This window comes from Piliocolobus tephrosceles, chromosome 2 (genome assembly GCF_002776525.5).
Source record: "Piliocolobus tephrosceles isolate RC106 chromosome 2, ASM277652v3, whole genome shotgun sequence".
Taxonomy (NCBI): domain Eukaryota; kingdom Metazoa; phylum Chordata; class Mammalia; order Primates; family Cercopithecidae; genus Piliocolobus; species Piliocolobus tephrosceles.
Window position 1 is genome coordinate 91,499,309 of NC_045435.1, and position 143,654 is coordinate 91,642,962.

Genomic DNA, 143,654 nt, shown 5'->3' on the forward strand with positions numbered 1-143,654 from the left:
GTTAGAAGCTCTCCTCAGATATCCTGAAATCCTGATTGCTCATGTTTAAAAGTGAGATATTGGCCAGGCGCAGTGGCTCACGCCTGTAATCCCAGCACTATGGGAGGCTGAGATGGGTGGATCACATGAGGTCAGGAGTTCAAGAACAGCCTGGCCAATATGGTGAAACCCCATCTCTACTAAAAATACAAAACTTAGCCAGGTGTGGTGGTGTGTTCCTGTAGTCCCAGCTACTTGGGAAGCTGAGGCAGGAGAATCACTTGAACCCAGGAGGTGGAGTCTGCAGTGAGCCAAGATTGTGCCATTGCACTCCAGTCTGGGCAACAGAGCGAGACTCCATCTCAAAAAAATAAATAAGTGGAAATTAAAATTAAAATGAGATATTAAGAAGCGAAGTTGGTGGGGCTTAATCAATTGAAAGCTTCATGGTAGGAAGCTGGTTGGCCTGTTTATGAGGGTCAAATGTCCATATGTTTGGGTCTTTCCTCCTGTGCTGGTCAGACTCCCCAGAAGAAGACTTTTTCCACCCCCAATATGGATAACAAAGCCCTTTTGTCTCATCCTCAGAGGCAGGTGGGGCCAGACAGCTGGGGATCTCAGCATTCAGAATGTATATCTTCCCTTTATTTACCTACTTTTACAATGTTTCCTATACCTTCAGCTATGCCTGGCATCCCTCAGCCCACATCCTTAGGTTTTAATCTCTCCAGAAAACAACACTAAAGTTGTTAAACTTACCAACTCTCTAACTTGTCAAGATCTAAAGAGGGATAATATAGGCAGACTCATATCAAGGCACATTATGGTGAAACTTCAGCAACCAATGACCAAAAAGAAGATTCTACAGCTTTAGAGGCAAGAAAAGGGTCTCACAGAAAATAACAAAAATGGGAATGGTTTTGGATTTCTCGGGAACAACACTGGAAGCTGGATGGATGAGGAACTGTTGCCCAGACAGGGGTAATGGTGGATGGGTTCTGAGATCTAACTACAGTGATCTCAAACAGCTTTCTCCCAGCCTTTCTTGTTTTAACTCCTCTTTCACCCTCCAGTTCCAGAATATCTTGTGCTGCCATTTCCTGAGGATCTTTTTTGAGGATTTCTGTGTTAATCGTGTTATTTCTCAGTTTCCCCATTACTGGTTTAGGGTTCTGCCATCTCCAGGCTTCTAATGCAGCTACCACTAGTCCAACTGCTGTCTAGCTTCCAGGGTGATTTTGCTGTTGTCTTCTCTCTGTTCTTCTCACCTTTGTGGGCTTATGTAATTTTTTTTTAATCCCTGTTTTATAGCCTTTGCAGGGTTTCAGAAGAGGTCAAAATTAGATGGAACAGTCTGTTTTAAGACTCACCTTCTTTTTTTTTTTTTTTTTTTTTGAGAGAGAGTCTTACTCTATCGCCCAGGCTGGAGTGGAATAGTGCAGTCTCAGCCCTCTGCAACCTCCGCCTCCCAGATTCAAGCAATTCTCCTGTCTCAGTCTCCTGAGTAGCTGGGACTACAGGAGCCGGCCACCACACCTGGCTAATTTTTGTATTTTTAGTAGAGATGCAGTTTCACCATGTTGGCCAGGCTGGTCTCCAACTCCTGACCTCAAGTTATCCACCCACCTTGGCCTCTCAAAGTGCTGGGATTACAGGCATAAACTACTGGACCCAGCTGAAGATTTACCTTTCAATCTGGCATTTTTCTCTAGCACTAGATTATAGTTACCTACACTGCTTTCCAGTTCAGAAATAACCTTTTAAAATTTACTCCTTCCATTCAGCCATGTTTGTAAAGACAAAACATGTCCATCCTTGGCAATGCTTTGTTCACACACCACTTGGAGGACCAGGACAGTATGTCAGGACATCTTTACTTCAATTATATAGTTGGGTTGTCATGCAAAGGATGCTGAAGTGCCTCCGTGTTTTTCTTCTTTCTTGTTGCTGCTACTTTCTGGAACCATCGCTAATACTTCATATTTGGGAATTAGTGACCCTCATTCCATTTTTACAAAGCTGGTGTCAACTATCCCAAGAAAGACAGCTAAGCAAACTTTGGAGAGATGAAATAGTAATGAAATAACTTGCTCCTTAGGCTTAACTTGTCAAGCAATATTTCTGATATTTTGCATTCAATACACTGCCATTCTAGTAGTGTTGTGGGTGTTACTCTATGTGGGAAACAATGGTGTTATGGATGCTAGGAAAAGATGCTGGGATATATATACCTGCCTAGAATTAGGAGAAAAGACAAATCTGCTTTACCCTCCTGGTCAGCATAAATATTTTTAAAGAGTGTTTAGATTTTTGTCAAGATTTCTTTCTCTTGATGAATTTGTCCTCGATTCAGTGGGGGAGAACCGAGAGCCTCCCTTCGTTTCTCATCCTCTCCCTTCCCTCTAGTTCTCAGTTTTCCCATCTGTCTGCACAAGGACAGAAGTGGACTAGAAGATTAAATCTCAGGTCCCCTTTAGCTCATACTACAGGCCCTCCCAGAGGTGGGGGTGTGAGCAGGGTCATGTTCCAAGTTCTGCTTCCGTTGATGGACTGTGGGCTCCCAGAGGGCAGAGCTACCTCTATTCTCATGATTAAGGACATGGAGAAGGAAGGTGTGATGCTCCTAGGAGATGATTTCCCACCCCTATCCACAAGAAGGATTGGGGCAGCCTGGACAGGCTCAGCCTCCCCAAGAATTAAGCAGAAATTGGGACAGGACTGTAAACTGATGCTGTCACACATGCTTTGGTTCCTGTCCCAAGCCTCCCAGGTTGCTCTGGGTGACACTGGCGCAGCTTCTGGCTATCCATGAACACTAATAGTCCCAGGGAGTCATTTTGGCAGAACTCATGTCTGCCTAGCTAAGAACTCCTGAGCCATCGGCAATCTCTCCCTGTGGCCTGGACTTGGTGTATGGCCTGCAGGGTGGAAGGAGAACCCACAGGGCCTCTGAAGACAGGCAGGTGGCACACCTGCGGCTGGGAGGATTTGGAAAAGGAGTCCAGCGCCATTCATTTTTCATTCATTTTCCAGCCCAACGTTTGACCTGAATGCTTCACGCCCACACTGCACACACTACTCCATTTATAATACACCTCGAGAAGGGCATATACTATTCCATCCACAGCTCAGGGAAAGCATACATACGACTCTACTCACAATTCAACAAAGGGGTGCATCTGCCTCCAATTTACTAGCTACCCTGCGGACCTTGGGCACGTTGTGTGTCTGGAAATACTGCAGGTGATGTGTGCGGAGTAGGCTACCGGCTCATCGTCCTGCAAAGACTAGCTGTACCCCCACCGGCTTTAAAGTCCAGTAGATCTCTGGCCCAAGTCAGGTAGCAGAGGATCCAGGGCTTGGGTAGCCCACAAATAGGATTCTCCTCCAAAACGATGCGCATAATGACCTTTGTCTCCTGGACAGAAAAGGGAAGGTAGACTGGCTTCCTCTATGGGCGACCTTCGCGACTCTGGACAAAAAGACCTGATCGTTCTCAGACTTGGGAAGGAGGACTAAGCCCCGAAAGGTGGGGACAAGTCTGCCCCAACGCCGCAATGGTGAGTAGTAGGGACCCAGGAACCCGGTGCCGGGAGCCCTGCACCCTGGGCGGGAGAGGCGGTCGCTGACGCAGGAAGAGGAGGAGGTGAGAGAGGAGGGACGCACCGGGTCAGCTCGCTCTCCTGCTGCGCAGGGCGGGGCTCGGGCCGGTCCGCCCGCGCGCAGGTGAGCGAGCCAGGGCGGAGCGCAGCTGCGCCGGGCTTGGGCGCCTGCGGCCGCCGCTCCCCACCGTCGCTTTCCCCGCCGAGGCCGAGACGTCCCGAAGTCATGGCCGGTCTGAAGTGCGGGGTCACTATCGCACTGCTAGGGGTTCTGCTGCTGGGTGCTGCGCGCCCGCCGCGCGGGGCAGGTGAGTGACGGGCTTTGGAGGCGGGTGGCGCGGGGTGGTGAGCTAGCCAGCCAGCCTACGCCGGGCGAAGATGCGGCCCAGGGACGTAGGGTGCGTAGGCTGCGGAGGGAGGGCGGGGGTGGCATAATCAAAATGCGCCTGTGGCTCTGGGTCCCCTGACTGTCCGGTTCCTGCGCGCGCCGCGTCGGGTGCGTGGGCCTTGCCCTCCTGGAGTCAACCTTGCCCTCGGCACGTGAGAGTAGCCCCAATCCGGGAGCCTCCCGGTCCGGGGAGATGAGCCCGGTGCTGGCCTAGAAGGCGGGAAAAGGAGCGCCCCGTAGCCGATCCCAGGCGACATGTCCAGGGTGGCGCGCCGTGGGTCCCAGGGTCTTTGCCGGGATTCTTGAAGACATCCAGGCAGGGTGTGGGAAGAGATCTTTCCTCTCCAGGCTCGCCCTCTAACTCCTCGCCTAGTCCAAAGAGAAGGTGCAAGAAAAGTGATTTCATGTCGGCATTTCCCACCAGATCCCCCTTTTCCGTCCGCACGCTGCATCCCCCCTCTCCTAAAGTTGAAGAGCAAAAATGAAATTAGTGCAAAAATGAAAGCGCCCGGATTTCTTTTCGGGGTCCCAGAGAAAGCCGCCAGGCATCTGCGCCGCCGCAGAGACTGGACATTCCCGCGCCCCTCGCACTAATTGGCAGTGGACTTTGACGGCAGGAGGCTGTTGTTCCGGGAATGTGTGTGAATTTCGAGTTGTTTCGGTTGGGAGAAGGGACCTCCACGTCCCAGCGACCTGTGCCAGCCAGGAAATGCCCTGTGGGCCCTAGATGTATTAGAACATAGTAAATAACTTGGTTTCTTCATGTAAGAACTTGATGTGAGGCTAGTACAGGTTTCGCGAGATTAGTACAGGTTTTGTGTTTTTTAAATAGAGCTCTCCAGGAAGTCGTGTGGATTTGATTCCCCTTGCTGCATCTAAGGTGGGTTTGTGTTTGGCAGGTGTAAATTAGATTAAGGAATAAAAGGACGCAAGTGAAGTTGAATTTGGGCGTCCCGGTGACTACCATCATTACAAATACAAGACAGGAGCTTATATATATATATATATATATATAAATTATATATATTAAAGTAGAGACAGGATTTCACTATTTTGCCCAGGCTGGTCTCGAACTCCTGAGCTCAAGTGACCCTCACACCTGGGTCTCCCAAAGTGCTGGGATTACAGATGTGAGCCACTGTGCCCGGCTGATGAATATTTACTATAATTTCTTAGGACTGAATTTTCAAGATTCCCTTTGAAGAAAAAGAATTAGTTTAAGAATAAAAAGGAAGTGAAAATATGTGTAAATGTGTGCTGAGAAAAATGTATGCCTACCAATCTTGGAACTGTATTGAAACTCTGAGAATTGTTTGAGATGTTTTTGGCTTTCTGTGATAACAGTGGGGGAACTCCTCCAGTAAGAATAGGGTGTAAATCAACGTATTGCTAATAATGAGAGCCTCTGTTTCTGGTCTCATTTCTTCCTGTGATCTGGGGTGGCTGCCATTTTGGTCGAGTAGCTCCAATGGAGTCCCTTCCAGGAAGTCCTTGACTGGCTGAGCCCTGTCTCATGGTTCAATGTATAAACAGGTAGAAGCCTAGGAACTTTCCCTTTCGCTTTCTTAAGTTCCTCCCTCTGGTCTCAGGAACTGGCCCTTTGAGGCTACATCAGGCTAAACTGAGAGCTTTTGTGGTTGGAGCAGTTGCCTATATAGTCTTGAGGATCTAACTGGCAAAGGCCTTTGAGAATTCCTGGAGACTGTCCTGAAAGGATGCAGAAAGCCAGAGCCCCAGCACAGTGGATTTGTTTTATAAATCTGTGAAGTCTCTTAACAAAGAAAGATTCAGCAGAGTAAAAATGAACTTGGTGTCACTACAGAGATGAAGAGTAAAGGAAAGTTTGTGTCTTGGTGTCGTGTGTTTGTGTGACTTTGGTATCCCCACCAACTCCCCCATTTCCAAGAGTGAAACACTGGTTACATTGGGATCGTAGCCTTTTGAAAACCTCAATTTGGTTGCTTTCTAAGAACCACTCAGATACCAGAGTCTGGGTCAGTGACCCCAATCTTGCCACCATTGTTTCTTGCCAAAAATGTGAGCAGACAGATCAAATGATGTGTACACACTCCCTGGGCGAGTGTGGGTGTTCATTCTGTTTCCGATTCAAATGAGGAGCTACTGGCTGTTGTCTGGAATGTGTAACTGGCAGGGCTGATGAGTCTCCCCCAGCTCCTCCCCCACATCCCCACAGATTTGCATGACTTGGAGTCAGACCTGCTAGCCCAAGGGCTCACCTCAGATGCTGCCATTTCATCTGTGATGGTTGCACGCCTTGCATGTGCAGACACACACTCTTCTGGGCGTTCTCCCTGACTATCAATGTGGGGGAAGGAAATTAAGATGTTTTAAGTTGCATATAGTTATTGTAGAAAAAGTGGCAATAAATATAACCAAAATGAAAAAAATTATCTATAAGCAAGCTGCCTTATTCACTTTGATGCAGTCTTCTTCCCGTGTATGCGTGCACACTCATGTGCGCAAACCAAACATGGGATCATCCCATTGTATGGCTTTAACCAGTCCCCAGTTGTTGGACATTTAGGTTGCTTCCAGTTTTTCTTATTAAAAATAGAACATGTCCAACAATAGTCAGCTGCTTGTATCAATTTTAATAGGTCTATTCAGGGAAAAGGCACTTGAAATTACATAGCGCAGACTAGAAAATGACATGAAAGGATGAACCATTATCCTCATGTTGCTGAGGTTATAAAACAGTATGAACTGGATTATTCCATTTTTATGTATCTGAGAATGTGTTCTTTGGCTGTGTTGTTCTGCACACTCTTTTTTTAAATTTTTGAGACAGAGTTTCACTCTTGTTGCCCAAGCTGGAGTGCAATGGAGCGATTTCGGCTCACTGCAACCTCCATCTCCCAGGTTCAAGCGATTCTCCTGCCTCAGCCTCCCAGGTAGCTGGGATTACAGGCGCACACCACCACGCCTGGCTAGTTTTTTGTATTTTTGGTCGAAACGGGGTTTCACCATGTTAGTCAGGCTAGTCTTGAACTCCTGACCTCGGGTAATCTGCCCACCTCGGCCTCCCAAAGTGCTGGGATTACAGGCGTGAGCCATCGCACCCATGTTCTGTACCTTCTTAGCTATTTTGTCCAGCTACAGTTCTGGAAGTAGAGTTGCTGGTATGAAGAGTAGAGGCTTTTAGGGCTTTGGACGTGTATTTCCGTATTCTGGAAGCAGAGTTGCTGGGATGAAGAGTAGAGAGGTTCTTAGGGCTTTGGAAGTGTATTTCCGTATTCTGGAAGCAGAGTTGCTGGGATGAAGAGAGGCTCTTAGGGCTTTAGATGCGTATTTCCTTGTTCTGAAAGCAGAGTTGCTAGGATGAAGAGTAGAGCGGCTCTTAGGGCTTTGGATGCGTATTTCAGTGTCGCCTGTGGAGAGCCTGTCCTGGTGTACTTTCCAGCTGTCAGTTTGTTAGTGCCTGTTTCTCACGTTCTCCCAGGCTCACTGTTGTTTCACCAGCATCTACGGAAGAAGTATTTTCCTCCCTCCAATTTGGCAAATAGGATCTGGACAGTGTTGGTAGAGACTCAAGAGTCTTAGAAGCACCACCCTAGCTGGATGGTACTAATGGCTCACCAGTGCTTTTTTGCCAAAAGAAAACGGAACTGGGTCCCTTGGCTTATAGCACAAGCCTCACCTGCATTTTTGCCTAGCAGTGCTGACCTGGGTTTGGATGGGATGGGATGAGGTGGGAAGTGGGTAGGGAGAGAAGTTTGCTGGTCAGAAAGACCCCTGATTGAGGTCAGGGTGGGTAAGACAGTGGGAGATAATGAGACCACTGATGTGGGGGACCGGTTGTTAGGGTTCTCTGCCTTGGTGGTTAAGAAAAGTTTATACCCGGCCGGGTGCAGTGGCTCACGCCTGTAATCCCAACACTTTGGGATGCTGAGGGGGGAAGATCACCTGAGGTTAGGAGTTCAAGACGAGCCCGGCCAACATGGCAAAACACCGTCTGTACTAAAAAATACAAAAATTAGCCAGACATGGTGGTACACAGCTGTAATCTCAGCTACACAGGATGCTGAGGCTTGAGAATCACTTGAACCCAGGGGGCAGAGGTTGCAGTAAGCCTAGATCATGCCACTGCACTCCAGCCTGAACGACAGAACAAGACTTTGTCTCAAAAAAAAAAAAAAAGAAAGAAAGAAAGAAAAGAAAAGTTTATACCCCTTAACTATCATTCTAAATTATGAAAAGTATACCACAATCAAATTATTTAAAACCATTTCACACAACCTTGTAATTTGCCCATCATCTCCCAGGCAGCTGGCAGCATTCTAGACAACCAGGTAAGGAGAGCCAAGTTCCTTCCCTCACCTCTTTGTAGCCTTGGGTTTGTATCTGGTCCATCAGTTCTTAAAAGTATTAACTACTACTGCTGCTTGTAATAGCCAACACATTGAGCATTTACTGTGCCAGCCACTCCTCTGAGAATTTTACACATAAGCATCTTCTGATTAACATCAGTAATCCATTCCTGAAAACCAGACATTCTGCATGAAAATACTAAGCAACACTATACATCTCATTATTTTGTGTGGGAAAAATTATAACAATCCACTGCACAGCAATGCAAAACCTCTAACAGTTTCTGAAGGCGTGATGAAACACAGAAAGATACCTGTATATAATTAACCAATCCTCTTAAGCATAAAGTGCATAAGACATCACTTGAGGACTACCAAACCATTTACATGGTTGTTTGCAAACAGTTGCTTTGTGTGCAGTAACGTAGGGCACCTCCCTTTGTTGACATTTTTGACACTTGGGGTGTCCTCACTTGATCCTGACATTCTTTTTTTTTTTCTTTCTCACTCTGTCGCCCAGGCTGGAGTGCAGTGGCATGATCTTGGCTCACTGCAACCCCTACCTCCTGGGTTCAAGTGATTCGCATGCCTCAGCCTCCCGAGTAGCTGGGATTACAGACGTGCACCACCACGCACAGCTAATTTTTGTATTTTTAGTAGTGGTGGGGGTTCACCATGTTGGCCAGGCTGGCCTCAAACTCCTAGCCTCAAGCAGTCCACCCACCTCGCTCTGCCAGTGCTGGGATTATAGGCGTGAACCACCACACCCAGCCAGATCTTGACGTTCTTGATCCTAGTGTATTTGGAATGTAAGTCAAGATTTTCTGCACATAATTTTGTTTAAAATGTGTTGAGGTTAGAGATGTAAATATACACATTTCTGAAATAGACTTTGGCCAAAAATAACTTTGATAGATGAAACATAAGTTCTACAGTGTTCAATGATAAAAATGAAGCTATTTTCTCCTGAGAGAATGTAAATGGGGGAGGTGGTCTTGAGTAGGTCTGCATGTCATTTAATTCTCCATCCTCAAACAAGTACTCTTACTAACTTCCTGTTAGTAGGCACAGAGAGGTGACGTGACTTGCCGGGCTCCCTGGCTGGTGTGTAATGATGCTGAACTGGCAGCCCCAGGAGTATGACTCCAGAACCCAGCTCAGTAATAGGACTGCAAGGCCAGTAAATGCCTCCCCTCAGGGTGTGAATATTCTTAAATCATAAATTTGAGCATGTCTTGGAAAAGGAAATTAAAACTGTTCCCTGAGCACAGATGGCATAGCTTTCTTTAAGTTTTAAATGAAGTCAAATGATCCTACCCTCAATGACAGAAGATCAAAGGGTTCCATGTGAAATGTGCCAAATGCAAAAATGCACAAGGTGACAATCTGCTGCCTTTGCCTGGGTAAATACAGTCTCCAGAAATGAGTTTTATCAACTCCCTGAGTCCAAAGATTATATAGAGTTGAAGTCGGGCTGTTGTCTTTATTTTGGGTCTGCCTAATTCCTTGGCATCTGCCATGTCACAAAACACTTGGAGCCATGAGAGGGCTTCTTTAATTCTTGACAATGTGTGGTCCAGCTGGGAGCTGAGCTAGAACGGTGTACATCCAGGCACATGGCATGTGCACCCAAAGAGATGCCTTATCTTCTGTTACTGATCTGAAGGCAGGAACATCTGGCCATCTCAAACAAGGACATTTGGCTAAAGCAATGTTTAACCCCGAGAGCAGCTCAGAGCAGGCAAGCAGTTTCTGGGACATCACAGAGAATGCAGAGGTGGTAAGATGAAGCCCCTGAGTTTGAAGGACTCACGGCATCTCTTGGACACAGGTAGACACTCAACTCCTACACAGAGTGACCACCAGCCACAGTAGAGAGGTACACACCAAAAACCAAACAACGTAGTGGGACGAGTTATTACACACTGCTGCTCATACTGGAAGTCTGTGCTCTGCTGGAGTCTGCCCAAGGACACTGTGTCAGGAGGGTTCAGCCTGTGTTGTATGGGCTATTTTCACATCAACTGCCCTGCTGACAAGTCTCGCTGGAGTTGCATCCTGGGCCACCTTCAAGGATACAAACACCAGGCTCTCTTTTGCCTCTGAGTTCTTGCTCACTGCTACATTTCCCATGTCCTCAGACTATACATCCCAAAGGGCTCAGCTTCCCAGTTGGAAATTGGTGGAGGGAGGAGGGCAGAGAAATGGAAGGACTGGAGCCAAAAACCTCACTGGACTCAGAGTTGCCTTTCCAGCTTTTTGGAGATAGCATCACTCAAACAAGTTTTGGAGTTGGTCAAAGCTTGGTTCAAATCCTCACTCCACCGCTTATTAACCAGGTGCGCTGGGCAAGTTGCGTAACCTGTAGGAACAGCAGCACCCTGAGGCTGGCTGGAGGTCTGAATGAAATGATGTGTGCACTAGTCTGGCCTAGAACAAATTCCCCGGTTAGTGAGAATTGTCATGACTGTGCTATAGTTTGGATGATTGTTTCTTCCAAATCTCATGTTGAAATTTGATCCCCAGTGCTGGAGGTAGGGCAAAATGGGAAGTGTTGGGTCATGGGGGTGGATCCCTCAGAAGTGAGTGCGTTATTAACTCTGTTAGTTCCCTAGAGAGCTGGTTGTTAAAAAGAGCCCAGCACGAACCCCCTGCCCTCCCTGCTTCTCTCGCTATGTGATCTCTACACGCCAGCTCCGCTTTGCCTTCTGCCATGAGTGGAAGCAGCCTGAGGCCCTCACCAGATGCTCAATCTTGAACCTTTTAGCCAGCAGAACCATGAGCTAAATAAACCTCTTTTCTTTTCTTTTCTTTCTTTCTTTTTTTTTTTTTTTTTGAGATCGAGTTTTTACTCTGTTGCCCAGGCTAGAGTACAATGCCACGATCTCAGCTCACTGCAACCTCCGCCTCCTAGGAAGCGATTCTCTTGCCTCAACCTCCCGAGTAGCTGGGATTACAGGCACCTGCCACCACCCCCAGCTAAGTTTTGTATTTTCAGTAGAGATGAGGTTTTACCACGTTGGCCAGGCTGGTCTTGAACTCTTGACCTCAGGTGATCCACCTGCCTTGGCCTCAGCCTCCCAAAGTGCCAGGATTACAGGCATGAGCCACTGCACCCAGTCAAACCTCTTTTCTTTATCAATTACCCAGCTTTAAGTATTCCTTTATAGCAACACAAAACAAACTAAGACACTTTTATTATTTGAGTCAGGTCCAGGAAGAACATTTAGATATTCAACAGGCAGACAACCTGGGCCAAAATTACAGGCTATCATAGTGTGTATAACCAGGTCTCCAGTGGGAGACATTAAGATGGTTTTCAGACTTTTGCTACCTACACATTGTACTTTGGTTACTATCCCAGTGCAGTCGACTTTGGGGATGTGTAAGGATATCTGTGGAAGAAATTCCTAGAAGTGAAGCTGCTCGTTGAAAAGCTGTATGAAGTTATTCTAAAACACACTAGAACAAGTTTTAAAAAATATTTTGCAAGCCAGTGCCTGCACACACATGAATTGCCTGTTAGCCAAGGAACTGACTGGACCAGTTTTCTAACAACTTAAGTATCATGCTTAATTACACTTGAGGTGGGAATGAGAACACCCAAGTGGTCTCCTGGAGATTGCAGCTATCTTCATGACCAGGTGTTATTAGCCAAGACTGGGCTGGAGTTTGCCAGTCTGTGAAACCAGAGCTAGATCTCCATGGAGGGAAACCTGGCAGGGCTCTGGCCTTTAATCTCTGCTGAGAGATGGAGGATTATTCTGGAACTGGCTCGGAAGTTTCCGACAGTCTTATCAGGCACTTCAGCCTTGGGCTACATCTATCAGGGCCACGTTCTTATCTTCGTAGAACATAGACGACTTTTTTTTTTTTTTTTTTTTTTTTTTTGAAGCACTCTCGCTCTGTCGCACAGACTGGAGTGCAGTGGCACGATCTTGACTCACTGCAGCCTCTGCCTCCCAGGTTCCGGCAATTCTCCTACCTCAGCCTCCCGGGTAACTGGGATTACAGGCACGTGCCACCATGCCCAGCTGATTTTTTTTTTTTTTTTTGTATTTTTAGTAGAGATGGGGTTTCACCATGTTGGCCAGGCTGGTCTCGAACTCCTGACCTCAGGTGATCTCACCTCAGCCTCCCAAAGTGCTAGGATTATAGGAGTGAGCCACCATGCCCAGCCTAAAAGACATTTTTCAAGTTGTAAACAATGCTTAGATCATCTTGCAGAAGCTCACCATAATGTGAATGGTGCCAAACCCTCAATATAACTTCTTCTAGCCTCACTGGCCTCTGCCTCTATGGGGAATACAACTCAAGTTCCAGGCAGGAACCTGGAATGCTGGTGGGAAGGTATGTCCCACTGGCATCTTCCCCTCCTTGCCCTAGTCGCTAGAGACTGGAAACAACCCAAATACTCATCATTAGAAGCAGGTTAGGTAAATTATGCTACATCCAAACAATGAGATGTTAGGCAACTATTTAAAAGAATGACGTAGCTCTCTGTAAACTAATGTGGAGTAACCTCCAAGATACATTATGGAGAGAAAAACACAAGAATCAGAACAGTATGTATGACATGCAACCTTTTGGCAAAATAAAATGAAATAGGGATGGTATATAAATACACACTTACATATTAATAGATTACTTCTGGAAGAGTGCACAAAATCTGGTAATAGTGGTTGCCTATAGGAACAGAACTAGATTCAAGGGTGAGAGAATGACTTTTTACATTTTGTTTTATTTTATTTTGTGCTTCATGTATAATTTATCTAAATGTAAAAGTATTTTTCAGCTCTGCTGAGATATAATATACATACCATCAAATTTACCAGTATCAATTGTATAATTCAATGGGTCTTATCAAGTGCATGGTATAACATTTCTATCACCCTGCAAAGTTCCTCCAGATTCCTTTGCAATAAACCCATACCCCTTAGCCCCTGGCAACCACTGATTTGCCTTCTACCACGGTAGTTTTGCCTTTAAAATATTTTTAAAATAAAAACAATTTAAAGCCAGGTATGAATATAGTACTCACTGTTTTTGTTGCATTAAAACAAATTTCTCAAGTATAGACCCCATCTTCAAAAAAGCCTGAAGTTACTTCCTGCAGGAATTTGGTTGTGTAGAAGGGATGGAGTAGAAGTGTTAAGTTGCTAGGAATCGAGGAGCTGATGACCAAAAAACTGCCTTCTCGACTTGCAGCAGTTTTTCATGAAGAGCAACTTGCTGTGATTTGTTTTGTTTTGTTTTTTCCCTATCTACTTTTAGGGCCTAGCACTGAGCAGGCCTAGAAAATTTGATTTATTATTTGATTGATAACTGGAGATCATCTGTAAGAGCAAAGCAGAATATAGTGGAATGAGAATTAATGCTTCATTGCCCCAAATTTTCTAGCTGAGTTTTGTTCCCATCCTCCTCTTTCTTCCTTAGCAATACTCTTAGCAGTAGGGCTAACTTCTACTGTAAGGAAGGAATATGGGTCATGAAAAGGAAAGTACTTTGACCCACAGTCTTTCTCCCTTTCAGGAAGAACCATCTGCTTTTTTTCTTCCACCCACCTACACAATGTGCTTTGGAGCCAGGCTTCTTAAAACTCCCAATTCAGCATTTTTGGTTCCTCAACTTAGTTTTTCACATCCCTGAATTCTTAGAAGGTCTTGAAAAGATCTAGCCCAGTCCAAGGTCATTTTGGTAAGAAATTCTGTTCTTTCTGGAGATATTGGAGGCCCCTTGTGCATCTAGCTCTGTGCACCCTTATCCCTTGCTCTCCAAGGACTCACCATCTGGAAGGGATTCTAACATGTAAACCAGGGGCTACAAATTGATGGCCTGGGGGGCTTGGCCTAGTTCTGTTTTGTATGTTTTGAAAAAACCTAAATTACAAAGTATTTGGTAGAGCTGGCACCCTCTGATTCAACAAAGACCCTCTTCCCTATGTTGCCTTTCATATTTGGGTTTGCAACACTTTCCAGTGTAATAAGTACAGCAAAAGATGCAGGTATTAGAATTGCAATATAAGCTTCTATAGGCAAGACAAGAGAAAGAGGAGGACAAGATATTCTCCTGGTGCCTGAGGTCTGTGGGACATCCTTAACAAAACCCTGAGTTTGGCCCTGGAGCAGAAGTATAGCTCTGTTATTAATTACCAATAACCTCACAATTTTTTTTTTTTAATATTTAAAATCGCATCTCCCACCATCTCTGAAATGACAACTTGCTAAGTGATCCACTATCTGGAAAGAAGCAATTCAGAGTTAATTCTTCAATATCTGATTTATAACTGGAGATCACCTACAAAAGCAAGCAGAATATAGTCTAATGAGGATTAAATTCTTGATTACTCCAAATTTTCTAGCTTGGGTTTTGTTCCAAGCCTCCTTTTTCTCCCTTGGCAATAGCTGTTAGCAGTAGGGCCAACTTCTACTGTAAGGAAGGAATGTAGAAAGTGCTCTGCCCCACAATCTCTCTCCCTTTCAGGAAGAACCATCTGTTTTTTTTCTTCCATCCACCCACACAATGTGCTTTGGAGCCAAGCTTCTCAAACCCATCTCAGCATTCTTGGTGCCTCAACTTAGTTTTTCATATCCCTGAATTTTTGGCATGTTCATCTTAAGATCACTGGCTGGTCCCAGCATTGACACTGTCTTGTTGCCAATAATGACCATCCTAGTTGATGTAACACCTTCCATAATGACTATCCTTGTTCCTGTAACTTCATTATGATGCCCAAACACCTTTTATAATGGCTGTCCTCATTGACTTAACACCTTCCACATCAGTACCTTTTACTGCAGTCACCCTTGTGGATGTATCTTCCACCATGACTATGCTTGTTGATACAGTATCTTCCGTAATAGCCTTCCTCATTGACATAACACCTTCCAAAGGTGTTTCTGATATAGGTTATTTTGGAGAATGGTCTGTAATGGCCATCCTCATTGACATAACACCCCCTGGAGGCTGCCCTGGGCCCTCTAGGTGAGGAAGGCACGTGTCTGACTGGCCCCGAAGATCTCCTGGAGTGTGCCGCATTGTGTTGCTGATCTGTTTATCCTGGGCTGCCTGGTTTGCTGTGTAATCACGTTATTGACCTGGCTTGTGGTCGCTTACAAGGGCTTCATTCAGAAAGCTGTTTGCCATCTCAGGCTGTGTGGTTTGCTCTCCCATTCCCCAGTTTAAGATTGCTGGACATGACAACAGCAACAACAGAAATGGTGTTAATCCCTAGTCCCTAAAACAGAAGGTTTAAACTGAGGGATGTATTCCTGGTTGGCTGCCCTGGCCCCTGGGGTGGCAATACACCCACACTCCCCAGTCAAGTCCGCTGGAATGATCAAGAGATTGGGGCTTTGCAGTTAAAAAAGAAGTAGATCTAGGCTGGGCATGGTGGCTCACGCCTGTAATCCTAGCACTTTGGGAGGCCGAGGCGGGCGGATCACGAGTTCAGGAGATGGAGACCATCCTGGCTAACACAGTGAAACCCTGTCTCTACTGAAAATACAAAAAATTAGCCAGGTGTGGTGGTGGGCACCTGTAGTCCCAGCTACTCGGGAGGCTGAGGCAGGAGAATGATGTGAACCCAGGAGGCAGAGCTTGCAGTGAGCCGAGATCGCACCACTGCACTCCAGCCTGGGCGACCGAGCGAGACTCTGTCCCCCCAAAAAAGAATAAGTAGCTCTAAGGCCTCAAAAACATGGGTTTCTCCCCTTGCTCAGCGGGTACTTGGTGGAAGCTGACATCCCAAATGGTCACTTCCTCTCACATCCTGGCTGCAGTGGGTGGGTGCTGCAATCTGTCTTTCCAGGGCAGCAAGAAAGGAGCAGGGAGTGAGTCAGCTAGTGGTCATCTTTCAGACCACAGTGAAGCAGAGGATGGATTGCTGCCAAAGTATCGGAAGTACAGTCAGTGACGGAGGTGGTGAGGACAACAGAGATGGAGGAGGAGCAGATGCTGTTCCTGATTGATTGTCCAGGCCTTGTGATAATGAGGAAGAGTTCGGGGGACTCAGAGGCAAGATTATAGGCCAAGGGAAGGGCCCACACTAGGGAGAGACTCTCATCTTGGAGGGCTGCTAGCCTCTTTCCTACCTACAGAACATTTTCTGGAGCCACTGCAGCCCCCTCACTAGTGTAAAGGGAAAGGCGGACAGTCAGAGTGGCGTTTAGGACAGAAAACTCCAGCACTCCTCTGCTGCTGGTGTTGAGTGGTACAAGCTGAAATGCGTCTCTAACCACTGCTCTTCTCTAGCTGGGGTTCAGAGCAAACACTTAGTCCCAGGCTGCCCAGCTTGTGACCTTAAAGGAACAGAAGGTGCATGGGCTTTGGAATCAGGCAGGCCTGGGTTTGAAGCTCAGCTGTGTGTCTTCCCAGTGTGAATTTAAGCAGTTTACCTAAAGAAAATGTATAGAAAGTGCCCGGCACATGGCAGAGGCTGAACAAATGGCAGCTGCTAAATTATTGCCATCATTCCTAGTCGCCCTCTCCCACCTGCCTTCAGCCTTGGCCAGTGCCTACACAGCCTACTTCTTCTGGACTCTGGATTTTAAAGCCAGGCTCCCCACCGGATTGCCCTTTGATCTCTGGTTTTTGTCTGGGGCTCTTGCTCAGCCCACAGGTCTAGGTGAGATGACCAGCCATACACTCTCTTGGCCATATTGTCACCTTCTCTCTGACCCACTCATTTGCCTCCCTCCTGTCACCTTCCAGTATCTGGATGTTAAAGTTTTACAGTAAACCCAATGTTTTAGACATCCTTGTTGATATAATATTTTCATAAAGGCTGGCTTATCTATATAACACCTTCCATCTGGTAATTCAGCTCAGAAGGGGAGGCTCAGCATCCCAAACAATACCTTGTATTTGTCCAAACTTCTTTCCTTGAGCAGCTCGGCAGGTCCACAAAAACAACCCCATCTTTCCCTGCCTGGTACCCCATCTAATTAAGAGTTCTGTATTGGTTTTCTTCTTTAAAAAAGTATATATATTTTTTTCTTTTTTTTTTTTTTAGACGGAGTTTCACTCTTGTTGCCCAGGCTGGAGTGCAATGATGCGATCGCAGCTCACTGCAACCTCCTCCTCCTGGGTTCAAGCAATTCTCCTGCCTCAGCCTCCCATGTAGGTGGGATTACAGGCATGCGCCACCACGCCCAGCTAATTTTGTATTTTTAGTAGAGATGGGGTTTCTCCATGTTGGTCAGCTGGTCTCAAACTCCTGACCTCAGGTGATCCACCACCTCAGCCTCCCAAAGTGCTGGGGTTACAGGCGTGAGCCACCGTGCCTGGCCAAGAGTTCTGTATTGGTTTTCTATTGCTGCATAACAAATTGCCAGAAACTTGGTGTCATAAAAACAACACCTGTTAGCTCACAGTTCTGTAGGTCAGAAGTCCAGAAATGTACAGCATGGGTGGGTTCTCTGCACAAGGTCTCAAAAGGCTAAGATCAAGATGTTGGCCAGGCTACATTCTCAACAGGAGCTTGTGGTTCTTTTCTAAGCATGTTGGTTGTAGCAGAATTCAGTTCCTGTGGCTGCAGGTCTGATGTCCCCCTTTCCTTGCTGGTTTTCAACCAACACTGCTCTCAGCTTTCAGAGACCACCTGCATTCCTTGTCATGCGGACCCATCTCCAACACTAGCTACAGAGACTATCCCTGATGTTGAATTCCTTTCACACGTCGACTCCTTTTCTCCAGGAAAAGCCCAACCTCTTTTAAGAGTTCAGCTGATTAGGCCAGACCCACCCAGGGTAGTCTCCCTTTCCTAAAGTTAACAGTACCATTCAACGTAGCCTAATCAGGCGAGTGATATCCCATCCCTCCCACACTCAAGTGGAAGAGATTCTACAAGGATATGGGTCACTGGAGGGCATCTTAGAATTCTGCCCGCCCCTGGGTGCTGTGGCACAGAGGCTCTGCCCCCTCTCAGAATGGTAATGATCATGGCCATCACTCTTTGAGGGCCGGCCACGTGCCTGGCTTTGCACATGTGGTCTCATTCCAATGCTTGTGAAAGCCCTGCACAGTTGATGTTTTTAGCCAAATGCTGCAGATGAGAAACTTGTGGTTCAGAGAGGTCAGGTGGCTTCTAGTGGCCCAGCCAAGTGACTGAAGTGATGAGGCACACAAGACAGGGAGTATTACACATGTGAGGTCAGGTGATGGGGGCCGCAGAACAGGTCTCTGTCTTAATAGAACCTCTTCTCCTGCTGCCTTTTGCTCCTCCCCAGTGAGTGGATTTTCAAAACTACAGGCTGAACTAACCTAGAGCTGAACATTTTGGTGTGAAGTGTTTCCCTGCTACCACGTCTCTAGTGTTATCCTTTGAGGGATGATGAATGGTAAGGTAGAAATAGCCAGATATAACCTTCTGGAAAAGCTCATTTTAAACTGAACTTTATTTTTAGTTTAAGCAGCTCGTGGCTTATGTTCAGACAAGTAAGAACGTTTTCTTTTATATGGCTTTTTTTTTTTTTTTTTTTTTTTTTTTGGAGACGGAGTCTCGCTGTGTCGCCAGGCTGTAGTGCAGTGGTATGATGTCGGCTCGCTGCAACCTCTGCCTCCCAGACTCAAGTGATTCTCCTGCCTCAGCCTCCTGAGTAGCTGGGATTACAGGCATGTGCCACCACACCTGGCTAATTTTTGTGTGTGTGTGTGTTTTTTTTTAAGTAGAGACAGAGTTTTACTGTGTTGGCCAGGCTGGTCTCGAACTCCTGACCTCAGATGATCCACCTGCCCTAGCCTCCCAAAGTGCTGGGATTACAGGCGTGAGCCACCACACCCAGCCTTACATGGCTTTTAATCACCAAAAAAGGGCAGTCCTATAAGAACATTTTTCACAGGCCTGCCCCCAGCAGTGTCCCTTATTCAGTGCGTGGCCTACAGAGACCAAAGTAAGGTCTCTGAATGCAGTGGTCAACGGGCTGCATGATGTGCTAACCAGTTTTTCACTTATCAGGGAAATCCTTCTTATTTTTCATGACCTTTTGCCATCTTTTGAGTTTTCTAGTTATGACATCATTTTTGTTTAAACAAGTTTCTCTCCCTCCCTTCCACAGTAATCCAGGGGATTACTGTGAATATATATGAATTTCAGGCTATGCAGTTTCAGTCAACTTTTCATTGGCATGCAAATTAGTAATTAGCAGTTAATTCTCACCTACATTATGCTAAATGAAATAAGCCAGATACAAAAGGACGAGGACTGTCTGATTGCACTTAGATTAGCAGTCAGATTCATAGAGACGAAGCAGGATGCTGGTTACCAGGGCTCCGGGGAGAGATGGGAGTTATTATTTGGTGGACACAGGGTTTCTGTTTAGGATAATGAAAACATTCCAGAGGCGGATGCTGGTAACTGTTGCACAACAATGTGAATGTGCTTAATGCTTCTGAACTACACACTTAAAAATGGTTACAATGATAAAGTGTGTGTATGTATATTTTACTATAATAAAGAAGCAAAAAGAAATATTTGCAGGGTTTATTTATAGGTGTTTTCTCCCTTTTCTATTTTATCGAGTTGGGTTTTTTTTTACCACAATAAAAAAAAAATGTTTTTTTTTTAAAGAAGTAAAGCATAGGCCAGGCATAATGGCATGCACCTGTCATCCCAGCATTTGGGGAGGCTAAAGCTTGAGCCTAGGAGTTCAAGATCAACCTAGGCAACATAGGAAGACCCCCGTCTCTACAAAAATAAAAACAAAAAAATTAGCTAGGCATAGTGGCATGCGCTGGTGGTCCCAGCTACTCAGGAGGCTGAGGTGGGAAGATTGCTTGAGCCCGGGAGGTCAAGGCTGCAGTGAGCTGTGATTGTGCCATTGCACTCCAGCCTGAGCAACAAAGCAAGGCCATGTCACGGAAAGAAAAAAAAAAAGGAAGCATACGTTCCAATTCTGTGGTTAGCTTTGTAAATGTACTATTGGTTTCTAATGCTAGACTCTGTCTCTGCTAGAAAGGAAGGCTTGACACACTTAGGAGGCTTCTCCCCTTACAAGGCCCAGGGACAACACTTGTAAGCAACTGCCCCAAGCATAACTCACTGCACTTAGGGTTCAGATCATGAGGAAGGACCAACAGGTTTGTCTCCTCAATTTTCAGAGTTGTGCAAACAACAATTTGTTGTAACAAGAACCGTGAAGCCCTGTAAGAACCTAGTTAGTACCTTGAGGGCAGAGACTTTGAATCATCTGTGGATGAGACCTTATGCCCAGGACCTTACAGGCACAAAGAGCGACTCAGAAGGGGTTTGGTGTATGTCCAGAAGGATGGCGGGAGAGGAGCTTCTCAGCATACAAGAAAGTTTCACATAGCTAGCAATGGTTTTTCTGAGTTTTAAGAATTGTTTTATTGTGGCTGGACACAGCCTCAAGTCTGTAATCCCAGCACTTTGGGAGGCCAAGGCAGGAGGATTACTTGAGCCCAGGAGTTCAAGACCTAAGGTGATATCCTGTCTCTACAAAAATTAAAAAATTAGTCAGGCATGGTGGCCTGCGCTGGTGGTCTCAGCTACCCAGGAGACTAAGGTGGGAGGATTGCTTGAGCTGGGAGGCCGAAGCTGCAGTGAGCCAAGATCACACCACTGCTCTACAGCCTGGGTGACAGAATGAGACTATGTCTCAAAAAAAAAAAATTGTTTTATTGAGACTTAAGTAATCAAATCTTAAGTGTATAGCTGGATAATTTTTAGGTGTGTGTGTGTCATGCATGTGTGTGTGTGTGCGTGTCTTGTAACCAAGATTTGGAACATTCTAGTACTGCAGAATTTTCTCTCTTGCCCCTTTCTAATCACCTGCCCACCTTCCCCACCCCAGGTTCACTATTCTGACTTATACAAGCACAGATTGGTTTTGTCTTTTTGAACTTGATATAAATAGGATTTATATCAAGTCTTTTGTGTGTAGATTCTTGTTTAACCGCCCCCCTGCTGACTTTTTGTCAGAAGAACTTGAACAACTATTTAATCTCTGATGGCAAGGTTGGACCATTGGAATGAGGTACTCTGGGGGGAATACTGAAGACACTGGAAATGCAGTAACTTCTAAACATTTAGCAGGTGAGGGAGGGGGCTATGGGCCTTTGCATGTGTGTCCCTGAGTGTACACACAGATGGGTTTTTAAATCTACTCCTTTGATTCTTCTCCAGCCATCCTTGTGATCCTCAGTGACTTTCATGGTCCTCATGACTCACACTTCAAGGTCTAAGAAAATAAATCTTGTTAACATTTCATAAAATGTTAATGTGATTTAAAGTAGCCTTGTGGCATTTTAGCATCTTGCATGAATTATTTACAGTGGTCATAAGCTGAGTTATATTTGTTATTTAATTCTGCAATTCCCATGTTCAAAGTCTGTTATTATGCAGCTTTCTTACCTCTGTGGTCCTCTTGGAAATCATTCGTCCACTGATACGGTGTGATTCAATCTGGAATTAAATGTTAACCTCCGTGTTTTGGATTGACAAGGAGCCTTAAGATGGCCTCAGTCTCAGAGGGGTTTATATGCAGATGTGTCTGTTTGCTACAGACTGTGACCCAGACAGGGCCACCTCTTTCCTATGGCATGTGTCTTTGATCATAAAAGGGAAAAACGCAACAGAAGAGTTTGGATGGTTCTATGCAAACCTGTCACCACTTTAGAAAAATGATTCAAAGCATAAGCTCTGGAGACAGTGAACTGCTAGCATTGCTTTTGGGAAATGGTTCAATTACTTTAGAAAATGAATAACTTGGCTGCGTGCGGTGGCTCACGCCTGTAATCCCAGCACTTTGGGAGGCCGAGGCAGGCGGATCACCTGAGGTCAGGAGTTCCAGACCAGTCTGGCCAATATGGTGAAACGTCGTTCTACTAAAAATACAAAAATTAGCTGGGCGTGGTGGTAGGCATCTGTAATCCCAGCTACTCGGGAGGCTGAGACAGGAGAATCACTTGAACCTGGAAGGCAGAGCCAAGACAGTACCACTGCACTCTAGCCTGGGCAAAAGAGTGAAACTCCGTCTCAAAAAAGTAAAAGAAATGAAAGAAATAACTTGCATCATTGCATGTAATTTTCTTCCTTGAGGACTTTGGGAATTAAGAGTCAGGAATGAATGAATGTACACAGCAGTCCCCTGTGTTGATAAACTGTTCCAACGAGTTGGATTGACTAAGCTGCACATGGTTCTTTTTAACATTGCTATTGGAACTTAATTTTACTCTTTTCCGTAATTAATCTAAGAGCTGTGGAAATAGTAAACTATTTTAATGGGAACTATGTGTGTCTCTCACTGAGAGGGTGGGACCCTGATGTCTCTTGAGACCTGAGGTCCCTGGATGTAAGTCTGAAAGTCGGAGCCCAGCCTTGTTCATCTTTGTATGCCAGCACCTGGCCTGGAGGGTAACTCATGGCAAAATGATCTTGAGAGATGTGGCCAGAGTCGGCCTTCATCAACATTTTGCAGCATGTTGTCTCTGCACTCCCCACCTGCACTGTGCATGCCCTTGTCCGATTCCCTCGGGCCTTCGTCCCTGCCCTGACCTCCCAGCGCAGTCCTGTGTCCCAGTCCCACTGTGGGTGGGAGGTTGTGCTTGATCACTCCCCAGGTCCTTTACTGATAACTAGGGTCTGTGTCCAGTCCTTCCTGGGTGTTGACTGATCACTGCAGTGTTTAATGTGGTCCTTTCCTTTGGAGAGCCTATAATGGTAGAATGGCAGGCAAGTTCTTGTAGCCACCTGTGGCACAGTATCTTTAGTTGGGAGGTGCACCTGCCATTGGGGTTGGGGAATGGGATGGTCACCTGCCCTGCCACCCATCCCTTTCTCCAGACCTGCAACAGTAGCCTGAAGGCATTTCCTCAGCTTGGCCTGACTGCTGTACCTTGCCCCAGCTTCTTTCTAGGGACGTCTGGTAAGCAGCCATCATTTCACATCTCTTTACTTCTCAGAAGGTGAATGAGAGATTTGCCCTGCTGTCTTGACAGACTCTTTCCTGAAACCAGCCATGGGAATAGGTGGAAGGAGTGGGGTGGGGAAAGGGAATTGGCAGGTCTTGGCAGGTGCTACTTGACTTCCAAACCAGTGGATGAAAGGCTTTATAGCTCAGATACCTAGAAGGACAGGTCGGGGTCTCTTTTAGGAAGAAGCATTTCCTGCCAAGCCAAGCAGAAGCCTGCTTGAAATTGACTGAAACTTGCGTCGGATTTTCCCATGAGTCTCACTGACAGCTGTCTAGAGAAGTGAGTCCTGCAGGCCAGGGCTTCTATAGCATGCTTTTCTGCTAAAACTTGGCACTGGCCTTTCATTCTCAGTACTTTGTTCTAGAATCATGGCTGCTTTTCTTTTGCCACCAACTCGGCCACATTAACCTCCCATGCCCACACCCCCTGGGCAGACCTGAGGAAGCTGTGGAGCCATCAGCAGCAGAACCATGCCAGTTCCCTTTCTTAGAACCTTACACCTGGCACTGCCAAAAAAGAACAATACAAAAGAACAACCATGCCCCAAACATTTCAAATTCTGTGGAATTTAAATATTAAGCTTAAATTCCAACTATACTTTCAAATTACTTTGACATGAAGGAGGATTTGCAGTAATGCAATATGCTTGTTGGACCATTTAAAACAAATATATTTTCCTTTTGATATCCTGGAGAGCCAGCAGCTTGGAAATACTTTATTCTACCTTGATTGACTTTGTTGGCAAGAACAACCCACCATCATCAGAAAGTTCCTGGTTGTGTATGAAATTCTTCGGGTGGGGCTAGCTCTGCTGAATAGTCATTTATCATACCCCGGGCACCGGCGTCAGAGCTGAGCTGGGGCACAAAACTTGTCCCTACCTCTTATTAATCATATATGCCTGGGCACGTTACTTAAACTGCCCAAGCCTCAGTTTCTTCATCTGTATAATGGGGATTAATATTAGAACCTACTTTATGGAGTGGTCGTGGGGATTTATAAATACTTATAAACATGTGCAGGGAGGCTGCCTCGTATTAAGGAATCGTTAAATGTTTGTTGTTGTTGCCATTTAGACAGGCCTGGTGTCTAGATTCCAAAGGTTTTTCTCCCATCCAAGAGAGAATGATTGCCCTTGAAATGGCAATTCATGTTCTAGTTCTTTCCTATGTGAAGGTGGAAATGAACTATTTCCAGGTAGGCAGATCAGTGGTCTTCCTGTTGTTGGCAAGACTTACACCTCAATTTACCAGTCTGTAAATGGACCAGGCCAAGTCAATGACACATGGATTTTGAGTGTCTAAACCTGTTGTCTCTCTATTCCTTTAGGCCTCACTGCTTCAGGTCCACTGGACTAGGAAGACTCCAAGTTAGGCGATGTGACAGTCTGGCACCCCCAGCCCTCACACAGCAGGCACTGTTAGAATGAATTCTGTTGGAGGTGACCCCCTACTTCTTGGAATCAGCCAACAACTGCATTCACTTAATAAGAATGGCAGTTTCTGTCACCTCCAGGGTAGACAAAAAAAAGAAAGAGAGACAGACAGACAGAGACAGGAAGGAAGGAAGGAAGGAAGGAAGGAAGGAAGGAAGGAAGGAAGGGAGGGAGGGAGGGAGGGAGGGAGGGAGGGAGGGAGGGGGGAGGGAGGAAGGAAATAAAGAATGGCAGCAGTTCCTCCTCTTCTGCTGGGTGACTTGACCAGCCTTGGCAGCTTCTATGAGGGCAGCTCAGTGTGGTACCCTGGGTGGGTGGAGACTGCAGAGGTTCCAGGGTTGAACCAGAATGTCCCAGTTGCCTCCTGAGCTCAGCAAACTTGGAGAAGTGAGGTCACTTCTCTGAGTCTCAGTGAAGGTGCTGGAGTCACATGAGTCAACAAGTAGAAGGGCCTATTAATAGCCAATGATCAGGGCCAGGGCCATGGCTGGGTGAGGCAGATAAGGTGTGCAGAATTTAAGGAGACACTCACACTTGCCTCCTTAAGTGGCACCACCCTGACAGTGAGTGCCTCCTTAAGGTTTGCCTCTTCGGTGCCTTGCCAGCCTTACCTAGTCCCCACCCAGCCAGCCAGGACTGTAGGCTTTAGACTCAGAGCCAAAACTGCTAGTAGTAGTTGTAATATGCTATCATTGATAATATCAACAATACTAACAGCCAGTATCGATTGACCACCTGGCACCATTCTAAGCACTTTGTAGGTATTAACTCATTTAGGCCTTACAAGGAATCTCATTATTATCCTGTTTGTAGATGAGGAAAGTGAGGCACCGAGAAGCTAAGGAATTTGCCCAAGGGGTCACATCTGGGTGAGTGGTAGAGCCAGTAATTGACCCTAGACAGTCTGATTCTAGAATGTGTACTCTTCACCACCACACCAAGCTGCTAAGGTATGCTGGTCCCAGTGGGTGAAGCCCAAACTCCATGGCCAACAACCAAGCCCTTTCCCACTTCTCCAGCCTCCTCAACCCACCCAAACAAAACTCTGGCCAAATCAAACTCTCCAGAGTGGCTCCAAGGAAGCCACGATTTTCATATTTTGGCATCTTTGCACCTGCTATTCCTTCCATCTATCCTTCCTGACACTCATCTCACTGTTCCTGGTTGGCACACTCATATCCATTCTGTAAGACCCATCTTAAGTCATGCCCCTTCTGTGAAGTCTTCCTTGACCACCACCCCCAGATGGTTGATAGCAGACCCTCAATGTCTTCAGAGTACCTTGAACTTCCCTGATGTCCTAAAATTACGATCTGGGTCTAATGAACGGGTAGACAGGCAAACGTACATTCAATGTATGTGAATTCAACACTTGCTCCCCGCAGGGAATAAAGGTTGGGAGAAATCATTTCAATGGTGTGTGTGTCCCCTCGGGGTGGATATGAGGTAAGGTATAAATTTGCCAGTCTGCTGGACATCCTGAGGCTCTCATGGTGTGCACATCCACAATTTAATGAAATATATTTTGCAAACCTGGCCCCTAAAAGCAAATTACGACTTATCTGATGCTCAGTCTGAAAAGCAGGGATCTGCTGCATGGATGGAGGAAACACCAGTTGCTGGACTTGTTGAGAGTGGAATGCTGGTCTGCAATGTGACCTCTTCCTAAGAGAGGACAGGGCTATTTTGGCCAAAAGTGGAACCTGACTCGCATGCAAGCCGTGACGGATCAACCACAAACTTCTTGGTTTGAGTCTGCCTCCCTTGGCATCCTGGGCACTCCTCCAGGGCATCATGCATCTTAATATGTATCTCCTAGTGCCCAGGCTGACCCCAGCCCTGGCTGGGAGCTGCTCAGTCCATCTTCCTTGGATGGAGAAAGTGAATGAGAGCCAAGTCCCACAGGCAACCACACCCAGAATTGAGGCAACTTGTTCCAATTCATCTACAAATTTTCGATGGGTTGCTAGTACTTTGCCAGTCTTTTAAACTGTATTTGACAGATCTGGGAGAAAAACAACTTCCTGGTGTTTATCACATGGAATTCCCTCCCCTACATTAGTTTCCCTTACTAGAATCAAGAATTGCAAAGAAATAGAATGGCAGGGAGAACAAATAACAGGGATGTGTGATATGGTGATTAGTGAATGGTGAATCATGAATGATGATTAAAACAAATGGAAATTCTTCCCCCAACCCTGCCTGCCCAGGAAGGAGCTGGTGAGGCAGATACTCACAAACGTGTCCTAATAAGGAGAGGTCAGGAGGCAGGAGAGCTGAAGAAAAGAGCTATGTGTGACTCAGGAGCCCAAGCCTGTGCCTTGTAAGCTTTTCCAAATGCCCCAAGCCCAGGAGCCCACACACTGCTATAGTGAAAGCTTGGATGTCTTTCAGCCCATAAGGCCTCAAAGTCACACCAGAATCTGGAGCATTTCTGAGTTTCTCTGAACCTGGGTAATGATTTTCTGAAATATTAGACCAATGAAATACCAAATTCCTGGGGAGGCAAAAGAAAGTGGTGTGATCCAAGCATTTGTGATCAAATGAGCTGACAAGTTACTCTACTTAAGCAGTGGGGATTTTACCACTGTTTTTATTGCAGTGAAATAAGTACCTCTAGAGTGGTAGACTTGGTGGGGGTCAGGAGAGTCCATATTTCAAGTGTGTACAAGGTTGAATCATTATCTTCTTACTCCTGTTCACCCCTTCTGGCTAACTTATTTATCATTTAGGATGAGGGGCACCATTAAAAATGACAGCCATGTGGATGATGAGTCCTTGGCTGTGACCCTAGAAAAGAGCCTGTAAGTCATCTCCTGATGGAAAGGTAGCTAAATTCAGCTTTGCCTATCATGTGTCTTTAGCTTAGTTGTTTCCTTTGAACTATGAGCTGGACACCAGGTGGGGATTACTCAAGCCCAAATGCTCTGGTCTGGTACACCAAAGAATAGTTACAAACTACAACTGGACAGTAGAACGTGCTGGGTTGATCATCTCAGCCAGGACAAAGAAACATATTAAGATGTTAAACGTCTACCAGGAGTGAGTCATTTAACCTTCATAAGGTTTCGTCTTCCTTGATTGCAAAATGAGTTTGCATGAAAATCTGGGTTATTTAGACCCTAAATAAAAAATATAAACAACAGAAGTAGCATTAGTAATTCATGAAGGAAGGACTGGCATATTCAATGCTGAGAGTTGGAACAATGGGCTCTCCATACGGAAAAAAAATAGAAGTGAATCCCTACTTCTCACCATAGACCAAAAAAAAAAAAAAAAAAAAAACCCTACGTCTCACCATAGACTAGTATAGATTCCCAGAGCCCTTGCTACACCTACTGGGGCTTAGAACTTTATCACAGACCATTCGTAGGCCCTTAGTCTAGGCTATTAATTCCCTAAGGGCAGGGACTCTGGCTGTTTTTATCATTAAGGCATTTGCACCAAGTGTGTCACTAGAATAGATTATAAACCCAGAAAATGTTTGTTGAATGAATACATCATTTCCAAAATTCTTTAAAAAATGAATTTCTAGGCCAGGCATGGTGGCTCACACCTGTAATCCCAGCACTTCAGGAGACCGAGGTGGGCAAATCACTTGAGGCCAGGAGTTCAAGACCAGCCCGGCCAACATGGTAAAACCCCCTCTTTACTACAAAATACAAAAATTAGCCAGGTATGGGCACACCTATAGTCCCAGCTACTCGAGAGACTGAGGCACGAGAATCACTTGAGTCTCAAAGGCGGAGGTTGCCAAGATCACGCCATTGCACTCCAGCCAGGGCAACAGAAGGTAACTCTGTCCTAAAAAAAAAAAAGAAAAGAAAAGAAAAGAAAAAAAAATTCTAAAAGAGATTATATATTTTTCTGGCTGGTCACAATGGCTCACGCCTGTAATCCCAGCACTTTGGGAGGCCGAGGCAGGTGGATCACCTGAGGTCAGGAGTTCAAGACCAGCCTGGCCAACATGGTGAAACCCCGTCTCTACTAAAAATACAAAAATTAGCTGGGCATGGTGGCACGTGCCTTTAGTCCCAGCTACTCAGGAGGCTGAGGCAGGAGAATAGCTTGAGCTCAGAAGGTGGAGGTTGTAGTGAGCCAAGGTGGCGCCACTGCACTCCAACTTGGGCAACAGAGTAAGAGTCCATCTCAAAAATAAGAGAGATTACACATTTTTTCTTTGGCTGTTATTATAATAGAATAACTTGCCATATACCCAGAATTATTTTGGGTACTAACCTGGCTAAACAACACAGAAGAACTGAGTGGAGAGATTTTGGCGAGATCAACTTTGGTCATCTCTGAATCTAAGTTAAAGAGGTTTAAAATATTACATATACCTAGGCCCCACCCCCAGTTATTATTAAACCATATTTTAACTGTGGTAATGATTATTCTTTTATTAATTTATTACATGCTTACTTTGTGTAAAAACATGATCTTTTGAACACTTTTTTCTTTTTATTAAGGTATAGCTTACATAAAATAAACATCATCAATTTTAGGTGTGCAGTTTGATGAATTTTTGCATTTGTATACAAGGTGTAATCACTGCTATAGTCAAGATACAAAACAGTCCCCTCACCCTGCACAGTCTGCTTGGCCCCCTGGTGCTCCATCCCTTCTCCCCATCTCTAGCTTCAGGCATTGCAGCTCTGCTTAGTGTCTAGCACTGATTTAAAATAATGATCATGGGGGCAGGAATGTTTAAATAAAGGGTAAAAAAGCTGACAGAAGGGGAAATGGGAATGAGAAAGAAATTGGTAACATGGCTAGGCGGGCTGTAGCCTCAGATTGGACTCAGCTTCACTCGATGGTAAATTAGCCCAACTTGGAGACACTGGGTGCTCCGATAATGTTTTTTACAAATAACACAGACGTTTTCATGATGACAGAAAAAGGACACAAGAGTTGTAATATACAGCTCAGATGTAAATCTGGCAACTGGGTTTCTGAACATAGATCTGGATTCATTTTTAATCTGACGTCTTAAAGAACTCCTCAGCCTCAGAAGATTCTGAATGACCACACTGCTTGAAGACCAAGCATTTGAGTAAATAAAACTTCTGCCTCGGAGAATGTATTCTCTCTCAAGCTATTAATTAAAAGATTCATAGTTCCTTGTTCTTGCCAGGATTTATTAGCCCAAAGTAAAATATGGGAATGGTGGTATGTCTATGAGAAATTAAATGCAGTGAAGACAAGAACACAGGGACTAATAGTTTTATATGGAGCTGTTTTGGGGCTTGAAATGTTTTGTCTCCTTGTGGGGATCAGGCACTGTCTAGGTCCTGGGGCTACCACTAAAAAATACAGGCAAGTTCCTGCTGCCTCCTGTAGGAGCTCACAGACATGAAGCACAGGGTTCAGGAGGACTGAGGTGGCGGGAGGAGCATTTTAGGTGGGCTGGTCAGGGAAGGCCTCTCGGAAAATGCGACCTTTGTGCTGAGACCGGAATGACAAAAAGGAGCCAGCTTTTTCTAGAGAAAGCACTTTTGGTGTCAGGAGCAGCACGTGCAAAGGCCCTGAGGTGGGAAAAAGGTTGGTGTGTTCAAGCAAGAAGGCAAAGGTGGCCTGAACACAGTGATTAAGGTAGAGAGGGTTACACGCAGAAGCCAGAAAGACAAGAAGTTTTGCTCCAAAAACGGAAACCTAAGCTCTCTTGCAGTCATAAAACTATCCATGATGGTGCCCTAGTGCCCAGAGAGATATGTCACTTCTGAGCAGTAGTTGGGAATGCTTCCAGTTACAAAGTCGCTTCCTACTTCCTCAGGTACTGGTCATAGACTCAGAGCCGGCAGGGAGTGTAGAGTTATTCTAGCCCCACCCCTTCATCTTACAATGAAAGAACAGAGGCCCAAAGTTCGTACCTGAAAAACCATTCTAAGTGAGGTCAAAAGGCAAATGATAAACTGGGGGAAATATTTACAGTTCATATCACTCATTTCACAGGTTGGGAGATCAATTTCCATACTATGTAAGGAGCAGCTGGCCAGCGGGGCTGCAGCAGAGTGTAGGATGGAGAGAGAGGCACAAGAGGAGGGTGACAGAAATCCACATGTGTGATCACATTCAGCTGCTGAGCTGTGGGAATGCAGCATGCTCACTCATGGGGGCTGGCAGAAGTCCATCCAGTCTTGCTCAGGCTAGCAGTTATGGTAAAATTATAGCGCATGGCTGGTCCAACACTGAAGAGGACTCAGATGTCAATCAGTAGGTACATGGATAAATAAATCATGGCCTAGTCTGTCAATGGAATAGTACTCAGCAATAAAAAGGAGGACACTACTGTCCCATGCAGCAGCGTGGGTGAATCTCCCAAGCATGCTGAGCAGAAGCAGCCAGCTACAAAAGGGAAAGTACTATAGGCTTCCATTTGCATGAAGGTCCAGAGCAGGACAAACTCATTGACAGTTTTCAAGGACGTAGAGTGGAGGTTGACTGCAGAGGGGCACTGAGGGGACTTTTGAGGGTGAGGAAAATATTTGTATATCTTGATTGTGGTGGTCACATGAGTGTATACGTTTGTCAAAACTCTTAAAATGAGTAGGTCCTTTTTAATGTGTGTAAATTACTGTCAATAAGGTTGATTTTTAAAAAATAAATTTTTAAAGAGGGAAAAAAGAATAGATGGGAAACAAAAGCTTCTGATTAGATTGCTATTCATTCACCAACTGCTTATCAAGCACCATTTGTGTGCCAGCACGATAACAGATCCCGACCAGCTGTTTGTACCAGAACATGGTACTACAGAGGCACTGTGAGCCCCTAGGCTCCCTCCACAGGATTCACCTACAGACGATCCTCTCATCATCCGCAATTCCCAGGCCATCAGCTGCCCGGAGACTCAGAATCAGAATCCAAGATAGGGCAGGGGCAGTGGCTGCTAAGGAGAAAGTGGCTCTCCCTTCTTGGTCTAAGAGCACTTAATCGATCAAGCAAAGCAAATGGGAAGGAGATTGAGCTTGTTTGTGAACCAGAGCCCTACCCTGACATTTGTACAATTCTATTTAATAATCAACCCCCACCTCACTTGCTTGATATTGTTTGCTCAGGTGTTTTTACTAAACCCCAATCTGAGATAACAGCATTGTTTTGCTCTAACTTTCTGAGTTCATCAATACGATATGATTATATCTAATTTCTGCAAATGTTTTTCTAGCCCCCACTACTGTACGTACATACATATGTATTATGTACGTACATATGTATGTATGTGCTGGGCATATAAAGCACCCAGGTCAAGGGACAGCAGCCCTTTGCAGATAAATGTGTCTCCCTGTGACGGACGGTTTCTGTGTGTAGACTTTGTTCTACAGTCATGTTGAGAAAAGGTGTGGTGGTTACTCTGGTTGTTATTTAATACTGCTCAGATGGGATATCTAACAGCATACTGTTCAAGACATCTAGAACACAGTATACTGTTTTCAATGTGTAGCAAAATTGATAATGCAAACAAGAAACACATGTCAGTGACCAGCCACCAGCGTCATGGTTCTTTTTGATTGCTAAGGTCAGGACTGTCATTTTGTACCATCCTCCTTCTCAGAAAAGGAGGGAAAGAACAAAGTTGTCAGAGAGGGCATCCTCTCTAAATCAGACTGGGGTTGGGGGCCACAGCAGTTTGCAGACCTAAATCATCCTGCTCACTTCATTTTCCTTCCTTCCTTCAGAAGCTTTTGAGATTGCTCTGCCACGAGAAAGCAACATTACAGTTCTTATAAAGCTGGGGACCCCGACTCTGCTGGCAAAACCCTGTTATATCGTCATTTCTAAAAGACATATAACCATGTTGTCCATCAAGTCTGGAGAAAGAATAGTCTTTACCTTTAGCTGCCAGAGTCCTGAGAATCACTTTGTCATAGAGATCCAGAAAAATATTGGTAAGTAGGCACTCGTGAGCTGTTTGACAATGTCTTTTAAATGTCTATACCGCCCTCCTGTCTTTCCGTGGTAAGTCAGTCTCTAATGCTAGAGAGGTAAGATCTATTCTGAAACTCTGCAGTTTTTTAATTTAGCTCCGATGTGGCCAGTTAGGGTTCTAAATGCTTTACACAGCTTAATTTGTTTAATCTTTAAAACAGCCCTATGAGAAGTTCACAGAGAGAGGAAGTTGCCTAAGTGGGCACAACTAGTAAGCAGCAGCTCAGGAGAAGAACCCAGGTACTCTGGCTTTCAAGTCTTTGAACTTAGCCACTGTGCACATGGGCTCTTCAGGCAGCACTACAGAAGCCCATAAGCTACAGATCTTCAGGTCTGTGATGCTCGTCTTGTGTGCTAAAAACATCTGACCGATATGGAAGACAAAAGAATCAGAAGGTTAAGGAGAGTCCAGGCATGGTGGTTCAAACCTGTAATCCCAGCACTGAGGAGGCTGAGGTAGGTGGATCCCCTGAGGTCAGGAGTTCAAGACCAACCTGGCCAACACAGTTAAACCCCATCTCTACAAAAAAAAAAAAAAAAAAAAAAAAATTACCCAGGCATGGTGGCACATGCCTATAGTCTCAGCTACTTGGGAGGCTGAGGCAGGAGGATCACTTGAACCTGGGAGACAGGTTGCAGTGAGCCAAGATGGTACCACTGCATTCCAGCTTGAGTGACAGAGCAAGACTCCATCTCCAAAAAGAAAAAAAAAGGAGAAGAAGAAAGAGTTAATGAAAGTAGAAATCTGCGGGAAAAATGAGTTGTGAATCACTCCAGAAATAATACTTCTCCATCCTCTGGACAGGAATCTTTTTAGTTATTTAAAATGTTTGCACCAGACAGAGTACAGGAGAAGATTTCGAGACATGCTGCTCATTTCGACTACTCTTACCTGTGTGTTCATCCTAAAAAACAAAGCTCTTAGCATCACATGAAAAATTACTTTCATAACCTGATCTTGCAGTGTCACAGGGCTGGTGACAGAGCTGAGGCTGGCAGATGGGGCTTTTTGACTCCAGATTTTGCTATAGAATTAAATCAGAATCCCTGGGATGGCCCAGGCATGTGTAGTTTTTAAATTGCCCGCAGGTGAGTTGTAGGTAGAACCAGAGCTAAGAGTCACTGCCTTACAAGAGTTAAGTGTTCCCACAAGAGTACAGAACCTAGCCAGAGCCAACTGATGTTGCCCTGGGCACACTGGAGGTGTGAGTGGAAAATCACTTGAGGCCAGCTTTTGAAAGAAAGAGGTGGCTTGATATAAACATCGAAGTTTCCATGAGGTCCTAAAATAGGTACTACCTTTACCAACATGTAAAGTCTAACTTTAGTCACGTTAGTCATCATGTTATCTAACCCTGTGTTATTGGTTAGACAGCATAGTGCATTGACAAGAAAAGGTTGACCAAACACAGCCTGAGCTTTCGTCCTGGGATCTGGGATTGCCATGTACTTGCTGCACGTGCCAGCCCAAGTCACCTGGATCCACGACTGCTTTGCAAAAATCTGAGGTCTGGATGATGTCAGAGATCTAAGACTGATCTGAAATTCTCCATAATTCTATTTTGAGTGGACAGTACTTTCAAATACCCCAATAGAACAGCAGTAAAGATTCACAAATTATTATTACGGAGGCCAGAGTCCCTCACACCTTTCAGATGCCCCCTGCTCAAGACAACAAAACCTTGATGTTCTTCCCCTCGCCTTCCTCTTGTTTCCTCCTTGATGACAATGTTTCTTGCTTTGTTTTAAAAGGCTTAGGAAACAAATATATCAAGGGATGTCATTAGCTGTTAGCCTTAAAAAAATAAATTAAACTGCAGTGGTTATAAAATACCAGCATTAAAGCAGCTCAGGAAGAGAAATGGTGCTGCCAGGTTCCAGCCGTCCAGGGGAGTTGCACATTCAGAGTGTATTCACTATGTTGATGAATGTGTTGATGGGAAACCAGTTTTAAAGGATGAATCTTGGCACTGTGCTCTACAAATTGTGAAATCGTGACTCTCTCAGTACAGGAGAAGTAGGAGATCCCAAAGCACAGACTCTGCTGCAAATGCCCTCCTTCTGGCTTCACCCACTGGACCCCAGGAACTTAATGTGGAAATCACAGTAGTTAAGAGATGTCTCAAGTCTGGTGACCTGGAAGCAGAGCCTGAGACAGGGATTTTTTGTTTAAGTCATTGATCAAGAAAGTGCTCTCAGAAGTGAGGAAAGCAGGATAGAGCAGGGCATGTAGCTGAGTTTAAATGTGGTTTTAGCTGAAGGGTAGCCTCAGCCTGACCCCATGGGGGCTCCAGAGTATGAATGGCATACCCAGGTATGTCACTTGAAGCAAGGAGGTCAGACTTTTTAATTCCTGCAGGAGGCCATTATTGACTATAGACAGCACCTCTCCCTTGGGATGGGCGTGAGGGGCTGCACCACCTTTCAGGCTTTTCTGGTTCAAGGCAGCTCTCCCCAGCTGAGGCACTTCCCTGAAGGAGGCTACATCTGTGAGCCATTGGCCACTAAGACTCACAGAACCTGGAGCCTGGGTGCCCCTGCCTGGTAAAGGCCACCCGAGCAGAGCCCCAAAGAGTCTGCTACAGGGGGCTGAGTGGTAGAGGAGGAGTGGTGTGGGGCCTTGGAGCATCTGTGATCAAAATTGCTATTATGACTGTTTTTCAGACTGTATGTCGGGCCCATGTCCTTTTGGGGAGGTTCAGCTTCAGCCCTCAACATCGTTGTTGCCTACCCTCAACAGAACTTTCATCTGGGACGTCAAAGCCCATAAGAGCATCGGTTTAGAGCTGCAGTTTTCCATCCCTCGCCTGAGGCAGATTGGTCCGGGTGAGAGCTGCCCAGACGGAGTCACTCACTCCATCAGCGGCCGAATCGATGCCACTGTGGTCAGGATTGGAACCTTCTGCAGCAATGGCACTGTGTCCCGGATCAAGATGCAAGAAGGAGTGAAAATGGCCTTACACCTACCATGGTTCCACCCCAGAAATGTCTCCGGCTTCAGCATTGCAAACCGCTCATCTATAAAACGTGAGCAAGCCCCTCCCCACTATCTGATTAGATTAAAACACACAAAATCTTCATTGTTCTAGGTCAGAAATGGCCAAATGTCAGCAAATCTCAAAGACTCGATCTAAATACCATAAAGGAAGATCCTGCTCTTCTATAAATGACATGGGCCACTCATTCCTAGCGTGAACCCCCTCTTCTCTGTTAAACAAACGGGGTGATTCTCTTTATCCTTTTTGCATGTCATTTCAAAAAATGACAAAGGATTGGTTCACAGACCCACCTTGATTGCTTCATTTCTAACTTCTTTGTCTTCCATCTCTTTCATATTTTCTGTAAATGTATCAGTGATGTGCAGAACTCACTCACACTGGCTCATCAAAGCTGTTTTTTTGTTTTTGTTTGTTTTGAGACAGAGTCTCACTCTGTTGCCCAGGCTGGAGTGCAATGGCGCTGTCTTGGCTCACTGCAACCTCTACCTCTAGGTTCAAGCAATTCTCCTACAGGCATGCGCCACCATGCCCGGCTAATTTTTGTATTTTTATTAGAGACGGAATTTCGCCATGTTGGCCAGGCTGGTCTTGAACTCCTGACCTCAGGTGATCCTCTTGCCTTAGCCTCCCACAGTACTAGGATTACAGGCATGAGCCACTGTGCCTGGCAGAGAGCTGACTGTTAAGTGTTCAGGCATTTTGTGAGCTGATGTGAAACAGATCCGTTATAAAAAATAGAATTAAATTAACTTATGATTAAATAAATTATTTTTAAAACAAAGATAATAAATACTCAAAACTCATCACTTCCTAATTATTTTAATGTTGCCTGTGCTGTCAGGGTTATTTGTATCATCATATCTGTATGGAGGGAAAAACATAAAGGTGTGCTACTACCCAACTCCACATTCAGTCACCTGGTATTGGTAGTTTGAAATCAGCCATGGTGGGAGTATTTATATCCACTATGGAAGTGGGCAGATGCTATAAGTCAGGGCTTTCCCCTTTACCACCGGACCGCTTATTAAATACTTACTCGCACACCACCAATGTGTCTGCATTCCCAATCTCTGCCTTGAGTCCAAATATACCTTATCCAGACCCTCTGCTCAGGATCTGAGAACTGCAGTCATTTTTCCTATATCCCCACCCCTCGGCTGCAGACAACCAGCACAGGGTCTAATTGCCCCCTATTCTTTCTGGTTTGGGTTCCACTCCCAATAGGTCTGTGCATCATCGAGTCTGTGTTTGAGGGTGAAGGCTCAGCAACCCTGATGTCTGCCAACTACCCAGAAGGCTTCCCTGAGGATGAGCTCATGACGTGGCAGTTTGTCATTCCTGCACACCTGCGGGCCAGCATCTCCTTCCTCAACTTCAACCTCTCCAACTGCGAGAGGAAGGAGGAGCGGGTTGAGTACTACATCCCGGGCTCCACCACCAACCCCGAGGTGTTCAAGCTGGAGGACAAGCAGCCTGGGAACATGGCAGGGAACTTCAACCTCTCCCTGCAAGGCTGTGACCAAGATGCCCAGAACCCAGGGATCCTCCGACTGCAGTTCCAAGTTTTGGTCCAACATCCACAAAATGAAAGCAGTGAGTGAGCCCTACTTTCCTTTTTCTTCCTTCTCCAGCACCTTCGTTGTTTCCTGGGTAGTCCGCCTGGGGTGAGGCTCCCTTCCTGTTTCTCGCCTGTGGCTTCTGAAACACTTAGACTCTGGACCCGGGAAGAGTTTCAGGAAGTGGGTTGCTAGGCAGTGAGACAGGCTCGTTGGTGAACACCTGGTATGTAGTTCCATTTCAGCACAATAAAAAGCAATCTTGCATTCAAGATGCTAAATTGTTTTTAACCAAGGCATGGAAAGGTCATTTTCTAGATCTTATGTCTTGACCCCGCAATGTGAATGAGGATGTACCCGCACTATCAGCAATGATGATGGGAACTTAGAGTTTTATGGCTCAGTGCCCCTACTATGGACACTTACTCTGCATGTCATCTTGGGTTAAGCATGCCACTTGCACAATCTCAGCTAATCTTTATTGCAACTCTGTAGGGGAGGTGGGAATTATCTTCATTTACTAATGAGAAACCAGAAAGTTCAGAGAGGTTATGGAACTGGCCTGACATCACACAGCTTGTCAAGAGCAGAGCAAGCTCTGAGCTCTGAGTCTGTGCTCTGGCCCATACTGAAGCCCAGTTAAGTTGATGAGAATTAGGTTGGACATCATTCCACAAACATTGCTGAGATGCCATGAACACAGAGGAGCGGAGTTAAGGCCAGGACAAGGGTGAGGCAAAGTGTCCAGGGTGCAATATTTAAGGAGGTACCCACTCCCAGGGTCATGTAACTGCAAGGTCAGCCCCTGAGAGTGAGCACCTCCTTAAACTTTGCTCCGTGGGTGCCTGGCTTGCCTCATCCCAGTCTTGGCCCTGAAGGGTGTAGTACAGATTTTGAGATAAAAGATACAAAATGAACTCAGAGTGGCTCTTCCTGGGGCTCATGTATGATGTGAAGGAGTGAGTTGTGGCAAGTGGTCTTGAGCCAGGACATGTCTGATGTGTGCTGAGGATGGGTGCTGTCCAGAGGGCTGATTCTCATTCTTGTTTTTACTATTATTTACTTCTAGGAAGTAGGCAGAGCCAGCCAGAAAAATTAAGTGGGAGTATGGAATGGCATGCTGCTGATTTTTGTAGGGCTGATAAGCATCAGAAAAATGACAGTGTGGGATCCACTAGAGGGATTGCCCAACTGGTGCTGCCCTGGAAATGTCCATATGTATGTATGTATATGTGTGTATAGATATGTATACATGGGGCCAGGCACAGTGGCTCACACCTGTAATCCCAGCACTTTGGCAAGAGACCAAGGCACACAAATCACTTGAGGTCAGGAGTTCCAGACCAGCCTGGACTACATGGCAAAACCCCGTCTCTACAAAAAATTGAAAAATTAGCCAGGCATGATGGCATGCACCTGTAGTCCCAGCTACTTGAGGGGCTGAGGCATGAGAATTGCTTGAACCCAGAAGGCAGAAGTTGCAGTGAGATGGGATTGGGCCACTGCACTCCAGCCGGGGGAAAAAGAGAGAGACTCTGTCTAAAAAAAAAAAAAAAAAAAATATATATATATATATACACACACACACACACACACACACACACTCACATATGCACATATATATGTAGTGTGTGTGTACGTGTCCATTGAGACATTTTTATGATTCCACTGTCACAGTTGTACAATCAGAATGTGGCAAACAGTCACAAAAGGGTTTAGAAATGGAGTGGCTTTGGGGTTTAGAAGACAGGCATTTGTTTGTCACCTCAGTCATGGTGGAATGCTGCTTAGAAGCTCGGATTAATTCTGTTAACTGTAACATCAGCTGAGTTGATTTCTAAAACTAATCAAATTGTTAAACGTGCTATAAACACTGTCAAGAAGGATGTGGATTTAGTGCTGAGATTAAAGGGCAGTAACTGCCATTGAGAGGTGTTTAGCGGTGTCAAGGCCTCTAACTTTGCACTGTTTCTAGAAGAGTGAGTGGACTTGGCGGCAGAAATACCTTTGGGGATAAACTTAGGTTGGGCTGGACTGCCTGAGAACTCTGATCTCTGGGCAGCTTCATCTTGATCTTCTGAACCCCCATGTGGACCCTAAATTTCAAGGGCTAGCCCAAGGAAACCAGTCCTGTGCCCCTACGTTTGTCTGACCCATTCTCTTTTTTTTAGGCAGAGTCTTGCTCTGTCACCCAGGCTGGAGTGCAGTGGTGTGACCTCGGCTCTTAGCTGACTGCAACCTCCACCTCCTGGGTTCAAGTGATTCTCCTGTCTCAGCTTGAGTAGCTGGGATTTCAGGCGCCTGCCACCACACCCAACTAATTTTTTGTATTTTTAGTAGAGATGGGGTTTCACCATGTTGGCCAGGCTGGTCTTGAACTCCTGACCTCAAGTGATCTGCCCGTCTCGGCCTCCCAAAGTGCAGGGATTACAGGTGTGAGCCACCACTCCCAGCCCCCATTCTTTATTCTCTCTCATTCGCTAAGTTTTTTGTGGGCAGCTTGTACTGCAGGCAGCATAGCCCCATAGTTAAGGGCAATGACCTGGAGTTGGCCTGCGTGGATTTGAATCTGGTTCCCCTACTTACTTTGTCCATGAGCAAGTCACTTCACCTCTTTGTGACCCAGTTGCTCATCTGTAAAGTGGAAGTGGTAAGACTGTCCTCATCGGGGTGTTGTGAGGACAGTGTGAGGTAGTACAGTGCTCGGCAGGTAGTGAGCGCTCTTTAAATGTTTCCTGCAGGGTTCTAGGTCAAGGCAGGTATGCAGGGTTACAAAAGACACAACACGGGCTGGGCACGATGGCTCACGACTATAATCCCAGCACTTTCGGAGGCCAAGGTGGGCAGCTCATAAGGTCAGGAGTTTGAAACCAGCCTGGCCAATATGGTGAAACCCCATCTCTACTAAAAATACAAAAAATTAGCCAGGCATGGTGGCAGATGCCTGTAGTCCCAGCTACTCAGGAGGCTGAGGCAGGAGAATCACTTGAACCTGGGAGGCGGAGGTTGTGGTTAGCTGAGATTGGGCCACCCACTCCAACCTGGGTAATAGAGCAAGACTCTGTCTCAAAAAAAAAAAGAGAGAGAGAGAGAAAGAGAAAGAAAGAGAGAAAGAGAGAGAAGAAAAGAAAGACACAACACTTGTCCAAACAAAGAGATTAGGCTGTGGCCCAGAGATGACTGTTAGGATGCAGCAAGTCACTCATGGAAGGAGTTCCAATGGTGTGTGGTGAAGTTGGAAGGACCGCAGGCTGGTAGGAATACCAAGGGGAGACTCTGGGCAGAGTCTGGCCCTTCTCAGGCTGCGCACGAGGCCCCATCTATGCTGATGGTATATGCCACTCATGACTGCTAGAAGAGCTCTATGTGCTGCTCCTGCTTTCTTAGCCTTGGAACTGAGAAAGAAGCTGGGAGAGGGGACTGAGTTTTGGGTCAGAGCGTCTGCCCTTGCTTCTCCTGTGAGTGCTAGAGGAAACCTGTTGGGGCTAGTCTCCCCCTCGACTCCTTCACTGCTGCACCTCTCTGAGTCCTATCCAGGCTTTGCCCTAACTTGACTTTCCTTTGTCCCCAGAAGCAGGGGAACAACTACCCAGACCAAAGCCACTACCCCAGGAGTACACACGTGGGTGGTTTGCATTCTTCACACAACATGGGTTTATCTGTCCCCATGTCTACATCTCACTAAACTCGCAGTCAAGAATCTTATCTTATTGCTCTTTCTATTCCCACCACAGCTTCTGGTACATTCCAGGCCCTGCATAAATCCGTGTTGCACCAATCTCAGGAGTCAGCATCTTGTCCAAAGTGGCTTAAGAGCCAGATGTGCCATAAGAATCCACAGCCCATCTGAAGTGGCAAGGCAGATACAGTGAAGTGGGGTACCCATGGGAGCAGCTGCTTGCGGGGGGTGCAGACAAGGAGAAGGGCATCAGAAATAAGAACAAAGGCAGAGCCTCAAGCCAAAGAGCAGTCATAGAAAGCCAGAGCCTCAGCAGGGGTGGAGAAAGCTGTGAGAGGCAACAGCCAGCCCAAACCCCTCATTATCCACAGCAGAACCTGAGCACGGTGGGCCCAGGCTACAAAAAAAAAAAAACAGACAGATGTTACCTTGACCCTAATTGTCCAAAAAACAAAATAAAAATATCTACTAACAGTCCTCTTTCTACGTAGCTGAGAAACATCAGGTAGGTTCAAACTAGACCCAGAGAACTCCTGTAGGGAATATTTTTCCATGGCTTCACCACAGACATCCTGTGTTTTAAGTTGAGTCATGTACGATTACCCAGGAACTGAGGAATAACTGATGTGGCCATCTGTGACCACATCTGTAAGCAGTGATGGCTTCAGCTGCCCACAATGTGCAAACCAGGGATGTCTGAGAGCTCAGTTCATGTTCACCAAACAAATCTTGTTTTTAAGTGCTCCACAATGCACCCTCTCCTTTCTTTTTTGATAGCACAGTATTACCATGTCATGCCTGATGTTATTACCACTTTCACCAGGCAGCCTGTTTCTCTCTTTGTATAATTTCTAAAGGTTCAAGTGGCCCTGCTGATAATGATTATATGAGTTATGATACAGTATTCTACCCATCTATATTATGCTGTTTAGGGAGAGCCTTCTAGCCTACTAGCCTACTGCTTTATGCATCCTCTTCTAGCTTTTGGAAACTCTGTTTGCTTTCCTGAATATACAAACAAACAATTATCTTCAAAACCCATGGGTTTCTGGGTGATCATGAGTCACATGTGAAAAGCAGATGTGCATTTCCAGTGTGTTACACAGGAAACTTTGTTAAGCACTCTGGGTAAATGCTGGTTGTAGAAGCAGATATATTGCTCCTTTTTTGGCTTTTGTAACCTCCAGAAGCCACCTGGAACCTTAAATAATTATTGGATTTGTTTTTGCTTCTTGTTTTTTGTTGTTGTTGGGTAACTTGTGCTCCATGAATTTGTCCTGCCAGAGCTGACAGGTATTATGGCCTTTGACTTATTCCCATGGAGTCCATTAAGAAAAAAAAATATCTATAGATACCACAAAAATGGTTAGGGGCCTTTATGAAACATCAGTCAGTAACCTAATCCCTTCAAAGGTCCCCAGTGTAGCTTTTAAAACAGTGTCCGTAACTATTAAATAGTGAAGGGTTTTCTTTTGGTGGGGGTGGGGGTTAAATGTCAGGCTTAAATGTTTTTGTTTGTTTATTTGTTTGTTTTTGAGATGGAGTTTCACTCCTATTGCCCAGGCTGGAGTGCAGTGACACCGTCTCAGCTCACCACAACCTCTGCCTCCTGCGTTCAAGCGATTCTTCTGCCTCAGCCTCCCAAGTAGCTGGGATTACAGGCTTGCACCACCACGCCCAGCCAATTTTGTATTTTCAGTAGAGATGGGGTTTCTCCATGTTGGTCAGGCTAGTCTCAAACTCCTGACCTCAGGTGATCTGCCCGCCTCAGCCTCCCAAAGTGCCAGGATTACAGGTGTGAGCCACCATGCCCGGCCTCAAATGTTTTTTATATGAAGGCATCTGCAATGTTGTAGAAAAACTATGGGATTCTTTCAAGGCAGGAAACTGTGTCCAGATCACAGATCTGCCCCTTTATTAGGGAACATTGAGCAGTTAATTTGCAACCTTCTCAGCTGTAAAATAACAATAGTCATTCTTCCTTCCCCCCATGTTGTGAGGGTCAGATAAGGCAACTTGTCAAAGCACACAGAACACAATGAATAAAGATCTGTTTTGTCTTTCCATAGATTTATGAATGTTAATAGGTAATTTTACATTTAAAACACCCATCTATGAGAGGTGAGGGCTGCTTATTTCCACCTTGTTTTGCCTGCTGAAGCCACATATGAAAACATTCTGTAGGCAGCAGGGAAATTAACTGCGTCTACCCCTCAGGTTCCTCGGGTTATTTTGAGATCCAACCAAAAGAAATGTGGAAAGAACATGTGTAAAATGACTAATGAATGAGGTACAAATGCAAAAAAGAAAGTGGAGTGAAGTGTGATATTACGGAGAGCCTCCTCATAACAGGAGGTCTCTCTTGCCCCCAGAATCAATAAACTGCACTTCTGTTTTAGCTGGGACATGAGGTGTCTCACCACAGTCCACCTGATTATTATACAAAAATTTTCAAAATAAACATAAACTGTAAAACCACAATAGCATTTCACACCCACTGGAATAGCTAAAACAAGAAAGGCTGAGAACATCAAATGATGGTGAGAATGGAGGGCAACAGAGCTCTTATGGGGTGCTCGTGGGAGTGTCAGATGGTGTGACCACCTGGGAGAGTTGGCTGGCAGATTCTTTTGAAGTTAAATTTATACCTACTCTCATAGTCCATTTAGTGTTGCCGTAACAGAATACCTGAGACTAGGTAATTTATAAAGAAAAGAGGTTTATTTGGCTCACGATTCTGGTGACTGGAAAGTCCAAGAAGCATGGCACCAGCATCTGCTCAGCTTCTGATGAGAGCCTCTTGCTGTGCCATAATGTAGCAGAGGAGTGGCAAGGGAAGCGGGCACGTGTGAAAAAGATGAAAACATGAGAGGCAGCCTAGCTTTATAGCAGCCCACTCTTGTGAAAACTAATCCACTCCCATGGAACTATGCCCAGCAAATATATATTTTTTTTTTTAATCAAGGGAAGATATTGAAAGGAAAGGTTAAGATGGTATGTTTGGATGTTGGGTACTACCCACCAGCTAGCTGTGTAAGTTTGGGCAAATTACTTAACCTTTTTAAGCTTTAAATTTGTATTTTATAAAATGAAGATATGCCAGGCATGGTGGCTCATGCCTGTAATCCCAGCATTTTGGGAGGCCGAGGCGGCGGATCACCTGAAGTCAGGAGTTCAAAGCCAACCTGGCCAACATGGTGAAACCCTGTCTCTACAAAAGTACAAAACTTAGCTAGGCATGATGGCGAGTGCCTATAATCACAGCTACTTGGGAGGCTGAGGCGGGGAGTCACTTGAACCTGGGAGGCAGAGGTTGCAGTGAGCCGAGATCGCGCCACTGCACCCCAGCCTGGGTGACAGAGCAAGACTCCATCTCAAAAAAAAAAAAAAAAATGAAGATAATAAAAACAGTATTACCTAATGCAAGTTTAAATTGCAACCTTCTGTAAGGAAAAGTCTATTTATTGTGTGTACCAACACTGGAGCATAGTGTTGAAAGTAGAAACAGGCCCTCTGTACATATATGATGAACGGTTGTTGAACAAAAGCAAGCATCACATTTTTTTTCTTTTTTTTTTTTTGAGATGGAGTCTTGCTCTGTCACCCAGGCTGAAGTACAATGGCATGATCTCAGCTCACTCCAACCTCCGCCTCCCAGGTTCAAGTGATTCTCCTTCCTCAGCCTCCTGAGTAGCTGGGATTACAGGCATGTGCCACCACGCCCGGCTGATTTTGTATTTTTGGTAGAGACAGGGTTTCTCCATGTTGGCCAGGCTAATCTCAAATCCTGACCTCAGGTTCTGCCCACCTCAGCCTCCCAAAGTGCTAAGATTACACACATGAACCATTGCACCCAGCACATGACCACATTTAATACACTTCTACAGCACATCAAGGAACAGCTTCACTATCGTCTTGAAACTGGATGGCAGTTGGCAGAGTTTTTCCATGAGTGTGTCATCTATAAGTGAGCTGCATGAAGCCAGTCCCAGGGCCCACACAATTTCTTGTCTCCTCAGTGCAGCCACCAGGCTAGAGGAGAGGCAGTTGGGTCTAAGGAAGCAGTGAGCATCATAGAAAGAGCACAGGCTTTGTAATCAGGAAGATGTCGACTTCAATGCCAGACTCACCACTTCCTCACCTTAGTTTCTCTGTCTGCGAAATGGTAGTGATAATGCATAGTATGCTAGATTGCTTTTTGTTCTAAAATATTCACCACCCCTCCTGAGGGAGGATTAGACTTGATACTGCATTGACCACAGCCTTGGCCAGGTGAGTTTGCTTTGGCCAATGAGATGTGAACAGAGGTGAGCCTGCCACTTCTGAGAGAAGCCTCAGCACTCATCATGTGGTTCACGTTTTCAAGCTCTGTCACAAGACTGCTGTGTCACAAATAGAGGCTTCTTCAACTTGGATCTGGAATTCAGAAGACGTAAGCCAGAGCTGCAGCCAACTCACAATGAATATATAAAGTGAACAAGAAATAAACCATTGTTATTCTAACCATTCCGATTTGGGGATCATTTGTTAATGCAGCATAATTTAGCCTCAGCTGATTTACACACTCCCTCTCAAGCATATCATGAGGATGAACAGCCTAACATTGTAATTGATCCTCTACCATATACCAGTTATGTGGAGCCATGTAGTTCACATTCTGGTGGGAAAGATGAACAAGTAAAAGGAAAATCATGACTTCCCATTAAAGATGGCTTTACCCCCTTCATACACCCTACAATAATGGGTTTTCTTAGAACATTTTTAAAGCATTTTAAAACATTTTTAAGGTACAGTTTTTTTAATATTTTTAAAAGCATAAAATTCAAGGAAAAAAGAGAAATGGAAAGGAAACAATATAACATTTCATAAAGTAGAAAGGTGATAACTGATCCAGCAGACGTGAAAGGGCAGCAGTGGGAAAAACCAAGAAGAAATCTGCTTTATCCTGCAAAGCCTCAAGAATTGGCAGCAAGTCTCCTCCAGAACTGGGGGCAAATGTGGGGCTAAGGTGGGAAGAGCCACTGGAGCCCCAGATGGTCTCCTTGACAACAAGCAGCCAAACGACTGTTCTTTCCTTAGCTGACAGAAGAGAGAAGTTTCTTTTCCTGAGATGGGAGTCCCTGAACCAAAGATCCCAGTCACATTGAAGGTGGAGGTACTAAGCTGATCACGGGGGATTGAGTAAAATTGAAGTAATGAGCATGAGGCTTCATCCTTCACCTCTGGTACCCATGGGTATGTTTCTTCCCTTTGGTAGAGAATGACTTCTTCTCTGAGGGCATCTGACCAACCTAAGAGAGAAGACCCAAAGATATTGATGTTCTGGGCTCCCCAGGAAGCAATCTGGCCATATCACTCTATTGAGAAGCCCAGTCAACAAGCAGAGCTATTCCAAATAGCATTAGTGCCTCACTTTAAATAAGAGCAGTGTATAGATCCCCAGACATCTGATGAAGGCTAATGAAAAATACAAAGACTAAAACAAACGAATAGAAGAAAAGCCACTTGCAGGAAACAGAGACTATAGGGGGAGAAAAAACTAAAACAAAATCAGCTATCAAGACTCTCAAGTTAATAAGAAGAGATGCTGCATTTATGTAAAAGGAACAGGTTGTAATTTTTAAAAAGGGCTTGCAGGAGAAAGCTCCTTTTTAATCTCCAAGAGTTCAAATCTCCAAGGAACTCTTGGAGATTAAAAATATGTTAGCGGAAATGGAAGAGTCAAAAGGGCTGAAAGATAAAGGTGAGGATATCTCCTAGAAAGTGGAGTGAAGAAAAAGCCAACAAGATAGAAAGGAAGAGAAAATATAAAACTCAAGGACCAGTCAAGGAGGCCCAATATCCAAATAGTTGGAGTTTTAGACAGAAAAAATAGGAGGACGGGAATCATCACAAAGCATTTCAGGAACATTTGCCAGGACTAATGGATATCAGTTGCCAACTGAAAGGGACCACCAGACGCAATGGATATAAGCAGACCCACACCAAGGCACAGTTTTGTAAAATTTCCGAACATCAGGGACACAGAGACCCCACAAGCTTCTAGAGAAGAGGTAAAAAAGTTTTATACAGAGGAAGAAGAAACCACATGGCAATAAACTTTATCAGCAACACTGAGAATTACAAAACAATGGAGCAAGATCTTCAAAGTTTTGAAGGAATATTATTTCCAACCTAGAATTTTATACCAAGCCAAACAATTAAGTGTGAAGGCGGAATAAAGACATTTTTAGACCTACAAGATCTAAAAAAATTGACCCCCATATATACTTTCTCAAGAAGCACCTGAAGGCTGTAATCCACCTAAAAAGAAAGTAAAAATTTTTTTAAAAAAGAAAGAAAAGATGGATCCAGGAAGTCCAGGATCTAGTCCAAGGGAGAAGCAAAGGGAATCCCGCGATGACAGTGAAAGAGATCGAGGACCACACCTGGGCACCAGGCGTCAAGAGCAGCCCCTTTAGATTAGAGCGTTGAGAAGGCTCTGGAGAGATTTCTTCAGAAGTTGAGGAAGTACCTAATGTTTTCAAATTTATTGAAAGGTGATTTATTCAAGTGGGAGAGAGTTTGAGTATCAAATTACTGATAAGTACATAGAAACTAAGGAAATGATTAAAATGACAATAATTCACTCCAGGGAACACAAAATTTCATGCAGAAAGGAAAAATAATTATAGTATGCAATATAGTATGACTACCTAAACACTGTTAGTATTATTACATAGTCACGATTACACAAACACAGAATGAAGATCTAGCTGAAAATATGACGCTATCAGGAAGATGGGGAAATGGGAATGGGATTTGTGTGGTGTGAGTGTTCGCTAGTCTGTGCTGTGTTGTGGGGGTGTGGGGTGTGGAGGGGGTGTGGGGTAAGGAGGAGAAATCCACATCTTCCTGAGTAGGGAACCTGAAACTGAATGATCTATAGGCAGCAGTGGAACAGAGCGTGTTTTATTGTGGTTATCCCAGGCTCCTCCCCTGGGGTAACCACAGTCACGGATTTGTCATATTTCTCTCCAGATCTTTTTCCTCTTCATCTGCATACATAAGTCTGTACATATAAATAGCTGTTTTGTTTCACAGATAGGAGGCTAAAGGAGGAGAATCGCTTGAACCTGGGAGGTTGAGGCCGCAGTGAGCCATGATCAAGCCACCGCACTCCAGTCTGGGTGACAGGGTGGGACTTTGTCCCCCAAAATAATAATAATAATAATAAAGGCTGAGAATCTCTGCTTTAAAGTATGTGCATGCATGGCTTTGGTAAGATGGAAATGAGGGAAGAGCGGGTGGGGAGACTACTGCATTCTGTGGCTGGGCCTTGGTAAAGGTAAGCTGGGACTGCAGAATCAGAGGGGCTCCTAACACAGCTTTGGGGTGGGGAGGTGTCCTGGAGGTAACCATGAAGGTGAGTTTTGAAAGACAGTAGAAATGACCTCGATGTGGGGCTAGGTGATTGAAAAGCTGACTATTTTCTAAATCGAATTATATTTTAAGTTAGCAGCATTAGAATATATACTTCAGCTCTAGACATGGCATCTCTCTAATTAAAGCACTATTGGGTATGATGTCAAAATTTACATGGAAAATAGTAAGAACTACAGCAGGTAATTAACAGATATGACAGCCATAAAACGTTTTCCTAATTGTGCTTCTAATATGACACCGAGCTTCCCTGCAGCCAGTTCAAAAGGAGCGATTCCATCAATTATATGGTTCCTGTTACGAGGAAGAAGGAAGTTTAGTAGGCCTCTTTGGAAACAGAGCTTTCTCAGCTAGAATTGAACTCCTTCACTGACCCTGATGGGTGATATTGCCAACACCCTTGAATTGCAAAGTTAGCACCACTTTGCACAGGTGCCTTCCTAATCTGATTTTTTTTTTTTTAAACAAAAGAATGAATGAAATTAAAAAGCTACTCAGTAGAAGTTGATCCCCAGGCATCTGTGGTATAGAGCTTTCTAGGGATAACATTAAAAAGTGAAATGACTCTTTTATAAACCAAGCTGGTAATCTATTCTAGAGAGTTGAAAAGGTATCCCTATTCTTTTTTCTTTCTTTCTTTCTTTTTCTTTTCTTTTTTTTTCTTTCTTTTTTTTTTTTCTTAGACAGAGTCTTGCTCTGTTGCCCAGGCTGGAGTGAAATGGCGTGATCCCGGCTCACTGCAACCTCCACCTCCTGGGTTCAACTGATTCTTGTGCCTCAGCCTCCCAAGTAGCTGGGATTACAGGCGCCCGCCACCATGCCTGGCGAATTTTTGTATTTTAGTAGAGACAAAGTTTCACCATGTTGGCCAGACTGGTCTGCAACTCCTGACCTCAAGCAATCCACCTGCCTCAGCCTCTCAAAGTGCTGGGATTACAGGTGTGAGCCACCATGCCTGGCACTATTCATTTATTTCTAATGGCAAAATTATAGAAATCACTTAAGTGACCAATAATCTGGCAGTTTTCCAAATGATACAAGAAATAGGTAAATCTGTTCTTGTTAGAAATTTAAATATTATAGGCAAAGCTAAAATCCTTCTTGACGACCCAGTCTGTCTTCACTCCCAGGCTCCCCACCTGGGGTAACCACAGTCACAGATTTGTCATATTTCTCTCCAGATGTTTTTTCTCTTCACCTGCATACATAAGTCTGTACACAAAAATAGCTATTTTTGTTTCACAGAGAGATTTTACCATCTGCATTGTATCATACTCTACATATTATCTACAACTTGCTGTTTTGCTCAATATTATATTTAGGTTTTCAAATCTCCCTCTTTTTTTTTTTTTTTTTTTTTGAGACGGAGTCTTACTCTGTCACTAGGCTGGAGTGCAGTGGCTCAATCCCGGCTCACAGCAACCTCCGCCTCCTGGGTTCAAGCGATTCTCCTGTCTCAGCCTCCCAAGTAGCTGGGATTATAGGCATGTGCCACCACACCTGGCTAATTTTTGTATTTTTAGTAGAGATGGGGTTTCAACATGTTACCCAGGCTGATCTTGAACTCCTGACCTCAGGTGATCTGCCCGCCTCAGCCTCCCAAAGTCCTAGGATTACAACTGTGAACCACTGTGCCTGGCCTCCCTCATTCTTTTTAACAGCTGCATAATATTCCATTTGTGAATGTCCCCATAGTTTCTCTATTCCAGTATAAGGTGGTCTCGTTTTCCACAACCACAGTGCTGCAGTTAAACGTGGGCACACGTGGCCATGTCACACTGTTTGGTTCCCAGAAGGGACAAGAGTTCATTCTTTTACTAATTCCCATGTTTCTGTAACAGGCTGTTCCAGGCTCCCACCGGCCGGGTACAAAAGGGCCTGTTTCCTGTAGCCTCCCCGGCTTTCGGTATTGCCAGACGTCTACCTTTCCCCCAGATCTGAGGAGTGGGATACAGTGACACTTTGTTTGAACTTGCATTTTCTGATTACAAGTGACATTAAGAACTTTCTATATTTTAAATATTTGGTCATTTATGTCTCCTTTTCCAAGAGCTGCTCAATCCTTCTATATTGCAAACACTTTCTCCCGATGTGTCCCTTGTCCTTTAACCTTATTTGTAGCACCTATCATCGGACAGATATTTTAATCTTTTTTTCACTTTTATCGTTTGTGTTTATTCCACATTTATGATGATTTTCTCTGTTTTTATTGCAGTGAAGTCCATTATTTTTCTTTTTAATTTTATTTTATAGTTATTGTAATGTTGCCTTAATAATACGTTTTTCCAGCATTATCCATCCATGATCTGATATGCCATTTTCTTCCTCAGGAGAGGTTTTCTACCAATTTTAGCCGTTTCCTGTGGTTGCTGCTGATCCATGCTTCATACCTGTTTTCTGTTTGTGGTTTCAGATAAAATCTACGTGGTTGACTTGAGTAATGAGCGAGCCACGTCACTTACCATCGAGCCACGGCCCGTCAAACAGAGCCGCAAGTTTGTCCCTGGCTGTTTCGTGTGTCTAGAATCTCGGACCTGCAGCACCAACCTCACCCTGACATCTGGCTCCAAACACAAAATCTCCTTCCTTTGCGATAATCTGACACGTCTGTGGATGAATGTGGAAAAAAACATAAGTACGCCCCTGAATTAGTGCTTTCGTCCCGGGCTGTGGATAGCTCTTCTCTCCCTGCCTTGCGTTAGTGGGGTTCCCTCGGTACACTGTAAATCATACGATCAAAAAGGCCCATCTGGCCGGGCACGATGGCTCACGCCTGTAATCCCAGCACTTTGGGAGGCTGAGGCTGGTGGATTACTTGAGGTCAGGAGTTCAAGACCAGCTGGCCAACATGGTGAAACCCCTTCTCTAATAAAAATACAAAAATTAGCTGGGCGTAGTGGCAGGCGCCTGTAATCTCAGCTGCTCAGGAGGCTGAAGCAGGAGAATCGCCTGAACCTGGGAGGCAGAGGTTGCAGTGAGCCGGGATTGCACCACTGCACTCTAGCATGGGCAACAGAGTAAGACTCAAAAAAAAAAAAAAAAACAAAACCCACCCACAGTGCAGGTGAGCAAGAGTGACCAAGAGGCAAGCAGAGTGAGTGTCAATACATCCCTTTGGAACCAGCCTCAGATGGAGCCTGCAGCCCTCAGAAATGTGTCACACTGCCCCATTTTCAGGCTTATGTCTCTCTGCCCAGCCTTCCAATCTTCCTCTTGTGAGATCCTCTCCTCTTTTGCTCAGATTTCTCCAGCCTCTTCCATCCCCATCCCCCCACACCTCACACCCCCACTTCCATACTCACTGTCCTCTTGTCTTCTCTCACACAAGACTGCGATTCCTGAGGTCAAGAACTTTGGCTCGTTCTGTTTTTCATCCAGGTAGCCCCTACAGGTGCTGGACATGCACTAGTCACTTAAAAAATGTTTGATCAGCCAGGCTCAGTGGCTCACGCCTGTAATCCCAGCACTTTGGGAGGCCGAGGCAGGCAGATCACCTGAGGTCAGGAGTTCCAGACCAACCTGCCCAACATGGCGAAACCCCATCTCTACTAAAAATACAAAAAATTAGCCGGGCGTGGTGGCGGGTGCCTGTAATCCCAGCTACTCGGGAGGCTGAGGCAGGAGCGTTGCTTGAACATGGGAGGTGGAGGTTGCAGTGAGCCAAGATTGCACAACTTCACTCCAGCCTGGGCAACAGAGTGAGACTCCGTCTCAAAAAAAAAAAAAAATTGTTTGATGACTGAAGGCCAGTAAACCAACAGCCACCTCCCTGCTGGGCTACCGTGACTTCTGATGTGTGCTCTTAGCATCTGTACAAATGCAGGAACTAAGGCCACAAAAGGCAAAGTAACCTCCCTGAGAACACCCTTTTAGGAAGTGGCAGAGTCAGAAGACGAACTGACATCTCCCCAACACCACTCACAGCTCCAACCACTGCCCAGAACTGCCTCCTGGGCAACATGTCTGGGTGGAGTGAAACCTGTGCCCTGCCCCATGACACTTAGCATCTAAGACACAGATACACAGAAGGAAGAACTTAAGCAAAAAAGGAGAGGAAATTTCGACCCTGAGTACTACCCAGAAGTTTGTTTGCCAGCTTAGTAAACAGTAAGAATGTGAGAGAGCAGAGGGACCGCTAGAAAAGGTACACAGAGGAGCCGGAAGTGAAGGGCAAGGTGGGAAAAGAGAGATGGAAGGGAAACGCAGGGCAGCATGCAGACCCCCAACCTCGGGCTGACGGGAGAGCTGGGGAGGGTGCACTTCTGGTCTCCTGTGTCCATGGCTAGCATGCCCCACTTCTTCCAGGCTGCACAGACCACCGGTACTGCCAAAGGAAGTCCTACTCACTCCAGCTGCCCAGTGACATCCTCCAGCTGCCTGTGGAGCTGCATGACTTCTCCTGGAAGTTGCTGGTGCCCAAAGACAGGCTCAGCCTGGTGCTGGTGCCAGCCCAGAAGCTGCAGCAGCATACGCATGAGAAGCCCTGCAACACCAGCTTCAGCTACCTCGTAGCCAGTGCCGTACCCAGCCAGGACCTGTACTTCGGCTCTTTCTGCCCGGGAGGCTCTATCGAGCAGATCCAGGTGAAGCAGAACATCTCGGTGACCCTTCGCACCTTTGCCCCCAGCTTCCGACAAGAGGCCTCCAGGCAGGGCCTGACGGTGTCCTTTATACCTTATTTCAAAGGTAAGGGGGGTCTCCCCCATCTCCATGCCCCCTTAGTTTAAGTGTTCATTTTATTTTAGTTTTGTGATCACCTTAATTAAGTTACGAGTTTGGAGAGAAGGAATAGCTCAGTATGCTGGTCCTTGCACAAGAAATTTGAAAGATAGTGAGTCCTAATCCTGGCTTTACCATTAACCTAGCATGGAAAATTCCTGAGATTAGAAATAAAAATGTTTCTGACAGTGGGAGGCGACGGTTGGTAGGCAGCAAAACACATAATCAGGTTTGAGTCTTTTTTGGAAGCAGGCAGGACATAAATGAGAAATAGCCAAATATTCCCCAGTCCCGGATTTTTAAGGTAGTGACATAAAAATCCTTAGGCAGACATTTTTATGACTCTGCTTTTACAATTCAGAATGCAGTGCAGAGAGCCCAGGAGGAGGAGCGTTGGGAGGGAGGTGAGTCTCCGGAGCCAGAGTCCAGCAGCACGGCTGGGCAGACGCAACCCTCCTGGGAGGCTGGCATGTGGACTCCATGTTCTGAGGCAAAAAATGAGGTCCAAATGGCTCACAACGTGACTTCTACATGGTTGACTTTAAAAGTCACAGTCACCATTACAAGTTGCTCCAAGCACATTAAGTTAGAGGCCATTTTAAAATTGACCAAGACCTTCGTTTGATGTTTATTTCATACTCTTATTCTCTGAGGTGTGAGTGGGAGGGAGAAGAATCTTTGGTCATAAGGTCAAAGTGGGTCCAGGCTGTCTGATATCTCCAAGGTTACCAGAGAAACTCCTTCCAAGGAGTCTTTGCAAATAAGACACATTCTCATCAGTGTGGAATGTGTGGGTTTTATCTCTCCTGAAGGTAAGGAAGGGATTAGTTGACATGTCAGGAGCTCTTTCAGCTTTGCAGTTCTAGAACTCTTCCCAGAACCTGAAGATATTTTAATCTCTGAAACAGAAATCAGTCTATACCAGCCCCACCCTGGAGCAGGGCAGTAGATGAACATAGTAGCTACGTTGAGAGCATTTCTGAAGGGAAGCTGAGCTAACCACCAGTTTGGGAAACTAGCCTGGTTTTTGTTTGCCTGTTTTGTTTTTTTTTTCAAAAGTCCTGAGCACCTACTCTGACTGAGACTGATGCAGCACTGACCAATACAGTGGTGCTAGCCACATGTAACTATTTGAATTTAAATTAATATGAGGCTGGGCACAGTGGCTCATGCCTGTAATCCCAGCTCTCTGGGAGGCCAAGGCAGGCAGATCACTTGAGCTCAGGAGTTCCAGACCAGCCTGGCCAACATGGTGAAACCCCATCTCTACTAAAAGTACATAAAATTAGCCAGGCATGGTGGCCCATGCCTGTAGTGTTAGCTACTCAGGAGGCTGAGGCTGGAGAATTGCTTGAACCTGAGAGGTGGAGGTTGCAGTGAGCTGAGATTGTGCCACTGCGCTCTAGCCTGGGCAACAGAGTGAGACTCCATCTCAAAAATAACTAATAATAATACATTAACATGAAACAAATTTAAAATGCAGTTCTTTGGTCATGCTGGGCACATTTCAAGGCTCAGCAGACGTGTAGCTGGTGGCTACCCTATCAGACGGTGCAGATCCAGAAGATTTCCATCATCACAGAAAGTTGTTAGACAGTCTGGACAGTTGGACTTCATCTCCCCCACCGCTCCCTTTCCTTGTTGACTGAATGAAACATCTGTCTGGATCTCCCTCCCTTTCCTGCAGAGGAAGGCGTTTTCACGGTCACCCCCGACACAAAAAGCAAGGTCTACCTGAGGACCCCCAACTGGGACCGGGGCCTGCCATCCCTCACCTCGGTGTCCTGGAACATCAGTGTGCCCAGAGACCAGGTGGCCTGCCTCACTTTCTTTAAGGAGCGGACCGGCGTGGTATGCCAGACAGGGCGTGCATTCATGATCATCCAGGAGCAGCGGACCCGGGCTGAGGAGATCTTCAGCCTGGACGAGGATGCGCTCCCCAAGCCGAGCTTCCACCATCACAGCTTCTGGGTCAACATCTCTAACTGCAGCCCTGTGAGCGGCAAGCAGCTAGACCTGCTCTTCTGGGTGACACTTACCCCAAGGACTGTGGGTAAGGGCCTTCAGGGTCTTTGGGGATGGTGATAAACAGAAAATTGTCAGCTGGAGGATAGGGAGCAAGCCTGGAGACAAGTCAGAAACACAGATTGAGTCCTGACTGTCCATGTATCAGTCAGCTATTGCATCAATAGTGCTGAGTAACAAACTATCCCAGAACATAGTGGCTTAATAGCAGCCATCTGTTATTGCTCCAACGTTGGCTGGGCCCAATTTTGGTCTGAGCTGGACTTATCTGGGCTCTGTCATTCGTGCACCTGCTGGCAGCTGCAGGTTGGCTAGAGGACTTTGCTGATCTTAGCTTGGTGCTTTCAAAAAGCTGAGGCTCAGCTAAGATCATCTGAGACAACTGAGATTACTTGGCTTGACACTACATGGTCTCTTATCCTTCAGCCTGGGCTGTTTTCATGGCAGAGGCAGAGAGATCCACAAGAGACTGGAGGAGGCATATAAGGTCTTTTGATACTTTTAGGTTAGGAACTCACACCATCCCTTCGATTGCATTCTTTTGGCCAGCCTAGATTTTTTTTAGTCAATCTGCCAGCATCCTTTACCATTCATCTCTCTTTTGCATAGGGGAAGTCTCTCCACACCTGTGGTCTTCCTCATCCACAAAGAGTAGATAATAGCCACCTCATAAAAGTATCATGGGATTCAGTGTCGTGAATTAAAATATGGGGACCTGAAAAGTCTGACAGGTACATGGTTTTTTATTTAGTCTCAGTGAAATGTTGGATTCCATGAAATACCCTCCATGGGAGGCCTTGGAGCCAGGATGATGAGTTTGCCTTTGTTCCTCAAAGTCATGGGCACCACTGAAGGGTATCAGGCAAGGGAATGCAGGTGTGGCAAGACAGGCTGTGGTGGGGCCGTGTCTGCCCTTTACTCGGTGAAGGCACAGAGCATCACAGTGTCAGAACCAGAAGGGACCATGAGGCTGCTTTTTTCCCTTTTCCTTTCTGGGGGTCAGTGTGATTGAGGGTCCATCCAAGCCGCACAACTGGTTAGCCTCAAAAGAACTGGTGGGAGCCAAATGCCACAAGTGAAAACCTCTCCACACTCACAGGTTACCTCCTGGGTTTTTTTCATCTCTTAGATTCACTTTCTGTCATTTCTTTCCATTCCTCTTTCCTTTGGATCTCACCTTTTGCTTTCTTGGTGAACAAGCAAGACATTCTAAATCTCTGTTTGGTACAGGGTTCCTCCTCTGATTTATTTTCTTTTTCGTTTGTGAAGCTGCAGGAAAAGGACAGCACAAAGGAAACAACCCTCCCTTTAGCTGCCTCACTTCTGACTTTTGACTCCCTGCTTTCTCCTATCTTCCTCTGCTCTGCTCTTCTCCAAGACAGACTGTGGCAATCGGTGGAACACACCTGGTGTAGGCCAGGAGTAGCCTTTGGAGTCGATCTGGTAGGTCCCTCAGTTTGTTTCAGTTGTTAATTGCTATAAACGAACTACCACAAAATTTGGTGGCTTAGGCAATAGCCATTTTGTTGACCCACAATTTGTGGATCAAGAATTCAGATAGGGCATAGCAGTGTGTCTTATCTGTGCTCCAGGATATCTGGGGCCCCAACCAGAAGCCTTGAACAAATAGAGAGGATGGCTTGGAGAATTCAACTGGAGACATATGTCTAGGGCCTTTGGTTCTCACTGGACTGGTTTTTTCCCCAGTGGGGTCTGTACATGGCTAGCTTGGGCTTCCTCACAGCATGGTGGTCTCAGCAGAGTCAGACTTCTTACATAGTAGCTGGCTTTCTCTCAGAGAGAAAGTGCAAGCTGACATTCTCTTAAAAGTTAGGCCCAGAACTGGCACAGTTGCCTTCTATTGGCTGACCCAGATCCAAAAGGACAGGAAATAAGCACTTCGTGATGTGAGGAGCCCCAAATGCACACAAGGAGCCACATGTGTGGCGTTCCACCTTCAGAAAGATGACAGCTGCTTTTGGAGACGCCTCAAGTTCATTGTAGAGCTAACCCCAGCTGCCTCTTCATCTGTCTCTTTATGTCTCTGCTCACAGACTTGACTGTCATCCTCATCACAGTGGTGGGAGGTGGAGCCTTACTGCTGTCTGCCCTCGGACTCATCATTTGCTGTGTGAAAAAGAAGTAGGTGGAATCTCTTACTCTCTTTATCTGATTTGACGCCTCCTCAGATCACACAGACTGGGTGGATTGTTAATTATTGACTTTGTTTTCTTGCTTCCCGTTTTTTCCCCCAAAGATCAATGTTAAACAGTATTGCCAGATGTGAGTCATGCTTTTAGGAGAAAAAAAGTCCCATGCCTGGAGGTGAGGCGGGGATAAAAAACACATGTGACATTTTCACCTGTAGTTCATGGTGCAGCTGCCTCAGCACAAGTCCCCTGCGAGCAGTGTGCTGTTTGCTCAGTAGATTGATCAAGCAGAGGTGATCTTGGCAAGAAAATGCTCACTAGGCTCTGCCAGACTGTGCCTCTGAAACCACTCCCTCCGTCCCCTTAAGGAGAATGAATGTGTGTTGTCCCAGCTTGTTCTCCTGCAGTTTCTTAAGCAAACTGCTTTATCCTTGTCTATTGGGCTCCAGGTATATTACAGACGCCAGGCCTGTGGCCAAGAGGAAGGAAGGCCCAGTTAACTGCCTCAGTCTCTCTTTCCATCCCCTCAGGAGGACAACTTCTGTTTTATTTATTATATTTTATTATATATACATATATAATTTATTATAAGCTCTGTTGCCAGTGGCACGATCTCAGTTCACTATAGCCTCCACCTCCTGGGTTCAAATGATTCTCCTTCCTCAGCCTCCCAAGTAGCTGGGACTATACGCACACACCACCACACCCAGCTAATTTTTTTGTATTTTTTTGTAGAGACAGGATTTCACCTTGTTGGCCAGGTTGGTCTTGAACTTCTGACCTCAAGTGATCCACCCGCCTTGGCCTCCCAAAGTGTTGGGATTACAGGCAAGAACCACCGCACCAGACCAAGTTTCTATTTTATAAAAGGAAAATGTTGACCTTTTTAAACAGAGTCCATGCTGCTACCAAACTCTATAAACTCTGCTCATATTTCTGACTAAAGCCATGGGAGAGAGAGTTATTTTCCTTAGCATGATTTCACTTTCCAAAAAGCCAACCTCAAAAAATTCTTTTTTTTTTTTTTTTTTTTTTTTATGACAGAATCTTCCTCCTTTGTCATCAGGCTGGAGTGCAGTGGTGCGATCTCAGCTCACTGCAACCTCCACCTCCTGGGTTCAAACGATTCCCCTGCCTCAGGCTCCCAAGTAGCTGGGACTACAGGCACCTGCCACCATGCCCAGCTAATTTTTGTTTGTGTGTGTGTGTGTTTTTAGTAGACACGGAGTTTCACCATGTTGACGAGGATGGTCTCAATCTCTTGACCTTATGATCCGCCCACCTCAGCCTCCCAAAGTGCTGGGATTACAGGCATGAGCCACTATGCCCGGCCAAAAAATTCTTTTTTAAAAATTAACTGTGGACCTGAGCAAACAACTGAAATTCCTGGTCTACAATAAGAGTGTCTTCAAATGTCTCTGCTGATGAGGAAGGACTGGCTTGCAGGAGGTCTTCTCTCTGTGAGAAGTGGCTATACCTATAACACATGGGGAAAAAGGACTGCTTTTAAGGAAGCATCATGTTACTGTTTCTCTCAGGGAATTTTCTCATCTGGGGTGCATGGAATAGCCCACCCAGTTGGGGAAGCGTGGCATTAGCACTGGGCCCCAGCTTCCTTATCAGGAGGGAACTGGACAAGGAAAGAGATCCAGCACTTGCCTCATCTTGAAATAGCTCCAGTTTAAGCCTGAAAATCATCAGCCCAGCCTTGCTACAGGCCTTGCTTGTGTGAGGCTGCTGGCTGGCAGGTTTGCATAAGGCCTATCCATGGCCAAGCTGGTGTAGGAGGACGGACAGGTTGTCTAGTGAGAACGAGGAGAGACAATGCTATCCAACTTGTTCTCTAAGTGGGTACTTCCTGAGTGTCTCCTGGGCACTAGGATTCATTGAGGTACTGGGGACAGTGATGAGCAAGATAATCTCTTCTATTGGGGTGGGGGGACTGAAGAGACAGGCAAATAAACAGTCGGTTTCAGGACAGCATGAGAAGAGTTTTAGTGGGGACAAACATTACAGAGCTTCAGGCAGGAGCCTTAGGAACCCATCATCCTGGCCAGGGGCTTCGTGTTACAAGCTAAAGGTACCAGGTTTATTTTTATCTCAGCAAACTACAGAGAGCCTGTCCACAACCATGAACTGCCAGCCTGTGCCTTATAGGGTCCATTACGCTAATTGAGCTAATGTCCTCCGTTTGCATCACTGCTCAGCTAAAAAGTCAGCATTCCTTGCTGTTTGGTTCATGAAGATGGGGAGCAAAGCTTTGTTTTCTGTGGCAGCAAGCGCTAATGCCCGTGCAGGTCCAAGTACCAAAGAACATTAAAATCCAAATGCTAATGGTGTTACTGAAGAACTCTGGCATTGCAGCCTGAATTTTGTCTTCTTTTTAGCTCTTTCCTTTGTTGGGGGTGACTGCTGAGGCACTGGGTCTCGCTGCTAATGCTGAGTTTTCCTCTCCCCAACTCATGCTGAAAACTATGATACAACCTGGACTCCTGAGTCTCTTGTGTCACCATTTAGAATCTATATGGTCAGAGCTTTTCCCAGGCAAAAGAGAGAGAAAGCATGAGCTACGAGAAAGTGCTAAGATTGTGGGAAAGTTGACCTGGGCATGACTGAGCCTGATGTGGTTGAGATGGGCTGGGACACTGCCTATTTCTGGTAGAAAGGAGGGGAAAGGGATTGTCAGATGTTTCCACCACTGGATACCACATATCTATCAAAAACGAATTGGGCACAGATAGTGTTAGAGGTGCCCTCTCTAAACCACTCTTCCGCCACCTGTGATCTCTGTTTCCACTTGGAAAACTGGAGACAAAATCAGGTCCCTTCTAAATGTTCACTGAGGACACAGTTTCAGTTTCAAATGCTGAGCAATTTGAGGGATTTGGGGAAGACACGGTCAGAACCCTAAAGAATCCAAGCTCTAGCAGGGCCGTAGCGATGGTACCCATCTAAGATTCTTTCCTTTCTGACTTCTGTCTTGTTCCTTTTCCAAATAGGAAAAAGAAGACAAACAAGGGCCCCGCCGTGGGTGTCTATAATGGCAACATCAATACCGAGATGCCAAGACAGCCAAAAAAGTTTCAGAAAGGGCGAAAGGACAATGATTCCCACGTATATGCGGTCATCGAGGATACCATGGTGTATGGGCATCTGCTACAGGATTCCGGCGGGTCCTTCCTGCAGCCCGAGGTGGACACCTACCGGCCGTTCCAGGGCGCCATGGGGGTCTGCCCTCCCTCCCCACCCACCATATGCTCCAGGGCCCCAACTGCAAAGTTGGCCACTGAGGAGCTGCCTCCTTGCTCCCCTCCTGAGTCAGAGAGTGAACCGTACACCTTCTCCCACCCCAACGACGGGGATGTAAACAGCAAGGACACAGACATCCCCTTGCTGAACACTCGGGAGCCTGTGGAGCCAGCAGAATAACTTGATCCCTTCCAGGGAATTTGCTGAGTTTCATAAAACAGGGCACTGAGACACCCGTCCGTGTTCCTAACCAGAAATCCTAAAGAAGAGGAATTATACAGAAGGAACAGCAGGAGATTTTCCTGGACACCACCAACTTCACATTGCTCAGTGGACTCATTCTAAGCACAAGACATTGAAAATGATGAATTCTCATCTGGAGAGAGCTATGACAGCTCATGTCCTTCTCAACTCAGGCTGTGTGGTTAGCCAGCCTGTAATGAGAGGAGAGAGGCCTGAGTCACCTAGCATAGGGTTGCAGCAAGCCCTGGATTCAGAGTGTTAAACAGAGGCTTGCCCTCTTCAGGACAACAGTTCCAATTCCAAGGAGCCTACCTGAGATCCCTACTCTCACTGGGGTCCCCAGGATGAAAATGACAATGTGCCTTTTTATTATTATTTATTTGGTGGTCCTGTGCATTTAAGAAATCAAATGTATAACCACCTAGCTTTTTTCACCTGACTTAGTAACAACTCATGCTAACTGGTTTGGATGTCTTCATTGTGACTTCTGCCATCCACTAGATAAACGTGTGCCAGTCCCCCGGGAGGTGGGAATAATTTATAATCTGTTCAGCCAGAAAAGGGTGTGTGTGTTTGAGCAGCATTGACACATATCTGCTTTGAGAAGAGACTTCCTGATTCTCTAGGTCGGCTTGTGGTTATCCCATTGTGGAAATTCATCTTGAATCCCATTGTCCTGTAGTCCTAGCAATTAGAGAAATTTCCTTAAGTTTCCACGTGCGGTTCTCCCAGCTGCAGCAATACTTTGACATTTAAAGAAAAATTTAGAGAATATTCTCGTCCTCTAAAAATGTTTAAATATATACCAGACAGTGGCCCCCTGCATTACTTGTCTATTGCCACTGCAACCCATTACTTGGTAACTTAAAAACAACACATTATCTTATAGTCCTGGGACTCAGAATTCTAAAATGGATGTCCCTGAATGAAAATCAAGGTGTCAGCAAAGCTGTGCTCTTTCTGAAGGCTCTAGGGAGAAGCCAGTTCCTTGCCGTTTCCAGCTTCTAGAAACTGGCTGCATTCCCAGGCTCCAGTGGCTGGTCAAGCTTTTCTCACATGTCTTCACTGTGTCACTGACCCTCCTATTTCCCTCTTTGACTTACAAAGCCCACCAGGAAGATCCAGGATAATCTCTCCATCTCAAGATCCTTCCTCACACTGGAAAAGCCTTTTACCATGCAAGACAACATAGCCACAGATGAGGATTAGGACCAGGACATCTTTGGGGTGCTGTTATTCTGCCTACCACACCTTCCTGCCACTGACTCCCACAGGAGAGGCTACAAAATAATCTGGCCCACAGGGATGTTCTGTTTATCTTGCAGAATCTAACACTTAAAATTAAAAATTTCCCATAACAATCCAGATCAGAAGAACTGGTCATTCTGAGGTTCACATTCTCACCCAGCAACAACTGGCTGGAGCTGGGCACCAGCTCTGCCTTTAGATTGGGTGTCTACTTCACCAGTTCACCACAGCCCACACTACTCCCTATCACCTCCCACAGTGAGGCTGAGTGTTTGTTTCTACTGATCAGTGCCCCTGCAGGTTGCATTTCTTGTAATGAAAAGGAGCCACTGGCATTAATCTCTGATCAGGTGAGTAGACCATGAGACCAATGTGTGCTCACATTCCTCTTTTTTCTTTAATTTGAGACAGAGTCTCATTCTGTTGCCTAGGGGGTAGTGCAGTGGCGCAATCTCAGCTCACTGCAACCTCTGCCTCCTGGGCTCAAGTGATTCTCCCACCTCAGCCTCCCAAGTAGCTGGGATCACAGGCGCAAACCACCCTGCCCAGCTAATTTTGTAATTTTTGTAGAGACAGGGTTTCACCATGTTGCCCAGGCTGGTCTCAAACTCCTGGGCTCCTGCCTTGGCCTCCCAAAGTGCTGGGATTACAGATGTGAGCCACCACATCCTGCCCCACACCCTCATTTACACCAATTATCTGCCCAGTGCCTGTGGACTTTTGCTTTGCCACCCCTGCTCCAATCTGGAAGGAAAGGGATTGTGCTATAGCTTGTCAGCACAGTCCCAAGTTCAATATTTCTGTGGCAAAAACTTCCTTCAAAAAATAAATGTACTTCATTGTATTCAATGAATTCACCTTGGAAACGCACCGCCTCAACTTGTTCACATGGCATGAATGAAAGGAATTTTATAATCTCCTAAATGGTGTGTACGGCAAGACCTCTTGAACACTTTCCAGAGGACAGGATATTTAAATTATGCCCTTGGCGTTGCCTATAGCACCTTTCCCTTCTGAAAGTCTGCTTCCTGCCCAGTGACCCTTGTCCTTGTGAGCCCAGGTGCTGACCCTCCATAAAGGGCCAAAGGAGGGCTGCAGCTTCCTTCCCTCACCAAAGAGTCCTTATTTGAATTCACTGTGTGGAGTCCTGGCCCTCCATTCTCGACTTTCCCCAGCCTCCTAGCCCCTTCCGAGCAGGACTAGGTGCCCTGCATTCCACCCAAGGGGGGGTTGGCCTTCTTTGGGCTGGCTCCTTGTCACCATCACCGACATCACCGTTGCCTGCACGGATACCACATGGCCATTTTCCTTCAACGGAGGGCTCAAAACTCCTGGACAAGTTGCTGGCTCCTGAGACCAGTATTTTCTGAAGCTGTGCCTCAGTGAAGGGGCCCAGCCTGAGGAACCCTGGCTCTTTTCTTTAAAGCCCAGGCCCTACTTATATAAAACATTTCAGGGTCACTGGAAACAGTGAAGTGCGTTTGTTGAAGCCTACTACATGCCAGCCCAGTGCCCATCCATGTGGTCTGCCATGCCTACATGGAAGGCCAGCGCATGCAGGACTGGTCTCCAATGCTGTGGTCATTGCACAGAAGGGAAAGGTCTCAAAGAAGAGCCAGCTGAGACAAGCACAAGCCCACCAGACGTGGCCTTGGTAAGCGTTAGAGGACTGGTGTGTGTGGATCTGCAGTGCTTCACTGGAAATAATTTATTCACTGCAGATACTTTGTAGTGGCATTTTATTCATTTCCTATGCTTTTTTAAATAAACAAATGTACCAAAAAACAAGTATCAAGCTGTTCAAGTGCTTCGGCTACTTGTCCCCTGGTTCAGTAGAGGCCCCGGTTTCCCAGTTGTTGACTGTGACGGGCTCAGCATGGGCTCAGCAGATGCTATCTTCATTTGTGGGTAGTGCGGAAAGCTGGGCTTTGGGATACAGGCTCTTTCCTCTTCATGTGATGCCGCTCTGTGTGTGAAGCAGATGTTTTTGTCCGGAAATAAAAATAATAGTCTTGGAGTCTTGCCACCACTGATTTTCAAGTCTCCCTGTATGCAAGTGGAAGGAATGGAAGCTATTGCCAATGGGTAGCTGAGAGGCCAGGGCTTGTTCTGTTCTGTTCCTGTGGGGGCAACATGGGCCCCACCCTGTGTGACCTTTCCCAATATCTAACACCCATAGAGGCCCAGGGCCACCTAATCACTGACCACAGTTGATCTCTAAGCCCCGTGCGGGTCACCAGCCACCAGAACAAAAGTAAAGGGAGGGCAGTGAGAGAGGAAAGTTCCCATGGCTCCCACCATCTGCCATGCACTTGGAGGGGAGACCCAAGCACACTGGATTGAATCCACTGAGAAAACCAGATGCTGTGTAATGAGCCACCCCAAAATTGAGTTAACAATTAGTAGTTTTGCTCACAGATCTGTAATTAGAGCAGGGCTCAGCAGGGACTGTATATCTCTGCTCCATGTGGTCTCAGCTTGGGCAGCACAATTAGAATCCTCTTTCAAGTGGACTCTTTGACACAGCTGACAAGTTAGTGCTGGCCGTTGACTGGGAGCTTTGACTCCTGGTCACTTGGACTACTGCAGAGCTTCTTCACAACATGGTGGCTTGGTTCCACGACCGAGTGCTCCCAGATTCTAAAGGTCAGAACAGCCAGTCTCTCAGAGGCTGGACCTGGACACTGGCATGACATTACTTCCATTCTATTCCTTTTTTTGTTTCGTTTTGTTTGTTTGTTTGTTTGTTTTTTGTGTTTTTGAGACAGGGTCTCTCTCACTCTGTTGACCCAGCTGGAGTGTAGCGGTAGGATCATAGCTCACTGCAATCTTGAACTCCTGGGCTTAAAGCGATCCTCCCACTTCAGCCTCCTGAGTAGCTGGGACTACAGCCATGCACTACCACGCCCAGCTAAACTTCCATTCTATTCTATGGGGGCATTAGTCACAGAACCTGCTCAGATTTACGTGGAGGAAGCAAAGATCCCCCGACCCCATCTCAGTGGGAGAGGTGTCAAAGAATTTGCAGCCATCTGTAATAGGCTTCAGTGGGGCTGGGGAGATCAGAGCTGTGCAGGTCATGCCCTTGGACAGTACTGACCACCTTCACCACTGCGTCCTTGATCACCATGACCACATCTGGGCTGCATCCCACCTCTGACTGCCCCTTCTCCTGGATCCTGTTCTCAGGACTCAAGGTTCAGTCTTTGGTCTTCTGGTCTTTTTTCTCTGCACACTGCCCCATAGGGAGGGTACTGTCTTAGTCCATTTATGTTGCTATAAAGGAATACATAAGCATGAGGAATTTAAGAAGAAAAGAGTTTTATTTGGCCCATGGTTCTGCAGGCTGTACAGGAAGCATGAAACCCAGCATCTGCAACTGATAAGGGCCTCAGGCTACTTCCCCTCATGGTAGAAGACAAAGGGGAGCCTGCACGTGCAGAAATCACATGGCAAGAGAGGAAGCAAGAGAATGGCAGGGGAAGGGGTGGTGCTAGGCTGTTTCCAACAACCAGCTCTTGAGAGAACTAAGAGAGGAAGAACTTGCCGTGGACCCAGGAAGGGCATTAATCTATTCTGAATGGCTATACAAGATTACATCTTCTAAGGTCACTTTCAGCTCTAGAACGCTTTGATTCCTCCAGTCACCCAGGCCCAGAATATTGGACCTAACTTCATTTCATCCCTGTCGCTCACCCTGATTGTTCTAGATTCTCCTCCCATCCAACATCCCCCTCTATTCCACCAGTCCGTTTTCATCATGTGACTCAGTCGCTCTGAAATCTGTGCCTCCAGACTTGGTTGGCTCTTAGAACAGAATCCTTGGTCTTTTGCTGGTGGTGTGGCACTTCCAGTCCACTGCCTGGCCCTCCTTATCTCTTCAGACTTCTCTCCGCCCACTTCACCCATGACCTCAGAACTCTATTCCAGTGGGGCTCTGAATCCACTCCTGCCCACACCTTGCTGATGCCATTGTTCCTGGGCAACTCACAGCAAAAGCTGCCCACCTTCCATGTCTTACCAGCACTTCAAAGTCTATCACAGAGCCCATTTTCTCCAGGAAGCCCTCCAACTCTGCTAAGCTCTCCTTCTAAATCCCAATAGTCCTTTTGATTCATAATTCTTCTGCATGTAGCTGTATTAGTTTCATTATTTAAAAAGCTTGTGCTTGCGTGTCTTTTGCTTAACCAAGATGCCACTTTTTTCAGAGGTAGGGGCCCATGTCTTGTACTTGGTCCATCTGCCTCACATGGTCCAACACAGTGGGCGCCCTAGAAATTATGTCTGTTACATTTAATTGTCAGAGACACGTTGTACTTCAGCAGTGACTTCAGGCAGGTGTTATACTGGAGGCTTCCAGATGGCAAGGAGGAAGTAGATGTCAGGCAAGTGCCCTGTGTTTTACAAACCTTATCTCATGTCATCCTCTAATACCCTAGCAGCAAAGCTTATCTTCAGCTTACTGGTGAGAGGAGAAGGCCCAGCAAGGTGAAGTCACGAGCCCAAGGTCACAGAGCAGCAAGAGGCAGGGCAGCAATCATACAGCCTTTCCACAGTGCTCTGCTACTCAGCTAGGCCATGAGACTGGGTTCTCCTGGGATCCACAGTCAGGAGAGGGGCTGCTGAGGAGTCTGGTGGACCCCAGGGCTTCCTAGATAGTGTTTGTCTCCTCTTTTGCTTTCCTTCAAGAAGCCACAAGTTTGAGGTGGAGGAGGCCTCAGGGACACTGAAGCACAATACCTAGTCCTGGGCACAAGATTAAATCTTCTAAGGCCACTTCTAACTCTAGAATGCTTTGATTCCTCCAGTCACCCTGGTCCAGAATATTGAACCCAACTTTGGTTCATCCTTGTCACTCACCCTGATTGGCATTTCTGCTTCCACCTATATGCCCTGCCTTGTCTGGACTTTGTGTTGGCAGCTCCTCCCCCAAGTCAGGGATACTTGGGGATCTGATGTTAAAGCCACAGGGCAAAGCACCTATAGCCCTCCAGGCTGCTGCCAAACCTGTCTCCTTTACCAACGCCCTGCCCTTCAGACCCAGCCTCTCATGGACTTCTGTTCCCCAGGAAAGAGGGGAGTCCTGTTCACATCTGTGTGGTCTCTGGGATCATGTCTAATCAGTGCCACATCAAGGCATCCTCAGCCAATCCTGGGGAGCCTACAAACAACACCCAACCCCACAGCTTACTGTTCTGTTTGGGGGGGTTCACAAGGCTGTTTCTTGGCTTTAAACGTGCTTATGATGAAATGAGAAAGGTGGAACTCAGCCTCCTGCTGGTCAATTCTCTCCTAGCCTCAGGCTTCCTAAGAACTTTTTTTTTTTTTTTTTTTTTGAGACAGAGTCTTGCTCCATTGCCCAGGCCGAAGTGCAGTGGCATGATCTTGGCTCACTGCAACCTCCATCTCCCAGGTTCAAGCGATTCTCATGCCTCAGCCTCCTGAATAGCTGGGATTACAGGTGTGCCCAACCACACCTGGCTAATTTTTGTATTTTTAGTAGAGACAGACTTCACCATGTTGGCCAGGCTGGTCTCAAACTCCTGACCTCAGGTGATCTTCCCGCTTTCACCCAGCAAAGTGCTGTGATTACAGGCGTGAGCCACTGCACCCAACCTTAAGAACCTCCTAACGATCCCATGAGTTATATGGATGAACTAGCACGGCCTCTTCTCTACCCTTTAATGTAGGTGTATTAGTCCGTTTTCATGCTGCTGATAAAGACATACCTGAGACTGGGAAGAAAAAGAGGTTTAATTGGACTTACAGTTCCACGTGGCTGGGGAGGCCTCAGAATCATGGCGGGAGGTGAAAGGCACTTCTTACATGGCAGTGGCAACAGAAAAATGATGATGATGCAAAAGCAGAAACCCCTGACAAAATCATCAGGTCTGGTAAGACTTACTCACTACCATAAGAACAGTATAGGGAAAACCACCCCCATGATTCAAATTATCTCCCACCAGGCCCCTCCCACAACATGTGGGAATTATGGGAGTACAATTCAAGATGAGATCTAGGTGGGGACACAGAGCCAAACCATATCATTCCACCCCTGGCCCCTCTAAATCTCATGTCCTCACATTTCAAAACCAATCATGCCTTCCCAGCTGTCCCCCAAAGTCTTAACTCATTTCAGCATTAACCCAAAAGTCCACAGTCCAAAGTCTCATCTGAGACAAGGCAAGTCCCTTCTGCCTATGAGCTTGTAAAATCAAAAGCAAGCTAGATGCTTCCTAGACACAATGGGGGCACAGGTATTGAGTAAATACAACCATTTCAAATGGGAGAAATTGGTAAAAACAAAGGGATTGTAGGCCCCATGCAAGTCTGAAATCCAATGGGGCAGTCAAATCTTAAAGCTCCAAAATGATCTTCTTTGACTCCATGTCTGACGTCCAGGTCATGCTGAAACAAGAGGTGGGTGTCCTCATGGTCTTGGACAGCTCTGCCCTTGTGGCTTTGCAGGATACAGCCTCCCTCCTGGCTGCTTTCATGAGTGAGCGTTGAGTCTGTGGTCTGCAGCTTTTCCAGGTGCACAGTGCAGGCTGTCAGTGGATCTACCATTTTGGGGTCTGGAGGACAGTGGCCTTCTTCTCACAGCTCCACTAGGCAGTGCCCCAGTAGGGACTCTGTGTTGGTGCTCCAACCCCACATTTCCCTTCCACACTGCTCTAGCTCCATGAGAGCCCTGCCCCTGCAGCAAACTTCTGCCTGGGCATCCAGGCATTGCCATACATCCTCTGAAATCTAGGCTGAGGTTCCCAAACCTCAGTTATTGACTTCTGTGCACTTGCAGGCTCAACACCATGTGGAAGCTTCCAAGGCTTGGGGCTTGCACTCTTTGAAGCCATGGCCCAAGCTCTACATTGGCCCCTTTCAGCCATAGCTGAAGTGGCTGGGATGCAGGGCACCAAGTCCCTAGACTACACACAGAATGGGTACCCTGGACCTAGCCCTCAAAACCATTTTTTTCCTCCTAAGCCTCTGGGCCTGTGATGGGAGGGGCTGCCATAAAGACCCTTGATATGCTCTGGAGACATTTCCCCATTGTCTTGGGGATTAACATTCGACTCCTCATTACTTATGCAAATTTCTGCAGCTGGCTTCAATTTCTCCTCAGAAAATAGATTTTTCTTTTATACTGCATTGTCAGGTTGAAGACTTTCCGAACTTTTATGCTCTGCTTCCTTATTAAAACTGAATGCCTTAAATAGCACCAAAGTTACCTCTTGAATGCTTTGCTGCTTAGACATTTCTTCCACCAGATACCCTAAATCACCTCTCTCAAGTTCAAAATTCCACAGATCTCTACAGCGGGGGCAAAATGCCACCCGTCTCTTTGCTAAAACATAACAAGAGTCATCTTTGCTCCACTTCCCAACAAGTTCTTCATCTCTATCTGAGACTACCTCAGCCTGGACTTTATTGTCCATATTACTACCAGCATTTTGGGCAAAGCCATTCAACAAGTGTCTAGAAAGTTCCAAACTTTCCCACATTTTCTTGTCTTTTTCTGAACCCTCCAAACTGTTCCAGCCTCTGCCTGTTACCCAGTTCCAAAGTCACTTCCACATTTTCAGGTATCTTTTCAGCAGCGCCCCGTCTACTGGTACCGAGTTACCATATTAGTCCATTTTCATGCTGCTGATAAAGACATACCCGAGACTGGGAAGAAGAAGAGGTTTAATTGGACTTACAGTTCTACATGGCTGGGGAGGCCTCAATCATGGTGGGAGGCCAAAGGTACTTCTTACATGGCGGTGGCAAGAGAAAAATGAGGAAGATGCAAAAGCAGAACCCCCGATAAAACCATCAGATCTCATGAGACTTACTCACTACCATAAGAACAGTATAGCGGAAACCGCCCCCATGATTCAAATTATCTCCCACCAAGTCCCTCCCACAACACGTGGGAATTATGGGATTACAATTCAAGATGAGATCTGGTGGGGACACAGAGCTAAATCATGTCAGTAGGTAACTGCAAGAGCTAGACTATGGTCATTTAAGACCCAGCCAACAAACAAGCCTAGGAAAAGATTAGCTATAGTCTACAAGGACTCAGAAAGAGATCCTGTAGCTCTCTTTCTGATCTACAGGAAGATCTGAAACTGATGTAAGAAAAGAGCTCCCCACCCCAGCCTTCTGCCCAGCCCAGGCCAGCAGCAGTGCAGCAGCAGCAAACACTCTCGCCTTTGTTCCCTCTCCCATTTTCAACACTCTGACTGCCCAGCCCGCATCCTCAAGACACAGGAGGCAGCTTCGTGGTCATGTAACCTATGCGTTACACAGAACCTACAACTTGGAAGGGCTCACACTTGGTCTCTGCTGTTGCCAGTTCAAAATTCTTAATAATTTTTGAACAAGGGACCCAGTGTTTTTATTTTGCACTGGGCTCTGGCAAATTAAGTAGCCAGGCCTTTTCAGAGGATGAGGCAGTCTCTGAGAGGTTAAATAACCTGTCTGGGGATTCACAACTAAATGACAGACCAAGATTTGACTCCTAGTGTGTCTTAAACTCCATCAGCCTCTTTCTTCAGGGTGCTGGCCTCTGCTTGCTCACCCACACTTTCCACACCTGTGCACATGATTTTTAAACTCTATCAAAGGGCCTTCTGTGCCACACCTTTATAAGCTGGCTAAAACTCATTAGGCTGATCATCTAAAAAGAGAACATTTGTAAATTGGCCTGTAGACAGAATAGGTCTATTTAGACAGGGTGGACTATAGAACTGCTTATGTTCAAGACAGTAGCCAGCAGCTACATGTGGCTATTTAGACTTTAGTATTTATTTAATTAAAATTCCATTAAATTTGGTGCTAATGAATACATCAAAATACACTGGGTTTCCTTTTTCAAATTAAGTGTGCATGATTGTATATGGAAGAGACTAAGGTCCCAGGGTAGGAAAACTAGGCAAAGGGATATGGAGTTCTTACTTGACTTGAATGTGCACCTGAGGGTGCTTTGTGTGAATATATTGCACACTACAGCATCGTATTTCTTTTTTTGAGTTGAGTTTCAATAAAATACAATTCTTCACCCTTCTAAAAAAATGTAATTCCTCAGTTGCACTAGCCACATGTTTAAGCTTTCAGTAGCTATATGTGGCTAAGTGGCTACTGTATTGGACAGAACAAATATAGAACATCTCCATCATCACAGAAAATGCGATTGAACAGAGCTAATATAGCAAGTGTGTGTGTGTGTGTGTGTGTGTGTGTGTGTATAATGCCACCTTCCATGTATTGAATGATTACTATTTACGAAGAACTCTTCCAAAATGTTTATATGAACAGTTTTATTGAATCCTCATATTTAATTTTCAGTCCTTATCTTACTTGACACAGTATTTAACACCATCTCTCTCTCTCTCCTCCATGACACATTTCCTTCCCTTGGCCACCTCAGATTTGCTGGTTTTCCTCCTTCCACTCTGGCTTCTCCTTATCAGTCACCGTGGCTGGCTCCCCCTTTTCTCCCAATCTCTAAACATCAGAGGGCCCTGTGGTTCAGTGCCCAGATTCTTCTCTTTTCTCTCCACACTTATTCATTTGGTGACTTTCTCCAGTCCCGTGACGTTAAATACCATCCATGTCCCAGTGGCTCCCAAAGTGGACCTATGCCCTGAATTCTGACCATATATCCATCTCTGCTCAAGATTTCCAGTTGGTATCTAATGGCCATCTCTGATTTTAAATATCCACAACTGACCTTCTGATGTTCCCCTCAAACCTGTTCCTCCGATTGGTGGGGAGGCTAGAGGAAACAAGTTTGCTCCAAATCAGTTGATTGCAGCTCCGTCCTTCCAAAAACTGTAGAGTTCTCTCTGACTCCTCTCTTTCTCTCACATCCTATATCCAGTCCATAGGGGACCTTAATGGTTCTCCCTTATATGACGAATCCCCCTTCTTCCTGCTTCCACTACTTTCACTTGGTTCACACCAACATCCTCTCTCACTTAAATGATGCAGTCACCTCCTAAATTAGTCTCTGTACTTCCACCTTCACCCTCTTCAGCCTCATCTCAAGACAGTAGCACAGTGTTTCTGTTTGTATATAAAGCAGATCTTGCAACTTCCCTGCCTAGAACCTGCCTGTGGCCCCATCTTACTCAGAGTAGAAGCCAAAGTTCTTCCTATGGTCCACAAGGCTGTGCTAGTCCTGGTTCCATCACCTCTTTAGCAACAGTTCCTGCCAGGTACTCTGTCAACCATCCTGCTCCACTCAGTCCAAGCCCTTGGCTATCCTTGAACACTCTGACCTCACAGCCTTTGCATTTGCTCTTCTCTCCACCTGGAATGCTTGTCCACCAGACACCCCCTGACGCTCTCTCTTACTAGGTCTTTACACAAATGTTACCCAATGAAATCCCATGTGGCTACCCTGGTGACACTCTCTAAAATGTCAAGCCTTTCCCTGACCTCCACACTTCATATCCATCTTCCCTGCTTTATTTTTACTCCTTAGTACTTATTACCATGTAACAAACTATATATTTTATTTATTTATCTTACTTATTGTTGGTCTTCCAGCTAAATTACAGGCTTCATGAGGCAGGAACTATTGGTACGTTTTGCTCATCCCCGTCCCCAGGACTTGCAATAGTACCTGGCACATGGACAGGTTCAGGTCCACGCAACAAAAACCAATAGTGATGGAAACAAGACAGAGGCTTTTTTTTTTTTAATATATATGCCATTCAACAGTGGAACCTAGGCCCCTATCTCTTTCTCCTTCATCATTCTGACTGTGACTTCTACCATCATATTTGCCTCATGATCTGATTATTGATGCCAGAGCTCCAGCTGTCACATACACATTCCAGGAAGGAAGAAGAGAGGTGGGGCAAAAGGACACTTACTTTTCAACTGAAGCTGTCTCCATTAAAAGTTTTCTTGTAGTCCAGGCATGGTGGCTCACTTCTGTAACCAGCACTTTGGGAGCCAAAATGAGCCAGAATCTCCTGAGCCCAGGGGTTCAAGACCAGCCTGGGCAACATGGTGAAACCCCATCTCTACAAAAAATAAAAAAATCAGGAGGGCATGATGGCGCACGGTAGTCACAGCTACTCAGAAACTGAGGTGGGAAGATCACCTGAGCCCAGGGAGGTTGAGACTGCAGTGAGCCATGATCGTGCCACTGCACTCCAGCCTAGGTGACAGAGTGAGATGAGATCCTGTCTCAAAAAAAAAAGAACTTTCTTGTAAGCTCCACTCAGCAACTTTGAATTACACCTCACCTCTATGAATGTTATCTCTAGGTACACTGGAGAGACTCTGGCAATATAAAGATCAGTTGCAGGAGGGGAATGAGAGAAGAGATGAAGGGATACGGGCAGGCAACTTGGCATCTTTGCTTCAGTCCCTGTTTCTTATGTGTTTGTTTGTTTATATTTAAATGTGATTGTAAATCCTTCCAAAGCGTGCAGCATTTGTTTCCAGCATAATGCAAAAATCATGTTTGCTTAGATGTCTAAATTCTCTTCATTCAAACATGTTTTCATACAATTAATTTTGTTTTCTCAGTTGCCTGCCTTGTCAGCTGAAAGAGCCTCTAAAGAGACTTGCTCCATCATCTCACTCTTCTAAGCTGATTAGAGACCACTCTAAATGTCACTGTGTGGTTTTGATAGTTTTGTCCTGTTTTTTATGTACTAGTGAAATGTCTCCACTAAAAGGTAGTGTCATTCAGCATTTAAAAATTTTTTCAGGCTGGGCGCGGTGGCTCACGCCTGTACTCCCAACACTTTTTGGTGGCCGAGGTGGGCAGAACACTTGAGGTCAGGAGTTCGAGACCAGCCTGGTCAACATGGTGAAACCCCATCTCTACTAAAAAATATATATATAAATTAGCCAGGCATGGTGGCAGAGCCTGTAATCCCAACTATTTGGGGGGCTGAGGCAGGAAAATCACTTGAACCCGGGAAGCAGAGGTCACAGTGACCCAAGATCGTGCCACTGTACTCCAGCCTAGGTGACAGAGTGAAGCTCTGTCTCAAAAAAATAAAAATAAAAAATAATAATTTTTTCAAACGTGAAAATAAGCATGTTTTTGGCAGGCTTCAAATGAGGGCCCTCGTTTAATACAAACACAGTTCATCAAAACATCATAAAACGATCTTGAGTCTCATTGTAACATGGTGCTATTTCGTTTTGTTTTGTTTTGTTTTATTATTTTATGGGCATTAACTAACCCCAAAGTACAATTTGTCACTGAAAGTCTATAGATGATCAGAAAGAGCCATGGTCACCAATGAGACCCAAGTGAGTTCATTGGACAATGAACAAGCTAATGAGAACTGTTTATCCATATGAGAGCTTTCATCAGATTACTGAGTTAACCTTTATTTTACTCAACACTGAGCAGGGCCTGAGTCCGTGGAGACTCAAGGCCTCTTCAAGGCTTACTTGAGTGCAATGTTTGTCCTTCTGGCCTCAGTGGGAAAGAACAGCTTCTAGATGTTTTCTGCCCTACACCAGCTGGTATCTCATTCCATGGCCTGGAGTATCTCAGTGTCATTTCTCAAACCTGTGTCCAAATTACCTGAGTTTCTTATATAAAAGGCAAATTCCTGGGCCCCATAAAGAGGCAGGATCTCTGGACTGGAGTCCAGACATTTCCAACAAACTTCCCATCTTTGGACAACTTTCTTCAGAAAGGGGACCCTATGGGGGTTGCCCATCCAGGATCTCGTTTCTCATCTGAAACTATCCCAGGCACTCCTAGGGCAAGAGCTGAAGCTACTCAGACCAAATCCAGAGCCACCTGGTGCCTCTGCAGGGACTCAGTGTCACCCACTAAAACTGCAAATGCTAAATTAGGGACCACTCCTCAGAGAGCAGAGGATCAGTTTCATATTCATTCTGTAAGTGTCTCCTGACATTGGCCTAAAGCGAAGTCCTGGGATGCAGATAATGGCCTCAAGTGCAGACCTGGAACTCTCATAGCCAAACAGTGAGGGCTGCTCTGAGTACTCAAACCATCTTTGTGCAGGTGATTGGAAATGAGATTGGACTACAAGAAAGACTTTTAATTGAGACAGCTTCAGTTGAAAAGTAGGTGTCCTTTTGCCCCACCTCTCTTCTTCCTTCCTGGAATGTGTGTGTGACAGCTGGAGCTCTGGCATCAATAATCAGATAATGAGGCAATTTTGATGGTAGAAGTCACAGTCAGGACGGTGAAGGAGAAAGAGATAGGGGCCTAGGTTCCACTGTTGAGTGGCGTATATTTATGTTTAAAAAAAAGAAAGCCTGTATCTTGTTTATGTCACTATTGGTTTTTGTTGCATGAAGCTGAACCTATCCATGTGCCAGGTACTATTGCAAGTCCTGGGGATGGAGATGAGCAAAACCAATAGTTCCTGCCTCATGAAGCTTGTAATTTAGCTGGAAGACCAACAATAAGTAAGATAAATAAATAAAATATATAGTTTGTTACTTGGTAATAAGTACTAAGGAGTAAAAATAAAGCAGGGAAGGGGCTGGACAATACCCCCAGCCTGGGCAACATGGCAAAACCCCATCTCTATAAAAAATACAAGCCAGGTGTGGTGGTGCAGCCTGTGGTCCCAGCTACTCGGGAGGCTGAGGCTGGGGGAGGCCTGGGCTGGAGCCAGGTTGCAGTGAATCAAGATCACATCACTGCACTCTAGCCTGGGCAAAAGAGTGAGACCCTGTCTCAAAAAAATTTTTTTTAATTTAAAAAAATAATAAAAATTTAGAAAAGCTTTTTTCAACCTTTCAAAAATTGTTTGACATTCGAGTATGGAAATCGTCTAACATACACTAAAGTAGAGGAAAGAGTAAAATGAACAGTGATATATCCATCACTTGGCCTCAATAATGATCAGCACTTTACTATCCTTGATTCACCTGAGGTACATTTTTTTCTTTTTCAGAATGAATACAGTCTACTTCTATTTATACAGGGTTCAAAACCAGTTAAAACTAAAAAAGTATATTGTGAAAATAACAGTGTATTGTTTAGGGAATCACCCATATGCAGTAAAACTATAAAAGAAGACCAAGGGAACACTTACTGCAACAGTAAGAGTGGTCCACCTGGGCAGATGAAGAAGCTAGATGCAAGCAGGGCACACAGGCGTCTTCTAAAGCTGTTTCCTAAAGGTTTAAGGGTAAATGTGGTTCATTTTGTTCTTCAAATACTACATATACATTATACATTCTTCTGCATAATTATACATTTCATGGTAAAGCAAATGAAAAAACATATCAAATATCTACTCTATGGAAAGGCACTGTGGATGTTAAAATGACTCAGACTCCACCTCCACTCTGCTAAAATTACTTTCACTGAGGTCAAAGACTTCAATGTCACTAAAGGGAATAAACATTTTCAATTCTCATTTTCTTTGCTGTCTCAGCAGCATTCAACTCTGCTGACCATTCTTCTCCTTGAAACAGTATATTCCCTTGGTTTTCATAAAACCATATTCTCCTGACCATTCCTTCTCAGTCTCCTTCAAAGGCTTGTCTGCTACCACCTAAACCTTAAATACTGGAGCTCCCTAAGGTACATCCATGAAACCCCATTTTTTTATAAGTTATTCTTTCTCTCCAGACACTCACATCCATGCCTGTGGCTTCAATTATCATCCATACATCAAAGATTTAGATCTCCAGCTCAGATCTCTCCTCTGAGTGATGTATCACATTATCTTGTCAACACCTCTACTTGAATATTTCAAAATATCTAAATTTTGACCTGTTAAAAATGAAACTTGTGATTTCCCTGCAAAACACTTCTTCTAGTATTCTTTCTCAGTGAATGGCACTGCCAGTCATCCTTGACAATTTGACTTGATGAAAACAAATAGGCTTTTGTTTTTCTTTCTATAGAATAAAAGAACTCACTTTCCTTTCTTTCTAAGAAAAGGTTGAAAATGAGGAAAGTAATTTTGGTGATGACGCTAAGTTGAAATAAAATCTTTCCAAAAACAAACAAACAAACCAAAAACCCCACATCATCTGGTAATTTAGGTTTCCTGCATAGAGGGAGCTCAATAAAGTTAGTTCCTTTCCCTCTAATTAAGAGTTTTTCCAAAACACAACAGTGATTTATTTTCCTCTCTCCTTCTTTTAACTCCTTTATATATGTTTTCTTGTCTCTTCTTTCCACTTCATTTTTACACACAATAGAGTATTAAATTGTTTCTGATTCTCTTCATTTCCTGTTTCTACTTTTTTCTTTATTTCCCTCATGGCCCAACTCTCTGTGACTGAATCAGAAGACGGTCCTTCAATCAACAAATATTTATTGAGCCCTCTGGGATACAGCAATGAGCAAGATAAGGTTCCTGCTCTGATGTGTTTTGTATCTAGAGTGGGAAACAAACAATTACAAAGTAAATAGCATGAGCTAATTAAGGAATTAAAACTGAATGATATAGAGAATAACTGGGTGGCTATCTTAGATTGAGTGGTCAGGAAAGGTCTTTCTGAGGAGGTTATATTTAAATCTTTTTTAAAATTATTTTATTTTATTTTTCCATGAGTTATTGGAGTACAGGTGGTATTTGGTTACATGAGTAAGTTCTTTAGTGGTGATTTGTGAGATTTTCATGCACCCATCACCCGAGCAGTATACACTGCACCAAATTTGTAGTCTTTTATCCCTTGCCCCCCATCCACTCTTCCCCCAAGTCCCCAAAGTCCATTGCATCATTCTTATGCAATCTGAGGTTCTTTTAACCACAACTCCATGCCCGGAATTGACTGGAATCTCAGAGGGGGAAAGACCTTGGCGCACCGGTCATTGGTCACCTCTACTCACCTCTTGCCCCAACTCCTACCATAGAGCTTAGTAGTCACGGCATCCCTGGAATCTCAGGAAAATGTAGAGAACACAAATTACAATAGGCTTCCAGAATCTTGGAAAAGTTCATTCACCCATGATGTCAGCAAGCAATGTGGATTCAAACTATGTGACACTTCATCCTAGGCAACAGGATGACCTGTGACAAAGGATGACATAGACTAAACCTTCATTCACAGTGTGCAACTGGCCTGGTTTCCCCCACCTCTCATCACCATAACGACCAGCATTCTATAATAAGTATCCAGTCACCTAGAGACATGGGTAACAATGCAGCGAATGTTGCTATGTTCCAATTATGAAGCCTTGGGTTCCAAGAGGTCTTACATGGCAATCTCATCCTCTGCTTTTGGGTTCTTGATCTCATGACATGTAATACCCACCCATGAGCACAGAAAAATTCCCAGGCAGGTTTTTAGGTGCCCCTGACATCTTGCAAGAAAGACAGTACCCAGAGCCACATGTGATTTCCCAAATAATCAGCATCAAAAGAGAAAGAGAATACCAAAATCACATAGGTCTTACAACCTCTGTAGAAAGAGGATAAGGAATCCTAGCTCTAACTCTTGGGATTATATTATCGCCATAAACTGAATAGAAAGTAGCCTATGGCTTTATTACCCCACAGAACATTAACCAGGTTTGCATACAACTTAAAATGTTTACTTTGGTGTGCCTTTCCCAATTCTTCATACACTCTCAGAACCAGCTTTCCATCTTACTGCTTCCCTCATTGACTAATGAATTAAATAAGCTCTGTGACTCATGTCCATCCTATTTTGTATGAGTTGTGTTTTTAACTATTTTTACTTACACTTTGACATAAGAACTGTCCACTGGACCTGCTGCCACGGTAATGAAAGAGCCTTGTCCTCAGCCCAAGTCCCCCAAGAGGATGTCTTGTTGGCTGAGTCTAGCTCATAGGGTCCACCCCTGATTGTGCCGGACTGGGAAGAGAGGCGATCCAACCCCTTTAGCACTCATAGTGGGAAACAGGTATAAATGCCCCCAAATAAGCCAGAATGCCATTAGGAAATGGGAATAGTTACTAAACAATCCAAAATGACAAACGTCAGTGTTCCTTCCTTAGGCCTCTGGTTTACAGAGCTGGGCGCTAAGGCTCAGTCCTAGTCCAGCTGCGTCACAGTGACCAGTTTGCTGCTCCTTGAGAGGCCGCGGAGAACCAGTGTGAGGGGGCTGGCCTTTGGGGGCATCACTGCTGGTGGGTGGCTTGGCCCCTCACCTAAGAGCGTTCCAGGAGCAAACCCACAGAAATGGACATCAGACACTCATCCACCATTGTGTCAAGGAGTTTGTGGGGTGGGGGGCCCATGATGTTTGTGTACATGGGTATGTATTGTTGGGGCTCAGAAAATGATACCCCAAAGCATGGTGCTTTGGCATGCTGAGCACTTTGAATTAAAATAAATTAGAAGGCCTTAGAAGTTACCCCAGAAGCAAGGTCTCTGATCTTCCCTTGTGTCTCCCCGCAAGCACAGGGAGGGCTCTCTCTGAAGCTCCCTCACCCAACTGAGGGAAGTCCTTCCAAAACAAACATAATTGCCTTCAATTTCCTGTCTGAAATCTCATTAACCAGTGAAGATTAATCACCAAAGAAGAAGCTAAAGGTCACCACCACCCTTAACTGGACAGACTTTTTTTTTTGCTGTTCTGAGAGATGCTACCTGAGAGATTTTACAGTTGGCTTTCCATAGCCACAGGTTCCACATTCACAGATTCAACAACCATAGATCGAAAACCACAGATACAACAGGTCAGCTGTACATATTTTCCATCCACAGTTGGTTGAATCTGAGATGCAGAACCCACAGATACAAAGGGCCAACTGTACTATGCCATTTTATATCTGGGACTTGAGCATCCAGTGACTGTGGTATCTGCAGGGGGTCCTGGAGCCAATCCTCTGCAGATACGGAGGGCTGACTATATCTGCATAACAAGGCAACCTTTGCTTATGGTGCATTTCCACCCTTTACCTTCTCATGACTTGTCACCACCTCCCCCAGAGCCCAGAGGAACTTTGTTCCAGTTCATTGTCTGTCTTTCACGCCTATTAATCTCCCCTAAAAATCATTTGCTCTTTGTCTAAAAGTGCCTACACCCTCCACTTCCCTCTTCTTTGTGAAGAAGGTATTTAAGCTTCAACCCTCTGGCCCTCCTTTGGGTTTTATACTTTGTATGGTTCCTGTGCACTTGTATGTTAATAAATTTGTTTACTTTTCTCCTGTCAATCTATTGTCAGTTTGTTTGACAGACTCAAATTCTTTAACTTTCAATGGGTAGGAGGACAGTTCCTCTTGCCCCACCAGTATATGAAGGCCAGCCTGCCCTCATTTTTAGGAAACATAGGTCCCCAGACTAAAGAAGATCTCAGAATTGCTGAGGCGCAGCTGTAATACTAGCTGTGTGATCACACAAGCAATCTAACTTTGCTGGGCCAAAAGTTCCTCAACTATAGAATGTGAATGCTAGCACCTACCTGAGAAGATCATTTCAAGGATGAGGAGAGGTGATTTTATACATGACAATGTCTACATTTAGTAGCTACTATTAGTTAAGTCTGCACTTAGCAGGAAAAAACATCACCAACAGTCTGCTTTTGGGGGCTTGGTCTCTTCATCTTCAGCAAGTTGACTGTCTTTTCCTGTGAGGTGACAATTCTCTAGATAGTTGTGTCAAACTCAAAGATGCTGTCCTCCTCATCATCTCTAAACTCACTTAGCTGTCCACTCCAGCAAGCTGGCATATAATCCTATGGCATTTGCGCAGCCCTAGATGCTCCTGGGAGAAGCAGTATCACAGTGTGAGCCATGGGAATAGGAAAGTGCAGAGTAGCCCTGGGCATTTGTGCCTGCCTGGCCAGGGCAGCCAGACCAGAGATCACTTGGATCTGAGTATAGTGAAGGAATGTAGTGTTCCCAGTATGGTGGCTGGAAGTAACCATAATAACTGTGCTTTTTGTCAGAGGCGTTTGAACCAGAGTGACTCCATCTTGAATAGGGACTGGGTAAAATAAGGCTGAGACCTACTGGGCTGCATTCCCAAAAGGTTAGACATTCTTAGTCACAGGATGAGATAGGAAGTTAGCACAAGAAACAGGTCACAAAGACCTTGTGATAAAATAGGATGTGGTAAAGAAGCCAGCCAAAACCAAGATGACGATGAAAGTGACCGCTGGTCATCCTCACTGCTCATTATACTCTAATTATAATGCATTAGCTGCTAAAAGACATTCTCACTGGCACCATGACAGTTTACAAACGCCATGGCAACATGAGGAAGTTACCCTATATGATCTAAAAAGGGGAGGAACTCTCAGTTCTGGGAATTGCCTGCCTCTTCCTGGAAAAGTCATGTATAATCCACGCCTTGTTTAGCATACGATGAAGAAATAACTACAAGTATACTCCGTCGAACAGCCCACGCTGCTGCTCTGCCTATGGAGTAGCCATTCTTTATTCTTTTGCTTTCTTAATAAACGTGCTTTCACTTTATTTCATGGACTCACCTCGAATTCTTTCTTGCACAAGGTCCAAGAACCCTCTCTTGGGGTCTGCGTTGGGACCCCTTCCCAGTAACATTTTCTCCCTGCTCCACCCCCACCTCCCCCAAGGACACCTTCCTCAGTGACCCCAGGCTGGACGAACAGCACCACTCCTTTAAAGGAACTCATCACTTCCTCTCCACTGTAGAGTTAAGTTGGAGCAAAGTCAGTATCTCCAAATAGCTTCTAAGAATTTGGAAAGGCTTTTATTTTATTTTTATTTTTTAAGTTTGAAAAAAATCTTGTTAAGTAGAAACTATGAATAGCGTGTGACTTCAAGGAAGAAGTCTGTGTGGCTGAAAAACTTTTCACAGTATACCCTTTTGTAACTTTTGAATTTGAACCTTGAGAATGTATCTCAAATTTTAAAATAAAATGAAAATTAAAACCTCATTTAAAAACTTGTTAAAACTCAGCTAGGCACAGTGGCTCACGCCTGTAATCCCAGCACTTTGGGAGGCTGAGGCGGGCGGATCACGAGGTCAGAAATTCAAGACCAGCCTGGCCAAGAGGGTGAAACCCCATCTCTACTAAAAATACAAAAAAAAAATTAGCCAGGCATGGTGGTGGGCCCCTGTAATCCCAGCTACTCGTGAGGCTGAGGCAGATAATTACTTGAATCCAGGAAACGGAGGTTGCAGTGAGCCAAGATCACACCACTGCACTCCAGCATGGGCGACAGAGCTAGACTCTGTCTGAAAAAAAAAAAAAAAAACTTTTTAAAACTCAGCTGAGCATGGTGGCTCATACCTGTAATCCCAGCATTTGAGGAGGCCAAGGTAGGTGGATCGCTTGAGGCCAGGAGTTTGAGACCAGCCTAGGTAACATGGTAAAACCCTGTCTCTACTAAACATACAAAAAATTAGCCAGGCGTGGTGGTATGCACCTGCAGTCCCAGCTACTTGGGAGGCTGAGGTGTGAGGATCACCTGAGCTTGGGAAGTCAAGGCTGCGGCAAGCTGAAATTGCGCCACTGCACTCCAACCTGGGCAACAGAGTGAGAACCTCTCAAGAAAACAAAAAAACAAAACGGAAAAACCTTAGTAAGACTCAAGATTCTGTGGTTAATAAACGTCCCCACAAAGTATTTCAGTCTTGCCAGCGTCTACCGAGTCCATTGTTTTCCGAGCCTCTCTAACAGGCTCATGGATAGAACGGATTGGAAGATGTGCTGTAGAAAGGGTAAACCAAGTGGCGCATAGTGGCTCACACCCGTAATCCCAGCACTTTGGGAGGCTGAGGTGGGCGGATCACCTGAGGTAAGGAGGTCAAGACCAGCCTGACCAACATGGAGAAACCCCGTCTCTACTAAAACTACAAAATTAGCCGGGCGTGGTAGTGCACACCTGTAATCCCAGCTACTTGGGAGACTGAGTCAGGAGAATCACTTGAACCTGGGAGGCAGAGGTCACAGTGAGCCGAGATGGCACCACTGCACTCCAGCCTGGGCAAGAAGAGTGAAACTCCGTCTCAAAACTAAATAAATAAATAAATAAAATAATTAATTAATTTAAAAAGAAAAGAAATTGTAAACCAAAAAGTATCTGAGACAGGTCTGAATCAATGTAGAAGTTTATTTTGCCAAGGTTAAGGATGGGTGCTCGGGAGGCAGGTCTCTGACTTTCTCTGAAGATGACTTTGAGGGCTTTGATATTTAAAGGAGGAAAGCAGGCTGGAGGAGAAAAAGGGAGGATATGGTCACATTACTGAATCCACATGTTGTGAGAGAAAGGGAGCAGGTAGGGGAATAACCAATTATATATTCGTCTTTTGCTCAGTAAATCTGCACATTACGTAAGATAAGGTGAACTTAGAATACCTACCTGTGAAAAATTTTTAACATTTTATCTGTAGCTGTCTGCTTAGAAATGAAAGGAAAGGCAGCTTCTTCCATGACTCAGCTTTCAGCTTAATTTTTTTTCCTTTGCCATAGTTGTTACCAGAAAGGGGTCCCAATCCAGACCCCAAGAAAGGGTTCTTGGATCTTGCTCAAGAAAGAATTTGGGGCAAGTTCATAAAGTGAAGGCAAGTTTATTAAGAAAGTAAAGGAGTAGGCCATGCACGATGGCTCACACCTGTAATCCCAGCACTTTGGGAACCCAAGGCAGGTGGATCACCTGAGGTCAGGAGTTCCAGACCAGCCTGGCCAACATGGTGAAACCCCATCTCTACTAAAAATACAAAAATTAGCAGGGTGTGGTGGCACACGCCTGTAGTGCCAGCTACTTGGGAGGCTGAGGCAGCAGAATCACTTGGGAGTCAGAGGTTGCAGTGAGTCGAGATTGTGCACTCCAGCCTGGGCAATAGAGTGAGACTCTGTCTCAAAAAAAAAAAAAAGAGTAAGTAAGTGAAGCAATAAAGAATGGCTACTCCATAGGCAGAGCAGTGGTGTGGGCTGCTCAGCTGCTTATGCTTACTTATTTCTTGATCATATGCTAAACAAGGGATAGATTATTCATGACTTTCCAGGAAAGGGACCGGCAATTCCCAGAACTGAGGGTTCCTCCCGCTTTTATACCGTACAGGGTAACTTCCTGATATTGCCACGACATTTGTAAACTGTCATGGTTTTACAGGAAAGAGGTCCCATCCAGACCTCAAGAGAGGATTCTTGGATCTCACACAAGAAAGAATTTAGGGCAAGTTCATAGAGTAAAGTGAAAGCAAGTTTATTAAGAAAGTAAAGGAATATGGCTGGGCGCGGTGGCTCACGCCTTTAATCCCAGCACTCTGGGAGGCTGAGGCGGGCAGATCACGAGGTCAGGAGATCGAGACCATCCTGACTAACACAGTGAAACTCCGTCTCTACTAAAAAAAATACAGAAAATTAGCCAGGCATAGTGGTGGGTGCCTGTAGTCCCAGCTACTTGGGAGGCTGAGGCAGGAGAATGGCGTGAACCCGGGAGGCAGAGCTTGCAGTGAGCTGAGATCGTGCCACTGCACTCCAGTACTCCAGCCTGGGCAACAGAGCAAGACTCCATCTCAAAAAAAACAAAGAAAGTAAAGGAATAAAAGAATAGCTACTCCAGTCAGTCGTGGTGGCTCACACCTGTAATCCCAACACTTTGGGAGGCCGAGGAGGGTGGATCACTTGAGATCAGGAGTTCGAGACCAGCCTGGCCAACATGATGAAACCCCGTCTCTACTAAAAATACAAAAATTAGCCAGGCATGGTGGCCCGCGCCTGTAATCCCAGCTACTCTGGAGACTGTGGCAGGAGAATTGCTTGAACCCAGGAAGCAGAGGTTGCAGTGAACCAAGATCGCACCACTGCACTCCAGTCTAGGCGACAGAGCAAGACTCCATAGACAGAGTAGCCCCTAGGGCTGCTGATTGCCCATTTTTTTGTGGTTATTTCTTAATGAAATTATAAGCAAGGGTTGGATTATATATGCCTCCCCGTTTTAGATTATATATGGTAACTCCCTGACATTGCCATGGTATTTGTAAAATGTCATGGCACTAGTGGGAACATAGCAGTGAGGATGACCAGAGGTCCCTCTTGTCACCATCTTGGTTTTGGTGGGTTTTAGCTGTCTCCTTTACTGCAACCTGTTTTGTCAGCAAGGTCTTTATGACCTGTATCATGTGCCAACCTCCTATGTCATTCTGTGACTTAGAATGCCTTAGCCATCTGGAAATGTAGCCCAGTAGGTCTCAGCCTCATTTTACCTAGCCTCTATTCAAGCTGGAGTTGCTCTGGTTCAAATGCCTCTGATATAGTGAATTGGGGTACCAAGTTTTTATTTTCCTTTCACAAAATACTGCAAGCTCTGCTGGAAGCCTCTTCCACACCACCTCCAGGTGATTCTGGAGCTCCCACCCTCTACCCAACACTCAGAACTTGGTACCCCCAGGCCTTGACACCCCCATCCTCAGGGGCTAACAACCAGCCCTGGGAGAAGAGGTGCTGGGCTCCCTCTGTCTGGAAAGAGGAGTCCTGGCACCAGCTGGTGAAATGATTTCAGGCCCTTTCCCAGCCTCTTCACATTGCCCAGAAGTTCCCTATCTGACTCCTCCAGGATCCAGGCTGGAGATGCAAGAAACTACTCTGACTAGGGACTGGGGTCTAGAGACTGGGGTTATGAGGGGTCCAGCTGCTCCTTGGAGTTCAGAGAAAGAAGCCCAGCACGTGAGAGGGACTGCTCAGAAAATTCTTTTGTGGTTGCTATGTAATTTGAGGGGAAAAAATATTTTTAGCCAAAGTCCACATCCATGGCTCTGCAGGAGAAAGTAGAGAAGCACTCTGCCACAGACGAGGATTCAGTCTGCACTGTGGACCCCGGGCTGGCTCACTGGCTCTCAGAATACCAGCAGGGGCCAATTTGATTCTTGATTCCTTTCTTTTCACAAAACACTAATTAGTTGGCTGCCTGCCACCCACAGCGTTGCCTGAGCTTGTTTGCAGTCCTAGCAGTGGCAAGATTATTTTGTATTCCTGGGTTAAGTCTTTTCCCCCACCTTCCACCTGAGGGACTGTCCCCCTACCCCTCTATTAAGACTTCCACCCCCCACCCCACGCCATGCCCACCCCTGGTCGCTGCAGCCACCATGAGGCCAGCCTGCAGGCTTAGTTTCATGGGTCTTTGATCTCCATGGTATCAATAGTGTGATCGATTATACCTTCTCTTTTGATTCGCAAAGCACTTTCACAAGCACCTTTTAGCCTACTCGTCACTGTGCTGGGCACACAACAACTCAATAAATTCTGAATTGAGTCGGTCCTTATTTATGGAGTGAGGCAAGTGCAGTAGAACTAATTATCTTCCTCCTCCTCTCTCTCTCACTTCCTCTCTCTCTCTCTTTCTCTTTTTCTTTCTTTCTTTCTTTTTTGATCCATTATAAGGAAATCCAAAGAACATGTGATTCTGACACTAAGGCCACACAGCAAGAAAATGGCAAACTGATAGGAGAGGTCCAGCCTCCTGCTGCCCGGTGTGAGGGAAGGAGGCCCTTCCGCTACACCCATGTGACTCCGAGGTGTATTCATGAAACTTCTGTGGCTGCTGATCTGTGTGTGTGTGTGTGTGTGTGTGTGTGTGTGTGTGTGTGTGTGTGTGTGTATGAGACGGAGTCTCGCTCTGTCACTCAGGCTGGAGTGCAGTGGTGCGATCTCGGCTCACTGCAACCTTCACCTCCTGGGTTCAAGTGATTCTCCTACCTCAGCCTCCCAAGTAGCTGGGGTTACAGGCACCCACTGCCACGCCTGGCTAATTTTTGTATTTGTAATAGAGACAGGGTTTCGCCATGTTGACCAGGCTGGTCTCGAGCTCCTGACCTCAAGGGATCTACCCACTTGGCCTTCCAAAGTGCTGGGATTACAGGTGTGAGCCACCACACCCGGCCTGATCTCTTGATCAGTATTTCAGTGCTCCTGGTGGCATAGGCCCTTCAGAGCTAGCACAGGTGCTCTCCCAGGCCTTTGGTGTAGGGATTGATGTGATCTACAATCCCATCTGTTTCCTTTCTTTTGCTCAGATGTCTTTCTGTAAGTAAAGTCGCTCATGGGTCAAAAAGCACAAATTAAAATTGCCAGAGGAAAACAAATCAGTCTTTTCACGTTGAGATCCCCTCTGGGAAAGCCAAACATTCCTAATAAATGATTATTTCTATTCCAGAAAGACACCAAAAAGGGAACTGCAAAAACAACTCATTCTTCAAAATACTAGTTTGGCAGATAGTTCTGCGATATCACCAACACTCCCTCTCCAGGTTACTGAGAAATCTGGGGACAAAGAGAACTTACATAGCAGTGGCGCCGTCAGCTGCAACAGTTCAACTAGCCATGAAGGAGCCACTTGTCCCTTTGGTCTAAGCAGGTTTGGCTATTATTTTGCAGGAGTATGGTTAATCATATTAAGAAAAATTATCCAGAACTTCAAAGTTAGACAAAATGATGACTAAAAGTTCTCTCTGAGTCTCCTTGAGCACTGTCCTAACAATCATCTGAGGGCCAGTTAATGACCTGGGGAAATGAGACTTTTGGTTGACTTATAATTGATTGGGACTTAGACTCTAAGAGCATAGGTTCATTTGTAGACAATTTGATAAGTTGCTGTGATGATTAATTTTATGTGTTAACCTGACTAAGCCATAGGGTGCTCAGATATTTGACCAGACATTATTTCTGGCTGTGAGGGTGTTTCTAGGAGATTAATATTTGAATCCATAGACCGAGTAAAGCAGATGGCCCTCCCAGTGTGGGTGGGCCTCATCCAATCCATTAAATGTCTGAGTAGAATAAAAGGCTAAGTAAGAAAGAATTCTGTCTCTCTCTGCCTGTCTTTGAGCTGGAACATTGGTGTTCTGCCTTCAGACTCAGATTCAGACTGGAAGTTATGCCATCAGCTCTTCTGGGTCTGGACTTCTCAGCCTTCATAATCATGGGAGTCAATCTCTCTTTTTTTTGTTTGTTTTGAGACAGAGTCTCGCTCTGTCACCCAGGCTGGAGTGCAGTGGCATGCTATTGGCTCGCTGCAACCTCTGCCTCCCGGGTTCAAGCGATTCTCCTTCCTCAGTCTCCCAAGTAGCTGGGACTACAGGCACGTGCCACCACGCCCAGCTAATCTTTGTATTTTTAGTAGAGATGGGGTTTTACCGTGTTGGTCAGATGGTCTTGAACTCCTGAAATTGTGATCCACCTGCCTTGGCCTCCCGAAGTGCTGGGATTACAGGCATGAGCCATCATGCCTGGCCGAGTCAATCTCTTTTAATCAATCAATCTCTCCCTCTCTCTCTCTCTCTCTCTCTCTGTGTGTGTGTGTGTGTGTGTGTGTGTGTGTGTGTGTACACACATCCCATTGCTGTTTCTCTGTTGAACCCTAATACAATTGCAAATAAATTTTGTCAGAGATGCCCATGACATCTGTCCAATAGAAGAAATTATGGTTTTATTGTCCTCTAGGACATGTGAAAAGAAAGTGTCTTGGGCGCCTTCAAGCTGGGAACTGCTCAGGGCAAACCTGCCTCCCATTCTATTCAAAGTCATCCCTCTGCTCTTTGAGATAGATGCATATTCTGATTGCCTCCTTTGGACAGGCTTATCAGAAACTCAAAAAAATGCAACCATTTGTCTCTCACTTCCCTGTGACCTGGAAACCCCCTTCCTGCTTCCAGTTGTCCCTGCCTTTCTGGACAGAACCAATGTACTTCTTACATATATTGATTGATGACTCATGTCTCCCTAAAATTTTTAAAACCAAGCTGTGTCCCGACCACCTTGGGCACATGTCGTCAGGACTTCCTGAGGCTGTGTCATAGGTACGCATCACTGACTTTGGCAAATAAACTTCCTAAAATGATTGAGACTTGGCTCATCATTTTTCTCAATTGACAAACATCAACCAGTCTTGCATCTAATTTTGCCATCTTATTCTACCATTATTTTTCCCACTAAGTAAACATTTATTATGGCTCTTCAGAAAAATAAGTAAATAATTCTCTTTGATGTTGTTGTTGTTGTTGTTGTTGTTGTTGTTGTTGTTGTTGTTGTTGTTTTGAGACAGGGTCTCTCTCTGTCACTCAGGCTAGAGTGCAGTGGTGGATCTCAGCTCACTGCAGCCTCAACCTCCCAAGCTCAAACAATCCTCCCACCTCAGCCTCCCAAGTAGCTGGGACCATCATGCTGGGCTAATTTTTGTATTTTTAGTAGAGACGGTTTCACCATGTTCCTCAGGCTGGTCTCGAACTCCTGAGCTCAAACAATCCGCCTGTCTTGGCTTCTCAAAGTGCTGGGAATACAGACATGAGCCACTGTGCCAGGACATAAATAATTCTTGTGCACTGGATGTTCTTTCTAAAACAAACTACTGCTGTCTAGAGAAGGAGAACAAAGGAATCTGAAACACTCAGCAACTCTATTCCTCACTGTCACTCACTTGGAGCTCCAGGGCTGGCACCCCACGCTGTAGCAGAAAAAAAACTGGAACAGAGGAAGACTCCCTTAACGCTGAACTGCAGCCAGGCACAGCGGGAACTTCCTCACTGGCGGGAGAGTGATCTATTCTAAGGGAAGGATTAGAGACACAGGCTGTGGAGGCTTTAAAGAGACCCACGGGAAGGGATAAGGAGTTTGAGGGAAGTAGGAAGTCCCCACGTGGGATATCCTCTAAAGGTCCAAACAGAGTCTCGTTATCCAGTAGCGGAGATGAGTTAGCTAAAGTGGAACTTGAAGGAGCTAAAGGATTGCTTACACCCCCAGCACTAGCATGGAAGCCCATGACCACAGGGACCCTGGTCACCTCTGTATCTTTAGGAGAGGCAGCAAATGAGTAGCTAAAGGAAGGTGAATCTATACTGTAGAGCCAACCTGATGAGGATGAACTACAAAAGGACATGAAGGAACTTTCTGGGTTGATAGAAATGCCCTGTACTTTGATGAGGGCTCTGGGGTGATGGAAATGTTCTGTATCTTGATGAAGGTAAACGTTTGTCAAAACTCATCAACTGGGCCACGTGCAGTGGCTCATGCCTGTAATTTCAGCACTTTGGAAAGCCAAGGCAGACAGATTGCTTGAGCCCAGGAGCTCCAGCCTGGGCAATATGGTGAAACCCCATCTCTACAAAGAATACAAAGGTGGCACATGCCTCTGGTCCCAGCTACTCTGGAGGCTGAGACAGGAGGATCACCTGAGCCCAGGGAGGTTGAGGCTGCAGTGAGCTGTGTTCATGCCACTGCACCCCAGCCTGGGCAACAGAGTGAGACCCTGTCTCAAAACAACAACAACAACAAAAATCTGATCAGCTGTATACTTAAAATGGATACATTTTATTGTATGAAAATTATAATTCAATAAAACTGATTTAAGAAGAAAAAAACTATTTGACAAATTAGTTCCTAATTTCCTACATTTTTAAGATGGTTTGTGACTCATTCTGAGCAATTCCTGGCTTACAGAGGCCTGACTTCACTCTCTTACCACATTCAGAGGTAACATTTTCATTTCAAATGCAAAAGCTGACATAAGTGCAAATACTTTGGGAGACCCAGTGGAGGCAGAGTCTTTCCTTATGTGGGAGACCAGAATTTGTCACCCCAAAATATGCCTCTTTGGCGTAAGGATTGTTGAGCTGAAGATAAGACGAAGCAGATGCAGGAAAGCTCTTTGCCCTTCCTCTATTTGCCTAAAAGCTACACAAATTTACAAAGACAAATGGGATCCCACCCCCACCCACTTCTCCCAGGGAGCACAAAGGTCTCCCACTGACGACAACGTTAGACCCTCAATGACCTGAAGATGGCACCAGAGGAATCTACATGAACAAGCTTTACTCACCAGCCTTCATTTCACTTGCCTTTCTACAAGTTGCTGCCCCTAGAGGTTCAAAATCCTCTTCCTGTGTCTTGTCACGTCTCTAAAAATCTACTGTTCTTTGTTGAAGATGCTATATAAGCTGGAATTCAAAGCCACCACTATGAGACTTACTCATTCCCTGGGTAGAGCCCGTGTGTATATGAAAGACACCTGTCAATAAACTTTGGTTTTTCTCATTAATCTGACTTTTGTTACAAGGGTCTCTTCCAACTAAGAATTTGTGAGGATTGAGGGAAAAGTTATGTTTCCTCTTCAACACTTACATAAAATCACCTTTAAAATTAAATAAAACTGAGATAAATGTACAATTTGACATTAGCTGACCAAGTGTTCTTCACTTCAGCTGGCAAAAAGCAAAGAACTGTGAAAAATTAGAATTAGAGGGAACGTTAGAGATCATCTAGCGGCCAACTCACTCACTGATGACTCATACAGGTGAGGTCACTGAGGCCCGGTTGAAGAAAGAATAATTGGGAAATACCTTCCTTTTCCTTCAGAATCACATCTCTTAGAAATCTTCCTCACTTCCTCTTAAAAAGCAACACTGACATTTCTGCAAATAAAAGTCTGAGAAACACCTGCAACACAGGTCCGTCTGATAATGAAGATAAAAATGCCTTATACTTAAAAAAAAGTCTAGTGTCAAATCACTCCAATATATCCAGTATGAAGTTGTATTTTTAACTATGTTTTCCTCAAGTAACATGGATAATAAGTCCTTTTGAGATAATAAAGCCTTTGTCTTCGGTGTTAAAAAAAAAAAAATCTAATTTATTTTCTCCAAGTCGGGGACATTGATTTTTAAGATGAAAATCTGCAGTTTTGCTACAGCTGCTGCTGGCATAGACTTCTTGCATGAATACATCAAGATGTTTCTATTTGCCTTCAGATCCTTGCCAAGAGTTGAGCAATGGCTGAACACGGCATCACATCTGCTTTGGCCTGTATGAAGAATTTTAGTGTTGGTAGCAGTAACATGTGTGGTATTTACTTCACTGGACATCCATTTCAATTCACTCTGCTTGAATACCTGCTATGTGCAAGACACTGTGCTATGTGCTGATGGAGAAGTTACCATGTAAAGTGCTAGAAGGGAGAGTTAGACACATAGTGAGAGGAGATAGAAACCTCAGGTAGTAGCATTCACTCATTCATTCAATGAACACGGCACCAAGCCAGGGCCCGATATCTCCATTCCAATAGTTGCTTTCTTGAGCTATTAAGACACCTCTAAACTGAAACCGCCTTTGCAAAATTATGACTGAGACAGTGAAAGAGATCTAACCTAACTGACTCCATCTTGCTTCTAGACTCCAAGCTGTCCTTCTTCATTCCTGGGCACAGGCTGAACTAACTTTGGAAGAAACTTATAGTTTATAGTTTAAATAAAGACAGTAACAGATCTTTCCCAAAGCAGACCTCCTTCTTGCCTGGGGACTAGATTGCCTTTGCGGGACTAACATTAGCCACGAGATTAGAAATTACGGTTTAGGAGTCATGCAGCTGGAGGTTACAAGATTCTGACCCTCCCTAAACTGCTCCTAAGATCAGTGCTTGAGATATTTTGCAGATCCTGCACTTGATGGATTAGCTGGCACAACCCAGATCAATAAACTGGCTCATCAGATCTTGTGGCCCCCACCCAGAAACTGACTCAGTACAAGAAGACAGCTCTGACTCTCTCTGATTTCATCTCTGACCAATCAGCACTCCTGGCTCACTGGCTTCCCCAACCCACCAAGTTATCCTTAAAAACTTTGCTCTGCAAATGCTGGGGGAGACTTCTTTGAGTAATAATAAAATTCCAGTCTCCCACACAGCCGGCTCTGCGTGAATTACTCTTTCTCTATTGCAATTCCCCTGTCCTGATGAATCAGTTCTGTCTAGGCAATGGGCAAGGTGAACCCCTTGGGCGGTTACAAAACTAGAAGAGAAATGAATATGGCGCTGTGGCTATCAGGGCAGTAATAAAAATGTGATGTGAGTCCTTTGCCAATCTTTATTCAGTTTACCTAACTGTGAGCTTTCGTTTCTGGCTCTGCTCCCAAGGCAACAGACCACATTACAAGTTACTTACATTAGCAAACAAACTACATTAATCTATAAACTAATTAAAATATACTGTAATGATTTCCCAGTGATATTTTTTAATAACGTTCATTTTGGATACTGAAAATGAAAATCATGCACTCCACCCAGCCCTTTGGGAACGCTGAAGGCCAGAGCAGCTCACAAGTTATAGATTTTGCATCTGTAAGAGACAGGCACAGCTCAGCATTCACCTTCAGCCCAAACCTCTGCATAGAGAACTAGCAGACCTTTAGCAACAGCAACCTAATATATTCTCACCTGAAAGAGAGAGAAAACCCATATTCAGGGCATCAGGGAATAAAGAGAACCAAATGGGTTCCGTTGGGGATGGTGGCACTTTGGGGCTTTCTTGATCCATCCCAACATAGCCATGGTTTAGGATGGAGAGGAATAGGCTCACATGTGCTGTTTTAGTCCCACTTTAGGTATCCAAAGTGACATTTTCCAGGTCTTCCCTCCCAAGTTCTTTGAGGACCCCAAGAGTCAAGAGGAGGGTTTTGAAGATAACAGTTGTGCAAGGGATGGGCTTCTGTACAAAAAACACTGTCCACTGCACTTGAACCCCTCTGGACAGCCACCCTGAGTTGGTAAGAATGTGATGAGGCGAGGAAGGGGGAGAGGAAGCAATGAGCAAGGGTTTGAGTTGGTCAAATCCTTCCAGCAAGTTCCCATGCAACGGTTCTTGACACAGAGGCCCATTACAGGCCTGCTGGTGCTCAGGGGACATTGCCTCCCAGACATGTCCAAGGAATACCCCAAACACCCCTAGCCAAAGATCCTGGCTCACCTCAGCCCCCAGTCTCTCCCAGATCTGGTTTCTAGTTTATAAGGTAAGGCTCTCATCCTGGGCTGTCAGGTAGGGCCCCCAAGAGAAGACTCACCTGGGCCCTTCCCTCCCCCTCATTTCCCAGGGAAGGATGGGGTATGGGGTATGTCTTGAAGCACATTTTGCTTTTGTTTCTGTTGTTTTTTGTTTTTGTTTTTTTGTTTTTTTGTTTTGAGACGTTGACTCATTCTGTCACCAGGCTAGAGTGCAGTGTTGCAACCTCGGTTCACTGCAACCCACACCTCCTTGGTTCAAGCGATTCCCCTGACTCAGCCTCCCAAGTAGCTGGGACTACAGGAGTGCACCACCACACCGGGTTAATTTTTTGTATTTTTAGTAGAAACGGGGTTTCACCATGTTGGCCAGGATGGTCTCAATCTCCTGACGTCATAATCTGCCCACCTCAGCCTCCCAAAGTGCTGGGATTACAGGCGTGAGCCACCGCGCCCAGCCTGAGGCATATTTTTTAATCAACTGTCACCTCTCTTCATCCTGCCTTCCGCTTCCAAGCCATGATTTTAAACTATAGACAACCAGGGGGAAAGATACCTAGGCCAGAGTGGGTACAAAATCCTCCAACAGTGAGTGACAAAGACCCTTCAGAAAGAAGAGCCTGGAGAAGGAGGAGGCCACAGAGGGTGATGCCTGGGATAGAGGTGAGGAAGAGACGGGAGGGGAAGGGGAGAAGAGATGGGAAGGAGTCCCCAGGGACCAGGTGTGGTCATTGGACAGTGGGGATGGGGGTCCCGAGGCGTTGTTGGGTCCATGGTTAGTCTCAGGATGGCAGTTCAAGCTCAGCCCTGCAGGCACCAGCCCAGCCCCACACAGAGCCCAAGGGTGGGGCAGCTGGGCTGTAGGAGGCCGTGAGCTGAGGCCTTGCCTCCTCCCCCGGGGCCCTCTGCAGAGTCCTGGGGAGAGGTGAGGCACTCATCAGTGGGGAACTTGTGGTTCTAATTAGGGCCCAGAAATCCCTTATAACCAGGTTCAAGACCTGGTTATAGGATGTGAGTGAGGAAGGGGCTAGGACCCCAACTGAGGACAAAGGGGAGTGGCAAATGAGCCCCGTTTACCCATGAGACTGTACTAAGGGCTTTGCCAAGTGAGTTGCTAAGTGAGACATTTTCACCACCGAGAGCAAAAATAGTTTGTGCCGTTAGACACCCCTACATCCTAGTTTTGACCAGCTTTTTCTTTTGCAGCATACATTTCCCCACCTGGGACCCGACAGTCCTCCCACAGGTAAAGTGCACAGCTAAAAATGTGAGCAGTGTGACGGGGTAGTGTGGTTTAAAGGCCTAGAGCTAGGCCCATTCTTCACTAAGTTGGCCCAGAAGTACCAAAAACCTTCCAAGCACCTTTCTGTTTTCGCCTCTTTAAGTTCACAATTCCATTAGGTCTAGTCTCTCCTAGAAGCCCTGGTTTTCCTAACTGGTACTCTCTATTTCCACCTGCTAGTTAGAAGTGGAGATGTTGACTTTGGTCTCCTGCATTTCTGGAAGGTGACCCTAGGGATTGTTCTACTCTCCTGAAAGACCTGTGTGTTTCTGACTTTGTGACTGTTCAGGAGACCCAAGGTTGAGTCTTGGGAAGAGCATCATGAAGGCCACTGGGAGGCTGGGACCTGCCCCCTGCTGTGGAGTCCTTACCTGATGCACAAAGGAAAGTAAGGGGAGCACTGTCCAGCTGTGGCTCCCTCTGAGCCCGCTCTCCAGCCTTCTGGACTTGTGGACCTCATTCCCAGGGATAGATGTCCCTCTCCTGTCTTTCTTGGCCTTTCTCTCAACACTCATCTGTCCAATGTTGCTCCTTATCCGTTACCACTATTTCTCTGCTGCAGTTCCCAGTGGCTCCCCAGATCTCTTTTCCCCTAGTAAGACGGTCGTAAGCTGAGGTACCCTTCAAGGGCAAGGAATTCCCAGTTGGGATAAAGCTGGTCACCACTTTTCTCTGTCTCTGTGTTAGTCCATTTGCAGTGCTATAAAGGAACACTGGAGGCTGGGTAGTTTATAAAGAAAAGAGGTTTATTTGGCTCATGGTTCTGCAAGCTGTACACAAAGCATGGTGCCAGCATCTGCATCTGGTGAGGGCATCAGGAAGCTTCCCGTCATGGCAGAAGGTAAAGGGGAGGCAGTGTGCCACATGGCGAGAGAGGGAGCAAGAGAAACAGGAGGTGCCAGGCTCCTTTTAAACAACAAGTTCTTGGGTGAATTCATAAAGTGAGAACTCACTCATCACCAAGAGAATTAGGTGACAGTGCTAAGCCATTCATGAGGGGTCCACCTGCCATGATCCAACCACCTCCCACCAGGCGCCACCTCCAACACTGGAGATCACATTTCAACATGAGATTTGGAGGGAACGACCAAAACCATATCAGTGTCCGAAATTCCTATTTCCAGCTTTGTTTCCCCTTGATGTTCTTAGCTCTTCTCTCTTCCAAAATGACCAGATTTTCACTCTCTCTCTGTTCATCTCCTCCTCAGTTCTTAAGAATATCGGTCTACTCCTCAACTCACCAGTATCTCCCACCTGTGCTGCATGGGTTTTCTGTAGGCTGACCACTGTACACGGCTTGGTGTTGGTCTTGGTTGGTTTGGAGCTTATTTTACAGCCCTGTGAAGATTAAGTGTATTTCCACTTTACCAATGAGGAAGAATTGGTATGAATTGTTCAAGGTCGCAGGGCAACTAAAGTTGGAGTGAGAACTCTGGTCAGAAGATTCATCCCCACCTGAGCTGTCTGTCCTGAAATCCTTTTGCTCCGCATTGTCTTGTACTCTTCAATTTCTTATACTTTTCTTTCATAGGCAGAATCTAGCACCTTGGGAGCAGGAGTCATAGAACCGGCCAGGACCTAACCAACTACTGCCTGTGCCCTGTAGCCAGAGCTCCCCAGGAACAAAACTGACTTTTTTAATTTGTTGCAATGGGGGAGTCTGTCTGTGATAAGGAACCATGGGGTGTCTTGGTAAGACGATGTTAGAAGGGACTTCTAATATATATGGGCTCGTGTTAAGTGATTTGAGAAACGTCTTAAGGAAGCAGGGATCTGCTCTGGATTGAATGCTATCAGGAGCAATACTAGGAGATGGCATCTTAATTTTTATGTTGAAGGTGGAATGTGTGCAGCAGGGCTAAAGCTATGATTGGTTAAAAAAACAGCAAGCAGTCAGTTGTGTTAACTGGAGTGGGAGATGTTTGGTGATTCTTGTGATTCACACAGTGACCTTGTTTTTGTCTCTACTCAGACATGATTACAGAATGGTCTTGTTTTTGCCAGCCCCTGTCTGATGCTGGCAATCTGTGAGATAGGCTGTGGTTCAGCAGGAAAACATTACAGCCCAGCCGTGAGCACCTGGCCTGTAAGGGCCAGCTGTCAGGGACTACTTTTCTCTCTCTGGCTACAAAGGCAAAGCCTCAGTCCTTAAGTTTCAGCCTGCTCTATATCCCAGACTCGTATCTTCATGTTGGATAACGATCATCACATGTGAAGAGGAAGAGGAGGAGGGATGGACAAGAACAAGGAAGCAGGTTTGTTTGCGGGTGAGGGTGAAATGACATCTTAGCTTAGAGGATTCATGTCTCTGTGAACTGAATGGATCCAGGGTTCCATTCCTCTATCTGGGTAGAAGGGAATCCAAAGCCATGTCAGGAAAAAAGGATTACGATACCATTGGTGTGCAGGTGTCTTCTATATTATTAGAGAAAGTTCCAGGTGGAGGGGTGGGGAAGGCAATTATGGAGTGGCTGTTCCTTAGCACAGATAATTCTCTTAGGAATGCAATCCTTTCCTAAGAGAACACGTCTAAGGGAAGCAAAGCTAAGGTAATTGTACATGCCGATTTTCTGGTACATCGCTGATTTTAATAGTATAATTATTCCATTACCTTGTTATAGATTGTATAATTTATTATACATATTATATTTTGCATAATTTTGTTTTAGTGAAGGGAATTCATTACTTGTCTGTCCTCTGAGAAGCAGACAGGATAGAAGTATAAGAGATGTTTTGGGAGCAACACCTGTGAAGGATCCAGGGTTCAAGGGAGTGGGAGTAGGCAGGGAGAGCCCTCCACAACACAGGTCCCACACCTGTAAAAGAGCGAGCAGGAAAGGCTGAGTAGGGAGAACCTCAGACTGCAGTACAGTTATGAGAACATCTTGGCCAGATTGCTGGGGAGTTCCCAAACTAAAATTCTCCATGAGAGGAGTCACCCTCGTTGGGCAGGAATGGATCAGCACAAATGCTCCTATGTATTCAGTCACTGCCCAGAGGCAGCCAGGGTAAGTCTAATCTAGTGTCCTTAGGGGTGGCAGCCAAGGCTGTCAGTCAACTCTGCTCCTTGCAGCAGGTTCTATTAAAGCGATCTGAGTGGTGCCCGCCACAGCCATATTGGCTTCAGCTGCCACTAACACTTTTTTTGAGTCTTTGAATCCATTTAAGTTCTCCTAGAAGCAGAGGCCAAGAAGGAAGTAAACATACAAGAGATTGATTAAGGGAAACACCTGTGAAGGATAAAGGGGGAAGCGAGCAGGAAAAAAATCCCTACATAAATGTGACTTAAATTGTATAGTGGTGGTGAGTAAATACATTCGTACAAGAGTTTTTGTTTTTGTTTTTTTAAAAAAGCTTTTGTTGTGCATTCTGAATTTTGCTTTGGGAAATATGGTTTCCTTATGTGATGTTAAGTAACAGAATTGCAATTAGAAGCATCAAACAAAAAATAAATTCTACTTCAACTACTACATTTTGCGTGGCATCTTTCTGTGAGGAACTTTGTAGCTACCATCTACCTCAGTGGTTCTCAGCTTCTCAAATGGGGGTAATTTTGTCCCCCAGGGGACATTTGGACTTGTCTGCAGACATTTTTGGTGATCACAGCTGAAGCAGGGTATTGCTGGTGTCTAGCAGGCAGGGGCCAGGGATGCTGGAAAACATCCTACAATGCACAGGACAGCCCCCACAACAAAGAATTATCCAGCCCCAATTGCCAATAGTGGCAAGGTTTTGAAACGCTGCCCGGCTGATCCTCTTAGTCCTTTTGCAAGGCAACCAGCAGCACAGGTGACTTAAGTGGGCACTGAGGGGCATTCTAGATAGGCTTAGTGGGGGGACTTCTGAGCCTAGGAGCTCCCATATAGAAAGGATTATCCCTGAACCAGCCCCAGAGCAATATGGCAACATACAGCCATCTCCTAATGGTAGACCATTCATGGAAATCAAGTGTTCTGCAGAATAGCACCCTCCTTCGATTTAAATGATAAACTCTGGCTTAATGAGTGCCCCAAATCCCCAATAGATTTCCAAATATGTAACTAAAACACACACACACATCCCTTATATAAGTTACAGAAACTATCATGTCAGAAAGTAAAATACTATAAACCTCAATTCCAAGCACTACACTTCCTATACAGCAACATCTGAGAGAGGTGTACCCACACCTGCCCTGCCATTCTAACCATTGTCTTTGGGATATAATCTGAACCTTTCCCAGCCTATCTTGATTAAAATCTACTGAGTTTTGTGGACTGTCAATAGAAATTTTTCTTAAAACACTGGATGAAAAACACTGAGAGATACATTTTGTAGGGTCTGAGTATTAAAAATCCAGAAGCAACACAGCTTGCCAGGAATAAAAGAAAACAAATCCAGTTATATTTGACATGGAAAGTGTTCATTGGAAACATCTGAAGCATATGCTTGTATTTTAGAGCCCCAAAACACTTCTGGGGGGCCAGGAGGAAAGATTTTGTTGACTTTTTTCCCTCCCCATTCACCTCTAACTCTGTGTGTGTTGTCCTAGTCAAGCTGACAAGCAGCTCCAAGGGGCTGCTGGAGCACCGGCGATGTTAGGAGCCCCACACTGAGAGCATGGAAACCTGGATTCCACCTCTGCTTACTTTGTCTTTATCAGTGGTACTCAGAGATGCAGATGGCTTTGTCCTCAACTGCAGGACATGGACATAAACATGAAGGTACGGCCAGGCGCAGTGGCTCACTCCTGTAATCCCAGCCCTTTGGGAGGCAGGCAGATCACCTGAGGTCAGCAGTTCAAAACCAGCCTGGATAACATGGTGAAACGCTATCTCTACTAAAACTACAAAAATTAGCCAGGTGTGGTGGTTCATGCCTGTAATCTCAGCTAGTTGGGAGGCTGAGGCAGAAGAACTGCTTGACCCCGGGAGGTGGAGGTTGCAGTGAGCCAAGATTATGCTATTGCACTCCAGCCTGGCTGACAGAGTGGGACTGTCTAAATAAAAAAAAAAAAAAAGTACAATGTTAAGTGTATGTAAGCCCGCAACTGGGATCCATCCATCTCCACTCAGCTCTGTGCCCTGGGAGTCTGACCAGACTGCGTTGCCTGGACCCACGGCTAGCTGGCTTCCAGCTGGGTTCCCCCAGTGGAAAGCACCTGCAAGAGTTAAGAGGTTGTACAGAGGCAGGTGCTGGACTGTTTCCTCCCAGTCTCCTCTGTGTGCTTTGCTGCATCTTCTGTCTATGGCTATGTCCTCCACTGAGAGATCTCTTATTTTGTGGACCGGCTATGGCTCCAGCAGCATTATTTGCTCCTGTGGCCTTCTTCCTGACAGGGTACTTCCCGCTGTTGCTAGCTTCTGAATGCCTCAATATCCCTTGTCGTTTCACTGAATAGCACCCAGAGCTGTGTAAGTATGGGAAACCCTCACTTTGCACAGTGGTGTGGGACTGTAAAATGGCCATGCAAGCTGAAACCATGCAAAACAATCTTAATAATCAATGTGGAAGATGACGATTGTCCTCTGACCTTTCAAAAATGTTTGCCAAAACATTGAACTTTCTTGCTGTCAGTAAGAGAAAAAGTCGCAAAAATTGACATGAAATACACTAATTGAAAACATAAGAACTATTGGAAATTAAAGTGTTTTCTTTGTAAAAATCTTACCGAGAACAGTTTGGACAGTGCTTGCCACTTCCTTCCCATGATATATAGATTTTGATTCAGTATCTTTTCTGTTCCCGGAAAATGGTCATCGTCCTTTCTCAAGCTTGGATTCGTTCTTACATTTTATCTTTTTTGCTTTCAATTCACAAAATATCTCTAAGAATTCCTTTACATGCTTTTTTGTTGGCATCATTTCCTCCAGGACATCTTCATCCTTTTTACCACAGGCATTTCTCTCATTTATGTAGATAAGCTCACAGTCACTACATTCCTCTGGTTGCATATCCAGAACTTCAAATAGCAGCAGCATCCACCTTCCCACAGTCAGCTTTTTCTTTTCTAACTCCGTTTTTATATTCTACACAAACCTCACTTCCATCATTCTCATTTTGCATTTCTTTGCTGCATTTTTATATTTATTAGTCAGTTCCCTCTTTCAATTATCCATTTTTGTAAACTGTCACATGAATTTCTCACCAGAAGGCAAAGTGCAACACAACTACACACTTTGCTGTCAGTGGATGAACTGAATAACAGGTACATGGTGCCCAGTCACCAATACACTTTGAAAGAAGTGATGTGGTGGGTCACTGATCATGCAGCACATCTGTTAGTGATGTGTGGCCTGAAGAGTTAGCAGTGAAATTATACTTTAGCAAGGGGCCAGGTGCAGTGGCTCACACCTGTAATCCCAGCACTTTGGGAGGCCAAGGGGGGTAAATTACTAGAGGTTAGGAGTTCGAGACCAGCCTGGCCAACATGGTGAAACCCCATCTCTACTAAAAATACAAAAATTAGCCAGATGTGGTGGCATGTGCCTATAGTCCCAGCTATTCAGGAGGCTGGGGCTAGAGAATCTATTGAACCCAGGAGGCAGAGCTTGCAGTGAGCCAAGATCATGTCACTGCATTCCAGCCCGGGTGACACAGCAAGACTCCATCTCAATAAAAATAAAATAAAATAAAATTATACTTTACCAGTATAACAATGTAGCTGAAATTTGAACTATCTGGTTGGGGCTTTGTTAAACTGTGATCATTGATATTTAAGCATGTCAGAACTGTATAAATTGAGGACTGCCTGTAATCCCTTCAGTCTTTTTTTTTTTTTTTTTTTTTTTTTTGAGACAGAGTCACACTCTGTCACCCACGCTGGAGTGCAGTAGTATGATCTCGGCTCACTGCAACCTCTGTCTCCTGAGTCCAAGTGATTCTCCTGCCTCAGCCTCCCTAGTAGCTGGGATTACAGATACATGCCACCATGCCCAGCTAATTTTTGTAATTTTAGTAAAGACGGGGTTTTAGCATGTTGGCCGGGCTTGTCTCGAACTCCTGACCTCAGGTGATCTGCTCACTTCGGCCTCCCAAAAATGCTGGGATTACAGGCTTGAGCCACCATGCCCGGCCTCATTACAGTCTTATGAACTGAGTAGGATTCTGTCTCCTACTGGGACATGACTGGTAAAGGGTGCAACTAGCTCTCCAAGGGAGTGGGAGAATCAAAAGGCTGTGCAAAGTTTAGTCAAGCTCTGCCACAGAGTCACAGAGCCAGCCATCAATGATCCTACCATGCAGAAATAGGCAGGTAGGAAGGTACCTGGGGGCATAGCACTCTCCTAGGTTCATGCTCTTCAAGAAGAGGCCTCTTGAAAGGGCTGATTCCAAAGCAAAGGCTGAGACAGCCATGCTTAGGAACCAGGAATTTGTGGAAAAGGAACTAGGATTTAACCCAGCCGCACAATTGAAAACATTCTTCCTCTACTGAAAGACTTATAGGAGCAAGCTTTTGGGAGCCAGATGGATGAGTCATCATTTAGTCTTTAAGATCTTTTAATTCTCCTGCCCCCTGGTTTCCAGTTCCCTCCAACATTTAGGCTTTGGGTCTGCAATGGCTCCATGACACAAACTTCTAGTTGCTTCCCATTTGCCCTTTCCTTAAAGAGTTTAATTTAATTTGTGTGTCAAGGTAACTACCTAAAAGATTGCACTTCTCAGACTTCTCAGCCTTTCTTACAGCTACACACTGGAAAAAGTTCTGGCCTATGAGATAAATACAAGGAAAAGAGAAAGCTCCTTAAAGGAAGCTGACTGGAGGCCATGCACGGTGGCTCACGCCTGTAACCTCAGCACTTTGGGAAGCCGAACCAGGCAGATCACCTGAGGTTGGGGGTTCGAAACTAGCCTGACCAACATGGAGAAACCTCGTCTCTACTAAAAATACAAACTTAGCTGGATATGGTGGCACATGCCTGTAATCCCAGCTACTCAGGAGGCTGAGGCAGGAGAATCGCTTGAACCTGGGAGGCAGAGGTTGTGGTGAGCTGAGATCACGCCATTGCACTCCAGCCTGGGCAGCAAGAATGAAACTCCGTCTCAAGAAAAAAAAAAAAAAAAGGAAGCTGACTAGACCTTTCTTACCCATTCTTCCTTTCTGAAGTGGGGATAATAATGGCTGGAGCTCCAGCAGCCATCATGGACCCTGAGGTGACCTCAAAGATGGAAGCTCCGTGCTAGGATGGTAGAGTGGAAAAACAGAAGGAACTTTGATCTCCAATGACCACAAAGAGGCCAGATCAGCACTGGACTACCTGGCTCAAGTTTTCTATCTTATTTAAGTCTCTGTTTTTATTTTTTTAAATATATTTTATTTTGTTATTATTCTTTTTAAAGATGAGGGTCTTGCTATATTGCTTAGGCTGATCTCAAACTGCTGGGCTCAAGCAATCATCCTGCTTCAGCCGCCTGAGTAGCTGGGATTACAGGAGAGGGCCATCATACCTGGCCAAGTCCCTATTATTCTGGATTTTCAACCAAATCTAATCCTAGCTGATAAGCATGCCTACTTCCTACTGAAACTAACTGATTACACTAAGTTCTTCAACTCCAACCTCTGCTTCTTGTTAAAATCAATTTAAAACAACCAATCTGATTGTCACCAAACCTGGTTAGTGTGCATGGTACCATTGCTCAATAGCTAGAGTGGTGGGAATTTCTTGAGAAAGACCATGGGAAGAGATATTCTAGGGCTGATGAGTTCTTTCCAAAAGCCTAAATTAGGAGGCAGCTGGCTTCACGTAAGTCAGTGGTTCCCAGCCACTACATCTTGGAATCACCTGGGGAGCTTTAAACACTACCAGTGCCTGATTCTGCTCCCCAGAGATTCTGATGTAACCAGTCTAGCGTGCAGCCGGGGTATTCGGTTTTCTAGAAACTACTTCAGGTGATTTTACTGCCTGGCATGGCCTGAGAACCACTGACTTAACTTTCAATTTGGCCAGATCCTTATTAGTTCAGAGCTAACTGCATTGCCTGGCTATTTTCCCTAGAGAATTGTCTTTCTTGTATAATAAGGAACTAGGACACAGCTGAGCTCACTGTGGTTTTTTCCTACCCAGGTAAAGGTCATGCTTTTTGTTATCTCTTATGTAGGGGAGTTTCACTTCTAAAGCTTTTCATCGGTACTATTGTTCCATGATCTTCATAATTGTGTGCCAAGCAGCAGGGCAGAGCCTTTACACAGGTGTAGTCCACAACAGCAGTGTGAGGGAGGGAATAAGCCCACTTGCCAGATGGGATAACCGCCTCAGAGAGCGTGATCCTAAGCCTGGGTCACTGTGCTTCCCAGTGGATGATCTGTTCTTCACCTCCCCGTGCACATCTCTCATCACAAAAAGCTGGCCTGGCTCGTGGAAGCAGGGTATGTGGTAGCTAAACAGATGTGGATTCCAGGTGCTTCTCTGCTGCCTTCACCAATGACCTTGGAGAGAATCATTCATAGGTGATATGCAGTGATACGCTAACCACAGATAAACCAGCCATGGCTGACTTGAGAGGCTAAGAAACTGGTCTTCAGCTTTTGTGTCTGTGAACTTGGCTCTGCTGCTCTTCCCATTTCAAATCATGCAGATGAAGAAACCACAGTTCAAACAGTGTGACTTCTCCAAGGCCACAAGACTAGAAGGTGGCAGAGCTGGAATCTAAATCTAGAGTTTCTTTCTGACCTAGTGTCACTGCCACTGACAACGTGGTTTAAGAAAACCCTAGAGGTTAGAGAAAGCCCTAGTTTCCTAACTTGCCTTGGCCCAGCTGTTTGGCTTGCCTGTCCTCATCCAAAAAACATTTTCCTACCATATTGTCCAATTTTCTCAACAGTGCAAACCAGGAGAGCTACTCTCAAAAGCAGCTCCATCCATTTGTTTTTGAGCTCTTTAAAAAGCTGAGTGTCCTGTCAGGTGGTAAACAACAACTCAAGAGCAGGCTCCAGGCAGAGTGCTTGCTGCATAGTAGGCACTCAATACTTACCAGGTGTCGATTTGGAGAAACGGTTTGCAAAAAACCACTTAATACTAAAAAAGTGAGACTCCTGGGCTCATTCTCTAGCAAGGCATATGACCATAGCTGGTCATTTAGCCTCCCTGTGCCTCAGTTTCTTCTTCTAAAGATTGCATTGGGCCAGACACGGTGGTTCATGCCTGTAATCCCAGCACTTTAGGAGGGCAAGGTGGGCGGATCACCTGAGGTCAGGAGTTCAAGACCAGCCTGCCAACATGGTGAAACCCTGTCTCTACTGAAAGTACAAAAATTAGCCAGGCATGGTGGAGCACACCTGTAATTCCCACTACTATGAAGGCTGAAGCAGGAGAATCCCTTGAAGCCAGGAGGCGGAGGTTGCAGTGAGCTGAGCTCGCATCACTGCAACCCAACCTGGGCGACAGAGTGAGACTCCATCTCAAAAAACTAAATAAATAAAAATTAAAAAATAAAGATGGCGTTGACATGTCTCCTCTGGCTGTGTTCTCACATTGCATGGAACAACAGTGCCTCCTAGTGGAGAAAAAGGTTAGTTGTTTTGTGGGTTGTGCCATGATTTTCAGCCTGAGAGAAAGATTCATAAACCATGCTCACAAATGAGTCACCCATGAAAAACAGGTGAGGTAGAGCCTACCATTAGGCCTCAGAATAACCCTAGAAAGTCTGAGTGGAAAATGTGTTTTTACAGGATGCTGTACCACCAATCGCAAATACACATCAATATACACCACTATCAACTCTCCTTTACAAATCTTTCACAATCGCATCAAGAAAATCTGAAAACTTTCTTCAAGATCCAGGAAGGACTTGATTTATATAGCAGATGGCATGTGGGCTTTGGAACGCAACAGACCTGTGCTGAAATTCCAGGCCCGTCACTAAATGTTCTCACAAAAGTTATCTTTATACTTCATTTTCCTCAATTATGAAATAAGTTTAGTAATACCTCCCTCCTAGGTTTATGAATATTAAATATTGCCCAGCTCATGGCGAGGGGCTTTGGGGTCAGTGCAAACATTGTTAGCTTTGTTTTATTTAATATCTCCTTTTTATCTGTGCAAAGCCAAAATCAAAGGAAAAAGTGTCACCTGGGGGTCTAAGGCATTAGGACCATACCAGAAGAGCAGTGTTTTCAGATGAGGCAAAGAAGTGCATGTTTGTGCGTGGAAGAGAAGATCGTTTTCCATGGGCCAGCTCCAACCAAGGCCTGAACCAGCCTTTCTCTCCCATATGACTAGTGGTTATGCAGCAAAGGTCATGGGTGGGAGAGACATGGGGGAGTTATGGAAACAGTAAGAATGTTATTTGCAATGGTTCAAGCAGGAGACTTGAGCCCCACAGCAATGGAATTGGAGGAGCGTGAACAGAGAGTTCCTTGGGAAGCAAAAATCACAGAGTCCTGGTAATTACTTGGATCTCAAGTGTCTCAAGACAGACAATGAGTCACCTACGATGCCCCACAGGTTTGGGGCTTGGGTAACTGGGTAGCTGAGGATCTTCACAGAGATGGTAAACTAAGGAACAGGGGCAGACTTGAGTGGAAGGACTCTGAGTTCCCTTTCGGACATGTTGACATAGGTGCCTAAGGGCTTCTAGGTAGTGATGTCTACCAGGCATCTGAATGTGTACACATTTGGGATTCAAGAGATAGCAATGGCCAATAGTCACTGCAGAAAATGAGATGGCCAGTGCAGGGGACGAGCCTTGCCTGGGCAGAGGAAACAGCCACCATTTCCACTCTACAAAATAGCTTTCTTATCTGGAAAGGATTCTACAAAACATTCCTGAGAACAGAGCATACAATCTTGAACTCAGGGGTCTTAGAGATTATCTAATCCAAACTTCATTTTGTGGATGAAGAAACTGGGGGCCAAGATGTCCCACAGGCCTTCTCCAGGGTCCCACAGCCAGTACTGCCAGGACCAGCCCCAGGTCACCCATGCGCCCCTTTCTCCACACGGAGGGTATCCATCTGTACTTCCTCCTTTCAGCTCTCCCTCCGCTTGGCTGGGATGGGCTAGGGTGAGGAAGGGTGAAGGAATGACCAGAAGGGAAAGGAGGAACAGGAACAGGCACGGCAGAGGTGGTGGGGCGAGGAGAAGAGAGCAAGACAGCCAGGTCTGTGCACACGGCTCCCACGCACTAGTGAAGACCAAGAGCTCACGGAAGGATGCTTCCCAGAAACCTCCTCCTGCTTGGCTGTCTTCACAGATGCCGAGGGCAGCACTGTTCTCCAAGAAAGGGCTTAGGCCCGTGCCCCTCCCACTTAGTGTTCTAGCATTCCCCTCACACAATTACCGTTAGCACAATTGATCAAAGTATCACAGGTCTAGGACAGATTTTTATAAACATAATTAAACAATACTCTTAATCAGATGAATAGAGTTCTTAAAAATTGGATCACATATCCAGCAGAATACAGCAGGATTCAGCATCAATAAGATTCCTATTTTTCACTTTTAGAGTTGTTAATGTTGAGAAACTTTGTTCAAATAAGTAAGTTGGTAAGACTGAGAGGACTTTTGTTATAGCAGTGTCACTTAGCACTTGAGCTTCCAAGGTAAAAGTCAAAAGCGTTCTGTCGGGAGGGAGAGCATTAGGCCAAATACCTAACGCATGTGGGGCTTAAAACCTAGATAACGGGTTTATAGGTGCAGCAAACCACTGCGGCACATGTATACCTATGTAACAGACCTACACATTCTGCATACGTAACCCGGAACTTAAAGTAAAATTAAATAAATTGTTAAAAAGAAAAAAGTGTTCGGTCATTGGAAACTACTTTATATGGTCTATCAGCTGAGAACTTGATTAAGCTCATCTTGGAGGTTAAAGGCAAAGGATTGGAAACCACTAAGTTTGTAAAAGGATTTTTCACACGGCCTTTTACTTAACACCTAAACCAATATTTCAAGTTGTCTTTTGCTTGGCATCCCCAAGATTTTTTACACACCAGGGCACACCCCATGGTAAGAGCAGGAAGGGTGAAGAGCTGGCCTTTCTTTTGTAAAAGGGAAAAGGGCAATTGCAAAAAAAGAGGTGGGAAAGAAAGCCTGCTCCCTAGGCCTGCGCCAAGGTAGCTCAATTCTAGTAAGGAGTAATTGAAAGGAAAAGAATAATAGAAACTGAGTCACGTACAACGATCATTTTTTGTATAACCCCTGGGAAATGCCTCAAGGCATTTGTGTACCTCTGAGGCAGGGCAGGGACTAGTGAGATGAGTGAGGCATTCACCTGGGGCACAAAATTTAGGGGGGTACCAACACTCAGTAAGCAAGAGAAATAATATTTGAATGCAAGTTTTTTTAATCAAAATTAATGTCCAAAAATGGTGAACAACACATCAAGTTTTTAAATAAAGACAAGATTGGAGGACAGGTATACTCGATTTGAAGTACACAGGTCTCAGCAGCCCAGATGTAAGCACATGGGCGGGAGAGGAAAGATGGGTGATGATACTCTTGCCCATACTGCCACCTGCTGCTGGAAGTGGAAAATGCCGACTGTCCTCCCAAAGAGCATCACAGCAGTCCACCAGGTTCCACACTCACATGCAGAGGCATGGGTGCCCTCTTGTGGGCAGCCATCCAGTTCCGGAACTTTAAAAAAAACCCTATTCAGCCGTGCCCGGTGGTGGCTCACGCCCGTAATCCCAGCACTTTGGGAGGCCGAGGCGGGCAGATCACAAGGTCAGGAGATCGAGTCCATCCTGGCTAACACGCTGAAACCCCATCTCTACTAAAAAGACAAAAAATTAGCTGGGTGTGGTGGTGGGCACCTGTAGTCCCAGCTGCTTGGCAGGCTGAGCCAGGAGAATGGCGTGAACCCGGGAGGCGGAGCTTGCAGTGAGCCGAGATCGCGCCACTGCACTCCAGTCTGGACAAGAGAGGGAGACTCCGTCTCAAAAAACAAAAAAAATGAAAAAGAACAACAACAACAAAAACCCTATTCACCTATATCCCACTAGAAAGCTGAGTGGGGGATGAAAAGAATCTGAGACTCAGAGTTACAAGATGTAGATTTTAGTCTAAGCGTTGCCTCTCACTTGCTGAGGGGTCTGGAGCACATACCACATCATTCTTCTGGACTTATGCCAAAGGATCTCATCACCTCCAACAACTGTTGAATTTCAAGAGGTGCTTTCTGTGACAATGAGGAAGAGGCTGCCTGGCATGAAGTACGTACATAGTTCTCTGTAAGCTGCCTCCCCCAACCACCCCATCCCAATCGATCAAATCAAACTGTCATCCACTTATTATTACTGAAGACAAGACACACTAGAAGACAACCAGAGAGAAAAAGGTACTGCAGAAGCCCAGACAGTGGAGCACTGGCCATGGCTGAAGGATAAGGAAGACTCCCCGGGGTGGGGGGGTCACTAGAGCTGGGCCCATGATGGGTGGGTGGGCTAGGTCAGGCCAAGAGCTGGCCAACAGCCTCTGACGACCACTGGGCCACTTCTCTGATGTTTTATGTCAGGTATGTTCGGCCACATGAAGCATGCATTGCAGGGGTCGTGGGAAGGCCAAGGTCTGGAAACAGCCCTGGGTTAAATCCTGGCCCTGCTACTTACTAGCTTCAGGACCCGTGAAAGTCACCAAACCTCCCGGGCGACTCACTTTGCTTATTTTAAATGGTGATAACAACACAGCTTGTCCTGAGTGGATCAGGTGAAATAAAACAACGTATTTAAAGTGCTTGCACCTGGACACCTGAGCAGCTTTCCGTGAAGAGTGGGAAGGAAAAGGTCGCATGGGTGGGACAGTGCTGGCCGTGGTATTTGGCTCCCGGGATGTGCTGAGGAAGAAGGGGAACGCCCATCTTCCCTGTGGGCAGGCCCTGCTCCCCACTCCCCGCGGACCCCATAGCAAGACTCAGCATGTCAGTGCCTCCCAGAAATAGATCTACAGCAGGAGGGGTCAGCGGTGGGGGCGTCCCCCTAGAAATGGGGCAGGCGGTGGGGGTGATGCTGGATTCCAGCAGAGGGAAATGATTCTACAAAAAGAAGCCTGCAGCTTTGAATAGGGCCGTAACGTAAATAAAATATCGTGTCAGTGTTCGTTTCCTGGCTTTGGTAACCGTGCTGTGCTTAGCAGCAGACCGGGGCGTTTTCATCTCCCTATTCTTTCCCGCCTTCCTCTCCTCAGTCCTCCGCTCATTCCCACCCTCCTGTGGCATGAAGTGCGTGTGTCGCCCTCCTTCACCGCCTCCCTTCTCGCCTCCTTCACCACGGAGGGAATTTTCGGGCCGGCTCCTGGGGCCTCCTCCCCGCTCCACGGACCCAGCACAGACTGCAGCGCTTCTCCTCTCCGCGAAGCTGCACCAACTTTATTTGCAAAAAGAGGCTCCAAGCGAACGGAGGGGATGGGGGCTGCAAGGTCTCCACCCTCCTCCCGGCCTCCCGCGGCCCCCGCCCTCCTCCAGACCCTCCAAGGGTTACACGATCCCGAACTGGCAAATGTAGGGCAGTGGATCGCGGCAGCGCTTGTCGAACCACTTGCCGTTGGCCGCGCCTGACAGGACCGCGCAGTTCTCCGTCTTGCCACCGTCAGGCTGCGCGGTGATCTCGGTCTCCCAGTTCTTGTAGGCGATGCGGGCGCCTGTCATGTCCACCCAGATGCCCTCGGTGGCCATGTCGTTGAGGCCCAGCCAGATCTCGGCCTCGTTGCCCACGCTCTGGCGCAGGTACTCGTACAGGGCGTCATTCTCCGAGCCAGTCTGCGGAGTGCCCAGGGTGCCCCCGCGCGAGATGCAGTCCTCGCTGGCCTCGTGGAAGGTCTTCGCCTGGGTGAAGGCCAGAAAGCATTTCATGTGCACCTTGGTCCCCTTCAGGCAGACTGGGAGGGGGGAGAAACGGCTGTCACCAAAGGTCCCCCTGTTCCCCAGGCAAAGAGCCAACCGTCCAGACCAGGCCCACTATCCTCCATCCCATCCCGTTTATCCCATCAGTCCTGACAGCCCCTAGGCCCAGGCAAAAGGGGTCCTGATGGTGCCTGCACTTTGAGGACCTGGCTGTGGTGGCCACTGCGGTACAGATCCGGATCCCTACTCAGGAGGTCTTGGTGCTCCCCTGGCGGCTGGGAGCAAAGGCAGCCCTTGTGCTACAGAAACATCCAGCCCTAGCTCACACCCCTTCCCAGGCCTCCACTCAGTCATCTCTGGCCTTTACCCACCCCATCTCCTGGGGTCACAGAGGCTGGCCTTGTGCCTGCACTGCTGCTCAGCTCTCCCTCTGCCCACTTCCTCTTCCCCCCACCCCCCTACATGTGTGGCTCCCAGGGCTTGCCCTAACAAATTCACTCTGTCTCAGATTAAGCTTCCCAGGGAGCCCAGCCGCAGCCACCTGCTCTGGTTCTCCTTTCTCCATGCCCCTCCCTAAGATCAAGCAGCATGCAGGGCCAGGGCACCTGCCCACCTATAGCCCAGACCACACTTCAGGTACCCAGGGCCCCAAATCCCTATCCAAACAGCCCAAGCAAGCTTCCAGGGCTTGCCAAGTGCCTTTTGCAGGGTCAGTTCTCCCGAGGGCTGGTAGGGTGGGGCTGGGGGGATAGAGCTGAGACTGCAAGAGATAAGAAAGGAAGGGCTGGGCACAGGCTGCGGTCAGGGGCCAGTGATCAGGCAAGGGACTCTGAGGTGTCCACAAATTCTCAGTTTGAGCCTGGCCCCAAAGGTTGTGAGGAAGGCACCTATTTGGTCAAGTTAGGGGGATAGAATCTGTTTTTGTTTTGCAGTTTGCATTGTCAGCTTGATTTCTAGCTGTAGTATCTAGACATACTCTGATTTCTCTTGAGGTTGTATAAATCGTTCACCTTTTACCAAAGATTTCTGTGGAGAGGAATACCTTGACAGACAAGTGTATGTCTGCATTTGTCCTCTTCTTGGTGACCCCACCACTTTTGGGGAGGTCTGCACTCCCCTCTACCCATTCCCATTCACTCAGTTACTTCCATTTCACTCAACAAATATCGATGGAACAGCATCCCAGTGTCCCCATGGGCATCTGACACCACACCTGACTTTAAACATGGCGCCTGAAGCATTACAGAGGTGTCTACCCACAGACTCTGCCCCAAGTCAGCTGTCCTACCTCGTGCTGTCCTGCAGCTTAGCCAAGTGGCCTTCATTGCCTTTCCTTCCTGCTAGGGACACAGATACGCTACCTAGACCTTTGTTGGGGATGAAGGACTCACTGCCCTGGCTGCCGGGAGTGCTGCAGGAAGACTCCGCAGCTCTCAGCCTCCTCCAGGGACTGCCTCAGCAGAAGACAGCCACCTCTTCCAAAGCCGTGCCCCTCCCTAGAGCAGCCAACACCCAAGACTGACCCATAAGCCCCCTTGCCCCAACTCAGGACAGTGCTACAGGGTCATCTTGTCATCAGGGCTCCCTGTAGTCAGCTGGGGCTTTCATGGCACCACAGTGCAGCTTGACTTCTCCCTCTGCCCACTCCTGCTTCCTTCCATCCCTTCCCTAGCAGGGACTGATCCTGAGGGTGTCCCCTGATAAGCCTCCTGTGGGTTAAACTCCATCTCAGAGTTGCTTCCCAGGACCCTCGCCTGAACCTCCCTCCAACACATAGGTAGTCCTCAGTCAATGCTACTTCTCATGATATTATCATTGCTGCTAACATTTTGTTGTTCTGGTTTGGCTATTCATGATCCGGTCGATTTATACTAGTCCTGCACACCTCTGCTCCTGCCCTGCCATCTGCTTGGAATCAACCCTCTTTATCTTCTCTAATTTCTACACATCTTTCAATGGCTCAAGTGATTCCATGAATATATTGAGGTTCCCAGGGAGCAGGGCCCTGGCTGGTTCACCTCTGCCTCCTTGTGCCTGGCAGAGATGCTCCTGGTGGGAACCTCCCATGTGTGTGCTGGTTGGAGGAGGGAAAGTTTGCCCCCTGATTCCTTCAACTCTTTGGTTAGGTCAACAGAGCTCTGGAATGCTTTGGGTGGGTTTATTGACAAGGTGATCTTTGAGTTGTGAGGACAATGAACAGGAGAAGGTTTCAAGGAGGCCAGGAGCTTCCTAGAAATCAGCAGACACAGGGGAGGTGCTTTGGGCCTCCATATGTCATGAACTTTTTGCAGGGAGGTCCCCACTTCATCACCTCACCCCAGGTGGCAATAGATGCCTGAGTTACATTGAGTTTGCACAGCACAGAGCTTAGACATGAGAGAGACCTTAGAGTTTACCCTGCCTACCTTACAGATGAGGAGACTGAGGCTCAGAGTGGCACAGGGCTCATTCTAAACCTTCCCTCTATGCCAGGCACTGTTGCCTCCAAATCCCTTCTCTCTTGTCCACCTCCACTATAGAGGCTGGAAAAAGCTACATTCTTGCATTCTCAGATGCTCTTAAAGCTGCAGGTGGCCATGTGATAGAGTTCTGGTCAATGAGATGGAAGTGGAAGACTTCTACTTTCCCGATAAATGAGACAGATGTGGTTGGGTTACTCTTCCTCCTTCTTGCCTTGAATGCACTCATGATGCCTGGAGTTGGGGCAGCCATCTTGAGACCATGAGGTGAAACTTCTGAACAAAAACTTGTAACTACCTACTTGCAAACTTACTTTTTATTTAAGCCACTGATAGGTTTTCTATTACATGAAATCAAAAACATCTCTGGAGATGCTCCCTTTCTCAAGCACTCTCCTCCTACCTGCCATGCCAAGCAAGCTGTCCAAAGTCCCGTGTTTGTCCTTCCTTCAACAGAGATTGACTGGGTGTTTCTATGTGGCAGGCACTATGCTGGGCAGGGTAGTGGGAGAGACAAGGGCAATGAAAAGCAAACATGGCCCCTGTGTTCTCAGGGCTTAATATAGTCTAGTGGAGGCAGCAGACACAAATCAGCAAATGAGTATATCATTACAGACTGCCGTCAATGTGATAAAAGAAAGGACACTGTTCTGGGAGACCTTATAACTGAGAAGCCTGACTCAGATGAGGGCTTAGTGACTCCTGAGAAGGTAATGCTGGAGGCATTTATTAGGTGGATCTTGGGGGAGCAATTCAGGTTACCCAAACAGCACGTGCAAAGGCCCTGTGGTGGGAGTGCAGAAGGATGGCAGTGTGAATGCTGAAGGAAAGCATGTGAGTGGGAGGGAGTGTATAAAACTGCCCAGTGAGAAGGCTTTTGGGGGCTTCTGAGGAGGCAGGAGGGGTAGTGAGGGCCTTGCAGATATATGGGCCTTGGTCACAAAAGCAACAGGTGAGAGAGTGGCTGTGGACACAAGGTGGTTTATAGATTTGCTGAGGAGTCAAGGTGATTCCCAACTGATAACCTGAGCGGCAGCGTAGCAGAACTAAGTGAGGCTCTGGTCCTTTCGGCTGTCACAAGGTCTTCACTTCTCGGTGGAAAATGAGGGTGAGGAGGTAGTAACAGGAACACTGCATGGGTTTGCTATGAATGAGTTAACGTGCATCAAGTACTCAAACAGTGCCAGAATGTAGTGGGCTCACATGTACATAGTCATCAGTATTGTGAGTCTGTGTTCTCCATGGAATGGAAGGTGAGGTCACATAAATGTAGGTAAATCTGAAGTATGTGGAAAATGCAGACGATTTGACAGGAACATGGGGAGTGAGAAACAATAGGCTGCCAGGTAGGCTGGCCAGAGGGCATGACCTTACCATGCACCTGGGCCGTGTTCTTGGTGATTCTGTGCATCCTCCCTCAGCTGGCTGGTGCAGAGCCAGGAACACCAAGGCCCAGCTTAGCACTGGGCAGGCTGCCACCACTCAAGTCTTGCTCTGCCACAAGTCAACTAACCAGCCAGGTGAGTATGAGCCGGGTTCAGGACCTGTCTATGCCTCAGTTGTTCCACCTTTAAAATGCAGCTGACAAATCCCACCTCAGCATAGTTAGGATTAAGAGAGACGGCATTAGCAAAGCTGCTGACACACAGGATTGTGGCGCACCCTGGGGCTGTGGAGACCAGCTGAGTGAGGGGCTCCTGGGAGCTTTGTTAGGGTGGGCCACTACCTCTGCCCCATCGAGCACTCCAGGGTCACTTCTGGTGGGCAGTAGTGGATTCTTGTTGGAGAACTTTTTGTCCTCTTGGGACAGCCCCACTTCCACACCACCCAGCTGTGGCTGGAGATTTGGCCATGCACATCCGGGTGGGTTCTGCAGACACGTGGCAGGGGATCTCCCCAAGAGAAAGAGGTGGGGCTCCCTGAACCTGGTGCCCTCACCCATAGGCCTGGACTAATGGAGCCAGGACCCTGATCCTGACCAGAGGTGAGAAGCACATTGCTGGCTGTTGGCCTGAGCCCTTTTCTCAGGCACTCCTGCCCCGAGAGGCCACTGCCTGCACTCACCCGTCTGCAAGGCCTGCTGCTCCTTCAGCAGGGCCACCTCCTGGGCCAGGGTGTCCAGACGGTTCTTGAGCTCCTCAAACATCTTTGTGCTCACAACATCTAGGATGAAGCAGGAGGAAATATGTGAGGGTGGGGCAGGGACTGAGCAGGAAGGATCCTACCTTAGCTGCAGAGGGATGAGAGGAAAAGACTCCCCTCAACCTTGATATCTTGGGAAACTTTCTCTCTCTCTCTACCCCTGCTGGTGGTAGTCTAACCACTTGTGACTTCTGCCAGGGGGGCCCATCCTTCACTTGCTCCTGTGCTGCATTTGTCTGGGATTGTTGCTGGGGATCTGATGGGACTGGGGTTAGCAGAGGCTGGGGTGAGGGTGTAGGCACATGCTTCAGTGATGCCCTAGCACCCAGCTATCTTCTCAGCTCCAGGGAAGAACACAGCACAGGAAGCAGAGCAGGAGCCCTCGAGAGGCCCCAAGGCTGGAGGAATGCGACACAGACCAGCGGGCAGGCACTCCAGCCCGGGGCACACATATGCAGGGCTTGGAGGCCCCATAGACACGGGTGGCCTGGGCAAGCTGCTCTCTGGATTTGGTTTCCTCATGTGCGAAGTGGATGATGACAGCCCCACCTCCTAGGACTCTGGAGAAGACCAAGAGAAATGAGGCGCAGAGCTGCCCACCTCAGTGCTTGGCTGAGTATGTGCCCTCAACAGCTACTAATAAGGTGAGGACAGAGGAACCCAGGATTTCCACTCTTACAGAGGCCAGGTTCCAGGCTAAGCTGTTCTACATGTCACCCCAGTGATGCTCACAATCAACCCTATGACACAGGTAACATGTCATTCTATACCACCGCCATTTCACCACGAGGAAACTCAGGCCGCCCTGAACCAACTGGCCAAGGATGGCAGAGCCAACAGCTGGCAGGGCTGGCCTGGAACCCAGGCGCACATGGCTCCGAAGCCATGCTCTTCCCCACCTTCCCCATGGCACACAAACGGATTCCTAACAGGAGCTGTCCTGCTGGCAGCCAGTCATGTAAGAGTCAGCAGGGGCAGGCGGGGAAGCATATTTCTATGTGTGTGTAAGTTTAGAGCTCCTGGGGCGGACCCTGGTCTTTCTGAAACACCAGGGCTTCAGGACAGGCTGCACTCAGCTTGGGGAAGTGGGTGGGTAAACACTTTAATGGTCCATTTGGCTGTGTCTGCATACATTCCACACTCATGAAGACTGAGATCAGAGCCTTCATCCACCCGTAAGATGCCTTTGCAGAAGAATCACAGGCAAGACACATGCTTGTGTATACAGAAATTAGTGATGTAACTTGCCAAACAGGAGGAAAAACGCCCTGTTGAGCAAGGCAGAAAAGGGAGAGTTTGGGGCTGGCCAACTAGCCTGAGGTCATGTGTGCCTCACACAGGGACTGCCTCAGCCAGTTACAGCAGCACTGTACCCCGTAATGTGATATACCAGCACAGGGTGCCATGTGAAGCTGTGCAAGTGGGCACTGAAGAAGGGCATTTCACTGAGGGACAGACACATGAAAGCCCATTTGTCTCCTAAGCCTTGCCCTGGCTAGACCGGGTCAGATCAGAAAAAGGGATGCCTTTCTATAACTTGTCAGTTTAGAGGAGGTACCTTTTGTAATTTGCACCAAGGTACCCATACGTGCAAAGTTTCCTCCAGGGACTGTCCAAGGAACAGGAAGCTACTCTCATGAGGCTCCACCTGAGGAAGCTGTGGGAGTAGGTGTCTCTACAGCCCCGGGCAGAGTCAGGAGGCCTTTGTGCTGGCCCACTCTCTGAGCCTAAGGTTCCCTCTGCGTGGTGTTGGAATGGATGCCCTCCAGGTTCCCCCATTCCCTGTTCTAAAGGCCTGTGACTCCTATGAGGCCCTCCTTCCCTCCAGAGCTTCCTTGTCAGGTGTGACCATGTGGCCCCGCGGACAGATGAGCTCCCAGAAGTACTCTAGGCTCCCCGCTTCTCACCCACCCTGAGGGCCAGGACAAGGACTTAGCGTATGCTGGAATTCCCTTCCTTTGCCAGTCCTGCCACTTGCTCTCTCCCTCTTGGCCCTGGCACCAACTGGTCTCCTCTGGCACGACCGTCCCTTCTTTGGACTTTCTCCCCTACTTTTGGGCACCAGCGCTGCAACTAGATTGCTCCTGGGATTCTCATTCCTGGCTGCTCCTAGGAATCCCTGAAGACCTGTGGAAAAGGCAGATGCTAAATTCACCAAGACCCCTACACCGGCATTTCCAGGGGTGGGGCCCAAGCACCTGAATTCTTAATTTTTATTTTATTTATTGATTTATTTTTGAGATGGAGCCTCTCTTACTCTGTCACCCAGGCTGGAGTGCAGTGGTGCAATCTCGGCCCACTGCAACCTCGGCTTCCCAGGTTCAAGCAATTCTCCTGCCTCAGCCTCCTGAGTAGCTGGGACCACACGTGCGTGCCACCGCACTCAGCTAATTTTTGTATTTTTAGTAGAGACAGGGTTTCACCATGTTGGCCAGCCTCGTCTTGAACTCCTGGCCTCGAGTGATCCTCCTGCCTTGGCCTCCTAAAGTGCTGGGATAACAGGCTTGAGCCACCTCGCCTGGCCAAGGCACCTGGATTCTAATGTATCCCCCAGATGATGTTGATGCCTGAGTGAGAACCACCATGGTTCATGTCTTAAGAGCAGGGACCGTGTTTCTCTGCTATGTGCCCAGCATATAGACTGGTCCCTACGTGGAGAAAGAGCTCCATAAGTGCCTGCCATGTAGGTGGGTGGGAGACTGCCATGAGTTTCAGCGAGAGGCAGGGCCTGGGTGGCCTGGGTTCTGTTGGCCTATAGCCTGGAACTCCAGGGGCCCCTTCTATGGAGACTGCATAGGGCCAGGGTTCAAGTGTGACAGCTGGAGAGAACCAAGGCATCACGTGCTCTGACCCTCTTTTTTTTAAAAAAAAAACATGAGTGAATACAAGATTTACATAATTATATTAATACTGAATCTTTAGTAAACTTGAGAAACTGGCAGTGGTTTTCCACATTCAAAAATTCTATGAGTTGCCTTTGGAATTGCTTCTTTTACAAAGGCTGTCCCTTCGTGGCGATTTTGGCTGATGCTCATAGACATAACCAAGCAGGGTACTGTCTTCTCTTTTTAAATGAATATTTTGTGGAAGGTGATACACACACATAATTTTTTAAAATCCAAACGGTTCAAAAAGCTGGTTTCTTTCCCAGTTGAGACTGCCCCCAGCCCCTAGTTTTTCTTCCCAGAGGTAATGACTGTTACTCACTCTTGTGGATCCTTCCAGAACGAACTTATGCATATACAAGTAAAAATGTATTCTCATATAAATCCCTTTTTCAAAGCAAATGTCAGCATCATATCCATTCTCTTTTGAACGTTTCTTTGTTCACTTTGTAAACTGAATCTCAAAGGTGATTTTTTATCAGCAGCCAGATTTGCCCCATTCTTTGTCACAGTGTTGTGGGGCCCCATGGCCCCGATATCCCTTTGTGCACTGCACTAGTTCCTGGCCAGTGGGCAACTATCCATTTATGAAGAGCCCTGGGAGGGCCTGAGGGAGGCTCCCATAGCCCCTTGTTTCCTTTTCTGTGCCCTTGGTCCTAGCTGCTTGTTTCTCTGCCTCAGTCCCCACCCTCATCCCCTTGGACTCTCTTCTAGCCTCTGCTCCCCATGGGGGTGACAGCTCGGTCCATTGCCATGGCATTCCGCCGATGTTGTCTCAACACAGCCTGGGGTGACCTCACTGCAGGCGGGGCTGCAAGGGCAGGTCTTGCTGTAGCCAAAGCAACCGAGGGACACCCCAGTCCCCAGAGGCTACAGAGGAGAGCAAAGCTGCTTCTGGTGGACTAGTCTGAGTTACATTTTTATTTCCTGAAGGCTGTGATACGCTACTAAAATGATAATTCATTTCTTCCTTTTCTTTTCCCTGTGCATCAAGCAACAAGTGAGGTGCCTTTATATATTTTGTATCATCAAATCTTCATGAGAAGTCTTTGAACAAATACCACTGTCCCCATTTTACAGTTGAGAAAACAGTTTGGAAGACTCCAAAGCCCAGCCTGTGCAGCTCTCCCTGGTGAGGGCTGAGCACCACCAGACTCCCAGGCCAAAGGTTTGGTTTCTTTAAAATGTTGGGGATGAGGGGAGAAGAGCAGAGCAAAGATCAGTTTGGATGATCTGGAAGGTTCTTCCCAACTCTAAGGGTCAGGGATTCTTATGATTCTGACAACCAACTCTGTTATGAGAGAACTCCCCCAAGCCCCAAAGCCCACTTTACTCAAGTTCCCTAGATGACTCACAAAGGAGGAAAATGAAGGAAAGGAGCACGAGGACACACTAAGGAGAGGGGGACCTGCTCCCTGGAAGATGGCATAGGGCCCTGTTCCCCTCCTTACCTTTCTTGGCATTTACAACCTTCTTGGGCTTCTGGGTTGGTGGCTCGGTGGAGACTTGGGTCAGGAGGGAGAAGAGGCAGAGGAGGAGGTAGGCCCCCCAGAGCTCCATGCTGCTGTGCCGGCGGGGGCTGCTGCTGCCTGCAGTGGGTCTGGGTCCGAACGCAGTGACAGCCACGGCCCAGGCTGCACGTCTTAAGGCAGCAGCCAAAGGACCTCTGTCCAGGAAACCCTCCCCAACTTGGCTGCAGGCGTGCCAAAAAAATAAAACAAACACAAAAGCCTGCAGAAGGACGAAGGCCTGAGAGCACAGAGCCTCACTGCCCAGGGAACACCCACGCAGCATCCTGGCCCTGCCTTCTAGAAAGGGGCCCTTATTTCCTAGGATTCTGAGAAACACACGGTGGTTGTCATCACATCTGTGGAGCAGCTCCCTTGGGTAGGGGCTGAGGCTGGCTGTTCACTGACATTAACTCACAGAAGCTTCACACCCAAACCATAAGGGAAGCACTGTCCTTTCCCCATTTTACCATTGAGGAAATTGAGGCTCAGTGATGTTAGGGAATTTGCCCAGGCTACCCAGCTCTCAAGAGGCAGCAGTGCCCCCTTATGGAGCGATCAGGGACTGGCTGTCTGATTGGTTTAGAATATTTGTTATGATTATTTTGTGATTCTGTCTCCATGTATTTGATGCATTTTTTGGTTAAAAAATCCAAGGGATTCCTTCCCTTCTTGTCTTCCCTTTCTCCTGAGTCCTGTCCTAAAGCCACAAAGTGGGGCATAGCAAAGGTGGGGGAAGGAGAAGCTATGGTGCCCCAGAGTTACCAGAGAGGATATGGGCAGAATGTGCCCTCAAGGGGTGAACTGGTGGGGGCTGTGGGAGCCCAGCAGGGTGGGGGGAGCATCCCGGGAAAAGCAAAGGCCCTGCCTGGAGTGCCGGAGTCCAAGTGAGGCAAGGAGGGGATCCATGTGGAAGAGAGACTGCTAGCAGAGACAGGAGACTGGTTACACACAGGGATACTGATCAAATAAATCTACTGAAGACAGTGGGAGTTAGGTTTCCTATCGTCAGAGAAGGGAGTCATGTATATGGAGAGAAAATTAGAATGCATCCTGTGGTGTAGGATTAAAATCGGAATGATCAGTGTACCCTTGTGGCCTTGAATACAGAAAGATAAATCAGTAAATATAAATGGAAATGTGTGTGTGTCTAGTCCCCACGGTCATTGGGGGGCGTGGAGCACTCCTAGCACCTGAATGCTGGCTTCTGAATACGACTTTCCACTATAGGAACCAGAGCACCTTGGAGAAACGGTTGATTCTAGCACTGGGAAGTAGGAATGGGGTGCAGAAAATGAGCCCGGAACTTGTTGTTTTGCCAGAAAACAAGGAAGTGCTTAATGAATAATGGTAACACATCATTAGGACACAGAGCCAGCTTGAAAAAGGCTTCAGTGGTCAGAATCAGGGACAATTTGAGCACCAACATAGTGACAGCAACAGATGGGAAACCACCAGTGCACACAGACATAAGTAAGTAAGAGAATGCATTGAAAGTCTGATGTTCTTCAATGGGATGTTTACATAGTCTCAAAGTATCTGACCACAAAATACTTATCCATTCCAGAGAGAAAAAGAGCAACTTCATGGTGGAGAAGGCTGGCAGACATCACCTCATCCACGACCAAAGTAAACATCAACGACGGAGCCAATAAAAAGTTTGCAGCACGTGAGGGGCTGCAGTGAGCATGTGGCATCACTCCATAGGACTCTAGTCAGAGAGACATCAGACAACCCCAAACAGAGACGCGTTCTGCAAAACGACTGCCAGTAATTTCCAAAGCTCCTGGCTGAGGAAGTGTTTCAGGCTGAAGGAGACTGAAGGCACAGAACAACTAAATGCAATATATGTGATTCTGGACTGGACCCTCCATTCTCAAGGATGCAACTGGGACAACCAGAGAAATCTGATGGCATCTGAGGAGCACACAGCAGTGATGTGTTGTCACATGCTGCATCATGACAGTTCAGTCGACAACAGGCCACATACACGATATGGTTCCATAAGATTATAATGGGGCAGAAAAATTCCTAACACCTAGTAATGTTATAAGGGGTTGTAAAGTCCTAGTGCAACTCATTACTCCCAAGTTTGTGGTGATGCTGGCATAAACAAACTTACTGTGCTGCCAGTCATATCAAAGTAGAGCATATACACAGTCAAACAATATCATTCTGCCCCACATGATTGTGCTTTGAAATGTGAGGACATGAGATTTGGGAGGGGCCAGGGGCAGAATGATATGGCTTGACTGTGTCCCCACCCAAAATCTCACCTTGAATTGTAATCCTCATAATCCCTATGTGTCAAGGGAGAGACCAGGTGGAGGTCATTGAACCATGGGGGCAAGTTTCCCCCATCCTGTTCTCGTGATAGTGAGTCTCACAAGATGATCTGATGGTTTTATAAGCACCTGGCGTTTCCCCTGCTTGTACTCACTCTGTCCTGCTGCCACGTGAAGAAGGTGTCTGCTTCTCCTTTGCCTTCCACCATGATTATAAGTTTCCTGAGGCCTTCCCAGCCATGCAGAACTGTGAGTCAATTACACCTCTTTCCTTTCTAAATCACCCCTTCTTGGGCAGTTCTTTATAGCAGTGTGAGAACAAACTAATACAATGATAATAAATCACCATGTCACTGGTTTATGTATTTATTGTGTTATACTTTTAATCATTATTTTAGAGTGTACTCCTTCTACTTATTAAAAAAGAAAAAAAAAGTTAACTGTGAAACAGCTTCAGGTGGGTCCCTCAGGAGGTTTTTCCAGAAGAAGGCACTGTTATCGTAGGATATGATAGCTCCATGTTTGTGACTGCTCCTGAAGACCTCCCACTGAGACAAGAGGTGGAGGTGGAAGACAGTGACACTGATAATCCTGACCCCGTGTAGGCATGGACTAATGTGCGTTTGTGTCTTAGTGTTTAACAAAAAGTTTAAAAAGTAAAAAATAATAACTAGAAAAAGCCTACAGAATAAGGATAGAGAGAAAATATTTTTGTACAACTGTACAATGTATTTGTGTTTTAAGCTAAATGTTATAAAAGTCAAAAAGTTAAATGAGTTCAAAAGTTTACAAAGTAAAAAAAGTTATGATAAGCTCAAGTTAATTTATTATTAAAAAAGAAAACCATTTTTTTAAAAAATGCAGCTTATGTGTACAGTGTTTTATAGAGTTTAGAGCAGTGTACAGTAATGTCCACGTTCACTCTCCACTCACTGACTCACTCAGAGCAACTTCCAGTCCTGCAAGCTCCATTCATGGTAAGTGCCCTATACCAGTGTACCATTTTTTTAATCTTTTATACTAGGGATCCCCAACCTCCAGGCTATGGACTAGTACTGGTCCGCAGTACTGGTCCGTGGCCTGTTAGCAACTAGGCCCATCAGCAGGAGGTGAGTGGCAGGTGGGTGAACATTACCACCTGAACTCCGTCTCCTGTCAGGTCAGCAGCAGCATTACATTCTCATGGGAGCACAAGCCCTGTTGTGAACTGAGCGTGAGAAGGTCTAGGTTGCACACTCCTTATGAGAATCTAATGCCCAATGATCTGAGGTCGAACAGTTTCATCATGAAACCATCACCCCAGCCCTGCATCCGTTGGAAAATTGTCTTCCATGAAACCAGTCCCTGGTGCCAAAAAGGTTGGGGACTATTATTTTATACCATACATATCCTAATGCCATCTAGGTTTGTGTAAGTACACTCTGTCATGGTAGCACAATGATGAAGTCGCCTGACGATGCATTTCTCAGAATGTATTCTCATTGTTAAGCAACGCATGACGGTATCCCTGTTACAGTCCCTACTTGATGGTGTGCTGTGATTACATAGGGGAGTGTCCTTGTCTGTAGGAAACACACATACTGAAGTATTAGCGATGTGGTACTGTGTTGACAACTTACATAGTTCAGGGGGAGAATGTTCTTTGTAGTGTCGTTGCAAATTTTCTGTGAGTTTGAGATTCTTCCAAAAGAAAATACAATACTATGTACTTTAGGCTTTTCCCTGCCTTCCAGGGACCCCACCTTCCCCTATCTGACTTAGGGAGGGATCTGTTATGTATGCCAGGGAAGCAGGAGGCCAGCTGGGCTGGCCCAGTGCACAGTGGTCCTGCCAAGGGTGGGGGCCCTGGGCAGGGAGCAGAGCATTTGCAGGCCCCTCAGTGACACTGGGCTCCACCTCTCACATTCTCAGAGTGGGAAGAGTTTTATATTCACAGCTGGACCCTCGGGAGACAATTTGGAGCCTGATGATTACATAACCTAAAAGGGGCCCTGTTCCAGGAACTCTGGGTGGGTAGCAGATGGTAAAGGAAAATTATTATTTTTGTTAACTGCTTTGCTTTCTTGGTTTTCTCACCTTGGCCCAACTCTATCTTGGCCCTTCAGTGGCAGGAAAATGAACGAAGTATGCTTTCTAAACATGAGGCAACCAGAGGCCCCATGTTTTCCAGGGCGGGTTGATGGTTGAAGACATGGGGACTGTGGTGGTGTCTCACAGGGCACCGAACGCAGGTAGGGCAGGGAAGGAAGGTGGCCCCCAGGCTGAGGAAGGGACACAGAGGGTGTGGCCAGGTGAGGGGAGGAAGGAATGTGCACAGGGCTCCAGGTGGAAAATGCATGAGCAGAGTCTTGGAGCCAAGCAAAAGCACCTTGCATTCTAGATCCCGAGCCAATGAGGACAGGGTGGGGAAGATATAAAGCTGGATATGTAGCTTAGTGGAGCCATCAAGCCATCTTGGAAGACTCTGGACATGAGCCTGGAGACCACAGGGGACCAATGGAGAACCATGCTGGGGAGGGCTGGGATCAGAGCACACTTTGGAAAGAGCACTTTGGCTGCTGAGCGTGGAATGCATTGGGGTGCCCAGTGAGATATTAAGCATGTGTTCAACATTAGCCCCCAAGCAAGTGGGGACATACCTTCACTGGGAGGAGTGTGACTCTCCTACTGGCCCAGCAAGTGAACTATTCACACTTCAGGAAGGAGACATGCTTAGGAATTGCCATTAGGCAGTAAGCAATGTCTTTGATCTTTTCACCTGCAGGTTTTCGAGGTGTGTGTGCATGCATGTGTGTAAGTGCGCATGCTACACAGAGCTCCTCTACAAGCACCTGGGAGTCTGCCTGTGCTGTTAAAATGACTTATGTAGAATCAGGACACGGAGAAAGTAGTTTTTGCCTTGGAGCCTCTTCAGGTCTAGGTTTGGCTTGTCTCTTGAGAAGGATTTATACAGCCGAGAGACACACCGACAGTTCTGAGAGAAGGCAAGTTCATCTCACAACTTTAAACATACCCATATGTTCTCATCATTTAGCTCCCACTCATAAGTGAGAACACACACAAAAAGGGGAACAACACACACTGGGGCCTTACGGCGGGTGGAGGGTGGAAGAAGGGAAAAGATCAGGAAAAATAATTCATGGGTTCTAGACTTACCTGGGTGGGAAAATAATCTGCACAACAAACCCCCATGACACAAGTTTACCTATGTAACAAACCTGCGCATGTACCCCAGAACCTAAAATAAAATTAAAAAAGAAATACACACAAAAGAAAACCAAAATCATGGAGACAGAAAGTAAGATGGTGGTTTCCAGGGGCTGGGAGTGAGGGGATGGGGAGTTAGTGTTTCTGGATACACAGCTGTAGATGGGAGAGATGAAAAAGTTCTGGAGATAGACAGTAGTGATGGCTGCAAAACAATTTGAATGTACTTAATGTCATTGAGTTGTGTACACTTAGAAATGGTTAAAATACTCCTTTTTTTTTTTTTTTTTTGAGATGGAGTCTCGCTCTGTCTCCCAGGCTAGAGTGTAGTGGTGCAATCTCAGCTCACTGCAACCTCCGCCTCCCGGGTTCAAGCAATTCTCCTGCCTCAGCCCCCTGAGTAGCTGGGAGGGACTACAGGCGCCCACCGCCATGCCCAAAATAGTAAATTTTATGTTGTGTATTACCACAATAAAAAGTTATGGATCATGAGGTCAGGAAATCGAGACCATCCTGGCTAACCCGGTGAAACCCCGTCTCTACTAAAAATACAAAAAACTAGCCGGGCGAGGTGGCGGCGCCTGTAGTCCCAGCTACTCGGGAGGCTGAGGCAGGAGAATGGCGGGAACCCGGGAGGCGGAGCTTGCAGTGAGCTGAGATCCGGCCACTGCACTCCAGCCTGGGCGACAGAGCAAGACTCCATCTCAAAAAAAAAAAAAAAATTAAAAAACAAAAGTTGTAATAGTGCAAAAATAGAATCCCCCAAGGCAATGAGTAAAATAAATAAATAATAAATCCTGTCTTGTGAATAGAATATTGTCCTGTGTCATATCTGTGGGTGTGAAAAGTGCAATTTCATTAAATGTAAACATTTAAAGTACATCACTATTTTTTGTAACCTGGTTTGGGCATTTCATTTTTTTATTGCTTCAGTGGTCCTCAAAAAATGCAAATTGGCCAGAAGCAGTGGCTCATGCTTATAATCAAAATCCCAGCACTTTGAGAGGCTGAGGTGGGAGGATCAATTGAGGCTGGGCATTCGAGACCAGTCTGGGGAACATAGGGAGATCCCATCTCTCCAAAAATTAAAAAAAAAAAAAAAACAGATGTGGTGGCATGCACCTGTAGTCCCAGGTACTCTGGAGGCTGAGGTGGAAGGATCACTTGAGCCCAGCAGGTGGAGGCTGCCGTGAGCCATGATCACACCACTGCACTCCAACCTGGATGACAGAGGGAGACCCTACTATTTAAAAAAACAAAAACAAAAAAAACACAGGCAGTGGTCCAATATCTCTTGATCTCTGAGTTAAAAAGCAGGTTAGAAGAGGCCACCTAGTCTAACCACTCCTCGATGTGGGATGTCCCTTTCCATTGACCCTGTCAGATGTCTCCACATGTCGCTTAAACCCTTCCAGGCACAGGAAGCTCATTACCTGAAAAGCAATTAGTTTCATCGTTAGACACTTGGCTTGTCCTCAGGATCCCCCTGTGGTGGGGCAGGTTGGCCTCCGGGAAACCACCCCGTGGTTCCTAGTGCTGGCCTGTGGAGCAGTCACATGAGAGGCCAGCCACTGGTCAGCATGTCGTTATTTGAGTGTTCCTTCTCCATGTTCCGTTCCTTTTTTCCCCTCAACGGGTCCTCTACAATATGATTCCTGGATGCTACTGATTTCAATATACTTCAATCTTCCAGAGAATCCTCATTGCATAAAATTGTACTTGTTATGGTCTTCAGTGTGGTGCAGATCCCAGAACAAAACTTGCTTTCAAGGGCCTTCCTCTGGGCCAGGGCCTGTGCCTCCTGTGGGCAGACTAGACCCTCTGTTCAGGAAGCCACAGATTCGTGGGCTCTTTGTAGCACCTAGACCTCATTTGTTGCCGCTGTTGAGTTTATGGCCATTAAATATCCAGGTCCTCTTGTCCACCCCCAACTCTACCTGGCCAGGTGTAGACTGCCATTGCAGCCACCTCAATGGATTCACCGACAGCCCTGGTGGAGCCAATTTTACCTTCTACATATAGAGGATGATACCAATATCATCCTCCTTGCATTAAAGATCTGCCGACACTGTCCACGAGACCTCAACTGACCCATGGTGCGGCAAGTGGGGGTGGCTTCAGCCAAGAGAGTGATGCTGTATTAATGTTCACGAGTGACCCCCAACCCTCAAGGAAGTGTCTGTTCACTAACACACCATTCTCACAGCCCAGTCTTTTCATACCAATTTCCCTGTACAACGAATGATCTGAATAACAAAACAGAGAGGCAAAAAAAATCAGAGGAAGAGAGCTTTAAAAGCATATTTCAGCTTTCAAGGGTTTTTTTTTTTTTTTTTTATTTTTTTTTTTTTTTGGTCTATGTGTGTGTGTGTTGTTTCTCTTCTTTTCTCAAAGCTGCTGGAAGTCTCAGTTATACAAAACAATCTTTGGTCACTCCACCCATATTAGCCCAAATAACACGCAAACTTCTGGCCCACCATGGAGCCATTCCAGCCACACACCCCGCCCCCACCACCGCCCGCGTCCCACAACCCTCACCCGGCACAGATGTTTCCTTTTAGTTCCACTGGCCCCATGGCAACAGAAATGTGGCCCAGCTATAACAGAGGCAGAGAACTTTCCACATGCCCTTCAAAGGTAAGAGCATATAGACAGCCTGGTGCAGTGGCTCACACCTGTAATCCCAACTCTTTGGCAGATGGAGCTGGGAGGACTGTTTGAGCCCAGGATTTGGAGGCTGCAGTGAACTATGATCATACTACTGCACTCCAGCCTGGATAACAGAGCAAGACCCTGTCTCTAAGAAAAAAAAAACAAAAAACCTTTGTTGGCCTAGTACTCTGTCATTCACTGAAGTATTGGCTCTGCCCCTGTGTACCGGGCCCTGAGTTAGGTAGGTCCTGGCAGACAGCAATAAGCCACTCAGCCAAGTCTTAGCTCTCAAGGGGCTCACAGCCTTTGTTGTTTTATCCTTAAAGCTCTATAGTGTGGCAGTGGAAAGAGAAGGGAATCCCGAGTTCCAAATCTGGCCAAGATACCTGGCACTTGTGTCTTTTTGGACAAATTATTCAAGACCAAACTCCTCTTCTGTAAAGTGGGGTAATAACCTCTACCCTGCTTGCACATGGGATTCTTTTCAAGGAGCAAACTGAGGTCTCGCATGGGAGATGCTGAGCAACCTGCAAGGTTGTGGGAAGGAGGAGGGGTGGTCTGAGCCACCACGCTGTCCCAGTGTGTCAAAGAGCTCAATAGCCTCTTTCCACACCTTGATTCCTTCCACTCCAAGGGACAGTAAGTTAATCCCCTGATTTGTAACTTTGGGAATAATAAACTGGACATGCACTTACCTGATGCCCTCAGCTATAATGGCTCACACAAGAGGAGAAAAACAGATTAGCCCTATAGGGTGCTAGGGGAGATTTCAATCTTCTTTAATGAAACTCCCTGACTTCCCATCATGTCTGAGAATTTGGCGAATATAAACCCAGCTGTGTGTTTAGGGATCCGTGAGTTTCTAAATATCCCTACACAACTTTGCTGGAGGTTTTGCAGGTTTCCCTTTCCCCCATATAGTTCCTCTATGTTCCCAAGCCTGATTCTTATTCCATGTCCAGAATCTGCAAATGCCCCCAGGGAAGGAAATGCCAGTGACAGGCTGCCCACTTCAGAAAGTCTGGAATTCCCCCTTCTCTGGAATTTTAGGCCATGCAATCCTCTTTGCTTCCAGAGCTTTCCAAAATCTTTAACGATGACACTTGAAATGCATTCAGCATTTTTAGCTGCAGCAGCATGAATGGTGGTCTGCCATGACCTATATATCCCACCCAGAACTTAAGTCAAAACCTTGTTGAACACCTCCCTTGGAAAATGTCCTCTGATGGGCATTAACATGATTCCCGACTATCTGCGCTTTTTTGGCCCATTCCCACAGGTCCATACAAATCCCTTTTCTCTGATTATCCCATCTTACTCCTTTCAGGCCCTTGTCCAACTAGCCTAGTTACTCCCTACTACCCAGGAATCCATGTGTATCCTTATCCCTGTATCCAAACTGAACAACCAAGTGCATTGCTGCACTCAGTTCTCTCGCTGCTGTCCTGCAGGGCTGTAATGCCGCAGCAGTCCCTTTGGGGCACACATCAATATAGAGAACTAACTAATCCACAAGCCAGACCTGGGGTTTTCCTCTTCCAGTACCTGGCTGCAGGAGTCCCCTCCCCCATGAGGCCATAAGTGTGGATGAGAGGCACTGGCGAACAGGGGTGACAGACGAATCTGGACTACCTGGTATATTCCTTGGTTGTGCCCACTGAACGGCTCAGGCCTAATCCTGAATGTACATTTTCATGTTGCATGGATTGTTGCTGCACCCACCCAACCTTATGACCTGGTGCGTCTGACAATAACCAGCATGATGGGTGGCTCAGGTCACCTGAGGTCCCAGGGTTGGGTATTCAGTCTCTAATCGGGCCCAGAGGCAAGCCAGAAACTTCTTTTCAAACTCACTCGTTTGGAGGTGAATAGTTTTCCACCACACGGCCTTCCTCCAGAATCCTAGGGTCTGTGCTACAACTTCCTATTCGGCCTGTCAGAAACTACACAGCACCCTTATCTGCCCCAGATAGCACTAGCTCTGTTGGAATTTCTGGGTCACATGGAGCAGGAGGGACACTTGTAATGCAGCTTAGACAGGCTTCAGAGTCCTGTCTTATTCCGGACTCCCATTCACAACTGGTAGATTTGTGAATTACTCAGGAAATGCATTGAGACAGCATTCTCAAGCACAGCATTCTTGTCTCCAAAATCCAGAGGCCCAACAAGTGCTGTACTTCTCAGTGAGGGTAGTGAGGAGATGAGGGTGGGTATAAGGTTCAAAATCTACCACCTTAGAGGGAGTATCTCTCAGAACGCCCCACACCATTGGATACCTAAAAATATTATCAATGTCGTGGTCTCCTTAATCTTCATGGGGTTTATTTCCCACCCTCTCGTGCATGTGTCTTTTACTAGGACTTCCAACGGCTTGCCACATCCTATGTACTAAATCTAATAAACATGATTTTATCAATATAAATAGATCAGCACGATGGCCCTGAAGACATCATTGTGACAAAAAAGATGATTAACATAGACCAGTGACAAGACACTGAACACATTTTGCAGTTCTTCCACATAAGAGATCTGCTTTTGACCCTTCTTGTTAATGGGGATTAAGGAAGAATTTGCCTAACTTATAGCCACATACAAAACACTGGAGGCTGTGTTGATTAATCTTAGTGAAGACACTTCATCCAACAAAGCAGCGGAAATTGGAGCTCTCTCGTGTTTGGTCATCTACCATGATTCACCTGGCTTTCACAGGGGCCACAGAGATAAGATAAATGGCAATGAGGTGGGGACAACCACCCTTGCGTCCTTAAAGTCTTTGATGTTCGTCCTAATCTCAGCAATTTCTCCCAAGATGCAATATTGTCTCTGATTTACGATCTTGGCCAGGGAAGGGAGGCAGTTTCCAACCTTGACCCTTACCATCGTGGTTTTCATTCCATCCCATTTATGACATCTCAATTGTACCATATCCATCCCACCCACACATTTGGGGACAGAAATTATCCCAGGACCTACTGACCATTGTGAGCCAGACTTACTTGTACCATCCATTTATTACCTAACCTCCATCCCTCATCCCCCTCGACTGGAGAGCCTTGGTGGCATTTCAGGTCTCCCAATACAGGCATCAGGTCAAAACCCAGATTCAAAAGCCTTCAAATCACCTTTCCTCAATGCTGTTATTCCAGATTGGGGATGTATTATTTTAAGTACTGATGGTGATATCACAGGATTCTTAAAGACACCAACCTCCCTCCTGTCAATGGACTTTTATCTGTGAAACTGGCTTACAGAAACTGGGTGACGGACTGGAATTTCCCATTATAGTGGTTGACATAAGCTTTTTATGCTCCAATTATTATTTTATTATTTTTAATTTTGACAAGTTGATTAAAATCCTGATTGGCTGCCCATCTGTCTTAACCCTCAGAACACATAATCTATTAGCTACAGCCAGACTGCCACTTGGGCCTTGCTGCACATCATGGAAATTATACTCATCTGGCCTCTGATGGCTACGTGCTGTCACCTGTCCCCTGCTCGTCTCAAATCTTAACCCAGTAACAGTAGAAACCCCAGGTCTATGGTAGCATCTCCCGATGCCAACCCAACCCAACTTTCCGGACAAGTATTACTGACCTTCTCAAGGATGCCAGGATTCCTTCCCTAGCAACTTCCTTTTGCTTTAGTGAAGACAGTGCCCTCTAAGTTATCCTGGGGATCATAGATGGGTGGCATGTTCTCCAGGCTCACAAGATAAATCCATTCTAAGATACTCACTTCTATAAACCCTCCAACCCTTTCCTCAATACACTACTCCAAGGCAATTCTGGTATCTCCTCCTCATTTACTTCTAGTGATCGCTGGGTCCACTTCAAAGGGGCCAGCAGTGAATTAGGAACTTCAGATCTCCTTACCAGGATATTAAATATTAAACCCTATTTCTAGCCACAGCCCTAGTCCAACACCCTCAAGACACTCCCACCTCAATTTCACATATTCCAAGCTGAGTCTTGTAATTATTTTGATGAGTAATCTATTTCTTCCCACAGCAGGAACCATATTTCCCTGTTCAGGCTGGGCTGTAATCTGACCCTAGTCATTGGTCTGGAAATAATCAGGGGAAGTGGGACAGAGGTTGACCTGTACCATTTCTGAGACATTTGCCTCAAGTATGGCCTTTGGTGGTCTCCAGGAAAGGGATAGCTGTGCTCCTTCAGCTGAGGACTGGAGGCTTCTTCTGCCTGCCCTAAGGGTTCAGGAGAATGTGGGGGTACCCAAGGTCCTATCTTTAACTCAGGTTTGAGTCCCTTTCTTTCCTGATGAAAGTCTTGATTTTTGCAAAAGTAACCTCCTGAGGATGTACCTTGTCTCCTTTGCAACTCTGCCCCTCCTGCACAAGGAAATCTTGGGTTTGAAATTCAGCACATTCTACTCAAGTTGTAAATCAGTCTCTTTAAACTGTGCTATGAAGAAGGTCTTCTGGATTTATTTATTTGAGACAGGGTCTCGCTTTGTTGCCCAGGCTGGAGTGCAGTGACATAATCTTGGCTCACTGCAGCCTTGACCTCCTGGACTCAGGCAATCCTCCCACCTCGGCCTCCTAAGTAGCTGGGACTACAGGCATGCACCACCATGCTGAGCTAATTCTTAAATTTTATGTAGAGATGGTGTGTCACTATGTAGCCTAGGCTGGTCTTGAACTCCTGGGGTTAAGTGATCCTCCTGCCTCAGCCTCCCAAAGTGCTGGGATTACAGGGATGAGCCATCGTCCCCAGCCACCTTCTGGTTTTTATATTAATAGCATGCCAAAAATTGATGGTTGGCTGACAAGCCTGCCATTTGTTGTTTTTTGTTTTTGAGACAGGGTTCTTGCTCTGTCACCCGGACTGGAGAGCAGTGGTGCTATCATAGCTCACTGCAGCCTCCAACTCCCGGAGTTCAAGCAAACCTTTTGCCCCAGCCTCCTGAGTAGCTGGGGCTACAGGTTCACACTACCACATCTGGCTAATTTTTTAAGTTTTTGCAGAGATGGGGGCCTCACTATGTTGACCACCCTGGTCTCGAAGTCCTGGCCTCCAAATGATTCTCTTACCTTGACTTCCCAAAGTTGGGATTAGAAGTGTGAGCCACTGCACCCCACCAAGCCTACCATTTTTAAAAAGGCTCTCCATGGCTGTTAATATACATCAGCCAGGTGGGGGGTGGTGGCTCAGGCCTGTTATGCCAGCACTTTGGGAGGCCAAGGCAGGTGGATCACTTGAGCTCAGTAGTTCGAGACCAGCTTGAGAAACTTCGCAAAACCCTATCTCTACAAAAAATACAAAAATTAGCCAGGCACAGTGGTACATGCCTGTAGTCCCAGCTACTCAGGAGGCTGACGTGGGAGGATCACTTGAGCCCAGGAGGTCAAGGCTGCAAGAAGCCGAGATCCCACCACTGTACTCCAGCCTGGGTGACAGAGTGAGACCATATATCAAAAAACAAAAAATAATAAAAAAAAGAAGTCAGCCCACTCAATGACTCTCATCAAAAAAAAAAAATCTAAACTCATGTCACAGTGCAGTGGCTAATGCCTATAATTCCAGCACTTTGGGGGGCCAAGGCAGGAGGATTGCTTGAGGCCAGGAGTTCAAGACCAGCCTGGGCAACATAGTGAGACCCTCGTTTTAAAAAACAATTTGCTGGGCATAGTGGCATGCCTGCAGTCCCAGAAAGGTGGGAAGATCACTTGAGCCCAGGAGTTTGAGGCTGCAGTGAGCTATGATTGCACCATTGCATTCCAGCCTCGGTGACACAGTGAGACCTTATCTCTAAAAAACAAAAAAAAGAAAAAAAAGAAAAAAAATTAACTCGTGATTTGGAAGACTAAGGAATCAGAGACAATTAAAAACCCAGTTATCACTTAACATTGCATTTCTTATACCTCGCCCTTACTTTGACCATCTTCAATGTTCTTCTACCTAATGTTTATTTAAAGACCACTAAAGACAGCTGTGGCTCTGCTGGATGAAACAGGTCTGCCCAGGATAATATTTTTCCAAGTCTTTGCCAGTCTCTGTCTTCAGTTTTCTCTTCTCTCATTCTGAGAGCTGCAACCATCAGATCTTTCCAATAAACACCTCTCCTTGAGAGCCCCTGCTCATAAGGCGTTTTGTTTCATTTGCAATATATGTATGTTACATGTAGGGATGGCCTTCAGGGAAAGGTACAGGGTGGCTAGAGACAGATGCCACCATCTTTTTCTCTTCCTTCTTCATTTTTACTGGAAGTGTTTAGCCAGCCATCCAAGTTGGGTAGCTGTTTGTCGTACCACTGGCATGCCAAAGCCTCATCTGTCTGAAGGGAAGTGAAGCAGAGTTGAGTTTGACAAATATGACAATATCCATTCTAATTTATGTATCTCAAAATGATCCACTGGAATCAACCATCAAAAGCAAAAGCTTCTAAACTTTATTCACACTTGAGTTGCATCTCTGCACCACCACTGCCAATGTTTTGTCATGTTATGGGCAGTCAACAAGGAGCAGGGGAGGAGAGACCAGGCTGATTTCTGCCTTGTTGGGAACACCGTCATGGTGTCCGTAGATAGTCACTGGAGAAACATAAAAGATAAAAACCCAGGCTGTGCTCTCAACAAGGTAGAAGCTTCCCCATAAGCCCAAGTCTAGGCAGCTGCTTCCCTCCACAGGGATGGACCTGGCCTTGCCGGGAGGAACGCCCACACCAGGACCTCTGGAAGCAGTCCCAAGGGCTTCAGCTCACATTATGTTCTTTCCATTTGGTGATAAATTCCTAATGCTTTACCCCATTTGTCTAACTGAATGCAGAGAGCAAATGCCACGGTTGAAATGCTCTCCTTCATGAATCAGCTCCTTCCCCAGGGCATTTTAAGATTTAGGAGTTTCAGTTCCCCTAGGAGAAAGAAAAAAAAAAAAAAAAAAAAGCTGCTCTACACACGAAGAGACTTAATTCTAACACACTGCACAGTGAAACTACAGGCTTATAGGAAGAGCCTTCTGGGCCAGCAAGCATAGTCTTCCTTTCTATGCCGACAGCATGAAGGCAGCTGAATTATCAAATGACAACATCTTGAAAGCATCCTCCTTAATGCTGACAAAACAAAATCTTAGGAAACACCAGGGAGTGGTTATAAAGCACAAAGCAATTTCAAAACAAGAGTGATAAGAAAGGATGGCTAAGAGCCAAAGCTACCACTAAGACCCTGAACTTAGGGTTCCATTCAGATCTCTCGGAAGGCAGGAAGTCACAGCTGGACTTCCCCAGGATTTGGGACGATTCCCCAGCCAGGCAGACGCCCTGGGTCTGTACCTAAGGCAGAGTGCCTCCTCTTTTTTCCTCTCCCAGAACCACCCAAATACACAAGGTGAATGAACTTTTCTTTGTGATTCTTATTTTTCAAGTTCTTCAAGGGGAAAAAAATTCACAAAATACGTATCATAAGCATTTCCTTTAAACCATTTTCTGCCAGGTCTTTACTCCAGCTTGTGGGCTCTCCCTTGGTGGCAGAGCTCTGGGCTTGTCTGCCACTCACTAGATAAGGGCCAGACTCGGAGGGGTCACTGAATGGTGCCTTGACTTCAACTGAAGAACTCTAGACATACCAAACCAGACCAGAAAATAGCCTTTAATTTTACACGTACAAATGGTGCTGTAAATTTGTAACAGCGAAGAAAACTATATACAAACCAGTTTAAAAGGAAAAGTAAAAAACAATCCACAGTTGAGCAGTTGATGTGCAAATCATCCCAGGAATCCAACTTTCTGTCTCTTGGGTCCCAGGCTTTCTTCCTTGTGCAAAACACTCTGCAAAGAGGCATGCAGCACTTTGCCCACACGCTTGCCAGTCTGTGGAGAAGGGACAGGAGAGAGCACACGCCCGGTTGTAAGGCACACACACACTGACCAGAAAAGCTTCCCTTTCTGCCAGTTAGTCTTTCTGACATTGTACACATTTCATCTGCCTTAGAGGACTTTTATTTAATTAAAGCAAATTAAAACAAAAACAAACCACAAACCCCAACAACATAATAAATTTTGGAAAAATCGTATCAAAAGTAAATAAATAAATAAATAAATGAATAAAGACACCAGCCCCTACCAGGCAGCAAACAGGGAGCAGCAAAGCCTGCCCTGGCCATTAGTTCATGCTTCACAATCCTGCTGCCACTGCAACAAGAAACAAAGTTGTCAACCAAATCTGGGCTTGGGTACAGCCAGGTTGACACTGTACTATAGTGAGAAGGAATAGGGAGACCACAGGAAATCCAGAGTGTGTCTGGAGAAGAAACAGATAATGCCAAGGACATTTTAGTAAGCAGCTTCTCATTCACCTCCCACACAGCCTCTAAGCAGAACTGCTCAGGTATGACCATCCAGGTATCCCATAGCTGGATGGGATCTTTGGTGTTACTGCCATGCTGAGATGCTAAAGGCAGTGAAATGTTGGAATCAAAACACATCAAGAGGGACAACCCACAAAATAAATCAGTCCCTACACAGCAGACACGAGAGGTCCTAAAAAAAAAAAAAGCAAAACTCAGTATGACTGGGAGTGGTGACTCATGCTTGTAATCCCAGGACTTTTGGAGGCCAAGGCAAGAGGATTTTGCTTGAGGCCAGGAGATCAAGAACAGCCTGGGCAATAGAGTGAAACCCCATCTCTACAAAAAACTAAAAAATTAGCTGGGCATGGTGGCATGCGCCTGTAGTCCCAGTTACTCAGGGGGCTGAGATGGGAGGATTGCTTGAGCCCAGGAGGTCAGGGCTGCAGTGAGCTGTGACTGTGCCACTGTACTTCAGCCTAGATAACAGAGCAAGACCCTGTCTCAACAACAACAATCCCAATATAAAAAATAATTTTTTCTTTATGAAACTGTTATTTTATCTGTCTCTGGGTCCAAGAATCATTTTAAGAATACGAAGAACCAACAACAAATCTCTACCTTATCAAGTCTTTCACATTCCCATAGTGGTTTGGATTCAACTCTGCCACTGGTTCCATTCTCAACAATGCTGAGATAAAGACATCCATGCCTAAATCCCTGCCTCAATCTTTCCAGTTACAGGTGTATTCTCCCCAGAGTAATGACCTGTGTGTCTTCTCCCCCGGCCCCTAAATGTAACATGGGATGAGATCCCAAGTATGACTAAAACGCTTATGAAAAGAGGATTTCAATCTAAAAGGCTGGGAAGTCATCACCTCTATGAAATGCAAAGTCAGGGTTAAAGGTCAAAAAGGCCTTTGGGGGCCAGACACGGTGGCTCAAGCCTATAATCCCAACACTTTGGGAGACTGAGGCAGGCAGATCACGAGGTCAGGAATTCAAGACCAGCTTGGCAAACATAGTGAAACCCTGTCTCTACTAAAAATACAAAAAAAAATTAACTGGGAGTGGTGGCGGGCACCTGTAATCCCAGCTACTCCGGAGGCTGAGGCAGAATCACTTGAATCAGGGAGGCAGAGGTTGCAGTGAGCTGAGATCGCACCACTGCACTCCAGCCTGGACAATAGTGTGAGACTTCGTCTCAAAAAAAAAAGGCCTTTGGAAAGATTTTCCCATAACATTAGAAAAAGAAAAAAAAGTCTGAGTCTGTCAAATAGGGGTACTGATTATTCATATATATGAGGGTGGAGAGGGAGGACAAAAGGAGATGAGATGGACAGGATGCCAGGACTCGAGAGGGACTTGATGCCTCTGAATCCAGATACAAGAAAGCAACTGCAGAGGTTGGGGGTGGCAGCCTGCACAACCACCCGCAAGGCTCTCAGCTCCACCACTGAGTCATTTCCAGATTGCTGCATCCCTGTGTGAGATAAACAGTAAGACAGGGCCACAGAGCTACAGTCCCCTGTCCAGAGTTAGCAGACCTCATCCCCCAAACCTGAGGGGAGGACAAAGCTCAGCTCACTGAACAGAGCTCCAGTTCTGCCATCCAGGACAGCCAGGGCAGATCTGGTTTATAAGGCTGACATTGCACAGGGGCTGGGAGCAGTGGCTCTGGATGCACACAGTCTGGGTTTAAATCCTAGCTCCAGTATTTATGAGCAGGGAGGCCTGTAGGCAAGCTGCTTATCCTCTGTGTGCCTCAGTTTCCTCATCTGTAAAAATGAGGACAATAGTTACCTCACAGGTTGTTGAGGACTAAATGATGTATTTAAAGCAGTGAAAACAGTATCTGGCACATAGTACACACATAATAAACTTTAGCTATTTGTTTACTGTGCTTGTTGTTATTTAGAGAAATTCTCATAAACCCTCCTGGGAGGGGGAAGAGTACCTTCTAAAACAAGGTTTGACAGTCCCTTGTCTAGAGGCCTTTGGTAGTCTTTATGCAGCATTAAGTGTGCAGAAATCTGAACTCAGGGTGCTTCACGGAGCACAGAGAATAAGAGCTGCCGTTAGCTGAGAACTGATGACGTTATCAGACACTGTGACACGTGCTTCACCTCTACACCTCACATCACTCTAATAACCACCTCAGCAGTGTCTGAGGCAGATATTGCTATTATCAGTCCCACTTTGCAGATGAGGGGGACTATGGCCCAGAGCCAGGTTTGCAGCCAGGGCAGTACACCCTCACAGTCCATGGTTGGGAACTCCATGCTACATACAGTGTTCATTTTGGCCTTTTAAATTTTAAAGATGATGAAGAAAATAGATGTCATGTTCTTGGATTCTTCGGTAAGAAGTCATTGTTTCTAAACACAAAGGAAGAGTGCTTGCTATTAAGCAATGATCTCTGGGCATGTGTGGTGATATAGAGGTTACAAGAAAGTATGAATAATCAGATCCGGCTAACTCTGTTTCTGGAAGTTCAGTCAGTCAATCAGTCAGAAAGGTGAGGTGGATGTAGGGGAAGGAAGGTCTGGGAAACAGGTGAGCAGGACCCCTCTTCCTGCGGGGCTTCCAGGCCAGTGAGGCGACAGACATGTGGGGCAAACAGTACAGAAAACTGCGGAAGTGCCCTGATGGCTCTGCCAGTGATGGGGACAACCCACCCCCACTCCAGCGGGTCGAATTTCTCACCATCTCTGCTTGTCTCCATTTACACACTTCTAGAGCAGTAATGAATTTGGCAGACAGCCACACTTCAGCCCCTGCTTCCATCTTTACTCGCCCACTTCAAGGGACAGGAAGCAGTGAGCCAAGAATTCTATTCCTTCATCAAGTCACAAAGGCCTGCGATTTTGGAGTTACGAGTGGCTCTTTACATTATCAAAGTCCAACGGTCTTATTTAGACACACAGAAATGAGATGGGGGGACTTACTGAGGATAAGAAATGGTTACTAGTAGGCTCCTTACCTCCCAGTCCAGAGTATCCACCCCTGCAACCCCCTTGATTAGGTCAGCAGACCCCTGGCTCAAACCAGCTGTTCCCCAACCTCCAGGTTTGGGGTCAAGGCTGTGAATGGGGAGAATCCCCATGGTGTGACCAAGGGAGCAGGAAGCAGCAGGCACCTAAGCCACATCCCCGCACCTTCCTCAGAACCAGGGCCTCACCTCCATCATCTCGAAGATGCTCTCTGGGTCCAGGCTGCCCTTCCCCACTTTCCTCATGCACGTCACAACTCCCTTGCTGGTCACCGACACCAGCAAGCTGGCCAGTGAGCAGGCCTCCTCCTGAAGAGTAGCATCCACCACATGCCGATAGCCAATCTGCAAAGGCAGGGCGCACAGCACACAGTGGGTCACACAGGCCTCAGAGCCCCACCCTTCATGGCCTCGTGGTGGAAATATCTACACCAGGGAAAGTACCTGCACTGGTCGTTTCAGGTCTTATTTTAGATTGTGCTCATGAGGAAAATAGTTCAAGGAATGTTCAACAATTCTCACAGGCCACTGGGTGGGTGGTACAATAAAAACATGACATGGAAAAACAGGGCAAGGGGGTTTAAAACTAGAATTCAGAGACCATCCAAGGCAAAGGCCACCAGGGCTTTCCAACAGAGGGGCACAAGGGAGAAATTAATACACAAAGCCACATGGACGTTTCACTGATGGCAAGGGAAATCAAGAGGGTCCATGCTAAGGGACACACCCAAGAACAAGCCAAAGGCTGGGTGCAGTGGCTCATGCCTCCCAGCACCTTGGGAAGCTGAGGAAGATGGATTGCTTGAGCTCAGGAGTTTGAGACCAGCGTGGGTAACATGGGCAAGACCTCATCTCCACCAAAAATACAAAAAAAAGCCAGATGTGGTGGTGTGAGCCTGTGCTACCAGCTACTTGGGAGGCTGAGGTGGGAGGGTTGCTTGAGCTTGAGCCTGGGCGGGTGGGGGAGTTGCAGCAGAGGTTGCAGTGAGCCTAGATTGTGCTACTGCACTCCAGCCTGGGCGACAGAGCAAAATGCTGTTTCAAAACAAATAAACAAGAAAGAACAAGCTGGCTAGGTGCGGTGGCTCATGCCTGTAATCCTAGCACTCTGGGAGGCTGAGGTGGGCGGATCACCCAAGGTCAGGAGTTTGAGACCAGCCTGGTCAACATGGTGAAACACCGTCTCTACTAAAAATACAAAAATCAGCCGGGCATGATGGTGCATGCCTGTAATCCCAGTACTTGGGAGGCTGAGGCAGGAGAATTGCTTGAACCTAAGAGGCAGAGGTTACAGTGAACCGAGATCACACCACCGCACTCCAGCCTGGGTGTTGCAGCAAGACTGTCTCAGGAAAAAAAAAAGAAAAAAAGAAAGAAGCCAAGACCCAACATCCTGCTGTCTGAACACTTCACCACATTCTGTTCATGAAGTGATTTCAGTGGAATTAAACCTGACCTGTTTAGCTTTATTTTGAGATAATGAATCCTGAGTGGAATTAGCTACAATTCCAGCCAATAGCCAATACAAGCCTCTTTGCACAGCCTGGAGCAGCATTAGTTAAATGTCACATCAGCCTGATGTTCAGCTCCACTGCCCTCTATGTGAAAACCACTCCTGATACCCAAGACCTGCTCCAACCTCCCATTTCATAGAGGGGACAGTGTTCACCACCCTGCCACTACTCAACCACCCTAGACCCCATAGAGTTGAGGGAATTAAAGGACATGGTGCTTTAGTGAAGTGCATGGTATGCGGAAGGAGCTTAACAAACTCTGGCTACTATTACCACAAACACACTCATGGCTCCCAGGATCATGTTGTATCTTCCAATTAAAAAGAAAAGAAAGAGCTACTCATGGTAGTGGTTTCTAGTATAACCAAATTATTGGATTTGGGTAAAAGCTACTTTATATGGTATGTGATATTACAACTTCTTAACCTATTAAGTAACCTCAGCAGGTTGGGATTGGAGGAGACCCACACCCACAGGGAAGACAAAAAACATAAAACACAAGCTTATACCTTGCACAGAGTGACAATGCAGGGGACATTCTCCACACTTAGTCGTATGCAGTCATAAGGGTCATCAGACAATTCAATGTCCTTCGACCCCTCTTCATCCTCCAGAACTCGAACCCTTGGTATGCTGGAAGCAGAAGCACAATTAAAATTCCCACTTACTGGGAGGAGGAAAAATAACTTCTTTTTAAGATTGAGAATAGGAGTTGGAATCCCTTTGTCTCACAAGAGAAAGATACACTATGCCTATTCTTTATCATCCTCATCCCTGTCATCCCTGTCAAAAGCACACAGGAGGCACCACAGTGCAATAAGGAAAGGCATCTTTTAGAAAATGATGCTGGGTCAATCAGATATCCCAATGGAAAAAAATGAATCTCAATCCCTACCTCACACCACACACACAAAGCCATATGAAATAGACCATAGATATAAAAATGAAAGATAAGACAATAAAACTTTTAGAAAAAAACATCTACATGACCTTGGAGTAGACAACTATTTCTTGAACAGGATTGAGAAAGGGAAAAAAGTTATATATTCAATTATATATGTATATATATATTATATATATTTACATAATATATGTCATATTATATAAATATATATCATGAACTTCTTTATATCAGAAGACATCATTTAAAAACTAAAAATATAATCTGGATGGAGGAAATACTATCTGACAGATTACATAAAGAATTCCTATTTAAAAAGACAGCCCAATAGAAAAATGGGCAAAAGACTCAAACGTTAGAATATATTTGGATGCCTTCATAAAAGAGGCTGTCTGAGTAGCCAATAAACCAAGAAAAGGTGCTCAATTTAAATATCTATTAAAAATGCAAATTCAAACTACACTGTGATACCAATGCACACTCACCAAAATAACTATTTAAAAAAAAAAAAAGGCTGGGCACAGTGGCTCATGCCTGTAATCCCAGTACTTTGAGAGGCCAAGTCGGGAGAATCACCCAAGGTCAGGAATTCAAGACCAGCCTGGCCAAGATGGCAAAACCCCATCTCTACTAAAAATACAAAAATTAGCTGGGTATGGAGGCACATACCTGTAATCCCAGCTACTTGGGAGGCTGAGGTAAGAGAATCGCTTGAACCTGGGAGGGGGAGATTGCAGTGAGCTGAGATCACGCCACTGCAGTCCAGCCTGGGAGACAGAGTGAGACACCATCTCAAAAAAAAAAAAAAGCAAGGGTTGACAAAGATGTGAAACAACCCAGAACTCTTATATACACTGCTGGTAGAAGTGTTAACTGGTAAAACACTTTGTGAAACTGGCAGCATCTACAGTAACTAAAGATAGCCATACCCTATAACCCAGAACACTCCTCCCTAACAGAAATAGAGAAATATGTGCACCAAAGACATGCACAAAAATGTTCATGATGCCCATCCCTATTTGTAATAGCCTCAAACTGGAAACGAACCAGATGACCATCAACAGCAGACTGATAAACAACAGTAGACTGGACAGTAGAGTGGATAAACAGCAGACTGGACAAAGTCACACAGTGGAACACCATACAGCAAAAAGCAAGCTATGACTAAGGCAGCGACACAGATCTCTCAAAGCACAATGCTCAGTGAATGAGGCAGACACAAAACAGAACATAGTATATGATACCATTTATATCAAGTACAAAAGTAATCTATTCTTTTAAGATGCTGGTTATCATCAGTGAGTGTAATTGCACAGGGGTACAGAAGGTGTAGGATGCTTCTGGGGTGCTGGCAACATTCTGTTTCTTTAGCTGGGTACTGAAAAACACATTTAACCTATAAAGTCAATTCACTCCAGGCTAGGGTGGAGGAGCCAGGAAGGAAGAGGTGGTCCATCCAGCTCCTGCAATGGAAACAGCATTGGTACTTTTCCCAGTTCCTCTAACAAAAGCCCCCCATGATTGAGCCCTGCTGGCCATCCATACAAAAGGCAGCATCTATATCATATCAGGGGAGCTTCAGCCAGAGAATGTCCACAAGAGCCAAGGAGTTCTGTAAGGGTCTTCCCCAGTTGGAGCCTTCCCATCAGGGGAAGTTCTTAAATACTAAGTAATATCCTATTTGAACAAGTCAGTCAACCATTTACACACACACACACACACACAACACACACAGTATCTCCCAATTTCCCAACCCTTTGGCTACAACATGACTAGGCAGAAGGGCTAAAGAATACCCTCAGGTGGCCTTTACCCTTCTAAAGGATCCTGAATATGCCAACAGTCTCTCCACATACCGGGGGACTCGATGCCTTAGAGTCCCCATTCCTTGCTGCCTGCAAGGCTGTTCTTGGTCTGAGGATGAGACTATGGCTGTGCCCATGACAGGTGTCCTCCCCGACCTGAGCAGCTGGGTTAACCTTTCTGGTATACAGTTTGCCCAGTACCTCCCCCACAGCTAAACAGCTTTGTGTGATTCCCAATCTCTCTTTTTGCCTGGGTGCCTCCAGTAACCAGCTGGCAGATGGGGAGTCATTTCTGAGGCTCGAGATACATCAGATGACAACTTCCTTTCTTTTCCCCAACAGGGCCCGAGCACCAGCCACTGTTGTGGGATCTGGCACGCAAGCTCCCACAGTGGCCAAGAGTGCCAGGCTCATATTTCAAATAGTCTCAACAAGGAGCCTAGTGGCAC

The 143,654-nt window shown here is 46.1% G+C and overlaps 3 protein-coding genes and 1 pseudogene across 4 annotated transcripts in view; 2 read left to right on the forward strand and 2 right to left on the reverse strand.

Annotated features, from left to right (window-relative positions):
- The first annotated feature begins 3,678 nt into the window (after positions 1-3,678).
- Positions 3,679-61,153, forward strand: CDCP1 (CUB domain containing protein 1). Its single transcript, XM_023231789.2, has 9 exons — positions 3,679-3,889; positions 32,340-32,549; positions 35,254-35,616; positions 36,813-37,181; positions 50,659-50,880; positions 52,551-52,931; positions 54,652-55,017; positions 57,044-57,131; positions 60,139-61,153. Exons 1-9 carry the CDS (start codon positions 3,808-3,810, stop codon positions 60,566-60,568), a joined length of 2,511 nt encoding a protein of 836 aa, XP_023087557.2. The 5' UTR covers positions 3,679-3,807; the 3' UTR covers positions 60,569-61,153.
- Positions 61,154-110,053: 48,900 nt separating this feature from the next.
- Positions 110,054-119,772, reverse strand: CLEC3B (C-type lectin domain family 3 member B). Its single transcript, XM_023231705.2, has 3 exons — positions 119,490-119,772; positions 115,076-115,174; positions 110,054-110,587 (listed from the first exon to the last, which is right to left on the reverse strand). Exons 1-3 carry the CDS (start codon positions 119,596-119,598, stop codon positions 110,187-110,189), a joined length of 609 nt encoding a protein of 202 aa, XP_023087473.1. The 5' UTR covers positions 119,599-119,772; the 3' UTR covers positions 110,054-110,186.
- Positions 111,525-111,657, forward strand: LOC111555613 (annotated as a pseudogene).
- Positions 119,773-135,274: 15,502 nt separating the features above from the next.
- The window catches only part of EXOSC7 (exosome component 7), a 34,901-nt gene continuing 26,521 nt past the window's right edge, over positions 135,275-143,654 (reverse strand). The window contains exons 6-9 of one of the 2 annotated variants that reach the window (XM_023231704.2): positions 141,009-141,132; positions 139,175-139,330; positions 135,771-135,838; positions 135,385-135,517 (exon numbers count right to left, since the gene is read on the reverse strand). In XM_023231704.2, the coding sequence (XP_023087472.1) occupies positions 135,815-135,838; positions 139,175-139,330; positions 141,009-141,132 (304 nt within the window). In that variant the 3' untranslated portion in view covers positions 135,385-135,517; positions 135,771-135,814. Of the gene's footprint in view, positions 135,518-135,770; positions 135,839-139,174; positions 139,331-141,008; positions 141,133-143,654 lie in introns of both variants that reach the window. The other variant, XM_023231703.1, reaches the window with a different exon arrangement.

Bases quoted from the DNA above. Each gene is read 5' to 3' on its own strand.
- CLEC3B (XM_023231705.2), bottom strand. From the start codon at position 119,598: ATGGAGCTCTGGGGGGCCTACCTCCTCCTCTGCCTCTTCTCCCTCCTG. The intron at 115,175-119,489 runs GTAAGGAGGGGA...GCTTCATCCTAG, and splicing joins GGTTGTAAATGCCAAGAAAG to ATGTTGTGAGCACAAAGATG. The intron at 110,588-115,075 runs GTGAGTGCAGGC...CCCCCCTCCCAG, and splicing joins GCAGCAGGCCTTGCAGACGG to TCTGCCTGAAGGGGACCAAG.
- CDCP1 (XM_023231789.2), top strand. From the start codon at position 3,808: ATGGCCGGTCTGAAGTGCGGGGTCACTATCGCACTGCTAGGGGTTCTG. The intron at 3,890-32,339 runs GTGAGTGACGGG...TCCTTCCTTCAG, and splicing joins GCGCCCGCCGCGCGGGGCAG to AAGCTTTTGAGATTGCTCTG. The intron at 32,550-35,253 runs GTAAGTAGGCAC...ACTGTTTTTCAG, and splicing joins AGAGATCCAGAAAAATATTG to ACTGTATGTCGGGCCCATGT.